The sequence below is a fragment of the Cygnus olor genome, chromosome 23 (genome assembly GCF_009769625.2).
Source record: "Cygnus olor isolate bCygOlo1 chromosome 23, bCygOlo1.pri.v2, whole genome shotgun sequence".
Classification (NCBI taxonomy): Eukaryota; Metazoa; Chordata; class Aves; order Anseriformes; family Anatidae; genus Cygnus; species Cygnus olor.
The window spans coordinates 90,284-224,198 of record NC_049191.1 but is presented as its reverse complement, the minus strand read 5'-3'; the positions used below and the strand labels follow the sequence as shown (position 1 = coordinate 224,198).

Below are 133,915 nucleotides of genomic sequence, written 5' to 3'. Positions count from 1 at the left end.
CACGGGTTGTACAAGGGAAAGAGGCATTAAAAGAAAAAGACCACATTTTTGATCAAAACCATTTAGCCCAGACAAAAAACAAGTAGCTCTTTTTCCAAGTAGACTCCAAAGACTCATAAAAGGATGCTGAAAGTTGAATGACCTTATAAACCTCAGCCTCAAGTGTACTTGGAGGCAGCTTGGCTCAGACTGTGGCATCCGATGAGGTCCTGGAACTGCTGTGCCCAGCAGGAGCGCACCTGAAGGGCAGCGACCACCACCCTCCAGGAGATGCAAAACGCCAGACCAGACTGAGCCACAGCAGTGGATCCAGGTCTGGAGGCAGGATCCAGCCCTCCCACCCAGCACAGTTTGCAAAATGCCTCCATCGGAGCTTGGCTCTTCTGAAGTCCTTTTCTCTGGCAGGGCTCTATGAGAGCCAGAGACATTTTGGCCACATCTGCGGCTTGCCAAATTAAACAGGTAATTTTATTCCCACTTCTGAGCTACTATAATGGGGGTTTATAACTCCTGGAGGGTCTGGAAAGTCAGCTATCACAGGCTTTTATTTAACTCAGCCATGGAGACAAAAAAAAAAAAAAAAAACATGCTCAATTAACACAAGCATCAGTGAGGATTTTTCCACCTCAGCTACATACAGCACACTCTGCTGGACATGCTCCTTTCATTGATTCAATGGTAGTAGCTAAATCTGGACAAAACGCACCCAAAATAAAATCCAGGCCTTCCTGGCATTGCATCTCAGGCCCCCAACAGGGAAAGCCAAGTGGTGGTATGCCAGACTTGGCCAACCTCACCCAGCCAGCGAGGGCTACGCAAAGGTGCCCGTGCATCTGTGGGTTTTACTCGCCCGTCCGCGCTCTCCCCAGACCCTTCTCTTGAAGCCTGCATGCGTTCGTGCACGCGCTCGTGGTCCTGCCCTCCTGTAAAGGACACCTGAACTCTACCCATGAGAAGGCAACAGCCAACACTCAGCCAGCAGCTCCCTGTGACCGTCCCCTGGTGCACTAAAGGGATTTATTTTCCTCAAGTGTTCAGATTTTATTTTTCAGATCCCGAGATCTTTCACATCAAGCAAACAGCCATCAAAACTCAGCAACCCATGCTGACTCTCTCCCTGCAGACCCCAGCCCAAAGTGCCCCTTGCAGCCCCGTCCCTGCACTACCTGCCTCCCCCACCTTCGTGCCAGGTGAGACACTGAAAGCAGCCACGATCTGTGCTGGTTTCTGACGACTTCCTTGTCTCACACAGCAGCTTCACCCACTCTGGGGAGAAGAAGAAGAAGAATCAAGAATCGCTTTGCCCAGATGCATTGCACAACCTTTAAAAAAGCAGAAGCCCTACTTGCAGAGAAACCTGCTCTGGGCAGCTCAGACAAACCCCAAACCTCTCTGCCCACAATCTTGAGCAATAATTTATCCTGACCACGATGGGGATGTTCTCTCCCCATGTTGCAGCTCCCCGAGCACAGCACAGCCCTGCGCACAGCCCCCAGGAAGGCTTGAGGTTTGCTCAAGCCGTGAGGAGCACCCACCCAGCTGCTGTGGTCTCATTACGAGAGCCTTCATTCTGCAAACGCGGCACAACAGTGCCAGCCACCTCCTAGCCCAGGGAACGAAGGAGGAGACGGAGAACAGGGACTGGAAAGCTCTAAGACCCCACATCTGCCTAAGGGATGTTTGATTTTTCTTACTTTTAAGTAATTGCAGATGTAAAATGAACAGCAATAAGAGCCTGAGCTGCTGAGGCCCAGAGCTGATGCAAACTCCCATGTACAAATGTGAAAATTAGATGAGGTGTTGGTTGACCCAAAGGGGAAAAATAAAAAATGAAAATGTTTCAAACATTTCAGAAATAAAACAGACAGTTCCTGAATTACCACTCCATTAATGGAGACTGCTCCACTGGCAAACCATTGAAATCTGCTGTAATCCCACAAAAATCAATGCAGTGATAGCACTACCAGTCTGGAATAATTTATGCATTTTCTTGGACTCCTGAGCAGCATTTCTTCCAGGAGGCTCAAATACATCAGTGATGGGGACAGTCCCACAAGCACATGCTCACCTTAAAGCCCAGCCCTAGTGCCATCATCACTGGCAGGTTCTTGGAAACAAGCATGGGCAGAGGAGCATTACTGGATCAAGAGCAATCAGATCCAGGACTGAATAAAGCAGGAAAAATCATGCAAAACCCACATTAACAGCAATCAGACCAGTAGCTCTCCTTTTCTAGATGAAACAAAGCTCTTATTTCCCTCCCTGGAGAAATTTTTGAGACTCCCTTTCACCAGGGTTAGAGCCTGTCACGAAGTCAGTAGGACTCATTTCACGGACAAGCCCATCTCCCCCTACTTCTTGCCTTTACTTCAGACATGACCTTTTGATTTCTCGGGTAGAGTGTAAATTACATGTCGCCAGCATAAAATATTAAATCCAATTTATATTTAATTATTGATGTTATTATGTATTCCATAGTAATGGCAGCAGGAAAAAAAAAAAATCTACCCCACCATTAAATAGCTTGGTTGCATTAGCAGCTTCTTGAGGTTAGATATCTTCCTCTGTTCCTTCTTAACGGTAAGATTGATGGGTATGGGGAAGTTTGTAAATAGTCTTCCAGAAATATTTTATCTGATTATTGTACCTATAAAAGGGATCAGGGAGGGGGAGAAAGGGCCTTTTTAAACCGCTACTAATTATTTGTTCAGATAAAGGGCAAACAGCTCGGCGATCTGTGTGCATCTAATGCTCTCCAGCAACCCCACTGGAGGTCGGTTGCTCCAATAGCCCCCGCAGGCAGAGACAGGGCTATGGAAACCAGGCTGGGTTTAAGAAAAAAAAGGCAGTGGAGAACCACAGTGGTTTTTCCAGCTGAGACTTAACCAGTGTGTTAAACTGAAGTTTGACATTTTTACTAAAATATTAATTGATTCTGCTTCGACTTGATTAAGCTAATTTTCTATCCATATATATTTAATGCCAGAGCGATCCAAGTTACACAGAGCTTTGTTGTGTAGGTTTTGCTTCTCTTGCCCTCACGTGGGATGAAATGGATTTATGGACATGCAGCATGGCCTGGGCTCCCACTGGGAAAGAGCTCATCCAACCTCTGCAAACATCTTCGCAACCTGCCCTGGCCAGGCCGCACGTCCCACGGCCACTGCTGCCCCTGCTCTCCTCCAGCCGGGCACACAACACCCACGTGCTACTGGGCTGCAGCGGAGGCTGAACCTCTCCAAGGAGCCCTGAGCAGCTGCCACCCAGAGCTGCGGCAGGGCAGCGAGCAGCCGCTGCTCCTGCTGGGCCCTGCCAGCTCCTGCAGGGGGCTGCTGACAGCCACCGTGCCCTTGCCATCCTGTTCCTTTCCCTGCACTAATGCAATAATAAGTGTATTTATTTCTACAGTGCCTGTGCCTCCTGCCTCATCTCCCAGCACAGCACAATAAAAAAAAAATTAACAATAATAATAAAATACCATTATCCCCATCACTTAAAATTCAAATCAATAGATCAGATGGAGAGAATCCAACTCAAGAAAACTGAAGAGAAATAATTAATCTGGGGGCTGACAGCAGGCTACTAAGTACTCAAGTGTCACTGTGCTGGGTGACAACCTTTGGGACCAGCCAAGCTACGGAGGCAAGAGGGGAAGTTCCTCCCCTTGAAGTACGTCACAGAGTTACTCCCCACAGAGTCCAAAAGATTTGCTGCTGCTTTCCAGCTCCCACCAACGCCCTGTCAGCATGAAAAATAGCCAGGTTTGGCATTTAAAGAAATGCAGAAAGGGAAGACAGACAGAAAGAAAAAATGAGACCCGCAGGAACAATCGCATAGCAGACAAGCGAAGGGAGCCAACGCACAGGCTCCGAGCAGCAGGAGGGCATGGAAAGCTGAACTACTGCTGCATCGAAAATAAAGCAATTTGGTTAACTGTCACGAAAAGCCGGTGAGCTGGGAAGCCGCAGAGCCCCCACAAGCCCAACCTGCCTTCCAGCAGCCTGCTCCTGTAAAGGAGGTTTGTTCAAGCAAATGAGCGGGTTCCTTGATATTTCTCTCCCCTTCATTTGGACAGCTGACAAAGCCCTCAGAGTAGCTCAGCTTCGCCACGGCCCCACATGCTGGCAGCAGATGGGCAGCTTCTCCAGCGAGAGCTTCTCAGCTAAACCTGCACACTGAGTGACATCAAAATGCTATGCAAGTTTCATTCCATTTCCTGAAGTATCATCTTAAAAGTCAAAACTGTCAAACACGTTATGACAGTGTTTCAAAATAAAGCACTCCCCCTTCTTAATGGGAAAGGTTTTTTGTTTATTTGTTTTCTGCTTAGAAATGTTCCTTAGTGGCCTTTTAAATCTGGCCAGAAGCCTTTTCCAAACAATTCAGAAGAAAATACTTTGTTATTTATTTATTTATTTATTTTTAAGTGGATTAGCTGAATGATTTTGTAGGTATTTCCAGAGAGGTAAATACAAGGTTAGCCAGCAGCCACCCTATCCCCAGCACAATATGGAACAAAGACAGGGACAGAGACTCCCGAAAGCTGCCAGCCCCAAGACCACAGAGGACAACCCAATTCTTCCTGCAGTGTGTGAGCAGCAGCCCCAGGCCAGGCCAGCCCAAATTTTACTTTTTTGCTACTTTCCAGCCCTTGGTTTTCCCAGGGGCCAGACACCCTGGGAATGGTACAGACTGTACATCAGAAATTTTGACACCACGACAGCCCCAAGGAGCAACAACAGCTTTCCAAGACTCACATTTTTCAAAGCAGACTCTGCATATTGTAACACAGGAGCAAGTAACCCCCCAACCCCTTCACCAGGTCTCTGGAGAGATGCTCATGTGCAGCAAAGCCACAGTCACAAGCTGCCACCCCCTCCCACCAACTGCAGCTGATTAATCCCTAATTGCCTCCACCCTGTCAGCGTCGCCTTGGGGGCAGCTCAGGTGCCAGGCGTTTTATGCTGCACTTTATCATCCCCCAAACTGTGCCAGCTCCACGTTGCGGGTCTGGGCTTCATTTCCGAACCTGCAGGACACAGGGCTCCAATGATCTTTAACAAGATTTGTCCCTTGCTACACCCCCCTTGATTTCAACCAACCCCTCTTTTCCATTCCCAGGAAGGAAGCAAGTGTTGAGCTATGCCTGCGCTGCTTCCGCTACCACATCTGCACCCAGCTTGCTGACTTCCCAAGAAGCTGCTTTCAGCATTTCAAGCTTTCAAGTGAAGCGACTCTCTGTTGCTCCTATTTTTGGCGCTCATATCTTGCCAGGTTGATATTTCCTCCTAATGTACTCATACACACTGGGTCTGTTGTTCAACAGGTGTAGGGGAGCTGAGCCCAGCAACTTCCAAGATCAAAAAATTATTTTTTTCTTAAGAAGTTCTTATGCCACATCACAAAAGGATGCTACAGACACGACAACAGTGTTAACTGTTGCACCAAGCCCTGTACTTTCCCCAGAGAGCCTGTTGTATGATGCCTTCCTAAATCACAGCCATGCATGTGGATGGCGGATTCAAGGACGTCTGCAAGAAGCTGCCATCAAAGCAGATGTGGTGCCAGCCATGTGCTGGCCCAGGGACCCGTGTGTCTTTATTACCATTCTCCTGCTAATAAGCATTGGCTTTTTATTCTATCAAATTACCCCCTTTGACGCCTAAATCAAGTTCCAGCCAAGTCCTCTGCCAGGACCTCTGATCTGGCAGCATTGATTCCCTAATCACGTTTGTCCATGTCCTGATCTCTACAGTTACTTTAATGGATGTTTATATATACGAATTATAGTCCAGCCCATGATGTTTCTCAGAAATACTTAGAGGGCCCCCAGCAAGCACCAGGCACAGGCATCAGGGACCCGCGCAGCCCCATGCTTTGCTTTCTACACCTAAAAATGTCGCCTGGATTACTTTCTTCATTTTTTTTTTTTTTCCTGAAGAGCAAAATTCAAGGTGCTTCAGTCTGTTTTACAGACACATACAGACACAAAGGGACAGCTGTGGGAACAGCAGCGCAGAGCTGCGGGCACAGGCATGTCGACAACCCCCGGGGATCGCTGCCGACACCTCCTGCCAAGAGGCGGCTTGCAAGCAGCAGGTGAAATCTCTGCCCGGAGCAGCAGGGAGGCATGCACTGTTCCTTCTGCCCGGCAAGGTCTCCCCATGGCCTGCAGCAGGCGAGGAGCTGGGCAGGGTGGCTGCTCCATGCATGGCTCATTCCAGGACCTCGGGAGCAGGAAATTGTCAGGGCACCACCACGGCGAGGGCCACGTGTGAGCCCCGCTCCTCCCGGTGTCAACAGGAAACCACAGAAAAGCCAAGGCTTAGAAGGAAACAGAAGACACTCTGGTTTTGAAGGGAGGAGGGATGGAGAATGCCGACAGGTGGGGATGTTTTAGTGAGCACATTTAACCACTCAGCAGGGACTTGTCACTCACCTCAGACTCAGTTCAGCCCCATAAGGGGTGAGTGTGGAGGGTGCAGCGCTCTCCAGGGTGCTCTGCATGCTGCCCCAGGCGCTTCCCTCCCATCCTGTTCCCTCCACACGAGCCCGCTTGGGCTCCAAAAGGTTCAAGAGATGTATTTATTTCCTCCTCTCCCACCGCCTCCCAGCAGCGTGGCATTGCCTGCTAATTTTACTCTGTCTGGCCGGAGCTTGCAGCCACTGGTTCTTGTTACGCCTCCTGCAGAGCAGCAGCGCAAGCACGCAGCATTTTTGCAAAGTTACAGGGTAGCAGAAATATACTTGTTTTGTTTTTCCTTTGGCCACTCTGTTGCGCTTCCAAAGTTGGGAAAAAATTATGAAGTAGCAAGAGAGGAAAAAAAAAAAAACACATATTAGACAAACACATAAATAAACTCTGATTTTGGGGGTTGATCACACTCCAGAGCAGAAAGGAGAGGACAGAAAGATGGAAGAAACTCAAAATCCAGAAAATTAGAGTATGTTTTTTAAAAGAAAAAATAAACAAACCAAAAAACAAACACAAAAGCAGTGACGCCAGCCCATCGTGCAGCAGCCCTATGGAGATGGCCCGTTGGCTGCAGCTCCTCATTGCCAGCCCCACCCAGGAACCCTGCCCCGCAGCTGGGGTCCGCTTGGGTGAACAAATACACATCTTCTGCTTGTCTTTTCTGACAGATCCACTCCCTGCCAGCCCCCTCAGCACGAATCTCAGCCGGGCAAGCACACATCTTCACCTCATACCATTGTGCCAAGTCCAAAACAGGCAGCAAAGGGAGGAAGGAAATGAGGATGAGCTGAGGACGATTAAGGGCATCTGGGAGAGATGTAAAATGTTAGCGAGAGGGAAAGCAATGATGTGTATTAAAAGGAAAAGTACTGGCATGGAAAGGAAGGGATCTGGCACCAAAGGAGGGCAAGTAAGGCTGGCCAGAATGGCTAAGTAAGGTCTTGGAGCTGTGGTCAGTTCAGAAGCCCATGGGGCACTTGCTCAAACAGCCCGGGGAAAGCCGTGACAGCAGTGAGTGGAACAAGGAGCTGCCACCTGCCCCCATGGAGGGCAAGGTCTGGGGAACCACTGGGGGCACCGGGGGAGCTGCTGGGGATGGGACCTGAAACCAAGCTGCAGCAGAGGGAAGCCAGGGGTAGTGTTCAAGCCCATGAGGTTCCAATCACAGCCCTTCCCGAAGGGAGAAAACACACGTAACAACAGAGGGCACAGAGCACAAAATGCTAGGCTTTCACTCATGATGTAAGAATTTAAGCTGTTGGTGCACAGGATATTTAGGTGTGGGGCTCAGCACACCCCTGGCACAAGGTGGGTGCCCAGTACCGCAGAGGGAGGAAATTGTCCCAGCAGCATGCAAGGAAGCTGCGGGGCTGGGCTTGGATCCGGCATGCAGTCCTGGTTAACACATGTCGCAAAACTGAAAGCCAAATGGAGAAGGAAACAGAAGGTGACAGTAAAGATACCGTGACTAAAGGGATCTTCCAGGGCTGGTTAGAGGAACTGGCTTTGCCTTGAGGTGGTCGGGGATGTGCTGGAGCGCTGTGTGCAGCCCCACAGATACCATCAAAATGCCACCCAGGTGGTTACGAGAATGACAGATAAAGGCAGCAGAGCAGGAACAGATTTGCAGAAGTGACACCCTCTGGGGCTCAGCACTGGTTGTCGGCTCAGCCTCATGGTTTCTGTTTTTCTCCCACCAAACAGAGATGCCCCTGCTCCTGCGCAGCCAGAGGGCTCACATGGGGAATGGCTCCTGAATCCCGCCCTGGATTAGCACCTTCTGAGGGCTTCCTGGCCCAGGCCAAGGGTTTGAGGGGGGCAGACTGTTGGTGCAAGGTGCGTGGTATCAGCACGCCTCTAAGGCCTCCTGCACGTAAATGACCAAATGTTTTTGCATCACTGCGTTTTCTGTTTTGGTGCATTCATTATCATGCACAAAGGAGGAAGCGACCGCTCAAGGTACCTCCCAAAACAGGGGGAAAGCATTTGCATCCCCCTAGCAGAAACCAAGGCTGTCAAGCCTGCCCAGTACCCATGGGTGCCTGGGGTAAAGGATGCTCTAAGCAACTCTCACAGGAGCACTTCCTACAAGATGACTGCAGAAAATTTAAGACAGGTTATGGCCTGGGGGTCTTGAAACACTGGAGAAGATCAGACCTGAGCTTGCATTTTCCTGAAGGACAAAACCTCCCCACGCACAAGAAACAGCTCCCAGATTTGATTTTCTGCAAGAGTCAAACAAATCCAGCTTGCTCACAGCCCCTCTCTGCTCCTTTCACCAAAGCTTCACCATATTAAGCAGCTGAACTGCATCATCCAAGGAGTGTCAAATTGGTTTTAAATGGTTCTAATTATAACCAGGAAGTTTTAAAGTGTGTGGGTGGAAAGGAATGCATCAGATTAATTTAATAGCAGTTACCACGGCACAATAGTCCTTCAATTAAGAGTTCTTTCTGTCTGGTTTTTTTTTTTCCTGTTAATAATAAATGTCATAAATGAGAATAGACATATTACTTCATCAGATGCTTTGGCATATCTTGTCGCTGAAAGCCTTTTGTGCAGAAATAGTAGCTGAAAGGGTAATTTTATAAGGCTTAGCACTCACTTAACACTTTAGAGGCCAAAATCAGCCCTCAGAAGAAATCCAATAAGCTGCACCTGTTTGCATCAGAGCAGAATCCAACTCTGCAACCACAAAAAAAAAAAGCCCTTATAGTAGCAGGACTGTGCTCTGGTGTCTCAGACACAAGCCTGCATCCTGCTGCTAGGAGATGCTTCCAGTGGCTGGGGAGACCACGGGGCACAGCTGGGGGTCAGGGAGCCTGGGGACCTCCGCTCTGTGCCCTGGAAATGCTCTCACTTGTTTTCCATGATGTTTTCCCAGCCCTCTGAGTCCTGCACCATCCGTGGGGTGGCTCTGCAGGACACGCGTGGCTGGGGGCGTGGGTGGGCAGCGGGACCCCCTCCGGGCAGCAGGGGTGCAGAGGCTGGCCCTGGCGGGGTCTCTGCAGGCGGAGAAGGGCACGGCCTGCACAGGGGCAGCTTCCTCTCCCCCTCTGGCTTTGAACAGCGTGGGGGGTTCCTGAAAACCAGGTGCTGAGATGGGAAACCGTGTGTTTAACACTGCTGCTCTGCAAGGAGTGTCTGTGAGCGGGGCTGGGAGGCTGCTGGGCAGCCCCGGGGGGCAGCCTGTGCCCCAGCTCCTTCGCAGTGCTGCAGACGGGGCCTTGTTAGCAGGGGTGATGTGCCCACACAGCCCCGTGCCACAATGTCCTGTGCCAGGGGCTGCTCCCTGCTCTGCTGTGGGCTGCAGTGCACGACTCGTGTGTCCCTGGAAAAGGCAGCTAGTGGCCCCGTCTCTCCTCTTTGAACTCCCTTCATAAAAGCTGGCAAACTTCAACCTTAATTGCTTCACACCTGGATTACAGACGTGGTTTCCAGCATCCCTTCCCAGAGCCACGCAGTTTGCCAGGGCAAGCTCACATATCCCCAACCGACCACTGCTGTCTTTGCAATTCTTTTTTCCCTCCTAGGTCCCAGCTGCAGCCAGGCAGGTTTCTTTTTGCAGCTGGAAATTTTGCCTGGATCTAGCTCCCAGCGCTGCAGAGGGAAACCCTCTGGCTCTGCCTGAAATAGCCTTTACTGTTATTTTTTCCTCTTTAAAAGGTTTATTCTGGTGGGTAATGAGGGGGAGACCGCTGGGATAGGGGAAAACCACGGAGCAACCCAACCCAGCCAGTTAATGACGAGGGAGGATGCAGTGGCTGCAACCAGGAGACAAAAATACTGGGAAGAGCTAGCAGAGGCATCTTTAAAAAGAAAACCTGTGGCTGGCAGGAGAAGCAATGAGGCTGGGAGGGATCAGGAGACAGCCTGACACCTCTGGGCTCCCCGGGACACTGGGCAGAGGATGGGGGTAAGAGGGGCATAGACCCTCTGCTGGCAGTGGGCACCCCACAGACTCACAACACCTCTGGATTTGCACCTAGGGCAGTGTACTGGGAGCTCTGGGGAGATCTGGCCCCTGTTCCCCCCCTGCATTGCTGATGAAGTGCAGCTTGGGGGTAAGGTGCCTGCTGTTTACAAGCACCGGCTGTCCTTTAATATTTAATGACAGCTAAAGTGTGCTTCCCACACAGGGGGGCTCACTGTGGGGTTACAAGAAAGTGATATTCAGACTGGAATTGTTCAATCTCAGTGGTGGCAAAAAAGCATCAAAAATGAAATTTCTTGCTCTACCTTGCCTGGTTTGCTGTGGGGGGCGGGGTGGGGGGGACAACAAATCAGGGGCAGTGGCACCCAAAACACCTGAGGGGACTGGGATGCCACCACAGGAGCTTCTGCGGCGCCGCCCTCGCTCGGCGCTTCCCTGTCCCCACTAAGCCTCACTACGAGGTCGATGTTTGCCCCACAGCTACCGGCAGCTTCATGCCACAGGAGTTGCCTTGCACGCCATCAAGTGCTGAAAAACAGCAGAGATTGACTAATATTCCCCAAAATATGGCTTCATCTTTGTGATTTGTATTTAAGTTTGGCCAATGCAATATTGAAGAGATGACTGGTGGGACTTTGGTACTAAAAACAATGCACAGGAGGTAAACATGGAGGTTTAGTATTTTACCGTTGTGGTTTTGAGATAGTTTATGACACTGGGCTAATAACTCACAAACCAAAATCTTCATCGATCGGGAAAAATGTTACGTTATCAGCCCCCCGTGCATGGAGAGGCATCTCCCTTGCAGCCCCCCCCACTTCGCTGCCCACCAGGGATGTGTCCGTCCCAGTGTGTCCTTTGGGGCATGCCCAGCAAGACACCCTTGCCATGGGCCCCATTTTCTGGGACAGGGTGCCACAGGCTCAGCCCCTCAGCAGGGAGTATCCCTGGGGCCAGGTTTGGGCTTCATCCAGGGTAGAGGGAAGATGAGGATCTTCAGGACCCCAAATCCTTGGGGTGCTTCTCAAAAATGAGATCTCAGGGAACATTTCCAAAGTCACCCCAGTGCCAGCCAGGGCTTAGCCTCCTGCAAGGGTGATTCCGAAAGCAGATTTTGGTGCATGTTCAGTTTTGCCTACTGCCCACGGCAGCAAGAGGTGAATTTGCAGCATCTGCCCTGAGGGGCTGCAGCCTCGTGCTACACAACAGGAGTAGCTTCCTGGGGAATGGAGGGCGAAGCAGCCCCAGCAGGGAGGGGAGCAAATCCCCGGTGTTCAGGGCAGGCCCTTGGCCCCACAGTGCTGTGGACTCGATGTGACTCATGCCAGGACCAACGGAGGGAGTGCCCCCTCCACGCTGCCCGGCTTGTGGCAGCTTCCCACTGGCCTCCTCCCTCGTAATCGCAACAGTGGGACCACAGGTCCATCCTTCCTGGTTATTAGCAGCTAATTAATTGCCACTTGTCACATTCCCCTGGGGAAGCGTCTGCCCCCACCAATCAATCTCTGCTGCTGCTGGGTTTGGGGAACCTCAGAGACATCCCCAGCCCATCGGGACTGGCAGGGCCCATCGCTGCAGAGAACCGGACTGGTACCTCCCGAACTGGCTGTGCACAGGCACGGCCCCACGCCACGCCACGCTACCGGGGAGGGCGTCCGTGGCAGCAGGTGATGCTCAAGGGCAGCACATCAGCCAGGCTTTCCCAGCCAGAGCCTGGACAGTGAGAAACTCAGAGGTGAGCACCCCAGGCTGCTCGTCCGCTGTCTTGCAGCAGCATATTTCTGTGATATATACTGTAAATCTGCTTCATTTGAAATTCACGGTTAATGACTGAGTTGCTCTCATCCAGGAAACTCTGTGAGGTTCCGGCTTTTAAGGGAAAAGATGTAACCAGGCAGGAGTTGACAAGCACTGCAGAGAGCTGCCCCGCTCTCTATGCACTTAAGAAGTCTCCAAAAGAAACCTCACCCCCAAGGGACGGCTGTGATCTTCAGCAAGGAGAGGGCTGGGGAAGAGATGTTTGGGGTGCCCAGGCTGTCGCCTCCGCAGGAAGGGTTCTCCTGCCCACCCCAGCAGGACTGGGGCTTTGGGTACATCATTCTGGGAGGAAGCAGTGAAATTCCTGCTGTGTGCCACTTTGGGGTCAGAGTGGGCTGGTATGGGGTCAGCAGCAGCAGGAGCTGTGTCTGGACATGCTGCTGCTTCCTCCCCTCACCCCCAGGGCTGCAAATCCCAAATAATCCCACCATACATCCCCCAGCCCATCATCCCAGCCTGAGCTACGATCCTGGACTGATGGAGTGTAACATGGAAAGGGAAGGCTTGGGCAAAGCTCACCCACAGTCCCTCATCTGGCAAAACTGTGGGATACCCCCCTGCCCCCCAGCCTGCCCCACAGCAGGGCTGGGACCAGGGACACCCAGCGGGACGCCTGAGCAGCCTTGGGGAGAAATGGGGTGAATTTGCCATTTTGCCCACCCACTCGCTACTAGCATTAAACATAAACCGTTGCCATCATTTGAACTATATGATCAGGAGCCTAATTCAATACAATTAGGATCATTGTTTGAGGGTTGAACATTTAGCTGAAACCCTAAGCCAGTCCTGCAGTAATTTGGCTGTGGAGGAATTGATTTTGACCATCAGCACTTTCTCATTTTCAATAGAGTATGAACATAACCAGGTTAATTTCTGTTAAGCACATTACCCAGGTACTTTGGCTCTCCAGCCCAATGATTATGTGTCTGATCTGAAAGATTATAATTGCAACCCAACAGGACACAAACTGTAGTCTATGATTGAAAGGAATAGGATTGAAAGAAAAGCAGCTTCTCTTCTACCTAAGAAACAAACAAACAAACAAACAAAAGCAGACAATCTTCATTTTTCCCTCTCTCCAAATTTCTTCATGGTTGTGGTGGTTTCTGTATGCAATAAGGCAGTATATTAGATCTGTTCCAATCAGTAAATATGTCCTGATTAATCTTATCTTCAATACACTAGCATGTCTGCAGTCTCACTGGATTAATGCCTTTACTGCAAGTTTGATTTGGTCCTATGCAAGTTGTAGGCCTGGTTTTCCTTTCCTTTACCCAACGCTTCTGCTTGCAAAGGATTTTCCAGCGTGACTGGAGCGGGGACACCCACCTGGCGCAGGAGAGCAGAGGTCACCCCCAGCACCCCCACCAGCCCAGCCTCCCCCAAGGCTCCCAGCCCCATTGACAGAGGGGATTTGGCCATGTGTCCGAGTCACAGATGTCGGTATGCCGCTGGGACGACAACTGCGAGCTGGCCGGCGAGAACACAGCAAACACACCCTGCGTGTTTCACACCTGTTCACCCCTGCAGTTCCCCCAGAGCCGGCGGCAGGGAAGGGTTCTCACCCCCGAGGACATCCTTCCCCCCACTGCTGCCACCCATCCCCAGGGCTGGGGCCGGGATGAGCCCTGTCACCAGCCCTGACTATACATTACTCCTCCTGATCATCATAACGTTCTTCCGCTTATAAAGCACCTTTCATCACGAAGCAGGATGGAAGGCGGCAGCTGTTGAACAGCATGGAGCTGCACAGCACAGGCAGGGACAGGCAGGAAGTGGAAGCGGCTCCTGCAGCTGCTGGGACCGCGCAGGAGAGCCGTCCTCACGCCACCGCGTGCCGGGGCCTTATCACATCCCCCAGCACGCTCCCAGCTCCCTTCTGACACGCAAGGAGCCCATGTGGCAGGTTGCACGTGACAGCACCGATGTGACACGCAGCAGCTGTGCAGGGGGCAGCTGCACCCCACGGGTCTCCCGTGGGGCAGCCAAGGGTAGGAGAGCTGTCCTTGGCCGCGGCGGAGCGCTGCACCTTCACGCCTCCTCAGGCAGTGCCTGCACCCGGCACAACAACCCGTGGTGCCGCGGGTCCGACCCACAGCATCGCAGGTCCAGGTTGTGGCACTGCAGAGGTCTGTATGTGGCCTTGGACACACAAGCACTGACACCGCACACCCGAACCATGGCACCGTGCATCCAAGCCACGGCACTGCACACACAACCCACAGCAACGCAGGGCTGAGCCATGGCATCACAGCTCTGGCTCCCAGCAAACCCAAACCGCGCCCTCGCACACCGGGCTGGTGCTGCAGGTCTGCCGATGGCACCACGTGCTCGGGTCAAGCTGCCCGCACAGTGGGTGCTGCAGCAGGGTCAGCCCCAGAACTGCCCTGCGTTGCCCCCTGTGAGCACGGAGCGAGACGCAGTGCTGCAGGGCAGAAGCAGCAGGGGCTGACACCTGGGGTGGAGAGGCCAGCTGAGGCAGTGGTGTCCTGGCTCAGGGTGAGGGACTGGCCATCCCACTGTCCCGGCTGTTGTTTTAAGCACCACCTCTGTGCAGAGCAAGCTGGGGGTAGTGCAGAACCTCACGTAAACCACGGATTGTGCTTTTCCTCCCTGCGCAAAGAGTTGCTGCATCGCGAACCTGCGGCATCTTCCCTTTCTGCCCCATCATGGCCCTGGCATGAGGGTGAATGGCACAAACCCTGACGGAGCACTGACCTCCCTGTTCAGCCACCCTCTCCTCATGCCCCACGATGCTCTCCCAGGCCAGGTACCGAGGTCTGTCCCAGGCAGACAGCGCAGCACCTCCCCGGGCAGTGCCAGGGAAGCACTGTGCTCCAGCTGGGACGCTCTGCCTGGCAAATAGTTCAGACCAAATGCCCAAATTCACTGGCTACGGGCCAAAGGAGGGCTCTGGGAGTCCCACAGGGCTGCAGCCATGTCCTGCCAGGCACTGTTGGCTGTGGCTGCTGCTCACTGGAGCAGGACCCACTCCGACCACAGGGGACACTGTCCTGCCTGCAGCATCCTCCCATGGCCAGGAGCAGGGACCAGGACACCAACGTCAGGACCCACACCAGCGCCTCCAAGGGCTCAGCCAAGCCCCGTGGGTAGGAAACGTCTTCAGGGCCAGGGCTCATTACCTACCGAGGCTTGGCCTTCATCCTGGGGGGGCACACTGTGGCCTCTGTCACGCTGGAGTCACAGTCATTTTTCTGAGAAACAGCACAACCCACTCCGTTCACTGCTGCCCAGATTGCCTGAGCAACACAAGGAGCTTCGTGCTGCGAGGATGCCTGGTGCCTCTGCAGAGGGCACTCAGACGTGCACCCTGTGGACCCCTGATAATAGCGTCACATTTGCTGTACTGGCTGGGAGATAACTGATGCTGTTCCCTCACCAACCCTCAACCAGGATCTTCCCTTTTGAAAAAGACAAATATAACTGAGATGAGTCAGTTCCTCCAAGCTCCCATCCCCTGTACAATATGTAACTGGAATTTTTCATTTCGGCACTGCAGGGGAGGCATAACTGGAGAAGACAATGGAGGCAGCTACAACCCAAAAAAGCAGTGCCAATTCTGTGTGCATGAGAAATAAAAACATTTTTAAATCTAAAAATAAATTAACTGTAAATGACAGCAAGAGCAGATCTGCATGTACTCACTGTCAGCCTGTGCAGGACCAGTCCTCACTCCTTGGCACGAGGGAGGATTGGGTGAATTCCCTGTTCTTCCAAGCCAGACTGTGATTTGCAGCAGTACCACCAAGCAGGTAATGCACTCAGCACCTGCATGAGGAACTGGGCTCACCGAGTTGGCATCAGACCCAGAAGCAAATCCACAGAAGCCAGGAAAACCTCTTGGGTTTTTATAACTGCATTATGGCAGTGAAAAGGGAAAAGAGGCCCCACCAAGCTCGGTGCTAGGCTGGGCCGAGGCATCATAGAAACCCATAAAAACCATCCAGCTTCCCATGATTAAACAAAAGGGCAGCATGCACACAAGCAGCCGATGGGCCCACTCCACGGAGGGACAGCTGAGCTGCGGCCTCTTGGAACGGAACTTTGTCACAGAACGGAGCCCATATCCAGTAGCCTCTGCTGAGACCACCTTCCTTCCCTGTCGCCCCCCCGGTATCTCCTAACTTGTGTTCGGGGGAGACGTGGAGCAACCCAGTCACAGGTGTCACAGGACACTGCCTGGATGCTCCAGAAAACGCAAGGCCAGTCGAGGGACTGAAGGCAGGGGGGGCACAGCTTATGCGGTGTTTCATGTGTGGTGGTGACCTCTTCCCACATGTGGTGAAGATGGCCCCTGAAGTCGAGCACCATTTTAGAGCATGTGAGCAGGGCCAAATCCTGTTATTCTCCTTTACAAGCATCAAGACTTGCCAGGACATGGCCAGGGCTGCTGCTGCAGTGGCAGCAAGATGTTTCTTTCGGCTTTCCTTGGCTCCTGTCATGCACTGATCACCTCCACTAACAAACATTTCCATGGGGCCACCTATGCAGAAGGTGAGGACACCCTTGCTGCAAAGGGCTCTGAACCAGAGACCAGGACAGGACCCATGGGGCAACCTCAAGGCAGAGTGGATGGGAGCTCCAGATAGAGCAGAGATGCCGGTAAAACCACAGTCCGACGTAACTCAGAGTCTGACAGCACACCGCCCAGCCTACTGCGCAGATCCGGCAACCACGTTGCCGGCTGCTTTCTTCAGCAGCCAGAGGAAATCTCCCCTCTTCCAGCACTAGTGATCCCCATCCTCGAGTGTGGTGGCAACCATCGCATGGCCAGCTTCAGGTGCCTCACACGCATGAAAATTTGATGCTTCCCAACCAACTGCAAGGGTACAGACAAGGCAGGTGAGGGGAGACTCTCCCCCCCCAAAAAAAAGCATGTTGGGAAAACCCTTTCCCCTTTCTTGAGATATTGTCAATAGGACTATGTAAGTGCCTTTTGCCTCCCATTCTTTGCCCCAGTCTGCTCTGTTTCACAGCACTAGTTCCACTAGGTTTGGTGTTTTTTTTTCCCTCTGACTTGACTCCTTGCTGGGTAACACTGTATTTGATATTTTTAATCACTCAGCATGCATCAGAGTTTGGCAGTGGAAAAAAGTGAAGTTAAAAGAGAACAGAGATAGTTCATATTTGCCAGGGCTGCTTGCCACTGTCACAGCCCCTCATCACTTGTGCTGCATTTCCCTCTGCTGGAAAGTCACGAGCTGAAGCCGACTGTGTCGATTTATAAAACAGTTCTTAACCTTCTGGGGCCTGGATTGTTTCTTCAAAGAAAAACAGAAGTCCTAAACCCTTCTACCTTTACTGCACAACAACATTGCACACATGTTCATCTTTTACATACACAGAGATGCATTTGTATGGGCATATAAATCCCAGTGATAAACCCTTATAATCTACATTTGGCTTTGTACAGCTGGAAAATCCTGGTCACTCCAGAAATATTATGGAAATTTTTACTTTCTTTGCTCAGAAGTTGAAGCAAAACCTCTGTCACGTTGTTTTCTGTAAGAGCTGCAACTTTCCTCCCTGAGCAAACCTGCTGTGGGTGATGTGAGTGATCTCCAGAGCCCGAGCGGACAAGTGGGGGTGCCGGTATTTGGCTTCATCCCTTCCAGACTCTCTGCCCTGGATCTTGCCAGTGCTTCCAGGTAAGCTGAGGCACAGAAGAATTCACCTGGTTCACACGTTGCTTCCTTACTTTGTACAGAGAGTTTGCATCACGACACTGATTCGCTGGAATAAGAAATAAATCAATAAATAAATAAAAAGTTGATTTCACGGCGTTCGTCAAGCCGTAGCTCCAAGCCTGCAGCAGGCTGCCTGTCCACACAGCGGTGCCCGGGGCGCAGCAGTGATGTGACGGCTGCCTTCCAGGCAGCTCCGAGAGGCAGCGGCGGGGCTCCGGGCCTGCCTCTAACGGCGAGGACGGGCACTCACCGCTGCCACCGGCCCCTCCGCGGCACACACGACACGAGCCGACGCGCCCAACCCGCACGTGCCGAGCACCAACCTCAGCGGGTCCCGCAGCGCGGCCCCGGCCCGGCCCGGCCCATCCCACCCCGCCGCGCTCCGCAGCCCCGGGGCAGCCCCGGGGCAGGGGCGGACGGCGCGAGGGGGGGGGGGGCACGCGCGGCCGCAGCAGAGCCCCGTTACCCCCCGCCCGCCAGGGGCGGCCGAGGCCGCGGCACGTGCCCGGCCGGAAGTGCGTCGGCAGGAGCGGAAGCGGAAGCGTCGGCGGCGCTAATGGCGGCGGAGGTGGCGGCGGAGGTGGCGGCGGGGGCTGCCCCGCGGCTCTCGATGGGGTGAGGCGGCCGCGGGAGGGCCCGGCCCGGCCCGGCTTCCCGCGGCGCCTGCGGCTGAGTGCGCTTTGTTCCAGGGCTCCTCGGGCTCGGAGGATGAGGCACGGCCCAGCCCGGCGGCGGCGGCGGCGGCGGCGCAGAAGCGGGAGGGGTGGCTGCGCAAGTTCCGCGAGCTCCACATGAAGCGGGTGCGCGGCGGCGGGGGGGGGGTCGTGGCCGGTCGGGGGGGGTGCGGCCGGCTCGCAGCGCGGGCCGCCTCTGTCCCGCCGGGGACCCGTTCCGGACGGCCGAGGCCCGGTTCCGCAGCCTTTCGCCACGTCGGTGCTTCGCGCGGTGCCCGGGGTCGGGAAGCGGGGTTGGGACCCACGCACACCCGGCCCCCGCCCCCAAGAGCCACCGGGGGTTTGGGGGTTGGAGTTTGTGCGGCCGAGCGCTGATGCGTCTGCGGAGTTTTATAAACTGCTTCGTTCCCAGAATGAGGCTCGCAAGCTGAACCACCAAGAAGTGGTGGAAGAAGATAAAAGGCTTAAATTACCGCCGAACTGGGAAGCCAAAAAAGCACGTCTGGAATGGGAGCTGAAAGTGGAGGAAAAGAAGAAGGTAAACACAAAGCTGTGGCTTTCTGTGACCTATTGTGAAGCTCCCCCTTAACGCTTAGAGAAGTCAAGAGAGCTTTTACAGGGGGGTTAATCCTTGGGCAATGTTTTTGTTAAATATTACTTGTGTTATATTAGGAATGTGCAGCAAGAGGAGAAGACTATGAGCGAGTTAAACTTTTAGAGATCAGTGCTGAGGATGCCGAGAGATGGGAAAGGAAAAAGAAGAGGAAAAATCCAGATCTAGGATTTTCAGGTAACAGTTTAACTATATAATTATCCATATTCCTAGCGAACACCTTTGTTAATATTTCAGTTGCAAACTGAATCACGAAATAAAAACCTTCACCTTAACAGTACTTTTCTTCCAAAGATTACGCAGCTGCTCAGTTGCGCCAATACCAGAGACTAACCAGGCAGATCAAACCCGATCTGGAGCAGTACGAGAAGCTGAAGGAACAGTAGTAAGTGTAACTTCAGTCATCTGATCTCCCATGTTTGTAATTTTGTTATGAATACTAAAGACTTAAAAAAACAGTCCTTTCAGGGATTTCTCAGTGTATTCTCTTAAGCACTGTAATATTAGCATTTTAACATTTTAAAATGCATAGCCTACCTGATCATCTCCCTTGCAATCTCTACTTCGATAAAGAAAAAGTTAGAATTGTAATTGGTAAGTTTTTTTCCTTCAAATTCAGTATTACTGAGTTTGAAGCGGTATTTTGTCAACTGGAAAATATTTAGACGTGCAAGTGGATTACTCTATTTCTTGGAGTCAGTTGTGGGTTTTTACCGTGTTGTTTTTTTGTAGAAGTCCGACAGGTTTTAAATGAAGTTCCAAAGTTTAGCATCAGATTTAGAGTTTCAGTGCTGGTTTCTCTATCTTGTATGGGCACGTGATACCGTCTCATAGTTTGTCTTTAATATTAGCAGTTATCACTGCATCTTCGACTCCTACAGTTAGACACAAGTTAATGCCCTGCAGTATTAAAAACCCAAACAGAAGCAGTGGAATCTCAGTCAATACAATTGTGTAAACTGGTGCCCATCTGTTCCTCTCGCTCAGTGGTGAAGCACTCTATCCAACATCTGACAGTCTTCTCCATGGAACTCATGTGCCAACTAAGGAGGGGATTGATAGAATGGTTGCAGATCTTGAAAAACAGTAAGTAAATAAGATAAAATTAAGAAACGCTGGTGTGTAGAAATTGTGTAATTAAGTCCACATGATTCGTCTACATCTTCAAACACTGACACTTATCTTACAGAATTGAAAAACGTGAAAAATACAGTAGAAGACGTCCTTACAATGATGATGCGGATATTGACTACATTAATGAGAGAAATGCCAAGTTCAATAAGAAGGCAGAGAGGTTCTATGGGAAGTACACGGCTGAAATTAAACAGAACCTGGAGAGAGGAACGGCTGTCTGAACTGACGTCCACCAAAGTGCATACTACTGCCTTTCTATGCTTATTAAAGTTTGATGTGGATATTTTGCATGCGCTCTTAAACTGTATCAGAAATATACTTGGTAGACCTCAAAGTAACTTGTAAAATCAATAGTGTATTTAATACAATAGACGTAATGCGTGCAGTGTATAGCATCAGCTGTATATAGCTTTTACTTGCAGAAGTAGCCAGCTCCTGTTTCTCATTCTAAATAAATAAAGCTCTTGCCACATGATTAAGAATAAAGCATGTCATTATGTAAAGAATGGCAAAGTCCCTGAAAATACTCATTTAGCAAGAAGATAAAAACACTTCAAGAACGTGCGTTATTGTTCTGTGAGTGGGAAACTACTCTGAGTTTGTGATGTGCCAAAGGTTGGAGTTCTTCCAGGGGCAGTACCTGTACAGTAATCACAATGTTCAGGCAGCAAAACTATGTTCCACCCTCACTGAGAGGGCAAGGAACGTGGACAACCTACAGCACAGTTGAAGTCACTGCAAAATACAGAATTGTTAGTCCCACAGGAAACCTCAATCCTTTAGGTAGCTGCAGTAGTTCCTCTTCTACATACAACAACTAACCCCTCTGCACTCACACCTCAACACAAGTAAGGCCTGCAAGCATCCAAGTCCTATACCAAAAGTTCTTGAATGAAGATAGGGAAAGCTCTCTCTGTACTCAGGCACATGACTTGTTTTAAAGATGCCTCCTGACTGGAATACTCCAGTTCATTGTAATAGTCCTTTATTTCTACAGAAGAGTTCTTAACCCTCAGGGTGGTCCAACATTGAAGCAGGCTGCCTAGGGAGCGGTGATTTATGCCCCATGCCTATCAGAATCAAGAAGCATTTGGAAAATACCCTTAATGCTTTAACTTTTGGTTAGCCCTGAAGGGGTCAGGCAGATTCAATGATCTTTGTAGGTTCGTTGCAAATGAACAACTAAACTGATACAACAGCTTGTTAATTTGCTTTCACATGTCATAGGGTGAAAGTCTTCGTAAGCCATGGAGCTAACTGCACAGCAGTGCTAAATATTTATGTATAACCTCTACAATTGGTCTCATGAAGCCTTCTCAGCCAACCTTGCTGCTTGCTTACTGCCTTACAGTGATTCTTTACAGGTTGTTTTTAAAGCAACCTATATCAACCACAAGCCTGCAAACACAAGTTCAGGATTTAAAAGTCAGTGGATGATGTGATGGCTCCTCAAGTGCAACGCTTTCAAAAGATGGAACGGGCAGTCAGTGCCTGGACAGCACCTATTCCAACAGGAAGGTCAATTTTCAAGATAACTCAAGTGATCTTCTGTTGTACTTTGTGGTAATCATAAGGCAAGTGAAACCTAAACCTGGAAATAACCACTTACAGGATGTACATCAAATTACTACTGAACAAAGCTACAAATACTTGACACATTGAGAAGCCAGTGCAAAACTAAAATTTATTTACTCCGAGTCAACAGTTACACAAGTAATTCAAGTGCTCAAAGTAACAGCTACTGAACTATTCTTTAGAAAAAGTTACCCACCTGTAAGTTCTAGGCCATTAAAGCAATACAAAAATATTTACAAATATACACAAGATTCCCATCTGTGGCTTCTGGATCACCGTGCTTTATATCTGAAAGAGAAACCTAAGATTTCAAAATTAAAGATCTCAAAAATAAATACCCAATATTAACAAGTCTTCAACCCGATCAGAAAACTTTAGACCTCACCATTTGAATATGCATAATATTACAGCCTGAGAAACAGTAAGATATTAGCGTGCCCGGAACAGTGCACATTTAGGTGAGAAGTTTACAAATGTTTTCTTCTCCTCCTTCTTGACAGGAACCCATTGCCCATAGGGACTTCCCTTTCTGTCATCTTCTCTTCCTGGAGAAATTGATGGTTCTTTAACAACATGACTTGCTGGCCTCTGTAGTACTGGTTTTGCCATTGTATTCTGGAAGATAAATTACCTTTGAAAATGCTAGAAAGATAAGGAATATACCAAGACCTACTGACTTCAAGGGGTTTATTTGCATTTAAGCCAGACTGTTTTCTTTCCAGCTCACAGGAGACCCAAGGACTACTAGGCATCAACTACATACACTTAACTGACACGGGATTCAGGGAAGTTTTTTCCCCCATAGCTGTGCATTACTAAAATTTAACCAAAAGATGCAACTTTAAGTTTTGGTGTAAATTGTTTCTCACACACACTTTTAAGTCTGTAGTACAGACACTCAACATTAAGTGTTGAAATGTAAACACTGATTGTCAACACACTGCTGTTGTATGTTTACAGTACTGCTAAAATACTGATCTAACCCCTCTAGTAAAGTAATTGTGAAACCATCAAATTCAATTGTTACCATTATTTAAGAAATTTAATTTGGCAACCAATGCTGTGGAAAGTAATACAAGAAGGATGAATTACTGGACTTCCATTTTTGGAAAGTTCACTTACATTAGGGCTGAAAGAAATGCTCCTCTGTGTGGTTGCTCTCTCCATTCCACTTTTGGTTCTATCTTCTGTTAGTCTTCTGGGTTGCTAGAGAAAAACACACAAAGCATAAGTGGGACGATACAATACTCTATGCAGGTTAAGGCAGTCATCATACATTATTCGTTTTCCAGTATGGTTGTTTCAGTTTTTTACATCAAAAGTAGCTGTGAGCTACTTTTGATGCTTTTTGATACTTTTTTTATTGTATCTTTTGTACTTGATGCTTTTTGATGCCTTTTTTTTTTAAATATATATATATAGGCAAACAGATCCATGTTGAAGTCAGTTTGAAAAACATGTATTATCTTTATCGATGTCCTTGTGCCAATTCACATGTGACCTGGTATCCACGCCCCAGTTAAGTCTTAAAGAGGATTCAAATGATTCAAAGCATGGAATGCCATACAATGAAACGTAGTGTTAGAGTAAGTTGCATGAAGTTCTGCATATTAATCCTGCAGAGCTTTGGATAACAACAATAAACTTATCTGCAAGTGATGCAGGCCTCCTCTTCTGTAATCTCTCAACATCTGGAATATATTGCATATATTATGAAAGGGATGCCTGTACCATTTGTCTAAAACCCTTAGCAAATATGAAATATCAGCATCTGATAGATGTAACAATTAGCGCAATTTTCTATTTATCATGAATCAGATTAACACATCATAACAGAGCCAAACTGAAGTTCAGTTTAAGCTGCTCAAGTTTCTCCCTCCCTTAAATTTACAGCAACTATAGCCCACAAGTCCCTTAATTACCAACAGATTTTCTTCATCATGTCTGGAACCATAGTCATGATTTCTATAAGACAGAAATAAAGCATGTAAAATGCATTGTGTGTTTGGGTATGTAATTTCTGGGAAACAGTTTGTTGCATATGAAAAACTTTTAACAGTTAAAAAGGCAGTAAAATTAACCTTTACTAAAAACTATTCAACAGGCTTGGTACAGAGACTCCTTGTTTTAGCTCAAAAACAAACTAGCCAACGTAATAGGCAATGCTGTATTAGAAAAAAAACTTGGAAGAGCTACATTTCTCACTTCTTCATAACCTAACACCAACCAAATGCCCGTACGTGAATCAACAGCTTCTTGGAGTCCAGTGCATATTCAGTGTAAAGTCAAGTCTACAGTGGTTTCTACAGTACTTTTTAGCATTCTTTTAAGTCAATTTTTTGTTCAAGAGTTTGAACTTATAACTACAAACTCCACAGTTGAAAAATACTGTAACATCCACACAAACCGCAAGGTTTTAAAAATATTTACCTTTTAATCAAGAATATTCCAGTTCACACTTACCTCACCCGAGTCCCCAGAATCTTCATGCTCTTGTTTTATATTATTTGTCTCCTTGGAAGGAGTAAGGATCTTCAAACTTGCAGGCAAGACTATGTTATCTGTTCCCAGAGCTTTTGCAGCATTAGCTTTTGCAATTTCCAGAAGTTCCCTCTTTTCTACAAGAAAAAAAGAAGCGTCATTCTCTTATGTTTAAAATCAACATGTACCTGTTTATACAAGCCTAAAAACTGAACATACACAGCCACTGCACTTGAGTAAGCATCAACTCTGATTAATTTTCATCTTAACTTTGGAAATTTAGCTTCAGTTGAAATACAAAAAATATCCTCTAAACTAATTTTTTTTTTTGTTTTAATATAGTTTTCTAGCTATGCCAAGATTTTCTTCCAAATTCTAATTATCAGTTATGCTCTATAAAGCAACTGTACTTGTTAACCAGACAAACTCAGATCTCTAAAAGGGCATGCTTTTTGCCTCACACGCAATGCAAGTCTCACAGTACCTTTTTCACTCAAATGTAGAGGTGACCTACTACGAGATCTCGTTTGTGACCTGCTTCTCCAGTTCCTGTAAGCCTCAGGATATACTGTTCGCCCAAATCCATAGTATCTTCGGCCTCTTGAACGTGATCTGCTTCTTGAATAGGACCTTCTGTAACAGGATCTCCCACGAGACCATGACCTACTGCGCGACCTACGCCGCGGAGAACGGTGGTACCTCCTGTAGTGTCTGGCGTGGTACCTTCCTCTGTAACTCATGTAGCCACATGATCTTGACCGGCTTCTGGAATAGGAACGAGAGGATCTTCTGTACCTTTGGGAACTATTTCGTCGAGCCCGTGATTTGGATCTGGACCGGCTCCAACTCCTGGAGGAAGCTGAAGAGGATGTACTTGAACTGGACTGTGAACTGCAAGAAGATCTACTAGATGACCTTGTTGATGACCTATCACAACTTCTCTCAGATCTCAAACAAGAGTATCTTTTCTTTGGTGAGCTGAGTTTCAAGTCATCCATGAAGTCTGCCATATCATCAGTCTTCTTAATCATCACTTCTTCCATGCAGATACTTTCAGAACCTGATTCTGTTTTTATTGTTGTTCTGTAATACCCAGTCTCCATTCCTGAGGGGTGGGGAGAGGAGAAACAAAATCATTTGTATGCAGCAAGTCATTTATACATCAATTAAACATTACGACATGGGCCAAAAGTTCAAGGATAATTAGACACACGGACATTTCTTTCAATCCAGATTAGTAGCATGTTTTATGCATGACAACTTTAAATTTCATCATTTCCTCTTCTGTAGTGAGTCTTCTATATGAAATTTAAAAATGGCTTCAGTTTAAACCATGAATAGGTCTCTGCAACTTTAAGAAGTTTGTGTAGGTTTTAATACCCTTCACTCACTGTAGACACACGCCTTTGGTGAAAAAGATACAAATCGGTATTTTCCTTAAACAGGAAAAAAAGTATCCTGAAGGTACAGCAATCACTTCAAGATCTTGACTGAACTGCACTACAAAACTGCCTCTGCACAGTCCTCCACACATCCCAGCAACATATGCAGCAAATCCCTATTAAAAATATTGTAGATAACTACTACAAAAACCACAGCTAATGAGTCACTGGATGTGACCTGTTACGAATGTCACACTCGTTATGGTAATGCATTAAAATGGCTGTCCCCCTTCAGCGGCAGCCATTTTACATCTCCAAAGGTTACCACACTCCGCGGTGTAACTATCCCACCCCCGTTACTCAAAGCCGTATTGCCACCCCGCAGATTAAGGGCGGCTGCTTTAATCACACCGTTTGTATTTGGTGCTTGTTGTAAACAAGAGCTATCAAGTCTCCAAGCCTTACTAAAACGTGTCAAGTTCCACGCTCACCATAAGAAGCGTTCTCCCTGCTACTACTGGAGCTAAACCGCGCCGCTTCTCCTCTGCAGGAGGGCAAAGATCGCCGCCACCGTGCAGCGCAGGTAAGGGAGACACCCGCTTGTCTCCGACCGCGCCCCTCGTCGCAATCCTAAGCGATCGCCGGCGCTTTCAACGCGGTACGCGCAGAGCACAGCGCAGCGCAGCGCAGCCCAGCCCTTACCCAACCGACACCCCGCACGCGGGCCCCAGCCCGGTGTGCGCCGCCCCCGCCGCCTCCCCGCCCGGCCCCCAGGGGCTCCGACCCGCAGCGGGAGGGTCCGCGCCAGACGCCGCCTGCGGGCACTTACCGCTGGGGCCGCCGGACGCCCCCGCTGCCGGCTCTCAAGACGAGCGGCACCGCGGGCGAGGCGAGGCGAGGCCCCGGAGACGAGCGACGGCCCCCGCCCCCTCCGCCGCCACCGCCGCTGCCCGGCCCCGACCGAAGCTTCCAGAACCCGTCCCCCGCTGTCGTACCGAGGACAGCGGGGCGCACGCGCAGTCGGCCAGTAACCTCTCCGGGCGTGCGCGCGGCTGGCGAGACACGCATGCGTATTGGCCGCCACCGCCCCGCCCCGCGCTTGCTAAGGCGCGTGCGCAAAGCGATCCCGCTTGGCGCACTCCTGCCCCTGGTGCGCCTGCGCGCGGCAGCCCCGCCCTCGGCGGGGGGGAGCGCGTGAGGGGCCGCGCGTGCGCACAGAGCACCTGGGGCTGGCCGCGGGCCCTCGCTGCTGCCTGCCGCCGGTGAGGGGCTCCCGGCCGCCGCTCCTCTCCCTGGGGCGGCGCCGTTCGCCGCTGCCTCCTTCGCCTCCCGCGGCGCCGCCGGAGGGTTCCGGCCTCGGCCTCGGGAGCGCGGCCAGGCCCCCCGAGGCCCGGTGGCCGCGCTGTCGGTCGGCGCTCGCCTCGGCCCCTGGCGGTGTGCGGGGGGCGCCGGGGGCGGGGGGCTCGGGGGGCGGCGGGCAGTCGTGGTGCCGAGCCGGCTGCTGGCTTGCGGGGGGTTCTGCTGTGAGGGAAACGCGCCTCTGTCTGTCTCTCCTAGTTCCTCAGAGCACTGCAAAATGTCAGGTCTGCTCGAGAGCGTGAGGTGCTCGGAGTGCGTTGACTGGGGAGAAAAGCGGAACACGATCGCTTCGGTGGCTGCGGGAGTGCTGGTACGTGCTGCGCTGCCTCTCCTGTGTCGTTCTGCCAGCGAGCTGAAAGTGAGCTGCTAGGAAATAAGAGGAGGACTGGGGGGGTCGTTAGCAGCAGAGTTAGCGCTGAGATGTGTTCTGGGTGCTTGCAGCCATACAAGTCTTTCGGTTTCTACCCATGTAATTACTATTGGAGTAGATAAATCGTGGGTTTTGCTCTTAACTTTCACTGAACTAAACTGAAAACAAAGCTAGCCATGCTATAAGTGAACTCTAAGTATGATTTTGTAAGCTGGCATTTTTTTCCTAGAGCAATCTTTTGTATTGTTAAAAGGCTTGCATCTGTATTTTAAGCTATTGTGCTTTCTTTTTTTAATAGTTCTTTACTGGTTGGTGGATAATCATAGATGCAGCTGTGAAGTACCCTAAAATGGAAGACTTCAACCATTCTTACCATGCTTGTGGGGTTATAGCCACAATCGCTTTCCTAATGTAAGCGTAACTTCTTGATCACAGCTACACACTCATAGAATTTCTGTGCTGTTACAAATTTAAAAAAAGAGCATAGGCTTTAAATTGAGAGGTAACTGAGAATAACAAATCAAGGTAATATCTGATTGTTACTAACATCATAGAATGGTTTGGGTTGGAAGGGACATTAGGAACTATCTAGTTCCAATGCCCCTGCCATGGGCAGGGACACCTCCCACCAGCCTGGGCTGCCCAAAGCCCCCTCCAGCCTCGCCTTTGGCACTGCCAGGGGTGGGGCAGCCACAGCTGCTCTGGGCAACCTGTTGTAGTGCCTCACCACCGTGAAAGTAAAGAATTTTTTCCTAATATCTATTCTAAATCTATCCTCTTTTAGTTTAAAGCCATTACCCCTTGTCCTATCACTATACTCCCTGATAAAGAGTCCCCCCTTCAGCTTTCCTATAAGCCACTTCTAGGTACTGGCAGGTCACTGTAAGATCTCCCCGGAGCCTTCTCTTCTTTAGGCTGAACAACCCCAACCTTCTCAGCATCTCTTCATAGGAAAGGTGCTCCAGCCTTCTGATCATCCTACTGGCCCTCCTCTGGACCTGCTCCAACAGGTCCATGTCCCTCTTATGTTGGTGGTCCTAGAGTTGAATGCAGTACACCAGGTGGGGGTACTGCAGATATATAAGAGCAGATTAGAGGGGGAAAATCGCCTCTCTCAACCTGCTGGTCATGCTTCTTGTGAAGCAGGCCAGGATAATATGTCTTATATTTGTTTATAGTAAGTATATTAACCATTTAAAAAACTGGACATCGTACAGATCCATGTGTTAGTAGTATTTCAAGATTTTTTTAAGTTTTAGCATTGTTCTCCACTTAAAAAAAAAAAAGTGTAAGAAATGCATCACTATTTAAATGGGTTTCTGAGAAGTTTCTCCTATTGTTTTATAAACACTTACTTCTTGCTTTACCAACGTTTACCCACCTTCATCCTGTTTTGCACATACAGGATCAATGCAGTGTCTAACGGACAAGTTCGGGGTGACAGTTACAGTGAAGGTTGTCTAGGACAAACAGGTAAAGTGGTGTAGGTTATCATACAGGGATCTATGTGAAGTCCATAATTCTTGGAAGAGTTGTAACAACTGTACCGGTGTACATGTGTTTATGTGCATATCTCTGGGGTGTCACAAAAGGTGCTCTGAAACTAAAGCGTGTTCAAAGTTACGGGTGTCTACTCAGACACAGGCACAAAACATCCATACGTCTTTTTTAAGGTGCTCGGATTTGGCTGTTCATTGGTTTTATGATGGCTTTTGGATCTCTGATTGCCTCTATGTGGATCCTTTTCGGAGGCTATGTTGTTAAAGGTAAGACAACATGGAATGTGATTTGATCCGTTTTTGAAAAGTTCAAATATTTTAACTGACTACCGAATTTTGCAACTTATTTTTAGATCCTTTCTAAGGAGGTCCAGTTTTCATATTTTGGTTTCCTAAACACTGCTACTTTCCCTTTTTCTGTTGTGAAAGGGAAACAAGCTGCCGTGCCTGTATGTAAGGAATTCAGGTAGCTGTTGTTTGATGTTAGTGGAGTGAAATTAGCAAAGCCTTAGGCCGCAGTATGAGCTCTCTGTAAGCTGAACCTGGTATGCAGTGGTGTCAATCACAGCGAGCCACACTGTGTAGGGGCCTGGGTGGCAGTGATGGGGAAGGGGGGATGTGCTGACCAAGGATGGCACCAGATGAGAACCTGCCCTGGGAGATAACAGAAACCAACCTGCCCCACAACAAAGAACAGCTGATCTGAAGGAATATAACTTCTATGTGTCCAGAACTGATTGGACCGTAGCGGATGAAATGAAGATTGTACAGGTATAGGAACCCAGGGAAAGTTTTCAGTGGCGTCCTTCCTTGGAGGCACCCAGCTCGAGCTGATACATGGGTACCATTAAATTCTTGTTGCTTTAAATAGTTGACTCTTTTGAGTGAATTCCAGATACCTGGGGAGACCCATTTTGCTGGGGGAAACAATGGGGATCACCTTACATGAATGCACATTTTGGGTTATAGAACAGGACAGATTTCTTTTATTTGGAAACCTAAATGATTTTGGGGAGCACAAAAGCCACTGAAATTATTTTCCAGTGGGGTAAGCCTTGTGCTCATCTTTGTTTTGCACAGGTGAGTAACAAATTGGAGAAAACCATCTTGTCAGAGAATGAAAAGGGTTATACCAGATGTATAGTGCTATCTTAATTCCGTGAGAGAACAGTCTGCCTTAGGCAGATTTGTTAGTAGTAGTAACAGCACTAGAAGCTTGTTGTGAGATGGGGTATTCTTGAAAAGAATACTACTTCTGAAAAATTAATGGAGTTTTTTTTTTTTCTTTAGAAAAAACAGTAGTATACCCAGGAATAGCTGTGTTTTTCCAGAATGCATTCATCTTTTTCGGGTAAGCCTATTGTCCTTTGTTTCTTACCTAATTTGTTTTCGTTTATTAAAACTGGAATTTGCTGTAATCTGTTTTTTACTTCAGCTCTATTCTTTTGCAATTAGATATGGGTGAATAAACTGTTGGTTAAGGCACTCTGTGATCTGTCTGCATAGGTCTTGTTGCAGGACCAGGACACGGATTTACAAATACTTCAACTTGCTCCCTGAAATCGTGTATTTAAAATACTAGGTATTTAATCTTCTCCCTTACATACTCATGTACCTTTATTGTTTTAAACAGAGGACTGGTCTTCAAATTTGGTCGCACGGAAGATTTGTGGCAATGAACACGCCTATGGAAGTGCGTTGGCCATGTCTTTTTTTTTAACTGCATAACTCCAAAAATTTTGTAAAACCATTTTGTATACGGTGACCTTCAATTGTGTCTAAAGATAAAACGAGTAAAAATTAAATCATAGCACTAAAAATCCTGTTTTCTTCCTCTGATTTAAATGTAATGTTTTTGACAAACATAAAATTGCTACAAGTAACAATGGAAGTCACTTTTATATGTTTGCTATAAGTAAATAGAATAGTGGAAAACTGATGTATTTAACCAGCTATTTCTATAATATCTTACAATCCAAGACCTACTAAAATGCTTTAAAACAATTTTTTAACATTTATTAAATATTTCCGATGTCCAGACAACATAAACAGTTCCTCAATTTCAAAATTTACTGGTACGTGGCTTTTCTTGTATTGCATAGAATGGTGCTGCTTTAGACTTTTTTCCCCCGAGTATTTCATTTATTCTATGGTGATATTGAGAGAGTCACTGGTAAATAATTTACTGTTGCTGTGGATGACACTGTAGAGGCACAAGTATAAATTATATAGTTGCTCTAGCTGTAGGTAGTTCATCCACAAAGCTTGCTGTAAGCTATTTCCTAACAACAATAAAAATGAGGGAAGAATACTCTTCAGCTGGGAGTTAGACCAGGGACAGTCACTACCAGGGAGAATTCTGATCCCGTAAGCATACTCACGTGAACAGTGAGATACAGGAAGAGCTATTTTACCCCTTCCTCTACATACGTTTTGGCTACTTGCTCAAGAAATCGCTGAGCAAAAAGATGTGGAGGAAAGGGGGGGGATAAAATCCGATTCCGTAAAATGACTTCTGCTAGAAAACATCAGAAGAACTTTGCATTGCAGAAGTTATGTTTGTTTCATTGCTGAAAAGTAAGATACTGAATATACAAGTTCAGCTTGGATTGCAGGAGTGCACTAAATGTGAAATAATGCAAGTGTGTAAGTGCATATGTATCAAGCTGAATAGCACCGTAAGCTGATGGAAGCTGCATGCAGTTGGTAAAATAAGTAAGATCACTGGCTATTTTGTGAGCTGGGATTAAGAAAAACTGGCACTTCCTCTGAGTAACTTTGAAACCTGTCTCACACTTCCTTTAATTGCAGTGATCTACTTTGCTTATTCTCTTAATAAACGAGTTGAGGTCAGCATACATTGCTACAGTGAACAAAGAACTTACCCTTTGTTTTCAGTGTTGCAATTTTCCCCTCATTACTTCATTTTTAAGCAAGCGTGCTGAATAAATAAAAACAATCAAAGCCTGACTTTTTTAATTATGTAAGAACTTACATATCAACTATTTGGAAATAATGAAGAAACACAGGATCGTAACCCATAAAAAAGGGGTTTGTTTACACAGAATCTTCTGCACAGTGAGGCTGTAGCTCATGGACCAAAGCCCCTGCTTGTCTCAGCTGAAGTCCTCTGCAAACAGGTATGTGCTGTGTTCCATTCAAATCAAAAGTAAGGCCTTTAAAACATCTTACTGGCAGTCTTAAAACAATACACTTTAAAATCTTTTACTTTTCCAAGTTGACCATCCATCCAGTACAAAAAAAATAGTATGTGCTATTACCAATTCTTGTATCTACAGCGTAGAAGCTCTATATAATGTTTCTTAAAACGTTTAAAAAACAAACCACTTTTTAAAAGTATGAAAAAAGAAAACATCAAAATTCAGCGTGAGACACTTTGGAAATTGGGTTTTAGCATTGGTACCATGAAGCTTGTTGCACAAAATTAGGCCTAATCCAGTTAAATTTATCGCATAACCAGCCCTATCCAAACAAACGGGAATACCCAAGGAAGGACTATTCCCTCATTCTCTGACTGACATTCACGGCTTTACAGCAGCCAGAGCCTTTTGGATAGCTGACCATGTGCAGACTGTCACTGTTCAAGAATAGTGTTCTAAGGCTTGTTCCTGAAGTAATGAGTAATGATGCTGTTGATTTCAGTGATGTCATCCACAAGCAGAACAATTTAATTTCTTGCCGTTTGAACATCCAGAGAGCTAGCCTGAACCATGCAAGTGTAGATTTTTCTTCAGGCAGTGAGGTAACTCAAGAGTTCAGTCTGGCAAGATGCAGAGTTCTGGCCCAGATCCAGCTCAGTCATTAAATCCTTGCTTTACAAGGCCTCTAACAGAATTTAGCTTAAAAACAAGCACTTTAACACTTCGCTACATCAGAGTAAGTGTACTCCCTGTACACATAATATTAAAATACATATTTTGGCTTTTAAACTGGGGAGTTAAAAATAGCTTTCTAAAAATTTCTAAGCATTTTCACTGATAAGCCATTACAGCGATGAATGCAGCAAACTTTTTTGTATGTGTTCTACAAACTATTTAAGGCAAGACCATTAAAGCAGAAAAGCTAAATGCACAATAACTTTTGCATCTGTAAATTTACAGCCTGGTCTTTCAAGAATAACTAGAACAGTTTGTTACCAAACTTTTGTGTGGGAAGGCTTTTTTTGAGCATGAGAATTGATAATTGATTGCTCTTTCATCCCATCATAGTTACTCATTTTATCTAGTGACCTTCTCTTGGTCGATCTTTCATGTGGGTTCATCCATTCAAAATCCAACAGCCAAATGGGGAAACTGCAAGACAAACATTCTTGTATCAGAACATTTTATGCATCAAATCATCATATGAAAAAGGTAATGGAGAGCCTTATTAGAAGCTTATTCTCATTTCTGTGATTCAGACATAGGGTCACGTTCAGTGCCTAAATGTGCACAAAGCCTGTGTTTATGCACCAGCTTTAAAAGCCACTCTACGCCCAGTGAAGGCCAGGAGACTTGGTCTGCTTACTGGCTTCTAAAAATCCCACTCTTAGATGCTCAAATTTCCTCAAGGACGGTATATGAAGCACAGGACGTCAGAGCACGTAAGATTATGCGTTAAAACAGACAAGATCATCTCAGATTTAGCTCTGTGCCCACCAACAGCTCTGAGAATCCTAGCTGAACGATACATACGTTTACAATATGCAGGCTCTAAACAGTTCATCAAACGGCATTCAAAGTGTACTATGAAATGAATGCTTGGTGCTATATATACTCCCACATGGTTAACTTTACCCTGAAACTTACCTCCCAATAAAAGTGGTCTTCAAAATACTTTGATACAGGGATGATCTTCAACAGTTTGAAGTTTAAGATTAAACCTATTTGTAAAAACATATACGTGTATCACAGAAAGGGAAAGACTGTGTATAACTGGAGGTTTCTTAGTAACACACATGCAAATGTAACATCAAAATACAAAAGGGGAACAAAATGCTTCATCAGAGCCCCTTGACTCGAGTTAACTTTAAGTACAGAGAAGCGTGCCAGGATTAAGGCCTGTATTATAAAAGCTTAATTTGTACAGGTAAAACTCCATTAAACAGTCTGCCAGATTCTAAAGATATGTAACAAGTCATTAATTTCTTGCATGAAAATTGCCTGTGTATTTAAAGCAAACAGGCTTATCAGCACTGTTAGCTTGAGATTTCAGATGGAAACGTAGATTTTTAAACTTAATGACCAAATGATTGTTTAAGCTGTTTTTTGTAAAAACTGCTTGATTAGCTCAAACTCTTTAACTACACCTGAGCTAATGCAAAGGTTGCAGATCAATTAAAGCACAAAAAATAATTTTAAAGTATATTTCACAGCAACTTCTAACTACCATTTCTCTTTCACTCAAACCAGAATTAACAGAAAAAAATGCAGCTGCCATAAAATAGGCAGAATGTCATACGAGGAACACATGAGCCCTGATGACCCCAAACCACTAGTGATCAAAGGCCTAATGTTTCACTTACGTAAGCAAGCTACTGACATTAGTGGAACTTTGCAGATTTATACCAACAGGCCTAAAAAATGAGAAACTCTAAGATAGCATTTTTCTGTAAGACAATACCAAAATGTAGAAATATTTTCATCCTCACACATCTCCTGTATGAAATCTGAAGGCAGCTGTTAAGCATCTGTTAAAATAAATGTCGCCAACGAATGAATGGTGCTAGCAGGTTATGTTGAATACATCCCTTCTTCAAAGCCCATCTATGAAGAGTTCTTGGTGTTAATGTGTCCAACAGTTTCCTTCTATATGAACAAATCATTTATACATAGAAACACACTTTAACACCCCAGTTACACTGGCATCTTTCTACCAAGAGTTGCACTGACATGGTAACAGGTGTAATAGGAAGACATTTGCCCACGGGGAAAATGAGGAAGATATTACTGAAACGTTTTTCCATACTTACCTGTAATAAAACCTGTTATCAAGGCAACACTGATGGTCAGGCAGAAGGCACCGATGTAAATCATGACCACATAACCCAGGCTGAAAAGCAAAACAAGTGTTTCGCCTTTGACAGTTTGATTTTAACAGAATGTGAATTAATCTGCCTCAGGTGGTGCACGTGCACGTTTCCTGTCAAAACCTCAAAATTATTATTTTAGAGTCTTTATACAGCTGCAATTAGATGTTTTAAGAGGTCCTAGCAGAAGCCTAATACAGACTGATATTGCACCGTGATTCATTCCTGTGTAAGTTGAGAAACTTACACAAAGAACTTCTTGTATAATGCGACATGGGCTTGATTTGTGAAAATGAGGTGCCAGTGCCATTTCAAAAAAATCCTACCAAGACCTGTACTTCACTGACCCTTTTGCACGATATCTCCCCAGGTATAATTTCCAGTTGGGTGTCCAGAGTGGCTGTAGTCCAGGCTGGCATTTTTGCCCCTGATTAAGGGTTAAAGCCTTTTTCAGACAGAAATGATGATATTTTTTTTTGTCTCTCCTGCTGTATTAGCATACAAAGCTTTCCCGAAACACAAAAGTCAAAATGAGTCTTGGAAGGATGTGCTTCCCCATCCTTCATCTCCCATGTCCGCTGTATTTAATATCAAATGAAAAGGGAGAGAAAATGGGACCAAAATATAACATTAAAGTTCTGATCCAAAGCCTGCTCAACTCAGAAAGTCTTTATACTAACTTTTTTGGACTTCAGAGATGATCTGAGGTTATCTGGTAAAATACAATTTATCTGTGATGACTTCCAGGCTTTCTGTATGTATGAGAACTCTATTCAGGGTACCATACAATAATCATTAAACTTATTAATAGCAAAAAATGATGTACCTTGGTAAAACAGTCCATTTTTTTATTACTAAGAGAACAACCTGGGCAACAGCTCCAAGTAAACCAGGCAAGCCAAAAGTGAAATGAACTCCAGATGCATCATGAATCTTGAGAGCAGGATTCAAGTATCTCTGGAAAGAGGAAAAAGTTTAACTGACAGACAAAACCTCAGGTCGATTACAGCACATTGCCTATCTTAGAAAAATAATTTTGGTCTTTTAACTTGCAGTCCTGCACTCCAGTCAAGTCTTTGTTTCCTGGCTTTAATTTCTTTGAAAGAGAGGTTTACTTTGAGGTATTCTATGTTGGAAAAGAAGTTTATACAGCTTATACAAAAAGGAATTTCAGGTTTTGAGCATTACCTGTAAACAGAAAGATCCTAATATGGTTATCAGACTGGCAAGCAGACCCAAAATCATTGCAATCCAGGGATAGTCAATACTCTCTGCTGCATAACAAACAGTAACCCCACCCGCTAGTGCTGCACTGTGGACATGAGTCTGTAAAATAAAATAACAAAAACATGGAGTGAGAATTCAGTCATTGCTTGTCTTATAGCTGTACAATATCATAGACCACTAATCTTATGCAAGTAGAATGTCTTTTGCATGAATTTGTGCTTCTGTATACGGTGAATTACCATCTGAGAATATAATTTCTAAGTTACATTTAAAGACTTCTGCTTGGCGGGCTAATGACGACTGTGAAGCTGAAAATTTGGAGCTGTTTTTACTTAATAGATATTATACCTTCAGTGCTTTACTGAAAGTAACAGAAAAATAGATTTTCCACACCGCAGTTCTCTCTCAAGTCTTACCATTCTGAATTTTCCATCCTTTGTGGTGAGAACAGACAAGGTGAAGGCAGTTACAGCACTCACTGCAAGTGCAAAGTAGGTGTTGTAGATTGCTTTGGTCTTGTCTGCATCAGCTAGTACAGAATTGAAGCTTGGCCAGAATACCCAAAGAAAGAGAGTGCCTTGGAGACAAAGACAAGCAACTATCATTACCTGCTCTAAAACACAGTAAATCAATCACAGGCTGTGTCTGGAAGGCTCCAGCCCACATTTTTGCATTTGCTGCAATTCTGCAATTCCCTTGTTGTGAACAAAGGATAGCAGCACTTTACAGCACAGATAGCCCTGGGAGCTGACTGCTATTCCAACACCTTCCCAGAAACTTGGTAATGTCATACATGCAGCCAAATCAAGGCTCTACTGGGAGTTGGCTGGTCTTTCATGGAGCTGAAGGCAGGATGTACTTAATGCTTTTCAATAACACCTTTAAAAACAACTTTCTCATGTATAGTCCCCTTAAACAGAGGTTTAAATACAAGTGGGAACAATTTCACCGTTCACTTCCAAACAATTAGCATTATGCTTGTTCTGCACAGGCATTTGAAAACAGGCTTTCAATGGTACCAAAAATAACGACATCCAGGAATATTAAGCACTGCTGAACAGAAGAAACTTTTTGAAAATCCAGGAGCTTGCTCCGCTGTTTTTGCACACATGACAGCGCAGACAAACTGCAGTTTATTTTGCTTTGTCTAGACATTAATCGTTGTTGTTCAGCTTCCATAGCTAATATTCACTTCTCCATAACTGAACCAGAGAGGTACCAGTCCCTGAGCACTTCACCTGACAGTAAAATTTTAAGTTTTCTTTTGTCAAGTCTATTAAGAAATGACACAGGCAATGTCACTATAAAGCACAATGGTTAAATCCAGCTCCCCTGGCAGCTAATGCTTTTCTAAAAGCTTATCTTGTCTCCCTGAAATGCTGAACTGTGTCTGCTAAATTTCGCCCTTTCAGTGCACCAAAGAGGTGATAATCTTGCCTCTCAGACAGGGTATTTGGCCCATTAACCTTGATTTGATCTGGAAAACTGACAGGCTTCCCAGCAAACTAGTACTATTTGTTCAGATTACGTTCCTAACTCATGTTTTTCTGCAAGTGTAGTGCTATTTCTGTCAACGATATCCCTTGAGAAATGGACTTCTTCATAAGTTCAGTGCTTGCAGTCTACCCCAAAAGACTGGATACATTTCACCCCACAGGTGATATACTAATCTGCCAAATGGAGTCTTAAGTTTGCTTCAGGTGGGTCTGTCCCACCAACCAAGATATGGGACTAAATTGCCATTTTGGCAATTCAAAACCAGTGCTAGCAGTGAAGACTGGTGGAATTACCCTTACTGTGACAATCTTATAAACATTAATTCAGTAGTTAGTTATTAAAAAAAAACAACAAACAAACAAAAAAAACCTACTAATGTTACTGACATATTCTTATGAGCACCTGCTCAGCTATGAAAATCAAAGATTTACAATATGGTTCCAAATACGGATGAAGACTTCAGCACTCTTCACACAGTCCTCAGAAAAAATGGAACTATAAGGAATTTGCTTGCTCCTTTCTGCCCATGTTACCTTAGATATTACCCAAGGTATAGATATATAATTACTTAGGATAGCAAGCACTTGCTTGTAGCAAGCTGTACTAAAATTATAACAATGGCTTAAGAGCATCTTGATAAGTTGATTAAAATATGGTTCTGTAATTCTCCAGCAAAGCAAGAACTTCAGGGACTCAGAAGAACAGCATTTAAATTTCTCTTTCCCCAAAGAAAAAATTTCACCTTCTTTGGGGTGAAGACCAACTGAGAATTACACTCTGGGCCTTCATTGCAAGATGTTAGTTCAGCTGGTGACAGTTACATAACAGAAGTCACAATAATGAGGAAACTAAATTGCTTCTTTAAGAAAAAAATGGAACTCCCATATGTTCAGCCTATCATCACTCGGATCCTTTCTCATGCGCATGTCTGTATCATATTCCCCTCCTTTCAGTGGGTTTTTATCTTCTCATTTACGTTACTAGGCAGGGACTGTATTTTTATATCTCTGTACAGCACCTTGCGAAGAAAAACTGAGCCTCAGCCCAGTTGGAACTCTAAACACTACTGAAATACAAGTAATAACCTCAGTGCATATGTCCCTTACCGATATGCCTATACAAGGCCAAAAGAGAGAATTCAGTTGGGAGAGGGAACAGTTAATTTGCTGTAGACTTTGAGCTGAGACTGACACAAGCAAACAGCCTCTGCAAGAGTGACTTACATGCCTGGTAGGAAAACTGCTGAGACTCACCAACTCATTGTCAGAAACCACGAACCACAGCAGCATTCTATGCTGGGCAGCACTCAGACCTGTACTTTGAATGCAAAAGCTTCAGTGTGCCATGGCCTGTTCCCCAAAACCTCCCTCTTGCTCTCACTGCAATCTCTTCTTTCATCTGAGACATTAAACCAAATGTCTTACCCAACATTGACAATAAATCCGACTTCGGGGTACTTGCATTCTTCTCAGACCTTGGTGATGGCTCAGAGAAACGTGAGGAGACTGCCAGACCAAAGTAGGCTCCAAACAGGTGAACGTGCATCATGCTGAGGTTGTCTGGAACCTGTATCAACAGAATAATTTTGTAACATTTTATGCCACAGAAACCCTTTGATGAAGACCGTGATATAGTTACTCATACAACCTCGGTATGAACTATTTGTTATCACAGTCACTCAGTTTAGGCATGAGTTATTAATGCCACATTAATTTATCTGAGCTCAGTGTAGCTCATAAACACACAACTCATCTACAGAGAGCCTGAAGTACATTTACATTGTACATTAAATGCAGGTCTTTCTGTGCTGTCCAGGCTGGGCTCGTCTATCGTTCACGCTGTTAATCTTCCAGATTGAACCAACAGGGAGGGAGCAAAGGTTAAAGATAATTAGTACCTTAGCATAGGTCAAAGCTTTCATTCATGTGTTGGGGGTGGGTCAGGGCATGGGTAAGGTCAAATGCACTATATCCCAGTCCATCAGATCAGCTTATCCTTCAAGGTCAAGAATCAGCCAATTATATTGGTGCAGAATACTCAGCGTTTGGAGGTTGATGCTTAAATGTACTCTCATGGTCAGACTTCATAACTCAGTGAAATCATAGCCACAATCTAACCGAATGAGATAAAATACACTGATGTTCCCATCAGCATAGCACTAAGGAATCACCAAAAAGCAGCACTTTCAAAGTCCATGTGAAACTTTCCCCTCTGTTACTAGAAATCATACTACTATACCTGCAGGAATCGCTTGTTGATCCATCTGCTCACATGGAAAACTATTACCTCTACAACTGTCATCACAATTAATTGTATAGGATTAGTTTTCCCAAGAACTGCTCCACTGGAGATGACCACAGCAGTCATACTCACAACAGCCGTTGTTATGCTGTAATGAAAGAAAGAAAATAATAATAATTCCATATCGGGACCACACCAGGGGCAATGAAAGAACGACAGATGGCCAAGTGTACTTGACACTCCAAAGCCCTCCAAAAAGTCTGCAAATGACCATGCTAATTCACAATCGGGTCAACAAAACAAGGCATTATCCTTGACAAAAAGCAGTCAGCAGCTCCAGATTAGTTCTTGTGAGAAATGGAATAATTACATTTTCAGACCACCTTCCTTTGCTTCTTGAAGGAGGAGAACTAATAAACCTTCCATCAGAATGGAGCACTGGACACCAAGTACAATAATGAGGAGGTTGAATCCTGTGCTGCTAAAGCTGTATCTTTTTAGAAACGCCAGGAAAAAGCCAAATCCAAAAATCACCATGTTGTTGACATCTTGAAAATCTGCGTGACAGAAAAGACCAAGAGAGCAGTCAAGTGATTAATGCAGACTGGATTTCTGGTTTAAAAAAATAAAAAAAAATAAAAAATAAAAATAAAATAAAAAAACACAATTAACTAAGAAGCCTTTAGATAAAAAATTGGGTGCCAATATTATTTTTTAAAGATTCCCAAAGCTTTCTTTCTGATCCATAAGCAACCAGAAAGACAATACCATTGGCCCTGAATTTAATTTTACAAAGCGACTTCAGAACAGATGAACACGGAAACCATTGCATAAAAGGAAGAGGTTTTCCACGGTACAAGGTCTTGGATCTGTAGGCCTGGAAGTATCCCCCAGGACATGGTAACAGTCATAGTCTCATATGGCTGTGCAGACCTCTACATACAGCAAAATACTAAACTGCTAGTAAGCAGGTCTCATTTTTCCCAGCTATAAAACAGGGAGGGCAATACCAGAATGTCACGAGGATTAATCAACTCACTTTTGCACAGCACTCTAAATACTTTATACGCTATGGCTGTAGCATACTCTGTTCATACATTCCCTTAATGAACGCACAAAATGCATTTCCAGAATATATTTAAGCCCTTAATTCCACTGTAATAGCTTCATGTACTTGGAGCAAGCATTCAGATGGAAAACACTGCCATCTCGAATTTTTACTTCGTAGCACGCCGCCTTCACTGCGCAAGAGTTAGGCCCGTAACTCCGTGCAGTGCCTGCCCTCAGAAGTTTATGTTCATAGGAATCAAGATTACCACCAACAGACAGCAGAAACAGATAAGCAAGGCAATTAGTATCACATCTTTGTTCACTGTCTTTGCTTTGATATAAATAAATATAATACATGGCAAAGAAGAGTACTTAAAGGGCAGTAAAAACATTCTACTCATTAACGAAAGCACAAAACTGTTGAATCCCAACTCTGCTGCACTGCAAAATAAAAGCACACATTCAACCCTTCCTTTCACAGCAAAACCAGCAGTCTTACCTGTGTAGGAAATGTTTGAGATGGAGGCATTGTAACCTGAGAACAAAAAGTAGAAGAGGATGACGAAAACAGTTTCCAGAAAAAGGATTAGCCACGGCACACTTTTTCGGAAGCTGCGGTAATTAGAAGGCATTGTGCACTAGACCATACATAAGCACAAACGCATTAATATTTTTTCTATAAAAATGTTCCAGTAACCTCAAACCAATAGAAAAGGCGGAGGGGGGAGGGAGGAGGGGCAGAAATAAAAGAGATAAAAAGCCTAAGAGGCGTCAGCAAGGAACAGTTCCTTATCTGTGACGGGTCAGGAGCCCAAGCTCGCCACAGCTGACATGGACTGAGCTCTGAGCGTTCACGAACACAGACATATCAAATTGTCAATACTGTAATGCTCCAGGATACCTTCCATACAGCTGCTCTGGTGCCTTACAGATAAGCTACGTTGCAAGTAAAGAACATGGACTCGTAAGAGTAGGATGTTGAAGTTCATGCTAAATCATTATTTATTTACATCTAGTCATCCTAGATCCAAACCCCTCCATCTAAACATCAGGGAGGGTCCTGCTGAGATTCTGACTGTGATTCTTGGGTTGGCTGCCCTCACACACTGAATCCAACCCAGTGCCAGGGAATTGAGACTCTTTGGACGAGCAGAAGTAACGTAGCATTTTCTGTGCTACTTGCAATATTGGTCTATTTTTTTTTAGAGTATGGCTATGGAAGCAGCCACAGTGAACACTCTAGTAAACCTTGGTAACCCCTGTACCTGGAAGCTGCAGGCAGACATTCTGCAGGCTTTAAACCCTCCCAATTCTTTCTTTCAGATCTAAACTGCATCCAGAAATTTATCAACTTTTATTACCACATTGTGGCTACAAGGTACTTGTTGCCTTATGGGTTGTGAGCTCTTTGGTTGTCATAGGTTTTTTTTTGTTTTGTTTTGTTTTAAACAGGAGCCATTAGAGTTAACATTTTGGGCACATAAGAAGGGCCATATGGTAAAAGTTAGCTATGTGCATTGTGTGTTCTTATCCACAGTCACTGTAATTTGATAGATAAGGTTATATGCCCTGTTGAGGACAGGCAATTAATGACTCCATAATCTGAATTTCTTCAGATTATGAATTATAATTCTTCAGATTACTATCTTCTCAGTATTCACTATGCTTCTGGGAAACTGAACCCTTCTTTGTTCAGGTAGTGTAGACCAACATACTAAGGTTATGTCTCTGACTTCCCACTTAGAGGCCGTATCAAATTGAGTGCTGTGCTTGCATGCTGGGCTTTGAGGTAACAGCAACGCATACAAATAGAAAGAAAGCCACCTACTGGTGAAAGAAGTATGTATAAAACAAAAATCTATGTGTAATTCCATTTCACTTATATTTGTTAAGTACATATGAGCCCTAAAAACTCATACAACCTGCAAAGGACTCCTTTTAGATATATTAACACTGTTAGGAAAAAATAAATTAATTAAAAAAATAGATATTTTGAAGCCCCATCAAGGAATAAGTATGGAAACTTGACAGGGCAAAACAAAAGGTAAAGACAGTTTGTAACTGGAAATGGGAAAGGAGAAAAGGAAAAACTCCTCCAAGGAAAAGCCTAATTCAAGATAGCAGAACCTGTCTAAAAGTGAAGACTAGGGGGGGAACAAAGAAAACAACAACGAAAAAACAACGAAGAAGGGGTTTCACAGAATCACGGAATCATCTAGATTGGAAAAGACCTCCAAGATCACCGAGTCCAACCTCTGACCTAGCACTAACAAGTCTGTTACGTGCTATTGAAAACCTGCACGCAAACATTTGAAGGTGCTATTTAAATTTAACAATTACATGGGACTTCTCCCAGCTCAGGACAGGAGGAAGGAACAATTCCCCTTCTGCAAAACCCAGACTACACAACACAATGGCTTTCAAGCCGTATGTGAAACATTTGCAGTTGTGGTGGTATTTTGGACTTTCCTCATATGCAATATCAAATTGCTTTACCAGCTTTTACTTAGGCCTAATAAAACCGCAAGTTAACAAAAAGTACCCTTACTTCCATTTCAGAAACTCCTAATGAACATTTAAATGGATTTCCAAAACGTGCAGAGCACTGCCCTAACTTCAGAAAAATCCCAATGCCGGAACATCTGCGTTCAGCTCCTTTTTGTGGAAATTGGACCATGTGGACAACTCAGACGTTACCAGAACATCAGGTGAACTTTTTTCTAGAGAAGGGAACCGCTGAAACATGACATTAGGAGCTGATTTGGGTAACTGACGCTGTTTGTGCGATTTATGAACGCGACATATCTTTCATCATTTTCCAGCAAGAATCGTGCTCAGGCTTTAAGAGTGACTGGGAGCTCCTTCCACCATTGCACCCCCACCAGATGAACAGAAACATATATATATATATATATATTTTTTTTTTTTTGATGTCTGTTACCAAGTCTCCTGGCAGCGTTAACACTCACGGGGAAAATACTCCAAAAGCTAGGAATTTAACCGTATTTTTCCCCCAGGACTCTTCTTGAGAACTACGTGCCACACTAACTGTTTGTTTGGGATTTCCGCCTTAAACTCCCTCCCAGCCAGAACGCCCGAGGCGCAGCGACCGCGGGCACGGCGGGACAGGAGCCCGGCCCCACACCGGGGCTCCGCCAGCGCCACCCTCCCGTCAGCCCTGCCGCGGGGCCCGGCAGCGCCGCGGGCCTCCCCCCCCGCCCGCCGCTTCGCCCCGTCTGGTGCTCGGCCAGGGGGCGCCGTTCCGCCCCACAGGGGCCAGGCGGGGCCGGGACGGCCGGCCCCGGCCCCGGCGGCCGAGGGACGAGCGGGCGGCAGCGAGAGGCCGGAGCTGGCCCGGGCCCCGCCGAGCTGCGGGCGGCCGAGGGGCGGCCGAGGAGCCAGGCCCGGAGGCCGCCGCCAGCTCCCGCTCGGCCTCCGCAGCCCCCCGCGGAGCGGGGCCCGGCCGGCACCGAGCACCCCAGGGCGGCGCAGGCCCCACCCCACCCGCCTCGGCGCCCTGCCCCTCATGGGCCCGGCCGCCTCCTGCCGCGGGCTCTGATTGGCCCAGCCCCGAGCCCCGCCCGCCCGCGGGAAGGCCGGGACAGGGCGCCGCGTCGCCCCGCCCTCCCGTCCCGCTCCGCGGTTGGGCCGCCGGCTGTCACTCCCGTGTGCGCGCCCCCGCGTGCTGCAGGAGGGCGCCCGTCCCCGTGCTGCTTTGTGCCCGCCCCGCCCCCCGCGAAACGTCCGGCCGGGGCCGCGCTGTGCTGGGAGCGCGGCGCGCCCGGGGACTTGGCTCTCCCGACAGATGATTTGCCGGCGCGGCTGCCAATCATTATGGGGGCGGAGCTCTTCAGCGTTACGCTGTCAGAGGGAATTAAGCCCCGCCTTCTTCCGCTTCCGACTGGATAGCTGAGCTGTCCTGTTCTTTTTCTTTTTCTTTTCTATTGGGCAGCGCTGCTGTCAATCGCAGCACGGGGCGGGAACTAGCGCAAGACGACAGTGGGCGGGAGCAGAACGAGCCCTGCTCAGGGATTGGGCTGAAAGCCATCGATTCACGAGCCCCTTTCTTGCGACCGGTTCTGCTGGCCGTCAATCAAAGGCGCGGGCGGGCCACCTGACCGCGCGGGGGCGGGACCAACTTCCCGATGCTCTGATGGGGCTCCTCGGCCGTCTGTCCGCCTTTCGCCGCTGCCGATTGGCCGGGCGCGCCGTCATTCCGACGCCGTCAGCCTTCCGATTGGAGAGCTCCGGGGGAGGCGGGGGCGTTGCGGGGCGGCTGCGCGGGGGGACGCGGCGGGGAGGGCCGGGCCCGGAATTATTTTTATTTCTTTGTTTCCAGGGGAAAAAAAAAAAAAGGAAAGAAAAAAAACCCAAACCCGCCCCGACCCCGCGCGAGGGAGGCGCCCCGCGGGGCCGGATGCTGCTGCCGTGAGCGGGGCCGGGCCCGGGCCGGCGGGATGAAGCGGCGCAGCGCGGAGTGCAGCAAGCTGCGGCGGCCGCTCAAGCGGAACCGCATCGCCGAGGGCATCTACGGCAGGTACCGAGCGGCGGGGGTCAGCGCGCCGCCCCGGGGCCCCCGCTCCCCGCCCCGGGCCCCCCGCTCCGCGCCCCGCCCCGCCCCGCCGGGCCGCGGGGCCCCCGCTCCCCGCCCCGCCCCCCCCGCCCCGCCCGCCCGCCGTGTGGCGCCCCGCCGGGGCCCGGAGCTGCTGGCCGGGGTCCTGCCGCCGCCCCGGGGGGGGCCCGGGCTCGGGGGCGGGCTGCGCTGCGGGCCCTCGCCCCGCCGGGCCCTCGCCTCCCGGGGCTCCCCCCCGCGGTGCCCCGCGCCGGGCCGGCCCGGAGCCTGCCGGCGGCCCCCGCGGGCGGCCCGAGGCGCCCGGCGGTGCGGCGCTGGCCGCGGAAGCAGGCGGCGGCCCGGCAGGCAGCCGGGAGCCGCCGGGCGGTGAGGGCCCGCCGGGTCTGCGGCCTGCCCGGGAGGCGCGGAGCGGCAGCCGCGCGCTCGCGTTACGGGGCTGCCTCCCGCGCGTCTCCGAGTAAAGGCGGGCTGTCAGCTTTGTGCGTGCGGAACCCAGCGCGGGGCCCCCAGCGCTGGCTTCTTGGGAGCCTGTTTTAGGCAGTTAAAAAGTGGCGTTTGGGAGCTCTGCCTTCCCGAGCGAGGAAGGCAAATTGGGTAACAAGTGCAGCCGTAACGTACTTCTGAAGAAAGAGGAGTTTGTTGTAGTGGAGGGTAGCGAGGGGACTTTGGGAAGTTAGGGTAAGGATAATATCCCCTTTCCGGTTTGAGTTTGGTTTATCCGTGCAGCTGCTGGGAACTTGAGCCCGTAATTCAGAGATGTTGTGTACAGGTAGCGTTCCATGTACCTATAGATTTCTAAATTATTGAAATTACTCTAGATACTAAAGCTATTTACTCAACTGATCTTAATTACTACCGTCCGTTTATACAATCCCAGTAAATGCAGTTATCAGTAGGGAGCATCGTGGTGATACAAACAAAGCAGCCAGGCTGAACAAATAGCATGATTAGGATACTTGAATCTTGTAGGATTTTTGTTTGCTTTTTAAATTAAGACCAATCTTCCCATCCTTGTTCCCTTGTGCAGTTCCCTTGTTCCAGTCTTTCAGTGCAGAGCTAGTCACTACTGTCCCAGGTAGACGCATGCGAACATAACAGAGAGTTGCAAAGCTGGAGAGTTTTGGAGCAGTTGAAGGAATGAGAGAACTGTCCTGTAGGATTCTGATGGCAGGCTTCGCTACACGTGTTAATCTGTAACAGGATATAAGAAGTGATAGAAAAATATTTTCTAATCACAAAACAGAGTCAGAAACATAAAATTCTGGGTTGCATTGAAAAATGAATATCGTGCCTTCCTTCATGTAGCTTTTATACCAGCTTCTGCTGTATCCTTTTAAACAAGCCTGTCTAAGGGCTCACAGCCTTTCTTACTTGAAATTATACAGCTGTAGTTCTTAAAGTACTTTCCTCAATGTTCACTCCATAAATTTAATGGCCTCAGCCCTTCATAAAGACTTCCAAAGTTATTTGTGAACAATCTTCCATTCCCCACCTCCACCTTCTCCATCAAATTTTCAACAGCTGCACAATATGATGTGCAACCATGCTAAAGGCTTAGGCCATTTAGAAGTATTAAAGAACTGTAGCATTGTACGGTGGAACACTGTGCTGTACTGTGATACTTTTCCGCGGAAAGAACGTTATTGTCATTAAAACCTAACTGTGCCTTCAGTAGATCTCCCGAAGTAACAAATGATTGGTAGGCAGGGATCACAAGATCTCTCATTTCCACAGTTCATGTTCCAAATTTTGCCTTTGTGCTTCTTAAGCTATCTGTTGCCATTGTTCTACAATGTGTGAGCGTCTAACATCTTATGCCTTTGACACTGCTCACGCATTAAAACTGCAGTTGTTAATTGAAGTGTTCATTGCAGGTTGTCATAGGTTAAGCAATTAAAGTTTGCTTGTTACCGCTTGTTTCTATGTCTTCCCAGTCCTCATACTGGATCTATTTGAAATCCTACACCTTTATTTTGGTACTGCTTGTTTTGTCTCTACATGGTCATGTTGGCAGTTCGTACCAATTTTGTAGCTGGTTAAGTTTTGAGAGCAGTTCCACCCGCAGTTGGCCTAACTTCCACATCAGCTGACTTCTGCTATGTATCGTGGATTTTCGGACTGTAGTCTTTAAATGCTCTATGTTCCTTTAGTGTTAGGATCTTTTTTAGCCCTGTGTATGTAGCTTTTTGTCACAGGCATTACCTGGGCTGGCAGCCAAGTGAATGCATAGGAGAACTTGTATGTATCTGTAATCTCCCAGTGGTTACTGAGATACCCGCTGATGGGATAAGGGCAGTTCATGCCCCCGGGCATCTAATAGCATCTAATGGGGTGGCATTTCTTGATATCGGGATGTCTTTGCTAAGATACTCATGTGGTTCTGTATACTACCTAACTTCTGATACAGCTTGTTTCCAAGGACTTGATTTTGGATTCTGCCAACAGATAAATAAACTGTAAGGAAAAACAGTTCACTACTAACTGTGGCCTCTTCTTAGGCTTTATTTTTAAGCCCATAATGATTCTTCCTACTGATTTATTCTGGCACTTTTTTTTCCCCCTCATATAGAAAGCTTATTAAAAAAAAAGTTATTCCTAAACTGCCCCTGAGGTCCGTAACAAACAAACAGCACTACCTTTATGACTTTAGACTTGAGAACTGAATTTAAGTTAGTTTACACTTAAATGTATTCTGTTGTGTAAACCTTAATGGTACCTGTGTTTTGGCTTCCTTCTGCCAGTAACTTTCATTCCATGCACGCTGCAGGACCTCCTGATTTATTTCGTATGTTCTGGACTGGTGTTTTCAGCTGAGTTACCATAGCGGGCTAATAGCTTCTCTTGTTTCAGTACTACAGTACTGATTGCTGATTATATACCTGTGGTTCAGCCAGCCTATTACACTTGCTTCCAGAATTACTGAAAAGAGTTTTCTGTTTTGTCTACCAATACTTACATTTCCATGGTTCAGTGATTCGTGCGTTCTGTACTGTATTAAGATACTGAGTAAGTAGTTGGGGAGACTTCCTGGGATTCTTTCCTTTTGAAAAATTTACTTGGCAAGTATTTTGCATAATAGTTTCCAGTATGCATACCACGTTCCAGCAGTCATGTTTTCCCTCTTGCATACATGCCGTGCTCATTCTGTACTACTTTTCTATCCACTAATGATACTTGTGCGTGGATGTAAACACACGCATATGTATAATGCTTTTTCCTTTGAAAATCTCCACTGGTATTCATCATAGAATTATAGAATGGTTTGGGTTGGAAGGACCTTAAAGACCATCTAGTTCCAGCGTGGGCAGGGACACCTCCCACCAGCCCAGGCTGCCCAAAGCCCCCTCCAGCCTGGCTTTGGGCACTGCCAGGTGTGGGGCAGCCACAGCTTCTCTGGGTAGCCTGGGACAGGGCCTCGCTGCCCTCATAGTGAAGAGTTTCTTCCTTATATCTAATCTAAACCTACCCTCTTTTATTTTAAAACCATTACCCCTTATCCTGTCGCTATGTACCCTGTCAAAGAATTCCTCCCCAGCTTTTCTATAGGTACTGGAAGGCTGCTACAAGGTCTCCCTGGAGCTTTCTCTTCTGTAGGCTAAACAATCCCAACTCTCTCAGCCTTTCTTCGTAGGATAAGTGCTCTAGCCCTCTGGTCATCCTCGTGGCCCTCCTCTGGATTTGCTCCAACAGGTCCACGTCTTTATGTTGGTAGACACAGAGCTGAACACAGCGCTCCAGGGGGGGCTCACGAGAGCAGAGGGGTAGAATCACCTCCCTCACCCTGCTGGCCATGCTTCTTTTGATGCAGCCCAGGATACGGTTGGCTTTCTGGGCTGCAAGCTCACACTGCCAACTCATGTTGATTTTTTTATGACCCAACACCCCCAAGTCCTTCTCCTCAGGGCTGCTCTCAATCCATTCTCCATCCAGCCTGTATTTGTGCTTGGGATTGCCCCAGCGCAGATGCAGGACCTTGCACTTGTCCTTGTTGAACCTCATGAGGTTCGCGCAGGCCCGCCTGTGGAGCCTGTCGAGGTCCCTGTGGATGGCACCCCTTCCATCAGGATGCTGACTGCACCACAGCTCGGTGTCATCGGCAAACCTGCTGAGGGTGCACTTGATCCCTCTGGCATGTAGCTGACAGAGATGTTAAACCGTGCCAGTCCAGTGCCAACCCCTGAGGAACACCACTTGTTACTGGTCTCTATCTGGCCACCGAGCTGTTGACCGCAACTCTTTGAGTGTGACCATCCAGCCAGCTCCTTACCCGCTGAGTTGTCCGTCCGTCCAATTGTGGCTCTACGATTTAAAGACAAAGGATATTATGGGGGCCAGTGTCAAATGCTTTGCACGAGTCCGGGTAGATGATGTCAGTTGCTCTCCCCTTATCCACAGTGCAGTAACCCCATCGCAGAAGGCCACCAGATCTGTCAGGCATGATCTGCCCTTAGCGAGGCCATGTTGGCTGTCACCGGTCACATCCTTATTTTCCATGTGCCTTAGCATTGTTTCTAGGAGGATCTGCTCCATGATCTGGCCCAGCACAGAGGTGAGACTGACCGGCCTGTAGTTCCCCGGGTCTTCTCTTTTTCCCTTTTCAGAATGGGGGTGGTGTTTCCCCTTTTCCAGTCACTGGGAACTTCACGGGACTGCCACAGCTTCTCAAATGTGACAGGCAGTGGCTTAGCAACTGCATCTGCCAGTTCGCTCACGACCAGCGGATGCATCTCATCAGGTTTGATCAACTTGTGCACATTGAGGTTCCTTAGGTGGTCTTGAACCTCTCCTATGGTGGATATTCAGTAAACATCCCAAGCATCCCAAATGTTCTGTCTGGCATTGGATAGATAACCCTGACACTGTGGTTGCTGACCGTTTGGTAATTTCATATGCATGTTAAACTTCACCTTTGCAAAGTCTACCTCTGCATTCAGTGTCCTGCCGGTCTCAAGATGCAGTCTACTCCATTGTAATTGTATCGTGAGTCAGCCTGCAAAATGAAGTATGCCATCAGCTCAGCGGAGATTCACTTTTCAGTGTGTGGGGCGGGGCTTCTGATAATAGTGGGATAGAACAGAGGCTTCATTTGCTATCAGTTTGGATTTGGGGTACCTAATAGTTTTTACTTCCATTGTTTTGGTTTTTTTTTAATGCTTTTACATTACAGCAAGAACAGTATCTGATTCTATGGGGTAGTAAAAAGAGAGGAAAGAACAAGAAGAATGGAAAAAAAAAAGAGGAAATGCCATCTGGCACTTGAGTGGGGAGGATGGAGGAAAAGTAAGGCGGAAAAATAGTTATTTGAAAATTCAAAGAGGGAGAATTGACCTTTCATGGAATTTGCAGTACCGTAACCACCACTCCTTCCAGTTCAGTACCCTGTTCTTCTCATGAATGTGTTCATCCTTCCCACTTAGCACCCATCTTGTATTACCCTACAAGATTAGGTACAATATGCTAGTTTTATAGGGGAAGCCTTGTCCTTAAGCCTCAGACAGATCACTGAAATCAGCTTTTTTGACGTGTTGGAAAATTAATCACCCAGATTTTAGGCATTTCTTTGCAACCAATTTAGGCATACAACCTTCCTCCCCCTGTATTGAGAACCAACTCAGAACTAGAATTGGCATCATGGAATATGTTTGAACCTTCCTAGTAGCGTGCGGTTAGAAGGCACCTCTACCTAATAAATGTTGCCTCTAAGTGAGGATACTGACACAGCAGCTATAAAAATTGGAAAAATGTGTGGATGTGCCCAGAAAGATCAATGAATATCCGAGGTTCACAGGCACTAAACGGCTGGTGCTGGATTCCAAAGGAGTACCGGCTGGCAGGGTTGTAGGATGAGCATGTTGGAAGGGAGGCACACTGGGGACAGTGACTACATGCCAATAGAAAAGCAGAGAAGGGAGAAACGGTGTCTGGAAGGAATCGGGAGACTGAAGAGCAAAGATGAAGTAGAAGTGGCTAGTAGAAAGCAGAGAAAGGGAAGAGGGCTATGGCTGGATTGTTCGTCTTTTATTCATGCAATCGTATTTGAAGGGTCTGTCATATTAAGCAAAAGAGCAGAAGAGTGATTAGCCTGTCAAAATGAGAGGTCTGTTACATGTTTTTCTTTAGGGTTACATTCTTGTTGGACGTTTTTGAGCTATCACTAATTTAAGTGTTCACCGGAGGGGGGGGCTTTTCACTAAGCACTTGTAAATTAACCTTTAAACTATGTGCTTGTCAGTAACAGCAAGTCTCGGTGTGCACCAGCCCTTTATAGAAGAAGCGAAGTCGAGATTTTTGCTCCTTTCTTCCTCCTCCTAAGAGTCTCTGCCACCTGCAGCCCCCAGTGTGCCGCAGAGACACCCGAGCTGGTTTTAACCTGGCAGTGTAAGTGGCAGTGCAGAAGCTCAGCACGGTTCGCGGAGCTGGTCCACTTGGAGCAGGGAGCTGACGCCTGTGGCCTGCCACCAGTACCAGTTTTAAAGCTAGGGATGAGTTCTGGGCTGCAGTCTGACGTGGATGCAGTCCTCTAGATGGACGGGGGGGAGCAGCATGCCCTGTTTTCAGGAATCACTCGAGTAGTCTGAGTGCAGCCCCTTTAAAATATTTTAGTGTGTATGTCTACACACAGGCTCGTGCAGTTGAAGACGTAAATAGAACATATTGCACAACAGTGAGCTTTGTTGTTGAGATCAACAGAAGTGGATGAAGTTTTTTATAAAAGGAAAAAACTTCCACGTGTCTTAGTCTTATTCTCATGAAACTCTTAATTGCTTTTGAGACCTTCAGATGACTGAGAAGCAGGATCTTTAGTATTGTTGGGCAAGCCTTATTACAAGTATTGAATTGTTACAATTCCACTTTGAAGCGGGGGGAGCATCAGCGTGGCCTTCGGATTTGATGTGAATTGAATGTAACCGTAACGGTTGTCTTACAGAACTCTTATTCAGCACATGCTTTAACTTGGATTGGCACTTAGCAGTTGAAAAGAATTAGTTCCGACAATTCTGTTTTGCTAAGAAAAATATAGTCTCTACGGATTTCAGTGGCAGAAAAATATACGATAGCCATAACTGGAACCCAGGAGAAAGTGCCTACACAGCTGCTTTTCCAGCTAAACAGACAAAATGGTGATTACCTAGATGAGATGCCTTTATATTTGTTCTCAAATCTCAGAGCTGCACACGTACGATTCAACAGCGTGGTCAAAACGAGCACAGCCGTGAGCGCGCACCCAAACGCCTGCCACCGTTCATGTCCGAGCGTCCTCTGAGGTGCTGTGAATGCAGCAGCTTTTTCGAGATGCCTCTGTCCCGCTTCCGACTGGGACAGAGCTCGTTTTCCTCCCAGTAGCGGGTGCGGTGCCGCGCTGCGGCCCGGGGAGGAGAGCGGCGCTGCCGGTGCCGGGCTTCGCGAGGTCCGGCCCTGCTCGTGCGCTGCCCGGCCGGGGGGCGGCCGCACCCCAGGGGCGCAGCGGGACGGGGTCGCTGGGGGGCGGCCGCTGCTCGGAGCCTGCCCGGGCGGCGGCTGGGTTGGCGCCAGCTCCTGTCGTCTGCGTGAGTTACCGCACTCCTGCTGCCTTTTGTGGCCTGTCGAACTGCCTTATCCCGGCCCACGAGCTGTGCCTTTCTTCCAGCCCTCTCCCCCATCGTGCGGAGGGAGCGCGGTGCGGCGCTGAGGGATGCGGTGCTGCGGGGCTAAGCCGCAGCGCGGCCGGACCCGGAGCGTCGGCTGGGCAGAGGACGGCAGTGCGTGCAAGCGCAGCCCACCGTGACGGGTTTTTTTGCTGTTGCTCTCATACACGCTTCTGTTGTAGTTTCGTGTAGTTTCACTCCTCTGCAAGAGCAGTTTTCGGCTAAATGGCTGGGACCGGTTCTGTAAACACTGAAAAAGGCAGAGTCTTACTTTTCTAGGTGTGCATGTCATTAATTTCTTTGCCATTAAAAAGGCTACAGGAAGCACTTTAACTTGTTTGCGTATTTGTTTCAATCCCATTACGTTAAGCTCCAGATGTGTTGTTTTTCAGGTTCCACTATACATGGAGAAAACACCTTCAAAAAGGGGGGGCAGAGGTGGGTTAAGTGTAGGAATATGTACTTTTTGTCTCCTAGACTTCCAAAATGGATTTGCTCTAGACTCTGTCATTAAGAATTAGTACGAATTTAAAGTGTGTACTTGCAAGTACACCAGAGAGCATTTATGTATTATTTTAGCATATATTTAGTTCCACCTCAGAATTTCTTCTCAGGGGCTCTAGTCACAGTGAAAACCTTGGAATTGGGCTCTTTGGGGGACAGCTTGATGGCATACAGTACGTGAGAATAGCTAAGCAAAAGCTTTTTTTGTTGGGTAAAGAGGTAAGGCCGGGTCAGTTGATAAATGTCTTTTTCAGGCATACTCAGTTAATCTTTGACGATTTGCAAGCATTTCCTTGGTTTTGGCAGATGAAAAATAAATTGCAACTTCTTGCAAAAATCAAATCAGTTGTATGAGTTTGAAACTTCGTCACTATCATTTGAAGGTTTGGAAAGGTTTGTGAAATACAGAGAGGACTGGATCTTATTAAAAGTTTCCTAAGGAGAGACATTCAGAATAGCTCTACATCATGCACGGAGCAAAAATACGTGCAACAGTTTAGCAATAAGACCAGTAAAAATAAACTTTAAAAAAAAAAAAGTTTAAGTGATAATAGCTTTTCTTTCTGTGTTTTCCTTCATCATCTTGAGATGAAACCTTATCTTAAGTGCATCGAGCAGGTTGTTCTACCTGATCTGATGGGAGGTGGAGAACACTTGTCATGGAAGTCCCCTATTGTGTATCTTCTCTGATGCTCTGAATTCCTTCCTAAAAAAGCCATGTCAAATTTCTGCGCGCTTCATGGACCCTACCTGGCATAGCGTGTGCTAACTCTTGGCAACATATCAATAACTGTCCCAGGGCAAAGTTCTACTGGTTATGTTGGAAGCATGATACAGAAGAAAAAATAAGTTACTAAAAGGAAAAACTGTCCTTAATTTTAAATATATGTATATATATATATATATATAAAAACAAAACAAAAATAACTTTGTTGTGAGCCAATGTAGTGCAAGAAGGTTGCTTTTTGATGAACTGCAGTGATATACTAGGTCTCTGGGTGCTGGGCTTTGGTGGAAAAGGGTTTTTGCTTGCTCCTTTGTAGCAGAACAGATTGGGCTTGTCCCTCAAGTGCTCCTGTATTAGTGATTATCTCAAAATAATTTGACCTCTGTAGCCAGGATGGATCATTAATGGTTCAAAATCATGGACTAAGAGTAAGGGAGCGTAGCTTTAAAATAATTAAAAAAAAAAAAGTGGTCTCAAGACTCATGTGCCTCCATTTTTTTTAAATGGATCTATCTACTTGAATATGGATATTGTCATATATAACCCTTTGACAATTCAGTGTCAGCACACTGCTATAGCTATAGGTTTAAATTATACCTAAATTTGTTGATACTGCAGTTTATGTTAAATGTGGAAAATGAGTAGTCTGAGGAGGGGAATACAGAAACTTCTAAGCTCCAGGTACAAGAGACGGCGAACTGAAAGAAGTGTTTCAGCTGTGACAGCATACCTATTTGCAAGATTTCTTTGTAAAAATACAGTGCAAAGCTAAAGAGAGGTTGTCGCTGAATGTCTTGTAAGAGCAACAAGCCTTCCATAAAGGCTCTTCTAAAATAAAAATATAAATAACTTTGTTAGACTGGGCTCAATTTCAATGTAATAAAGCTATCTGTTCTGTAAAGTAGTTTTGAATGAAGTTTTCTTACCTGTATTGCAGTTGCCTACAGTTTTTATTCCTGAACATTTAATTTTTTAAAAAGTTAATTTGTTTTATTCTTTCTATTGAAACACTGATTGAAATTACTTTTCTTTTGCTTTACAGTACCTTTCTGTATCTGAAGTTCCTAGTAGTGTGGGCACTAGTACTGCTAGCAGATTTTGTCCTGGAGTTCAGATTTGAGTATCTTTGGCCATTCTGGCTCTTCATCAGGAGTGTTTATGATTCCTTCAGATACCAAGGTTTGGTAAGTATAACATAGAATTACTGTGATGTTTCAGGGTAAATTCCATGTTACACAACTAACTTATTAGCACTTTTGATCACTTTCACAAGAAGAGGAATTTTGGAGTGACTAAATGATCTGTGCTCAAGTCTTGTCTCTCTCAGACTTCCTATTTAATCTGTGGCAAGTGAAATACATAGCTATCAAAGTACTTGCTATAGGCAAATATTGTTTGAATATCTGAGATCAATGAATTTATTGAGATCCCTGTATAACAGATTTTCTTTAATAGAATACAAAAGTCTTTTTAAATACTTACTACTTTCAGAGAGTAAATGACACTGCTGATTTTGATTTATTTTTTTTTAATTTAATATTTTGCCAGGAGGTTATAGTAATGATAATACTACTTGAACAGTTGTAAATTATAGTCTTCAAACAAAGTAATAAGGTATAAATATAGCTGTTCGGAGACTTGTTGGAAGAGCAGGCAGGAAACAAGTATTCTCGAGTTGTACATGTTGTCCTTTCATTGGATAAGTCTGTATTTTCATCACCTAGACTGCTCCACTTCTTTACCCCAATTATAAACAACACTAGTGTTTCCATGTTGAAATCACTGTGGTGTCACCATTAAAAAATAAACTGATGTTTGCTGGAATAAACTGAAACACTATTCTTCTCCCCTACCCTTCCTTTCTTTTAGGCCTTTTCAGTATTTTTTGTCTGTGTAGCATTCACATCAAATATAATATGTCTGCTCTTCATACCAATACAATGGCTGTTTTTTGCTGCCAGCACGTATGTATGGGTACAGTATGTCTGGCACACAGGTAGGTCACTATTCTTTAACTAAAATTTACTAATTTGAATATATATCTTACAATCTTTAGTAGCATGTGGAAACTCTCTTCTATTTGTTAACACATTTGCTTTAATGTACTTTCGTTATAGTAATTTTGTTGGTGTTGTTATCTTTAGTATGTGTATTTGCAATTGATACTTCTCTGGGTGCATCTTGTAGAAGTCATTTAATGACTGACTGATGGAGTTGATGGTATAGAAGCAGGAATTCCAGACCAATAAAAAATTAATATATTTTTCCAACTTCAAAACACTTGTGTAGCAACTCTACAAATACTGATCAAATGCAAAAAATTTGTGAAATGACATAATACTCTTTCCTTTATTTGACTAACATGCTGTTTGATTGGAATATTACCACACTTTCAATTCTTCTTTATCAAATCTTTGTGCCATGTGGTTTCAGCTTCAGATCAAAAAGGCTTCTAATACCGATTTTGTTATTAACTCTTACTGCAGTTGTGATAATGGTTGCTCCAACCGTCTGAGACACATGGAGAAATTTTCTTCCCTGCCTTTTTTTTTCTCATCCTTAGGGTTGTTGTTGTTTGTTTTTAGAAATCCTGGAGTTCTGGCGCAGCAGTTGGGTTTGGGAGATGGTTTAGTTTACATGAGTGTTAGTACTTGATGTGAGTTATGTATCTGTCTTTCCTTGGTCAAAAAAATTTGCAGGATAGCATGGATCATTTCTCAGCTTACTGGTGAAAGCAGTCATCTTTTTGACAAGTTAGTCATTTATAATAATGACAGCATGGGAGCTAGTGGGAGAGACTGTGAACCAGTTGCTGTCCAATATAAAATAAATTTTCTTTAAACAACAACAACAACAACAAAACCAACCCTGGAGTTATTTTTAGGGTTATATTAAGACATCAAAATGTTATCTGAAGTTGTTCTCAGAGCAGATGTTTAGAAACCATAAGGGAAAAACCTGGCGGGCCAGTTCTAACTCTAGCTATTTAGCTCTTTTAATATTTTGCTTCAACCTTAGGAATTAATCTTTTTCAATGCTCATCTAAGTTAAGGGGGATGTGCTCTTCTTTTTTAATGAAGTAATGATCTTTTTAGGTGGTAGGTCTACCTAGTTGAAACATCCAGTCCTGTTTAGCTGAGAGTTTTTACTATGGGTTTCTAACTTGTGTAGAAGGCTATTCAAGAGAGACCAAAGCATCAGGTCCTCAAACAAATACTCTTAGTTTCGCATTTGAGACTTGTTTCCAAATAAGTACAAAGTACGTTGATATCAGTGCATAATCAAAGACTTCATTTATTTTTCTGAAGCTTGTGGCATGCAAGTGGAATTGAATTGTTGAATTTTATAGTGGCTATATTACAGGCAACAGTGGTGGTTTCCATTGGCCAAGAGGACTACGACCTTAGCTTTGGCTACTGTTCTGTGTTGTTACCAGTAGCGCTAGAGAGAGAAATCCAGAAATCAATAGTGTCCTCAGTGTCTCTGTGATGTAGATGTCTGAGTCGGGTACTGTTGTCTGCGTTGCTGTTTATGGAGTAACCAGTACCATGCTTCCTCACTCCTGTTTTCTCAGCTGACTTGCTCGCTGCTGGTACTAAGCTATACCTAACTTGGAGTGCAAAAGTAGTCCAAGCATACCACTTCTGACTCAAAGATCATAAGCTGTAACATTACCTCATCTTCTGCAGATTCTTCCATTTGTGTTCCTTGTCTGTATACAGTGTTGTGCCAAGCTATTTCATTAGCTGTACATCTGTTATTTTTCACTGGTGACTTGTAAAAGTAATAAAGCAAGATAAGGAGACAAAAGTTTAGAATTGTTTTAAAATAAAGACATCTTAGATATTTTATTATGCAAAAAAAACTCTTACAGTTCTATTTATATATGTCTGAAAATTTTCCTTGACTTTTGGAATCTTTTAAAAATAACTTTGAAATATCTGCTGCTTGTAATGTTACTAAGGTGTTCCTCTTTTTCCCTCCCTCCTCTCAATAGAGAGGGGTGTGTGTTTACCAACAGTATCACTGTGGATACTTTTCGTTTATATTGAAGCGGCAATTAGATTTAAAGATTTAAAAAACTTCCATGTAGATCTTTGTCGTCCATTTGCAGCACACTGGTAAGTTGTATTTTTTTTTTCTCCTCTTTTTCTTTTTTTTTTTTTTGGTTAACCTTTATTTCACCAGAGAAATTGATATTCAGGGCTTCTTATTTTGGTTCAGGGTTTGACTGTTTAATTCACTCCTCTCGCAGCTGTCATTAAATATTCCATGCAAAATGTAAACACTAACCAAGTGCAGTTGTTCTGAAAATACAGTTCTTGTGAACTGTAGGGAATTTGTAGCATGGATATTCCTAGCATTTTTTGAAAATTCTTGCTATTCATTTACAAATTTTATATAGATGATAACGAATATATGATAAAAGTAGCATAACAATATGTTCAATGATAATTTATGCATTCCGTTAAGAATTTTTTTTCTTATGACAAAGCACTCCTCTGTCCCCCTACAATGATAATGGTCCTCATGACTGTCTAATTTCATAATTCACCAGAGAAGTTGAATAAGCTTCAGCTTGAAAGTCTTGTCAGAAAGCAAAACAAACAAAGAAGCCCTACTTATCACAATATTTCTTTGTAACTGAAGAGTGACTTCAGGCAGAAGACATAACTACAGAGTATCCATATCTAGAAGAAATGCACTTTTAAATCCACAAGTTTTTAACGTAGTGTGCATCAATCATGTTAGATTTAAAATGTGTTCTGTTTTTTCTTGGGGTCATTTGGTCCAGTTCCCTGTGATAGTCTTCAATAAATTAGGCATCTGTCATTTTAATTTATGTTATCTGCATTGCACAACAAGTCCCTTAAGCACTGAGTTAATTCTATATCAGGCTACAAAGCAGTTTAGGAACTGTGAAAAAAGGTCTTTCTGTTGCTGAGCTGGATGCAAACATTTCGGATTGTCATCAGTGTTTTAAAATTGTAGCTACAGCTGACTTTACCCAGTATTACATAAGAAGCATTCGCAGAGATAATATCAGATGCATGTGCAAATGATTCCTGCATTCTGGAAGCATACTTAGAAATGCAATTTGCACAATGCTAATACTGAGCAAAGAGTGAGAAGACTCCAATAGTTAATATAGTCATCTGCATCTGAGTTTTGCCCTGATCTAGGACACCTTCAGTGTTCAAAATGCAAATTCATGGTGCTTTGTTAAAATATTTGCCAGAGATGTACGTATTTATATGCAGGGATGTTTGTTCACTCCTCGAGTATCCCTGTTAATAAGTAAACTAGCATGATTTGCTGGCATTCTGTATAGCTTGTGAAAACTGCAGCAATAAGAATATTTAATTCTACATGGTGAAGCTGGTATAAATAATTCCAAAGTTCTGCCACCCTTCTGTCATCCTTGTAAACAAGTAGAACAGCAGAGCCTGGCTGAAAGTGAGGATTTTTTTCATATCTTACCTGTCAGTAAGATAAGTGGGAGAAGTAAATTAGAGATTAGAAGTTGTTTGCTTCTATCTTCAAGGTCAGTCTTCTAAACTGGGAATTCTCAAAAGCCATTCGCTGCCCACAAAAGGTGTCTTAATTGTGGTCATCCTCAACAGCGCCAGGTGGTTATTGAGGCTGTACCTCCAGGGATCCTTCTAGCTGTGGCAGGGCTGGGTGATGGAAGGGTGCTCTAGCTCACAGAGTTGGTCCCCACCAGAAGTGCAGTAGCCCCAGAGCTGTATGTTCCAGCACCTTTGTCAGCTCTTGTTTCTCAGCCTGTGTTGCAGTGAGAAGGTAGTACAGGGCCTGTTGCAGAGGCAGTCTTTTGCAAAACCATTGCTTTGTCTCTACTTTACAGAGTGGTGGAAAAGGCATATATGTTCTTAATTTCGAGTGTGAAGGGATGGGACTAAGAATCAGTTTCTCCTTTCAGTCTTCTGGTTGGATGTTTATTATGCATCTCCCGGCTTAATATATATTAAACGTCCTTTTAGGGGAACTTAGGAACTTCTGTTGTTGTTGGCTGTTATCTCCTTAAAAGATGCGTAATTTGTACTTGTCTGAGAGCTGTCTTTGCTATGCATAGTGCAGCTACATTGTTATAACCTTTTAATCTATGCTACAGTTAATTGCTGTCTGTAACAAACCATAATTTTATCTTGGTAATGTCATCTCTACACTTTAAAATGTGGCTTTATTGTAGTACAGCAAAAAAATTTAATATATTGCTTCCTATGAAAATTTGTAATCCATATGTATTCACAGCTTTTCAGTTTGTTTATTTGCTATTATGATTACATTTTGAATAATAAAGTTGCTTTTTTCCTAGTATTGGCTACCCCGTTGTGACTTTGGGCTTTGGCTTTAAAAGTTATGTCAGCTACAAAATGCGTTTAAGAAAACAAAAAGAAGTTCAGAAAGAGAATGAGTTCTACATGCAGCTTCTCCAGCAAGCTCTGCCCCCAGAACAGCAGATGCTACAAAGGCAAGAGAGGGAGGCAGAGGAAGGTAAACTGTACTTATTTCTTAATATTTGCTATCATCACCTGCAATTAAAAAAAAAAAAAAAGCCTGCTGAAGAAGAGCTTCTCTAGTCCGTGTTGTTATGATGTAAGTATTGTGAATTTAGAGGAGACAGAAATTAAACTTTTGGCAGTGGTTAAAATGGCAGTAGAAATGAATTATGTTCTCTCTAATTAGTTTCTTACTAGGAACTACATCAATTCTGTCTATGAAGACAGAATTATTATTTATTATTAAACGTCTAGGTTACTCTTTGCTCTCTGTAAAGTGGAAAAAAATCTGAAAATGTCACATGGCTTCTATTCTGTTTTTTTGTTGTTGTTTTGTTTTGTTTTGCTAAATAAACTCTAATAATGATTGTCATCTGCATATTTTTCTGTGTGTCATAATATTGATTGATTCTAATGAACTAACTATTTTTTTATTTTGGTATTACAGCCAAAGGATTATCTGAGATGGATTCCTCAATACTTTTGCAGCATAATGGAGGCATTCCAACCAATAAAAAAGTATCTGCAACGTTGCCAGAGCTAGAATATAGAGAAAAGGGAAAAGAGAAGGACAAGGATGCTAAGAAACACAACCTTGGAATAAATAATAATATTTTGCAACCTGTAGACTCTAAAATACAGGAAATTGAATATATGGAAAACCATATCAATAGTAAAAGATTAAATAATGATCTTGTAGGAAGTACAGAAAACCTCTTAAAAGAGGACTCATGCACTGCCTCATCCAAAAATTACAAAAATGTTAGTGGAGTTGTGAATTCCTCACCTCGCAGTCACAGTGCAACTAATGGGAGCATCCCTTCATCATCTACTAAAAATGAGAAAAAACAGAAATGTCCAAGCAAGAGCCCAAGTGCACATAAGGACTTAATGGAAAATTGTATTCCTAATAACCAGCTAAGCAAACCAGATGCATTGGTGAGGTAAGTTTGATTTGAGCATTTTGTAACAGCCTCCTTCAACCTCTCTGGGTGCAAGTACATTGGATATGCTTTTTTTATTGTTTGTCTTTGGAAAATGTAATTTATGGTCTCGTAAAGAAAACAGAATTTTCTAGGAATGAAATAAGATAACAAGGAGCTAGTCCTCTTGGGTTCTGTTCCTGACTTTTGCCTATGGTTTGCTATGCAACCTTGAGCAAATTGCTTACTTTCTACCTCAGTATATGATGTTAGCCTACCTCACAAGGGTGTCATGAGTCTTAATATCTGTGACAGTCGTTTGATAGAAGGTGTGAGAAAAACATGGAGGATCATTATTTCAGAGCTCAGTGGATGTGTTCTTGACAAATGTTCCCTGGGGTGACCTTTACATCTCCAGGGAATTCAGTGGGGTTTCATGCCTGAACTGATTTTGTTTTTTTGTTTGGTGGTGATGCCATTTTAACCCTCCAAAGTGTTTGGCTTTTGGTTTAATCTTCATTTCACAAGTACAGGTGCAAAGTATCAGCTACTCTGTGACTCCTTGGAGCATTAACTTAAGTTTCCTGTTGCATACCTGATAACATACTGGTTTAAATACACATCACAGAGATTTAATTTAGCTGCCTTGTAAACTATGAAGATTGGCGAAATCCCATCTTTAAACTCCAGATAAGCATATGTAAATAAAGATGTATTTGTGACATGCAGCTAAGAACATAGAGCACGTAAGTCCTGAGACAGTGTTGTCATTTTTTGTAAAACAAATACTTGTAAGAAAGACATAATGTGTAAAGTGTTCAAAATAGGATAGAGCTGTGTCAGAACAAAGCTGTTGCACAGTTGCATGCTTTTCTGTCATTCCTGACCTCTGTCTCTTTTTCCTCTTCTCATGTGCTGAAAACGCTTTGGTCAACAAATCCTTGGTGGTTAACTCAATTGGCAGATTAGGTTCACTTTCCCTGCTGGTACCTTTTGATAATTGGACTTTTGACTCTGGTCTATCTCTGAGGATTTGTGCTATGTGGATACAGTTATTTCAATGAAAATACTGTTTTCTGATGATCACTCTACCACTGATTGGCATATTTCTGCCAATTAAATAGCCAAACTATTTCATATTAATGTCTGTTGAAAACTCGTATAAAGTAAATAAGGAATAAGCTAGTCAATCTCATCTATGACCCAAATTCAGTCAAGATTAATGGTATGCAGATGGCTCTGTCTTCAGCAAGGCTGTATCTAAATGAATGTGTACAGGACTGCTGTATTTGTATGCCGTCAGTTTCAGATGGCATCTCTGTACTTTTTACATGGCTTACTTGCTCACTGAAGAAGAGAATGATCAGTTCAGCATTGCTGCAGTCCGAAACATTGTTAAGAAGTCCTGAGAAAAGAGGAGGGAATCACTTTATAGAAAGACCTGCCATTCAAGAATTTTGTCCCATGTAGCTATGATAAAGAATGAGATTTAAATCTCATGTGGTTTAGGTTTTAAATTGCATATTGAGATTTTTATATGCTGTTCATCGAATGTGAGATTAGACCACATGGTCATTGTAATTGTCCAAAGGGAGATTTCTAATGCAGAAATGAGAATTCAATAGACTAGATTATGCCCTTACAGAATATTAGCTCCTCTAATTCCCGGTGTAGGGACAAGGTACGCGATCAGTGTACTCAGGAAGTACCTTTATGCAACATAGCCTTACTTAGCCCTGAAAGTGAATTAAACTACTTCACTTTTGGTTTTTTTGGTCAATTGTTTCTGTGTGATGTGTGGTCCTTTGTATTACTCCTCACACTGAATTTTAAATTCATGTGGTTTTTTTTTTTAACTTGTCAGTCGATGAGGTGTTGCTATCATCCTATCCACTTCCAGTGGTATTGCTCATTCCTGTTATTCAACTTTTGCTTTGCATCAAGGCTGTACTCTGAAAAGGACAGTGTAAAGTCCTGCATTTGTGTCTGACTTCAAAATCAGATCTGCTCAGCTTCCAAATAAAGATGCTTTTTATAACTTCTTGTCCAGCAGACTCACAGCAGGATGTCAGAGCCAAGCTGCTTTCCCTTTTTTGTTTACAAATGATTTCCCTGAGCTAACGAACCGATATTAAATGTAAAGAATGCCTTATAACTGCTAGGGACTCAGGATTGACAGGAGTTGTTTGAGACAGTGAAGATTGTGTCAGTTGTGTGTGTTGGTTTTGTTTGTTTTGGTGGTTTTTATTTTTATTTGTATATATATATTTAGAACAAGACAGTCTTGCATGCTTCCTAACTTTTTCTTAAATATTTGATGTAACATGTTATATCTGAAAGGATACAGCTAAGTAATTTAGGGGCTTATATATATTCACTTATATTTGAAATGGGATTTTTTTGTTGTTGTTCTGCCTGGAAAATGGTTAGTGCATATTTATATTTCAGAAATATCAGCAAATATTTAGCTTTTATGAGTTAAGACAAAAATATTTCATGTGAAACATTCTGAGATTCGAGGAGAAATAGCTTTTAGTGTTCTGAATTATCCACAGGTTTAGTTTTCTGGAGAGGAAGTGACCGATCCCCATCACTTAATATTTCAGTGACTGTTATGTTATTGTCATTTTGATAGCTAGAGTAGAAGGATTCAGGAGGCTCTGTCCCTGCCAATCGGCCTTCAAAGCAATCTCTTTGTCTTAGGCTTTTTGATCCTACAATTGAAATGAGTATCTGGTTCTGACGAGTGCTGAAATCTGCTGTTTGTTTGTCAAGCACTTAATCATTGCATCTCTGTCATTATTCTGTCTTATTTCTGGACACCACAGTAACTGGGCTAATAGAGAGGTAAAATTGGTGTCCTTTGAATATTGTATATCAGTAACTGCAGAACAAGCTGACTTCTTGTTACCATTTCACTGTCAATTCAGAGGTGCAGCAGATTTTGTTCATGTTTCAGGGGCCTGATGTATGGAACAAATCCAAGCTGTAACTGTAGCTTGCAATGTGTTTTTTAATTGGGTATTGCATGGTAATACTCATGTCCTCGCTCCAGCTATTTGCACCCTTAAAACAAACAAAACAAAACACCCCACCACTGCCCAAAAAAACACTGGCTATGCAGCTCAGCAAAAGTGTTTGTATCCATAGAGGTCTTGCCTTTTGCACATGTTGAAGCAAGCTGTCTTACATACTTATTATTCACAGAGATAGCTACGGCATTCTGGAAACTGAATTAAGCAAAATATTTGTGAAGTAAAGGATGGTCCATCACATCTTATTTTGCTTTCCTAAAACTCAATGTTCCTGCAGAGACAGACTTGGAAGATTTTGATGTAAACTTCTCTTCCTCTAATGTTAATCGTTGTCCATCTTTTGTGGCACCGTTGGTGTCTGAAGAGTGATTGTTTCTTCTTCCTTATGTCTGATGCCTGAAATGGCTTTTGTATACCAGAAGGCTTGCTCCTGTCAGCTACACTGGGGAGATGGTCAGTGTTCTACATGATACGACGGGACTGAGGAAAGTAGAGAACAGAAAACAAAAAGCATCGGGAATGTAAGCCAGAAATCAGTGAGATTCCTTCTACCAAGCCTTTTTCAGGCCATTGTCAATATAGTGCGTGGACTGCTCAGAAACAGAGTAACCTTTCAAAATGCTAGCTACTTAGAACAATTCTGTGCAGAAGAAAAATAAGTAACTCAGCTTCCTGCCTATGCATTATTGTCTTTTTGGTAATGAAAAATGCTCTGCGGAACTGCTGGCAGTAGTCTGGTACTGACAGCAGGAGAACCTCAGTGCTATGTGATCGCATCGGCAACTTCGAAGAAGTAGGTTCCCTTCAAGTGGATGCCTGTGGCTTATGCCAACAGATTGGGCAAGAAGAGAACAAATTTTTAAAAAATGTATCTCTTAGAGAAGCTCTCAAGTGCCCTCTGGGTGATTTAAAACTTTAGGTAAATAATATAAATATAGATTGTTTTTAATTTGTGTGCAATTACCAGATGATTATGGAGATGAGTTAATTGAGTAAGCAAGGGTATGCTATTCATCAAACAGTTATCAATACTTAGAAGTATTAACTCAACCTGAATTGTCATTAAGTTGGTCCATCAGTCTTCCAAGAAGCATTTGGAAAAATGCTCTGTCTTGCAGGTGATTGTTGATTGATCTTCTTCATTACTGAGATCAGTAAAGATAGGCAGTGGTGCTAAAAGAAAGAAAATCCATAAATTTGCGCTTATAGTGGTGACAAACTGAAAGAAATTGACCTTGGTTGTATAAACAGCCCAATGTAATAATCCACAACTGAATCTTCATTTTAAAAACAATTGTGCTTCAAAATTACTTGTAGTTTGTACAGCAACAGAGAAAAATATCTTCTAGAACTCGAATTGTCCCCCTTTGTAAATAGGAAAGAATATTTTTCCAATAGGCCTAGAAATAAGAGACTTAAGCAGAAAATGAATTAGTAGAAATAATAATAGTGTTATTTTGTCATTTTGTGTCACTTATTGTGTCATTTCTCACTATAACAAGTGATACAGACTATTACAGGGAGGAAGAAGGAAAACTCTCACCAATCTGTGCTTGCAGCAGCAAAGCTTTTTTTTTTTTTTTTTATGAAATTGTATCGGTTTACCCTGATGAAGTACTTCCATTTTAGAAACGGGGCAACAGAGAAGTGGCTGTTTTATTTTGTTTTGTTTTTCTTTTAATCTCCTTGTATTTCCCTGAAAATGATGGATGACCTCTCTGTATACAGAGAAGAGCTTTTACCTCCTCTTTTACAGCAGAAATTTAGGCTAAAAATGTTTGACTAGACTTTATAAGGTGGATGAGCATACAGTTAACATCAGAGAATGCAAAAAGTACATATTTCGGAGGGGAAACTGTATGCCTTTTTTTTAAATGAAATTGTATCTAATTTTGGCAGGTCTGATGTCCTGATGAGAAAAGCCATCTAGGACACGTTTGGTTCTTACATTCTGATGGATTAATAGCTTCCTAATTCATTTTGGATAGCCAGGAACATTCATTTGCTCTATAAATTGCAGGAAAATGTCTGCTATGGTATTTGATTGTATTTTTGAGAGTAGGCATCCTTTCTGCTCACCTTTGTGTGCGCTCTACAGATCACAGAGGTTTCCACTTTCTTTACAGCGCAGTCTGGACCAGTCCTGTGAGCTTTGCAGGTACAGAGCCCTCACTGAAACTGTCACAAAAGCTGTGAACCAGGTGGCTTAAGTTGGAATAGTTGTGAATACCCTGTTACCAAAAATACTAATTCAGCTTGTAGTGTGCCAGCTCCTGACTTATTCAGGCATTACTTAATCAGGGCCTCTTTTTCTGGGTTTCTAAATATCTGTAATAAATCCAGATGTATCATATTTGAGCAAGTTTGACATAGTTGTGGATATAGGCAGAATGGTGTTTACAGCTGTCTTATTTTCACTGTTACCACTTTATTGTAGAGTCGTATATTGAAATTGTTTATGGATACTTGTCAATATAAAGTATGTGCATGTGATTTATGTGCATAGCTTTTATAAACCATTGTTAATATTTATGAAAACGTATGTTAAAACCAATCAGTTGTTGATATACAACAGTTAATGCTTCCTACAACATTAATAATTTTGCTCTTTGCAAAACACTTAGTCTCTGTTTATTAGAAGATTTAAATTGAACTGTTACACTGTCACCCAGTGACTGTCCAGCTCTACCACCTAACACACTGAACATACAGACCCCCGTGAAAATTCATACTTAATATCATTTGCTGGTGGATTTTCCATTTTTGGCTTGTGTGTGATGGTTAAATGGATGAATGAACCTTTGGTAATGTTTTCAAATTCTTTTTCTCCTACAACAGAGTACAAGATGTTGAAGTGATTTATGGTCTTCATTATGAAATGTTCATTTGCTTAGTACAATTACTATTTGCCTAGTAAGGTTTTTTTGTTTGTTTGTTTTTTACATATACTTTGGCCCTGATTTATACTATATTAAAAGAAATTCATCTATACTTTCTAGTTCTACTGCCCTAGAGGTAAGCTCGAGGGACAGTGTAGTACAGTTGTAGAATGTAGGATCTGAGCATTTGAGTTAGAGAAATGTATTGTAGACCACGATCCTTAATAGGCTGCTTTTTGCTGTTAGTTTATCCCAGTAGACCTCTTTGGTTGAGTTTCAGCCTGTTATAGATACTCTTCTATGAAATTCCAAAAGTTCAATGATTCCACATTTAACCTCTTGATTCATTCAAAGAGGATGGTCTTATGCCTTGTGCTGTCACATCGCACACTAGCATTTTAGGTTGAGATTTTCCTGCATTGAAGCCCAAAAGAGCAAAGTGTCTCATTATGAAGACAAAGAGCTATAACCTTTAATCTGGAGTATTGAATGTCACTAAGAGCAGTTCATTCTGGCTTTTGTGACTATTTTCCCCAAATCTTAATGTTCAACTACCATTAAGTCTGTGGAACTTCAGGAAATAAAAACATCTTTCTTCTTTATAACCATTAAAAAACTTAAATTGATAACTGACAGGGAAAATGAGGATAGCACATGAATGACTGAGAGGCATACAAAAAGAGTTTGTTACAGTGCTTGTAGAACATGATTTGATTGATGTATTTTTTTTTTATTCTAAGAATCAATAATCTCATTTTAAAAATGTGGGGGAAAATGAAGGTGAGCTGGGTGACTCTCTTCAGAAACTGGTGCTTTATTTAACCAATTCTGGATGAAAATATTTTAATTAATAAGCTTTCATGAGTCTTCAAAACTTTCTAAAGCTACAATAAGTGTGTAGCAGATGGTCTCTGCTCTGTTCAGGAGGAATTAAAACTAAATTTGCTGACTCCTGAATTGTGGATAACTTAACACATACTTTTTGTTTAAAGTGTACATCTTGTACTTCAAGAAAGAAAAAATGTTTAGTGAGAACTCACAAGTGCACTCCATAGCTCAGCTATTGCTAACAATTTGAGAAAAGTAAAATTAGTTCATCTGTTCATCTGTCAGCATTTACAGTTTCTCAATTTCAATTTCCCATCAGTTTTATTTCTACTTTGAGGGAAAAATATAGTTCCATAGGATGTTTTACAACGTTGCAGTGCAGTGCATGGAGAAAAGCTAAATTCCTGTGGGGAGTTATGAATTGTGTGTATAGCTATACATAGAGTTATAGATGTATAGTAACATAAAGATTATTCAACAAAGAGAGACATAATTTCTGAGTTGTTTATTTTAAGTAAGGAGGGTTTAGGGGGGCAGATAGTATGATGTTTACTCTGTGCTTATTTTTATATAATGTGCTTGAACCTTTGTGTATCTGGGAAGTTGAAATTGTCTTCTAAAATTGTCTATCTTAGGTTGGAACAAGATATTAAAAAGTTAAAGGCTGACCTGCAAGCAAGCAGGCAGATCGAACAGGAGCTACGTAGTCAGATCAGTTCTTTGACTAACACAGAGCGGGGAATTCGATCTGAAATTGGACAGCTACGGCAAGAAAATGAACTGCTCCAGAACAAGTATGTGTTTCTGCAAATCTGTGTAAATTAGTTGCTGATGACTGTAGCTTACTAGAGGGGAAGTTGTTATGTTAAAATTCTACAAAATTTAAGGTGCATGCCTGCAAGTAAAGCAAGACTCACTTGAGACTAGTGACTGGAATTTATTTTTAGTAAATGAAGTCCTCTGTTAAATTCCATACCTGTTACCTTCCAGATTGCACAACGCTGTACAAATGAAACAAAAAGACAAGCAAATGATCAGCCAGTTGGAGAAGAAACTAAAGGCAGAGCAAGAGGCAAGAGCCTTTGTAGAAAAACAATTAATGGAAGAAAAGAAAAGAAAGAAGTTGGAAGAAGCAACTGCTGCACGTGCTGTTGCATTTGCTGCTGCTACAAGGTAGTTGGTTCTAATGTAGAAGCAACCTCAGCTCCAGAAAATGTCTGAAATGTAGCTGTTGTCACTGAGATGCATTTTTTACCATTGTTTACATAAAGGAGTGGTTTGTATTTGACTTTAAAAAAAAAAAAAGCTTTATTTTTGTTGAGGTTTGTTTGTGTTAAGACAGTGGGAGGATGGGGAGGTCACCTTCCATTAAGTTCAGTCTAAGTACTCATATCTGTTAAATTTACAGGATGATGAATACACTCTAAATTATTGGCTCTACATTGATTGTGTTAACAGAGGGCTATTGTGCCCTGTGGATTAGTCTTCTTGAGAGGAATATTCCATTTCATGTGGGGACTGTGAATCAAGGTTTTGTGCAGTGTCCTTTTGGCAAAAATTCTGTCTTTATCTCAAATCTCAAAAATATTCTAATCTAGCCAGTGACTACCAGTGCTCAGCACAGTGATGTTTCAGTAGTAATGTAGGTGTATAGATGTAAAGCTTTTCAAGATGAAAGCATGGCAGAAGTACAGATGACTGCAGTGTTCCTAATGTCTAAAAATAATTATTTCTGCTTTTCTATTCTCCATAGTTCATAAATGTCCCAAGCAATTTCCTAGTACTTGAGGCATAACATTGGGTAACTCTTGGCAGCTTGTTGCATTGTTGCCCTAAGGGAAATTCTCTTGCTGAAAAGAACAAAGTTAGCTTCCTCTTTGTATCCTTCAATATTTATATTAATTTTTCATGTTATAAACAATTCAGGATTGTCAGCCACATTCTTTTTTTTTTCACAGTCTTCTCTTTTAATGTTTTTCCTACAGAGGAGAATGTACTGAAACTTTACGGAATCGTATCCGAGAGCTGGAGACAGAGTGCAAGAAGCTAACAATTGACATAAAGCTGAAAGAAGATCAGATACGAGAACTAGAAATGAAAGTTCAGGTAACAAGAAAGTACCAGGGGCTTAGATCAGCCCACAATGAGTGCTTTCAGACCCCTGAAACTGGTGGATATCCATAAGAGGCAATCAACGCCTTTAAGTATTACTCTCTTCAGATGTTTTTCTTCCTTGTCTGATATCAGGGTTTGTAAGAATATGGGTATAAGCAGTGTTAATCGTCTCATTTCCATACCACTCAATTATTTAAATGATTTAGATTTTTTTTTTCTCAGAACCAATGGTCTGGATAGACTGAGGAGAATATAATTTCTACAACATCTTTCCTATAATGTGAGGAGCTTGTAGCCAGTCCACATCATTATAAATTTCATTGTTGGCAAGTAGGATTGCTTACTCAATGTAGTCCTAATCACTAGCCAGGCTTGGATTTTTTGGTGAAGGTGCTTGGATATTCAGCACAGTTAGGTTCAGTGTGGGAAGTATGCTGAGATAAATGCCTCTCATCACACAGTCAAAATAGCTTAAAATGCGGTGTTTGTTTAGTATCACTTTTAACTCTCTAGCAAGAGGTTAGTCACCATTCTAGCCATTTTCCTTGAGGGAAATGTTTTCATATTCCACAATTTAGCTCTTTGTGCTTCCACAAGAGTACCATGCAGCTTCTCAGCTGGCTCTTGGAAGTGATGAGGGGGATTTCGGGGGGGGGGGGGGGGGGGGTCTCAATGATACAGATCATAGAGGGCTGAGAAGCAGAATGAGTGGTACTTGCTCACTGTGCTGAAATTATTCTTTGTACGATATGGCTTTAATCACTTGTGTGATGGTCATGTGTTACTGGAGGTAATATTACAGTGTCCTCAATTAACCGTCATCTTAATTTTACAGTATTAATACCAAGCCCAGTAGTGGTGTGCTGTGAGGAAGAGAAAGACTTCTCAGTGTATCTCAGGTGTGAAGTCTAGATGAATAACATTTGTCCCAATTACTCCTACAGGAACTGCGGAAGTACAAGGAAAATGAGAAGGATACGGAGGTGTTAATGTCAGCTCTTTCAGCCATGCAGGATAAAACACAGCACTTAGAGAACAGCCTGAGCGCAGAGACAAGAATCAAGTTGGATCTATTCTCTGCATTAGGAGATGCAAAACGGCAGCTTGAGATTGCCCAAGGTAATATGGGATAGTTTAATTCAACTCAGTAGTATAGAATGAAATGGTGAAAACATGACAGAAATATCCTGCCTTTTTATGTAGGGGTGGGCTGCAGTCCACACTCAGGAAAGCTTTCAGTGGGATTTTATCTTATACATCATTTTGAATGTGAGCCTAAGCTTTCCAGTTGATTTAATTTCCCCAGGTTATTGAACTAAGCTGATAAATATCAAGACGGTGTTTTGTTTTATTTTTTGATGATTTTTCTGCATTTTTATGAACCATTACCCTAAAGCCTGAAGAACTTCTTTTAAAGAGGTAGAAGATAAAATAGTAGCTGCCATCTATTAAGCCCTTGCATGGAATCTTAATAACATGTTGATATTCCTGAAATAAATTCAACCTAAATGTGGGGGAAAAAAATAATAAAAATAAAAATAAAAATAAAAAGGTGTCTTATACTTCACACCATGGGGTAAGCAGCTGACGCTGGCGTCCGTGTTTGGCTGCCACTACAGCCACCAGAGGGAGCGTTAAGCCAGTGTAAAAACTCTGGCCAGACTGTCCTTTGTTCAGCCGTGCAAACCGTGAAGGAAAATTAAATAACCTTTTGATTTAGCATCCATTTGATTTCCTTGCAGAAGTTTGTTTGGTTGCAGGAAAATTTGATTAGAGGAAGAATGTCTTTTGTTCTCATTTCATCGGTGTTTCTCTTTACATAGTTACATAAATTGATGTAATGATTTTGTCAGTGTCCACAAAGGGAGTTTTGAAAAATGGTGAGAATAGGACAGTTTTGAAAATAAGGAAAATAACACATTTAATAAGCTTCTGCGAGGTGCTTGTAAAATATGAATTGGAAAGTGCAGAAAAAAAGTTGAGCCATAGAAATAATATTTTGGTATTGTGCAGCTGTGAATCCAAACAATGCAATATCTAATATAAGTGCTGCGTCTACTAGTGTTATGTGGTAACTAGAGATAATTAAACGTAACTCACCAACACACACTGGCAGTTACATGAGTTGTGCTTTCACTGGTATATAATATCAAAAAGCTGAATGTCTTCTGGGTGTTTTAGGTAAATGGTGGAGGGCAAAAACATACAGCTGGTTTTAAGCGATTCAATTTGTTTTTTCAGGGCAAATCATTCAAAAAGATCAGGAAATCAAGGACCTAAAACAGAAGATTGCAGAAGTTATGGCAGTAATGCCCAGCATAACATACACTGCGGCCACCAGCACTCTGAGTCCTGTTTCCCCACATTACTCTTCCAAATTTGTGGAGACCAGCCCTTCTGGACTTGATCCCAATGCCTCCGTTTATCAGCCCATGAAGAAATGAATGCCAATTTTCTTTTTGCCCAGTAATTTTGTCATGCTGAAGGCTTCACACAGGAGTGTCTCTTGCAGTCAAGATGAAATTGTATTGTGTGAGACTGTATTCGTTGTCATTTAAAACAGGAACAAAGAACATCTGGATTGACTAGAACTGCCCATCAGTTTTTCTTGTAAATTTTTAGAAAACCTCACAGAACATTTGTGATTTATTTTCCTTGCCCAACGCATTAAAAATGATTCTTGGATTTCAAATAGCCAATTTTGCCTTCTTATGTACTCCTGCATGGTTTCCTCTTGAAAAATACAGGGCTTTGCTTGATTTTGAACCCTTTCTTCTTCTTTTTTTTTTTTTTAAACAATCAAGTTGAATTTGCAAATCAGATTCATTGAGAAATAGTGAGGTAAAGCCTTTAGTTTTTACAGTGAAAGGGTTAAATAATCTATCAAAGCTTTGATTTATAGACGTATTAAATAAAAATACATGATGTTTCAGAAGATAATTTGGTTACCCCCTCGAAGGACCAAACAAATTTTAGGGGCATTGTTTAAGCAAAAGAAGAAGAGAATAGAGGATGATATGATGGTGGTTGTTGTGTGAAATATTTATATTCCCATTGGTGTTTCTAGTGATTGATAATTGCTAACAGTCTTGTTCACAGTGCCTTGGGAAAAGACATTTCAAGAGGAAACTTGATAGTTTAAACTATTTTTCCCCCCTTCACTGTCATCTAGCTTATATATCAAGCTCATTACAGTCTACTGCAAATTGTACTTGGTAATTTGGATGTTCATTATAAACCAAAGTTACATCTTCTGTTTATTTTGATATAAACTCAGCAGTGTTCTGTAACTTGCCTTGATTATACAGCATCATGGAAGGCACAATATTAATACAGGAAGCGTTATTGTGAAGGCGGAATTGTGCAATGTACTGTATACAAGAGACTGTAAAGCTGGCTAATAAAAGCTGCAGTTCTGGTTTTTTTTTATTATTATTATTTTATTCTACCATGATTTACACTCTACATCATCTTGTGTTTGACAGTTCGAATGGAGCAGAATATTTTTCAGCTTTTGTGCCAAGGAGTTTTTTAAGAGTTTTTAACAGAAATTCATAAATTGCACGAAGGCTTGAAGTCAAATGTATAATATACGCTGATAGAAAGTGTTTGCACTGGCAACTTCTGAAGTGTTTCAGTTTTTTGAGGGTGGGGATTGTGGAGAGATGGGAAGCAAAAATGTCTTGAGAACTAGTAGAATTATAAACCCAGCATTATGATTTTGAAAACATGCAGTGGACTCTGGAAAAACAAAGTTCTTCTCAAAAAAAAAAAAAAACAACAACAACAACCACCAAAAACCTTATTTCTTTCAAGTTTCATGCTATTTGGCATGTATGCCTCAATTAAAAAAAAATGAACTAGTACACAAGTCAGTAGAAGTGTTAAAGTTTCATAATTTTACTCACAGATATCTTTTTGGGATAAAACAGCTTTAGCCAGGTGTGCATGTTGCTGTCATTTGCATTTTTGAATCATCTTGTGTAATTGTCACCATAAAAGTGTTACTCAGAAATGTCATAGTTTTTTCATCTTTGTGCAAAACATGAAATAGTGTCACTGAGTTTTTGTGTTGAGGTTCCCCCATGTTGCTGCCTACTTTGGCTGCTGTCTCAGTGCAGTGCCAGAGCTAAAAGGAACCAAAGGGACCAGTCTGGCTTCCTTTTGCGTTAGTAAAGCTCCTGCTGGTCTTAGTGCTAGAGGACAAGGCCCAGGGTCAGTCTGTATCATTTGCAGTGGTGCAGGTTTTCTTAGGCCAGTCAGAATGGAGATCCCTGCCGTGTGCCAAAGGTATTCATGAGAAGCATGATAATCCCTGCCCCGTGGAGATTGTTATTCTAACATCTTCTGTCTTAAGAACAGTTATCTTTCTTCTTTGAAGTTATTATGGTGAAAATATCAATACCCATATTCTGGTTTGTTGTACCTAGTAGGTTTCAAAGTACATAGTTTTCCAAAAAAAAAATAATTGATTCAGTACAAATGAAAGCAGAATGACATTTAGCAACAAGGTGCTGAGGCATAGCTGAAAGACAGTGAAGGTACAAGCAGTCTTCAGGAGAACAGTTCAGGGGTATGGATGGATGTAGCTCTGCCTTATGGTCAGGAAACCAGCAGCTGCAGGAAAAGGAAGCTGGACTCCAAACTGATTTAGCAGGTATACCTGTGAAAGTATATTGTCTGAAGCCCGACATGCACACAGTTTAGTGAATAAAAGGTCAGAGGGATTGTCCGTCTGAATTCCCAAATAGTACAAGGATGATCCGTCTCCCAGGTTGAAGAGCATTTTTGGTCAAACTCCTGCTCCCTGTAATGCTGTTCCCCAGCGTAGCATGGTTAGATTTGTGGTTGGCCGAGTTCCTGGTGCAACCTGCAGTTGCTGACTCTGCTTGAGGGTGAGAGAAGGGGGCTGATTATCCCTGCTGAGTGCTGCACCTCTCACACAGGGATCTTAAAACACTTCCAAATCAGAAATGGATTTTGCTTTGCAATTGGAAGGAAAAAAATAAAATAAAATAAAATAAAATAAAAAGAATGAGAGGCCAGCAAAAGCCAAGGCTCTTTTCCAGAAGAGGATTTGGTGGCTTTTTAGAGAGGTCAGTGCCTGCTGTTCCCTTTGTGATCAGCTGAGATCTGAGCGCTCTGCCTTTGGAGAGCCAAGCTTATCAGCCACGTGACCAGATTCCAGCACTGCTATTTAAAGCTCAAAAAACCCCTAGTCAGCTCCTCCCCTGAGTCTGAATATGAAAAATAAATAAATAAAGGGAAAAGGAAAAAAAAAGTCAGATTATTGTGCTTGCTGTCTGGCTTTCTGAACTTCCAATTTTCATAATTTTTACCACAGAAATCTAGAGACCTAAATTTTTTCATGGAAATGAAGACTTTTAATCTGATAACATAACCCTAGAAGCTGTGCGTAAAACAGCAATACTTGTAAGAACTAACCATCCCAAAAGCTACAAAGCACATCCAGAGTAAAACTGGGAATAAAATGATCTCTGGTCTCTGCATGCACTCACCATTAAATGCTTTTTTAAAATTATTATTTTTTATGTACCAGCATTTTCCAAACAGTCATAGCCCTGCCTGCCCCCTCTTCGTGGGAAGGACGAAGGACATTTTGTTGGGACAGAAATCCCTAATAAAGTCTGCGTCTGGACAGCTGGGTACACCTCCCCAAAGGCAATGTGCAGTATGTACAGATCTAGCAGAGACGTACAGCTACAAGGAGCAATCTCAGCACGCAAATAAAATCTGGACTGGAGGGTAAGGAGATTATAAAGATTAAATAAGATGAAAAGAGATGTTTAGAATTATTATTAGCTTCAAAATCTGCACAACCAGAGCAGCAAAGCACTGTCCATATGTTATTTTACATCTACATAGCCTTGATGGCTTTGTTCCTGTCTACACCTTGAATTTAATGTTCTGGTACAATCTGAACACAAAGCAACACTAGCAATAATAAAGTCTGACTCTAGTGAGACAGCACTGGAGGTATTGAATTTGGCTGAAGCAGCTGGAAATAGCATCGTAAATGCAGTAATGTGACAGGAGACACGACACCGACAGTACTGCTGGGTAGAGACAAGTGGGAACACAGAATTTTCTTAAGGAAAACCTGAAAAAATGTTATAATTAAGAATGCGTTAAATTGAGCTTAATGCTAAGATCACACCAGGTCGTCGTGGCTTTTCAGAGAGTTCAAATAAACTCCCTTTGCATCTGTGCTATAAATTTCCTAATCCACACCTGCTCTAATGTGGCAGAGAAAGGTTGCTCACAGCAGCAAAGGATGTGAGATGAGGGGGGAATGGAGAATATGCTAGGGGCTTGCTTTAGGGGATGAGAATAGGATGAAAGCTTTTTCAAAGGAAATACATAAAGATCAAGAAATGGATTTTGCTCACTCTTTCCTAAGAAATCCCCACCTGAGTAATGGGGCTATTCTCTAGAGGAAGATTTGCCTCTGAAAGGGAAGGATGCTGGACCCAGTGCCATCTTGGAGAGTTATACACATTGGTGTGTTTTTTATGTAAAAAAACTGTCACTGAAACAATTCATTGCTATTTTTCAGCTCATGTTAATTCAACTCTTTTGAAATAAATAAACTGTTAGCAATATTGTGATATCGCTTGCACTCTGCCAAGCCTGACGTTGCACTCTGTCAGGGACTGAGCACATGCTCCCAGCCTTGACTTCCATCTCGAGCTTCCGTACCACAGAGCATGCTGCCTTGCTACGTGTATTCACCTCCCTAAGGCATGTGGCCACATCATCAGGGTGCCAAACCCCAATGCTTAATTCCAAGTATGACATTAAAAGAGACCTCCAGCCTTTGGGGGAGTAAAGCAGGAGTAGCCAAAATCCCAGCAGCCCAGAATACACCCACAACCACACTTCATCATTTGAGTCAAACTGAGGAAAAGGTTTCAGCTATAAAGAATGGGAGACTTTAAGATCCTGGATATTTTGATGTTGCATGTGGTTTTTGTTTGTTTGGTTGGTTGGTTTTTAAGTATGGCAGTTCAAAGAGTTGTCTCAAAAAGAATTATTTTAGTTTTGATAAAGGTGAATAATTTAAAAGTTTTAAAAAGTTTAAATAACCCCAAGAAAAAAACCTTCTGAAATGACAGGGCAGAGCACGTGGGCAGAGGACGGCAGGGCTGGGGAGGTCAGACACACTGTGCTCACAGCTAGCAAGAAAGCAAGGTTGGGACAGCTGGCATGACTGGAACGCTGCCATGGAGGGCTACGTCCTTTTTAGGAAAGACAGGCTGGGGAAGCAAGGGGGTGGGGTTTCCCCTTATGTGAGGGAGCAATTAGAGTGTACCCAGCTCCACCTGGGAGAGGGTGAAGGACAAGTGGAGAGCTTGTGGGTGAGAATTAAGGGGTGGGCTGGTATGGGAGACACTGTTGTGGGGGTGTACTACAGGTCACCAGATCAGGAGGATGTGGTCGATGAGGCCTTCTACAAACAGCTGGTAGTAGCCTCACGATCACAGGCGCTTGTTCTCATGGGGGACTTCAATTATCCAGACATCTGTTGGGTAAGCAACTCGGCCAGGCACGAGCAGTCGAAACGGTTCCTACAATGCGTTGAAGACAATTTTCTGACACAGGTGGTGGTGGAGCCGACAAGGCGGGGGGTGCTTCTGGACCTTGTCCTTATCAACAGGGATGGGCTTGTTAGGGATGTGAAGGTTGGGGGCAGCTTGGGATGCAGCGACCACGAGATGGTGGAGTTCAAGATGGAACTTGGTGGAAGAAGTAAGGCTAAAAGCAGGATTGCTACCCTGGACTTTCGAAGAGCCAACTTGGACCTCTTCCGGGACCTGCTTGGAAGTATCTCCTGGGCTAGGTTGCTAGAAGGCAAGAGTGCTTGTGAGAGCTGGGCTACATTTAAACAGCACTTCTTCCAAGCTCAGGATCGGTGCATCCCTAAGAGTAGGAAATCAGGGAAGGGGGGCAGGAAACCTGTGTGGATGAGCAAGGAGCTAATCGATAAGATCAAAAGGAAGAGGAAGGTCTATGAAATGTGGAAAAAGGGCCTGTCCTCTTGGGAAGAGTATAGAAGTGTTGTCAGGGCCTGCAGGGACGCGACAAAGAAGGCTAAAGCCCACCTAGAGATGAGGCTTGCAAAAGAGATAAAAGATAATAAGAAGGTTTTTTTTGAGTATGTAAACAGTAAAAGGAAGACTAGGGATAATGTAGGTCCCTTGCTGAACGAGGGGGGTGTCCTGGTAACAGGAGATGCCGAGGCAGAGATGCTGAATGCTTTCTTTGCTTCAGTCTTTGCTTCAAGGACTCTCCCCCAGGACTCCTCAACCCTGGTGGGGGGAGAAAGGGGCTGGGAAATGGAGGGCTCCCCTGTAGTTGACCCGAGGGTAGTTGGGGAGCGCCTGAGTGGGCTCAACACACACAAATCCATGGGTCCCAATGGGATGCATCCATGTGTGCTAAGGGAGTTGGCAGAAGTGATCGCCGAACCGCTCTCTATCATCTTTGAAAGGTCCTGGAGAACAGGAGAGGTGCCTGAAGATTGGAGGATAGCCAATGTCACTCAGGTCTTCAAGAAGGGCAAGAAGGAGGATCCGGGAAACTACAGGCCAGTCAGTCTCACCTCTGTCCCTGGAAAGGTGTTGGAACTGCTCGTTCTGGATGTCATCTCCAAGCAATTGGAAGAGAAGAATGTTATGAGGAGTAGTCAGCATGGATTTACCAAGGGGAAGTCATGCTCGACCAACCTCGTTGCCTTCTATGATGACATCACCAGCTGGGTAGATGGGGACAGATCAGTGGATGTCATCTACCTTGACTTTAGCAAGGCTTTCAATACTGTCTCCCATGACATCCTGATAGCAAAGCTGAGAAAGTGTGGGATAGAGGAGTGGACGGTTAGGTGGGTTGAGAACTGGCTGACTGGCCGAGCTCAGAGGGTGGTGATCGGTGGCGCAGAATCTGGCTGGAGACTTGTGACTAGCGGTGTTCCCCAGGGGTCGGTGCTGGGTCCGGTTTTGTTCAACATCTTCATCGACGACCTTGATGAGGGAATAGTGTCTGCCCTCAGCAAGTACGCCGATGACACGAAGCTGGGAGGAGTGACTGACACGCCAGAAGGTTGTGCCGCCATTCAGTGAGACCTGGACCAGCTGGAGGGATGGGCAGGAATAAACCAAATGAGGTTTAATAAGAGCAAGTGTAGAGTCCTGCACCTGGGAAGGAACAACCGGATGTATCAGTACAGGCTGGGGGACGACCTGCTGGAGAGGAGCTCTGAGGAGAAGGACCTGGGGGTCCTGGTGGACGACAGATTGACCATGAGCCGGCAGTGTGCCCTCGTGGCCAAGAGGGCCAGTGGGATCCTGGCGTGCATTAAAAGGAGCGTGGCCAGCAGGTCAAGGGAGGTGATCCTCCCCCTCTACTCTGCCCTGATCAGGCCTCACCTGGAGTACTGTGTCCAGTTCTGGGCTCCCCAGTACAAAAAAGACAGGGAACTCCTGGAAAGAGTCCAGCAGAGGGCCACAAAGATGATACGGGGCCTGGAGCATCTTCCCTATGAGGAAAGGCTGCGAGATCTGGATCTGTTCAGCCTGGAGAAGAGAAGACTGAGAGGGGATCTTATCAATGTGTATAAATACCTGAGTTGTGGGAGACAGAGGGATTTGGCCAACCTCTTCTCAGTGGTTTGTGGGGATAGGACAAGGGGCAATGGCCACAAGATAGAGCACAGGCAGTTCCGCACCAGCATGCGAAAACTTCTTCACGGTGAGGGTGACGGAGCACTGGAACAGGCTGCCTAGGGAGGTTGTGGAGTCTCCCTCTCTGGAGATATTCAAGGCACGTCTGGACACCTACCTGGGCAGCCTGCTCTAAGGAGCCTGCTCTGGCAGGGGGGTTGGACCAGATGATCTTTTGAGGTCCCTTCCAACCCCTTCGATTCTGTGATTCTGTTTCCAAAAAAAAAAAAAAAAAAAAGCTGCTGTGCCATCCTCAGCCCTTGGATATGAATGAATAGAGTTGACTTTGCTTCCCTGGCCTGTACAGCCCACCTGCCTGTGGGCTGCTCTTGATGGTAGGATGGCCTGGGCTTCCTGGCACGATAGGAGGCTGATGAGTACAAAGCTGTGATTTTGAGAGCCCGAGGCCCTGCCTCCCTTGCGGAGAGATGACACTGGTAATTTTTCACCCTCGCAGGGCTATTTTAAACTCAAATTATGACTTTCAGGGAGGCTGGCTTCAACATTATGGCCACATTTGAGACCTTGATTTGATGACTCCTCTCTCCCAGGCTGCTGTCATGCTGTCATGGTCTTTCACTCTCTGACTGCGGTGGCACCTGAAGAAATACATTCTGCTGCTCCCACCAGAGCCAGCACTGCTGGCAAAGTGATGGGTGAACATCGACACCAATGCTGGGAGTGCTCAGCAGGGGATGGCAGCACTGCTGTGTGCCCCACGCTCTTCGCATTAACAGCTGGAGGAACAGCCCAGTGCAGCCAAACCCCTGGGATGTGCGGGAGCAGGCACTGGGCGCTTCGAAAGGGAGTTAACGGGGCAGCAATGTGCAGACTGCAGCAGCAGGGACGCAGCAAAGCCTTCCCTCTCAGGATGCTGGCCAGTACCTGCCCTGTGAAACTGCTGCAGAGGAAGGGATGGGAAGGAAGCAGCAAGGCAGAAGCTGCTGCCTGAACGGAGCAGAGCATGGTGATGTATTTAGAGAATATATTTAGCCAAAGTACAGAAAAAGGGAAATAAATCACTGACGTGTCAGATACCTGCCAGACGGTTTTCTCAGGCTTGTTTATCAATGAACTAATTGTGAAGGTGCCTGCCTGAAGTCAGCGGATGCTGACAAGCAGGAAGCCCTCCGGGGACGTGCAGGCACCTGGGCGGGAGCCGAGTTCTCCCGGGGGTTTCACGGAACGGCCGCGTGCGGCTGGCGTCCAGGTGGCCGCTGGCAGCACGGGCAGGGGTGCGCGTTGTTCCCCTGGGCCGGCCGGCCCGCGCGCACTGCCCCTGCTGCGGGGGGCTCTGAGGCTTCGCAGCGGCGTGCGTGGGGACCCCGGCGTGGCGAGGTTTTACCTGGGCAGGGGTTCGCCACCAAACAACCGCGCCTGTGAGGAGCGGGCTCTGTGCGGCACTGTCCTGCGCCTCCTGAACACGGGGCTTGGCCTCCCCGCGACATCCCCTTAACTTCGGAACGCCGCTGAGGCCTCAACCCCCCGCGCGCCCGGCCCCGGGCTCAGGCCGAGCCCGCCGGCAGCCGCGGGCACGCGCAGGGAGGCGCGCGCCGAGGCCGGGCTCTGCCCCCCCCCCACCCGCACGGCCGCCGGGGGGGGGGGGCACGCGCGGGGCGGGGCGGGGCTTGGCGGCCGGCCCCGCCCCCGGACGCGGTCAGCGCGGGCCGGGCCGGGGCGGTGCCGCCGCGAAGTTGTCGAGGCCGCGGGGCGGGCGCGGGATGGACGCGCTGCGGTCGGCGGGGCGCGCCCTGCTGCGGAGCCCCAGCGTCGCCAAGCCGTCCTGGGCCGGCGGCCGCCACAAGAGTGAGAGCCGCCGCGCTCGGCCCCGGCCCCTCCTCGCCCACCGCGCTCCGCTTCTTCCTTCCCGTGCTCGCCCCCCCTCCCTTCGCCCTCCGCGGCCGTTCCCTTCTCCCCCCGTGCCCCGCTGCCGTCCCGCCCCGCCGTGGCGCTGCTCCGCGCCCTGGCTGCGGAGCTCTTTCCCCTTTCCCCCGCGTCCGCTTCCCCGCTCTCGGCGCCCCCGCTCTCCCTCGCCCGCCCCACCTCCCCCCGCGGAGCCCCCCCTGCTCCCCCCCGCCCCCCGCTCCCCGTGCTGCAGCCGGCGGGGGCGCCTCCGGCCCTGCCCCCCCCCCCCCCCCCCGCGCCGGGCTCCTGCCCCTCTGGGGGGCGCCGGGGCCTGGGGAGCGGGCGGGCGGCTCGGGACTGCGTGGCGGGGGAGGGGGTCCCGGCCCCGGCCCGGTCCCCGCGTCGCGGAACGCTGGCGGGGGCCGCGCCGCCCCCCGGAGGGGTGCCGGGGCAGGAGCGCGAGCTGTGGGGGCTCCGGCCGCGGTGTCGCCCCACTGCCGACGTCTGCCGCCCCGGGCCTGCGCTGGGGCAAGCGGCCGCTCGGCTCCTGCCAAATATTTTCCTGCAGCGGCCGGTGGAGACGAGCCCGGGCCGCCCCTTGCTCTGCTCGGATGGCGTTGGGGTGCTCCGAAGGTCAGCGAAGTTGGTGAGGGACCGCAGGGAATTGCGAGCGCCCTGGCAGCATGTGAAAGCATCGCAGGAGCGATGTGGGAAGGTACCGGCTGTGCCTGGAGCCCTTGCTGTCCACGGGCAGGATCAAACTTCCTCATTTTACCGATCTCCTGACGGGATTTACCCTGGATTCTCGCCCCTTTTTGTAAGAATTAAGGGGCCAGTAGCTGCAGGAGGTGAAACTGCAGCTTGGTGGTGCTTTGGGGGGGACTGGCAGCCCCACGGCTGCAAATGCCTGGTGCTGTGCTGGGACTTGTTAAGGTGCTCCCCAGAGTGGTCTTGTGGGACAGCGACGCTCCTCGCTAACTGGAAAGTGTGGCAGCCCTTGAATCTGGGCTACAGACATCTCTGAGCCTGCAGAGAAATGACCTTGCAAACCAGCCTGTCATGGGCAGGAGCATTGCTGCCTGCTGAGCGGAGCTGGATGACGGGACAGACGCCTCCCACGTGCGGGGCCACGTTGCCTGAGCCAGGTGTGCCGGCCTCAGGGGTCTGCTTCAGTAAGGGCAAAGCCTGGGTGCATTTTGCTTGCATTAACTGGAAGATGGTGGGAAATGGTGCTGAGCAGGGCATGTGGAGTAGAGTCCATGTGTCCCTGCCACACTCCCTACCTTGCTGCCTGTTCACGTGCTTTAAGCCTGACAGCTTGTTGTCTGTACAGCCCTGTGGTTTCTGCACCTCTCACCTCAGGTGGCACACTTGGAGGTTCTTCCCCAGGCTGTTACCGCTCACTGCAAGCAGTGCCAGAGCAGGGGTGCTGGCAGCAAAGGGGCCAAATGGAGCAGAGGCTCTCCTGGGCTTTTTACCTGGCAGCAAAGCTCTGCCCAGTAGCAGGAACCAAAGGAGGGAAAAAATCCTGGCTTGGAGATTGTTGATGCTTGCTCCTTGGTGCCCTCGTCAGCTTCTCTCTCTCTGAAAGCCCTTCAGTGGCTGCACCAAAACCACCTGTGTTTCTGTCTCAGCTCAGTGTGAGGAGCAAGTGCCCGGGGCCTTCCTGCAGCCATCAGCCAGTGGCGCCTAGGCGTCGCTCCAGAGCACACGATGGGTCCCTGACCTCCGCGAGTCCCCTGCTGCCCTGCTCGGAGTGCAATGTGGTGAGGTCCCTCTTGTTGGTGGAGCTTGTGTCAGGGGAGAGGCTGTGCACCTGGAGCCCTGTCCAGAAGATGAATGTGATGGCTGGTGTTGCAAAACGCCAAGGAGCCTGGGTGGCTGTCCTGAATCTCTTGGGCATGGCTCATGCATGGTATCTGAAGTTGAGGCATGGCTGGCTGATGCCAAGAGAGCAGTCCTGCCCACTTGTGGAGCCAAGGCAGTGACAGGAGGAAGGGCAGGGAAGGTTTTGTCTTCATCTACTGAGAACTTTTGTCAGCAGCCAAGGCACAGAGCATGCCTGGGACAAAAAACATTCTGGAGATGGCTGAAATCCTTGCTGGGGTGAAGCTCTGTACAGAGTAGAGAGGATGGAACAGTGCACCAGCTGAAATTTCCTGCAGAGGGGCCGTGGGAGGCAGGGGATGTGCTGGGCCAGATTTACCGAATCTGCCCCTCCACCTCCATGCAGGGAGCAAGGAGGAGCTGTGTTGCAATGCCACAGAGCAGAAGTCAGGGAGGTGAGGTCAAGGGGTGATGGTGCTTGCTTCTCTTATCTGCGCTGCCTTGGAAGGATTTAAGGGCAGAGTGTGGTGGGAACATGGGGCGTGCACCATGACCAGCTGAAGGAGCGGGAGCAGGCGGCTGCCTGGCCATTGTGTGCAAACCTCCCTTCCGACATGCTCACCCGGCTTTGGGTGCTGAGGGTGGGAGGGCAGCAGCAACACCCTTGGCTTTTGAAGAAACCAGGCTCTTTGCTGGCACCATCCGTTTCCAGACAAGGTACAAGGCGAATGCAGCATCCCACGTGTCCTCAGAGCTCCGGGTGGATTTTGTGTGTGTGCTCACCAGCAAGCGTTGCTCTGACACTCATGCTGGCCAAGTGAAGAAAAGCTGTTTTCCTCTTCTCATCTTGGCTCCTGGAGTGGAGCAGCTCCTCTTGCCAGGCGTCTGGCTCAGCCTGCAGCCAGGATCCTCTCCTGCTCAGCAGGACCTGCTATGGCTGCACAGCTGCATGGCTCCCTCCCTGCAGCACACTCCTCACCCAAGCTGGGGCTCGGGCTCAGGAGCTCTTGCCAGGTGGTTTTCTTTTCCCACTGCAGGCTGCCCCTTGGGACTCGCTGGTAGGTTTCAGGTGGGTTCTTCTTGACACCCATGCTGGGAGCGGTGCTGGGTTTATGGCTTATCTGCTGTCTTGCCTTGCCACAAGGCTGCATGCCTTGGGTTACGCAAGAGGCATGTCCCCCCGTGCTGCAGCCCTGCCCCTGCTCTCCAGAGTGGCTGTGGATTTGCAGAAAGTTGCTGAGTTTGGCCCTGCTGCTTGGAGGCAGCCAAAACTTGGGCTGAATACAAGGCAACAAAGCCTTCAGGGGCATGTTTTGTCTGCAGCCGGCATAAACTGCTCTCCAGGAGCCACGTTGCTCCTAGGGCTGTAGGGCACCTCGGCTGCAGCATTACCTGCAGAGGTAAGAGCCTGGCCTCTTCCCCCTCACTCGCCCGCTGCAGGGACACGAGCCTGTCTGTTCTGGCATATAAGAGGCTGTCTCCCTCTGCATGCACGCACTGCAGAGGCGCACAGACTGCCTGTGCTCAGCATAAGACACTCTACCTTTCTGCCCTGACTCCTCTCGTGTGTACACTGTAGGAACACACAAACCACGTCGTCTTTCTGGAGGAAAGGCACTACCAAGGCATGTTCTTGGCCATAGGGTGCTACCTGGCATGCAGGGTGCACCATGGCATGATCCTTGTGGGTCCCTTCCAATTCAGGATATTCCATGATTACAGGAGGGCTTTGGTTTGCATGCTGCAGCCCACAGCCAGCGCGTCACATGCACCTTGGTATAGTTGCCTCCTGCTCAAAGCAAGATTCCTTAAAAATGAAAGCTGCAGATCCTGGGTTGCAAGCTCTGTGTCGGGAACTGGAAGTCAGAGGTTAAATCCTGTGGTGCAATTTCAGTCTTACAAATCTACTGCTGTTTCCCATGCCTTTTCGGGAAAAGGAGGAATAGTCATACTTGGAAATGCACGTCTGTATCTTCCAGCCTGCCTGACTTCCAGTGTGATTCCAAACTTATCCCCCTTTTTAGGACCCTCTTTCCCACTCCACCCCCCTCACGCAAGGGAGGAGGCTGATGGCCCCCCAGCAGCCTCCAGAGCAGAGACCTCACCTGTGTGAAGCTTCACCTGTGTGATGGGGTTCTCTGTGCTGTTGGTAACAGATTTAGCGAGCCATGGCACAACATTTGGATCTCTGCAGATGCACATGGGCTTAGCTAGTGGCAAATCCTGACTTAACCTCTATAGGTAGGCGATGGTTAGCATAGGGTAAGGATATTGTGGTGCACAGGGTGGGCACTGAGCCCTCCCCTCCGTACCTGGCTGGGCCTGATGCTCAGGAGTCCTTTGGTTTTGGTGTGAGCATGGGTGCCCTCTACTAAACTGAAGAGCTGATGGATCTTAAAGGGTCATTGACATATGCTGTGACTTGTGAAGGCTTGTCTTCCTGGGAAAAAGAAAAATGAGGGGGTTGCTCTTGCTGCCTTGGAAAGCGGGGGGGGCTGACAGTGATGTCCACTGCGTGAACACCTCTCAGCTGCTGTTGCATGCCACTGAAGCATGCTGTCGCCTCCTCTGACAGCCAGCTTTCTGCTCTACCACCTTCCACCAGCACCTTGTGAAATCCATCATGGCAGGGCTGTCTGGTTGCTCAGCACATGCAGCATGCACTCCTACCCACGTGGACACAGGAGTCCCCACCTGGCACAGCAGAAGCCAGCTGGCGAAATGCTGTGCCCTCCCAGCAAACTTCCCTTGTGCGTTTGGGATTCCAAGAGCCTCTCTGTTGCCTCCCTAGAGCTCCCAGAGAACTGGACCGATACCCGAGAGACACTGCTGGAGGGGGTGCTCTTCAGCCTCAAGTACCTGGGCATGACGCTGGTGGAGCAGCCGAAGGGTGAGGAGCTCTCTGCAGCTGCTGTCAAAAGGATCGTTGCAACTGTGAGTATCTGTGCTGGGATGCGAGCCCTGGAGCATTTGCAGAGCAGACCCATGTCACCTTCTGGCACCAGGGATGATTTTAAAAGCTGAGGGTATGGAAGCAAAGCTCTCTTTCTGCAGGCTGTGGTGGCCATCAGGGTTGCAGGTTCAGCCCTTACAGAGGTGAGCAGGGCTCCTCTGCAGCATCCAGCGGTGTGGGTAGAAATGCAGAGAGGCACTGGGAAGCCTTTGGGGACACACTAGCCTGCAGAAGGGTTATGCTGAAGTAAGCTGCTGTTATATGTCTGGGTTCTGGCACTGCTTGATAAGCTTGGGTGGCACTGGGTGTGGAAGAAAGCTCTGACCTGGTGAAATCAGCCTCCCCCATGGCAGTCTCTCGCCATGGAAGACAGGGACGTGCTTTGAGTGCTGCCAGCACATGACCAAGCCCTGAGCCTGTGCCCTGGCATGCATTTCTGAATTTTCTTGCCACAGGATTTGGAGAGTTAAGAGGAGGAGGGAGCAGGATGGTTTGCTTCAATTCCCAGCCAATGCAGCCACCCGTCCTGCTGTAACCTCTGATGCAAGAGGGACCAATTTTCAGCCATTCTCTAACACAGAGCCTCCCCAGGGCCCCTGCTCACCAGGCTTTCCATGTAAAATTAATGCTTCTTTAAGCCCTTATAAAACTGAGGGAGGCAAATACTCAATTGTATTGTTAACTACCATGAAATGCAATGGGGTTGCGAACTGTGTTAGGTAATGATGGATTCTTTCCTGACATGTGCGGAGCTAGAAGAGAGGGGAGTGCTCACATGAAAGGGGAGCGGCTGGCAGAGCCCTTTATGTATGCTCTGAGTGACTGAGAATGGAGCCTTTAAGTAAATGCCCCAGGGTGAGACCACTCCTGGAGGGGCAGGATTGACCGTCAGCCGATCTGGACATTGCTCAAGTGAGCTCCCCAGGGATCCAGGTCTGCAGTCTGCAACTAGCTAGCTGTGTAACTTTTTTGAGAGAAGCTGGGCAGTGAGCTGAATGTAACCTAAAGCATGAAAGCGCAAGATTAGTAAATAAGAGGAAGCGGCACCTTAAGTCTTGTTACTTTTTAAGCCGCAGTCCGACCTCGCCACAGGGGATGTCTTGCTGCTTGAGCAGGATTTGTCAGTGCAGCTCGGAGCTGGCTGCTCGGGATCCCTCATCCTGCAGGGCTGTCCTGCTCCCAGCACAGCTCTCTTGAGGGCTTGTGCTCTCATGGCTCCCTGAATTTGCACTGGTGCCCCCCCACTGCTCTGGAGCTGGCCCTAAAAGGAAAACTCCCTGGGGTGCCATCAAGTGTTCACAGCTTTGCATAGCTTGGCCAGACCAGCCACGACTTTGTGCTGAGGTTGTGGTGATATCCTTGTGATGGAGGTGCTAGACTCGTACCTCTGCACTGTATGAGGTGGAGGGTGCACATCCTTGTCTCACTAATGCCAGCGTAAATCACTCCTTAAGGGAACGTAATGTTTTAACAAGTGCCTTAACACACCTGGTAGTAAATTCAGTCTCTAATACTAATTACTGCTATTAGTATGTCTATTAGGTAGTCTATTGCATACCTAGAGTGACTGATCTGCTGTGCTCATATAGCCTTGTATATGTATGTGCTAAAAGCCTGCAACTTTCCCCTCCCTCTTTTCCTTCCAAAGGCAAAAGCAAGTGGAAAGAAACTGCAGAAAGTTACTCTGAAGGTCTCACCCAGAGGGATCGTGTTAAATGACAGCAGAACTAATGAGCTGATCGAGAACATCTCCATATACAGGTGCGTTATGGGACACACTGCAGCATATGTGTGCCCTGAGCCCTCCTCACCTGACTCTGCCCAGGGTGATGAGAGAATCATTCTGTGTTGGCGGCTGAGTCCCCCTTCCTGGGTGGCCAGCTCTGACGTCCACCCAGGCCTGAACTGACGTATCTCTGACCATCATGTCTTAAAGCAAAGCAACAGTGGGAGGGGTGTGATCCCTATGCTTAAGGGAAGTATACGTGTCATGCAATAATTGTGTCCAGTGGTGGGGTAAGGAAAGACATAATGAGCCTAGACATTTCGTGTGAGCACACTGCTGATCTGCAGCCAAGCGCCCTGTGGCCACGTGAAGCTTTGCTGAAGAAATGCTGAAGCGGGTAAAGGCAGGAGGTAGATGTGGAGGGTGGTCAGAGCATTGCTGAACAGACAAGGATGTGAGTGCAGGAGCTGGGGCTGTCCCCCGTCCTTACTGGTTGCTGTGCCCCATGCTCTTTGCTTCTGACGTGTTTACATCGCTCTGACAAAGAGCAGGGCTTAGGCAGCTGTTGAGACCTAATACCAGTGTGGGAGGGGATGGTGAGGCTGGATTATCCCATATCCACTCCTGGATTTTTTAAGTGTATTTTCAAAGAGCATCCGGTTTGAGGCAGATGCAGGCCAGGAGGAGCACAGCTAAGCTCAGATCTGTCCCTTTCCATCACTTCTGTCCCTTCTCCTTTCACCCTTCATACACTCCGCTTTCTGTCCTTCACCTGCCATATTATAGCCCTTTGCTATACATGGGATGGGGAGCGCTAGGTTGGGGCACTCTTTCTAGCAGGACTACTAACCTACTTGCTTTTCTCCAGTTTAAACTAAGCAGTCACCTGCAGCAACCTCCCTTGGAGATAAAAAAAAAAAAAAAAAACACTGCTTAAAGAGCAGAGCTGGGTGAAGCGGCCGTGAGCGTGATCACACCAAAATTGGTATCGCTATGCTGGTGTAAAATCTTATGTGAGCAGAGCCATGGGCCTTGGGTGTTTAGATGCTACCTTAAAATCTGCCCAGACACTTTCATGGCCAGCAGTAAAGCTGTCCCTCCCCATCAGTGCTTGTATACAAGCATCCCCTTGGTTCAGCTTAAATAGGCTGTTACGTGGGAACTGATGCTGCTCCCCAGAGATGCTGGTGGTAAGGGGTGAAAGCTGGGGTCTGTGCACATGGGGATTATCCCCTCATTCTCTAAGCATGCTCCACCAGTACTGTTTCCAGGGAGTTCCTCTGACAACTCTACTGTCTTCTGTTTGGCTTTTTTGCCTACCAGGGAGATGCCACCTCTGAGCGCTTGCCCCAGGTCGGGTGCTCAGTCAGGCAGCAGGACAGGGTGGCTGCGACTAAAATGTAGCTATTGTCACTGGCGTGCTGCTGCCAGAGGCCTCGCAGTTATAAAACCCATCTCACTTCAGAGGCGGGTGTGAATTGCCCTTTCCCTGCAAATTAATGCCCATCGTATATCAATCTGAATGCTGGAGGTTGCAGGAAAACAGCCACATGTCTGTGTAGGTGACCTTTTGCAGCTTTGTCATGGTTATTAAAAGACCAGAAATGCTGCTATGGGGACAAATGGGAGAAAGGAGTAGACTTCCAAGTGCCTTTTTAATCCAGAGCGCAGCTCAGCTCTGTAAGACTAAACACAGGCTGTTGAGCCTCACATGCAGTGAGAACCTAATGCAGTGTAAATAAATTTTGAATGTTGCTTTTTAAGTTCCAGCATCTCCTGGGAACTGGGACTTTCTAGTCCCTTCCCCGCAAAGCCTCTGGGGCAGCAAGAGCATGAGTTGAATGGGCAATGCAGGGCGACAGGAAAACTTCCACCAGTGTGCCCCACTTTTTCCTTGAGCTTTCTTGTTTTGTACCACCTGTTTGATCTGTTGCATGCCCAGGGAAGAGTCGCTGCTTGTGCCTACTGCCTAGCACTAAATGTCCAGCGCAGCTCCAGCCAGTGCTGCCTTTAGATGAGATGCTTGGTCCTGCAGCTCCTGGCCCAGAAGGTCCCTGGGGGGAGAGCCTGTTGCTCTTCCAGAGTCTTGTATTCCAGCGTAACCCTTGCCTGGAGACTGGAAGAGATGCAGCTATTCCAGGGGTGCTCCCTCAAGGGAGGCTGAGCTGCCTTCTCTGCATCCCGTGTTCTCACGTCAGGGCTCTCAGAGCATCCTATGCATCTGCTGCTGCAGATCTCAGAGCGCAAACTTCAGTCTTTGACAGCTTTTCTTTGGTGCTCCTGCATCAGTTTCCTTCCCTGGTTTGAGAAAGCACAGGGGAACCTCAAGATTAATTCATAGGTTGAGGAAAAAGTCTTTCTGTCTCCTCTTGTAACCTTGTACTCCAAGGAAGATCTTCCAGAGTCTCTCTGAGGCAGAGCATTATATGTAGTCCCAGACTGCCACACTGCAGTACTTACTTGCCTTCTAGTACCTGTCCTTTTCCCGCAAGGTGAAATGTTTTCTCTTCTCTCCTGCCTCTGTGTGATGCACGTGGTTCGTGCTGAGCTGTCCTGTGGCTGGCTACAGAGGGGCCAGCAGCTGCACTGAGTTTCTCTTGCGCTCAAACCAGCAGCATTACATCCTCTGTGCTGGGCTTTGTATTGAAGCTGGGTAATGCTCCTGCACTCTCTCTGCCTTCACTGCTTGGCCCTGATGCTTGAAGACGTGGTGCAGGAGTTTGCTGGCAGGTTTGATGAGGGGTTGGTTGGTCTGTGCGTGCAGTGCCCCAGACAAGACGTTTCGTTCTGTCTTTCAGGATATCCTACTGCACGGCAGACAAGATCCACGATAAAGTGTTTGCCTACATTGCCCAGAACCAGCTCAATGAGAACCTGGAGTGCCATGCCTTCCTCTGTACCAAACGGAAAATGGTTAGTCCAGAGGAAGAAATGGGGATGTGGCTTTAGGAGGAGGAAGCAGAGAGGGGCTGCACGACTGCTGCAATGAGATAACAGTTTTGCCCTTAGTTATAGCGAGGGGAGTCGTTTCCCATCTAAAGGCTGTGGGAGAGTACCTGCCCAGGTGCTCCATGGTCCTGATGTGGTGCTATAACGTGTCTGCAGGCAGTTAATTGCTGCCCAGTGGCAGGTGATCACTCCCCAGAGGGACCCACCACTGCCATGGAGCATGCACAAGGAGGAGGTGTAACTATGGGCTGGGTTCAGCCAGTTGTGTCACATGGACAGGAAAGGAGAAGCCTTTCTGCCCCCAAGGTCTGAGACTGGGGTGAGAGCACCTGGCCCTGGACGAGCACCTGAAATCCTCCTGCCTTGCTGCAATCCTGGGAGCTGGGACTCCTTTTTCTGCTCAGCAGCTGCTTCCCAGGACTGCAGGAGCCTCGCTACGTCGTGGGCTTGAGAGGCTTGGAGAAGTGAGGATGCCTCCAGGGAGGATGGTGATAGCAAGGTGCTGGGGGGATGCCTTGCTGATGGGAGGCCTTTAGCCAGTGATCCTGGGCTTACTATCCTGTTGTCTCTTTCTCCATTGAAGCTCCCTGTCCAATTTTTGCTGACATCTTTGCAGACAGAGCTGTGTCCTCCCAGAAAGAGGTGTCAGGACATGCAGTGTATGAGACCCCACTGTGCCAGGAATTAGGGCTTGAAGCAGAGACCTGCATACATAAACCAGTCTCTGGTTTTTGCTTTGAACCTTCTTGTGGGATTTTTCCTGCTGATTCAGGGTATCTCATGGAGGGAGGGCTCCCAGATGGTCAGGATGGGCAGGAATACAACATTTTACAAGCTGGAAGGGGAGAGAAGTGGATCACTGGGTAGTGGCTCCACATGGCAGCATGGGAAAGCCCTTGGGGCTCTCAAGTAGAGCATCATCTGGGTCTGACAGCAAATGGCAGGAAGGGGTGTAGGAGAGAAGGACAGGTCAGATCCTTCTGCCCCCAGAAATCCTTCCTCTGGAGGGACCTGCTGTGTCTGTTGGGGGTCTGAGCAGAGAGCTGGATGTCCTGGATCTGCTTCCCTCCTTTCCAAGCCAGGAAGCAATATCCAAGGAGGCTGCAGGAGCTGTTCCCTTCGGTGCATCCCAGGATGGTGATTTCTGGGTCCTCATGAGCATCCCTGTCTCCGGCAGGCTGGCACTGCTGCTCATGCCTGGAGCACAGTGACTGCAGGTCTGATAATATTCTTCACTTCTCCCAGTTCTTTTCTATTTTTTCCTTTTTTTTTCCCCTCTGGGGAGAGAATAATGGAAGCTACAAGTTGTGTCTCCTGTGGTATGCATTCCCATCCTTGCATGGTGAAGATAAGCCTTGCTCTGCAAATTAAAATTTAAATCTCTCCATTGGTAAATGAATCATCTCATTATACATCAGCACAGTACATCTCCCTCCAAATGAAGTTCTCCAAGGCCTTTCGTGGCAAAAACTGGAAATATTTTTCTTTGTCTATAAAATGCATGAATGTCATGCTGGTAAGGTGGTGCCCTGCTCCCACACCAGGGACTGCCCCTGTCCCAGGGCAGGGTCCCTGAATGTATGCATAGCTACCAGTCAACAGGCATATCATTAGTCTATATTTTTAGTTCATGAGTAATTCTCAACAGTGGCTGTGTCTTTAAGCTGTCAAATCTGAATCAAGCTTAAAATTGTAAACAGCTGTGAGGGGTTTTGTACTTAATTACCATATTTAAGTTTTTAACCATAAAATGTTTCCACTTCCATCAAAGATGTAAATAGCTCTGACATTCAAATGAGCTCTCATGCCTTGCAAGGCTTAATTGCTTTGTTGCAGTCTCCTCTCTTCTTCCCATGCAGGAGTACATGGCTTCTGGGAGAAGTGTGTTCTCCTTCAGCACTTTCCCCTATGGCCCCGTCCTCCAAACTGCAAAGGGCTGTAGATTACGTGCTCCAGGATCTGGGTTTGTTTAGCTTGTAACTTCATAAAACAAACCTCAGGGCTCCTACAGTGTGCCAGCCTTGGTGTATTACTTGTTATCTCCTTGCACTCTAAACTGCCAGTGAGCTCTGTCTTCTCCTAATGAAACTGGCATTTATGTCGCTATTTATTCATCTTAAGCAATGTATGTTATTTAGGGTGTGGTTTGTTTTTTTTGTTGTTAGTTTTTTCTTCTTAATACTACTCAAACTCTTGGCTGGGGGAGAAATGAAGGGACTGAAATGAAGGTGTCCTGCTGCAGCCCTGTCTGTGCGTATGTCCAGCTTGAGGCTGTTGCAAAACAAACCCGAAGTATTAGTTTAAAACCATGGGACCCAGCCTAGCTGGGGGGGAAGAAGGGGAAGACTCTGTGGGTCTCCCACATCTCACCTCCCAGATTACTCCCTGTCCAGGAGAGCTGGGAACATTTTGCCCTGTTGTCTGCTGCTCTCAGAGCATCCTCATGCATGTGGTCTCGCTGGGTGCTGGAGAGGGCAGCAAAACACAGCCCTGTACTTCTCTCCCTGGCTGTTGTGTGACAACGGTGACAGTGGTGTGGTCCAGGCTACTTGGGCTCTGACCAGGTGCTGAGTCCCTTTGCAGGATTGGTCATTCTGGGCGTGACGTTCTGTGGCAGATACTGCACAGCACAGCCCCTGGGCGGGGAGCCATGGGGAAAAGTCTGGGGCTGTGCAGCAGTTGCGCTTGTTGAGATGTGTTTAGGTGTGGGGTGCATGAAGAGCTGTGCACCCTGTGGTTGGGAGCGGCTCTTCTCTCTACTTGTCAGCATAATGCCTCTGATGGCTCTTTCTCTGCTTGCTCCATCTTCCTGTTGCAGCTAAAGATGTCTGCAATGTGCTCTGTGTTCTACATGGAGCAAGTCCCTGTTTCCATCAATATTTGGTTACCTCTCCATAGCCAGGCAGTGCAGGAGTGCACGGAGCGGAGGACTGGTTGGATCCATGTTAACGTGAATCTGGAAGGCAGAACCTCCAAATGATTTAAGTCTATGTGAGGACCCATCTATTAATGTGCTGCCTAACCACTGTCTTTCCAGGCCCAGGCAGTCACCCTCACTGTAGCTCAGGCGTTCAAAATAGCGTTTGAGTTGTGGCAAGCCTCCAAGGAAGGTGAGTTTTATTCCTTTCTCTGTTCTTTACATGTACTTCTACTCTTCCACACAGCTGCTGTCCCTCCAAGTCTATTTACTTTTGCCAAATTGGCTGTAATGTCCTTATGCTCTTAGTGTGGATCCCCACATCCGAGTTTGATTTTGGATTTGAGTTGGACCCAGAAGTTCAAGGGATGACTCTGTGTTTTTCTGGCTTTCAAGTGCCTTTTCTTTTCCTCTTGCCCTCAAATTTTCCAGACTGCTGTCAAGGTTGGTCCAACCTCTGGCATGATTCAAGTCATCTTCTAGGTTTCACTAGACAGCCTTGTCAATCAGGCTGAATTTTGGCTGCACTCCTTTCTTGCAAGTAGGTTTGGAGGACCAAGTGTTTATCTGTGATATCTCAGGAGCCCTGCCACTGTCAGTATTTTTGCTTTTACCTTCCAGAAGATTATAAAACACACCTAGATCCTGGGCTGCTTTGGGCAGAGGAGACCTGGTGACCTGTTGTAACCGTCCCTGCTGGCCCTCCTTGCAAAAGGCTTTATGGGGTAATGCTCTGTGGGCAGTGATAGGGTCTCCTTCTTTTTCAGAGAAGGAAAAGCGGGAAAGGTCCATCTTGGAAGGAGAAGGGTCGAGCAGCCCAAACTTGGATGCCCATGCTTGCCCTGACACACGTAAGTCACCAGCAGCAGAAATTTTCTTCAGCCTTGGGGATGGGGGCATCAGGCTGCTGTCTAATGTTTGTGGTTTTCTTCCTGGGAGGGCTTCGATGATCAGCAAGGAGCAGGCACTTTTTTTTTTTTGAGATGTTGCCCTTGGTAGGGTGCCTGGGGTGTGGTGGCTGCCTTCTGGATCCTTCCATCTTTCCATTAAATATCTCTTGCACCCCCTTGTACACAGCTGCTGTCTCCCCGAATCTATTTACTTCCATCCAAGACAAATTGGCTGTAATGCCCTTAGGAGCTTAGCATGGATCTCCACATCCCAAGTTTAATTTTGAGTTTGCGTTGGACCCAAAAAACTTGTTGTCCTGTTGGCTGTGTGAAAATAAAACAATTAAATGGTAAAAGCCCTCATAATTCATTGTCTGGCTATGGGTCCTCTGAAACACTAGATGCATAGCCAGGGAGAAATGGGACAGAAGACTAATCTCCCTTCCATGCTGGCCACAGAGATAAGAGGATTTGGCACAGAGGAAAATAGCATTAAACTGGGCTTACTTCCAGACTGGCATATCTCATTCTTTCATGTGAAGGCCCAGGACTGGATGAATCTGTCACAAGTGGTGGCACAATAGAACAAATGAGATCCAAGGCTGCAACTGGTGTAGAAATAGGCCCCGTTGTCTGCCTGGCCACACGCTGATGACTTGCAGTTGGAGCATTTCTGCATCTGCACGTATCACAGTGTGGTGAGGAGGATTTAAGGCTTCCCTGTGGTGTACTGGCAGCCCCAAGGCTATAACCTATTCCTTGTCCAGTGCAGGATTTTCCCTCATTCCTATAAAATAAAGATGCATCCTTGTGAGATGCTGAACTGGTGCCATGGTCTGAGCTGATGATATCGCCCAGTCTGTTCCCACTGTGTGGTTGCTGTTCCCATCCCATGGGCTATGAAGCCCTGGGATGGGATGTCTCAGCTTTGCCCAGGACTGATCCTGAGTCCTTCTGAACATAAGCACATACCCAGGAGCCTTCTTCGATGGCCGATAGAGGGACAATCTGTCTGATCCTCCCCTGCATCCCTGGTGAGGGCATCTCAGGTGCCTGATATGAGTATCTTGAATTATTTGGGTAGAAACCACAGCCTCAGCCAGTGTGAATGTAGCTTCTCCATACTAAAAGTTGTGGCCATGGTGAAGAAATTCAATGCTACCCCCTAACATTCCCCTGAAGGGAAAGAAATTGCTGCAAAACAGGTTGGTTTTGTGTCATCTGTTTCTTTTTTTCCCTCCCCTGCCTCGTTCCCTCTCTTCTTTGTTCACAGCAGCAGTCACGGCGAACTTGCTGGATTTAGAAGATCCTGCCAAATTGACTCTGAGTGGCAGTGCAAACTCTGTACATTTAGATAACAGCATGTTTGGGCCCAGCTCCTCTGTAAATAACAACATGATGTGGGTAAGTGCCCAGGGCACCATAGCATCTGCCAAGCTGACAGGGATTGATGCTGCCTCCATTTCATGTGCTCCGGGTCCCCTTGCAGAGCTTGCTCTTGGATAAAACCCCCTGGGAGCTCTCGGGCAGCTGAGCCATTCAGGGTTTCAGACATGCCCAAGCGAGCTGGGTTTTGGTGTCCTACTAGAAATTATTTGAGTACCTACTGTCCTTTTTAGGATCAGTAAATAAATTAAAGCAATTGCAAGCCACTCTGGAAAATGCTGCTGTCAGATAATTGAACATTATTTATTCTGTAACAGCATTTCTCTGTGGTTTGTCACTTAATTGAGAGACCACCTAACTGCTCTATTCAGGGGAAAAAATCATTATGTTAATGGCCTTTGTTTACTGTTCACTAAAACCAGGTTATGTTTACATTTGTTATTACTCTTAGTTTTCCCTTGTTCTCATTTGTGGCTCTGTCTTGCTTGTTTGAGCATGTGTGGCTTCTCTAAAATATCCAGTCATCTGGCTTAACTGTTTCACGGACCAGCAGTAGAAAAATAATCCAGATGATGTTTCTGGGTGTGCATCCATAGGGGAGCTTCTTGCACACCCAAGTGCTCCCTCACCAGTAGGGCAGGGGCTGATCTTTGAACCCCCAACCTCTGACCTTGTTCCCACCATGTTTCCTCTCTGGAAACATGCTGCCTGTTATAATTTGGGAGGATTGAATGATAAAGGCCTTTGTTTGAAGCCTGTTTCTTGTGTCTGCCAGGTCTGAGGCATTTCAGGTTAAACCTGAAGATCAATTCCAAGTCATATAAAATCCTGGAGGTTTAACAGCAGTCTCTGAACCCTCCCTTCTTGCAGAGTTTTCATACTTTGCATATTACATCACATCTGCAAACGTATCTCAATTTCAGGAATTGTCAAGGCTGTCCATAGCAAAGTCCTTTCAAAGGGCTGTCTTTCTGCATGGGAAACCTTTCTCCCCTGAGCAACTCAAATGCTTTCCCTGGGAACCCTTAAAAGAACAGATTAGAGAAGGATACCAGGGTTGCTCTCAGGCAGTGCAGGTCCAGCCCTTTGCTGGTACATTGTTGCTTTCCAGGTTCCTGATCCAGAAAAGTCCCAGTGAATGCCCAAAACATCTTGCTGAGATCTGTCTAGGTCAATCCTGCTAGCAAAAACCTACAGCATGTGCCGGTCATGTGGCAGGAGCTGGAAGAGCTGAGGGCCGTGGTTCGCTTTGCTCAGTCCTAGGTAGTTGTCTGCCACCCAGTATCAGGTCTGCCCAAAATGTGTTTCTGCATAAAGAGCAAACAAATGCTTTCAGTCAAAACAGAGTCTTCTGCTTTGCAATGATGAAAGAGCAGGCTAGGGGTGGTGGAGGGCTTGGCATGTGGATGCTTTGGAACCAGCTTTCATCTTAGAACAAGGTGGCAATTTTCAAGCAGGGAGTTTGTGGGTATTGGCTTCTTCAGAGGGACCCAGTTAACCCCAGAGGGGAATCTACTCCAGCTGATGGGCCAGATCCAGCCTCTGGACAGAATTAGCCTGGTTTGGGTATGGTGGAAAAAGGTCATCCCTCTCCCCTGTCTCTGGGCTGTGAGGGGAGCACAGAATCCCCAGGCTGAGCCCTGGGACCTGCTCTGAGCAAGCCTGGACAACCCAGAGTTACATCTCTTACCCTGTGACTTGTATGGAGAGTGAGATAAAACCTGTTTAAGGAGGCAAATTGCTGGTAGAAGTGTTGCTTTAGGCAGTCAGAAGTCTATATATATATATATATATATATATATACATTTTGTCTGCCATGCTCAAGTACGGAGTTAGATCTCTAAATACACTTCTGTGCATTCTCTTAGCAACTACTTCTCTCTTTTTATCTCTTTAAAAAAGGAAATGGATGATGGTCTCGACGAGGCATTTTCAAGGTAATTCTGATAACTCCCTTTACAAGCTCACACCACTGGGGACTAGCCCAAGGGACCAGCATTTTTCATAGTGCTTCTAATCCAATCAGCTGTTGTGATCTGACCTAGGCAACTGCCCCATCAGTATCTCAGCTTCTAATTGAAAGATAGGCTCTGAGACTGGCTGATAAGCCAGTATTTTGACAACCTTTTAAGGATGGAGAGAGGGTGCATGTGATAGGAAATTTAATTCCTCAAGCAGCCAGCATGTCTGCTCTTGCTTGCCAGGGAGGTTTGAAGCTGCCTGTTTCCAGCTCCTGTGCTAGCTGTGGCAACACTGGTCCCAGCTTCTGGCATGGGGGTCTTTATCCTTCCTTTCCTTTCTGTGAGGCTTGGACTAATCCTGGTACCGCAGTCTCATCTTTTCCCAAACCAATAGCAAACTGCTGAGGGCAGCGTCCTCCTTCCCTGCCGAGTCCAGTTCCACTGAGTCCCTTCTGCAGCTTTGCAGCAACTCTGATACACTAATTTTGAGTTAGTGTACTTGAGCACATTCAGAGTTTGTGGGCATAAGTTCATGTGGCTTAATTTACTTTCAACTTTCAAGTCCAAATTAAAACCTTCCTTGGAGGTTCACACCGAGCAATCCAGCAATGTTAAACAAATCCATTTTCTTTTGGGTCAGTTATCCTGTCTGTCCTTGTGTAGACAGGCCTGTGCAGGGTGACAGGGATGTTGCGGTGCAAAAAACTATGTGCTCATCCCTAAGAAGATGGACCTTTGTGTCTTGTTTGGGTCTTGGAAATGATTTAAAGGTTCCACTTCCATGGCAACCCTGTCCAAAGTCACGTTCAATAAAGGGACTGCTTGATGTTAATATCATCTGTTTTTCTCACCTCTGTTCCTTGCTTTACTTAAATAAGCAGATGTTATTGCAGTCTTTTGTTTTGCATTGCTGGATGCCGAGCTGTTGTATCACCCCTGCTGTTTGGGTAACACGGTATTTGGACTGCACATCCATTGGGGTGGATGCTTTTGAAAGTCCTCCTGCCAGAACGTCGTTGCTGGTCATTTTTCTACTTTATTAAAAAGTGCATGTGTGGTTAGTTTTACCTGAGGTTTATTCGATGCCATGCATCTGTTATATGAAACACCAAATATTTGCATTAACCTGTGGAACTGGGAAAACAGATGCTAGTGTTATGTTTTCACAGGGGTATTTAAAAGCACAACAACAAACTGGGGCTTGTTAAGTTTTGTGAAATGTCTAGGACCTGCAGAGATGAAAACTCTTTAAACTGATCTTGTGGGCTGTTAAACACCATCTGAGACTTTGTCTTAACGCAAAGAGTTAAATGTTTAGGCCAGGGCCCTGGGAGGCAGGAGGGCTGCTGAGAGTTGCCACAATGACTAGTAGGCAGTGAGTGACAACACCATGAGAACCGAGTCATTGCAGTGAGGGTGCTCCTTTGGCCAGTGGAGCCTTTATGCTGAGATAAGAACCCAGTTAATGACACACCCGCCAGCAATATCTAATAGGAGGAAAAAGACACTGTTATGCCAGACCATGAATGTATGGGATGTCCAGACTGTAAATTCCCTGGATGCCTGTAGGGGAAATGTAATGACAAACAAGCAGAAAAGCAGCTATAATTGAGTGAGTTGCAAACGTTACATGCCAACTCTCCCCTTATTGAATTACTTCTTTCCGTTGGAGGACTTTAAAATGTGTAACTGAAGTTCGGATTTGGCATTTCAGATGCATCAAGCATCCAGGCTATAAACTGCATGCATTTCTGTTCTTATTTTTTTGTTTTTCTTCCCTCTTAGACTTGCTCAGTCGAGAACAAACCCTCACGTTCTCGACACGGGACTGACAGCTCAAGACATCCAGAGCGCAGAAATGCTTTCACCTGTAGATTGGGATAAAATAGATCCAAATACAGGCGAGAAAGATGATGTGTTCATGTTCTGAAATCAAATTCATCTAATAGCTGATATTAGAATAACCACTAAAAGTCTGTGGACTGAATAATGCTCTTCCAGGTGCTGTACACAAGGGACTCTTCTGAGGGATCTTCACCAAGTCAGATGAACCAAGTCAGATGATGTTATGGCACGACTTAGACCAAAGCTTTAGAAATCTAATGCCGAGAGGGTTTTTTTTACCTTGCTTTTATGTAAACCGTGAGATGCTCTTGAACGTATTTATTCATAGCTGTTGCAGTTTACATACATTATTGGAAGGTGTGTAGAGCATCTACAGTATTTGGTTGCAATATACCATGGAAGAACCATCAGCAGTGCCTGTTCCTCTCTGCAAAAGACTATGCAACACCAAAGTCTCTGCGTATACGCGTTTCTAGACAAAGATCTGCAGATGCAAATGCAGCTGCAAGCACGACTGTTACTAAGCTACTGTTTCTTGAACAACACATCACCTGCCTAGGCTAAGGGGAAGAGAGTTGCTGCAGCTGCTAGCAATGATAAAATCAAAGAGGTAGCAAAGATGTTGTTTTTGTTGGGAATGTCTGTGATGCTCTCACAGTTGTCAATCACCCATACATATTCTGGCTTTTTCTTTGACAGCTTCTTAAAGGAATTGACGCTTTTTACCCAAAGATTCTATGAAGTTCTGCACTTTAAAACTTTAACCGAAAGCAATGGTCCAAAATGGCAAACTAAGCAGTGCCTGTAATATCTCTTGAGAAGCTATTTATCCCTCTTCCAAAACAAACAAACGAACAAAAAAAAAAATCAGTGTTTCAGGTCTCTTTCAAAACTGACTGCTCACATGCACTGTTTCTGATATGACTCGAAATACTAAGGCTCAGTTGCATTGTTGGTTTAAAAGCAAAGCCACCAGGGAGTAACCAATCTGCTTTTCTAAAGTGTGTTGAAAGTTGCAGGTTGTCTGAATCCAGTAGCACAATAGATTTGTGTTCTTAGCTCTGCTAAGTGGATTTGGCCATGCGTGCCTTTTTACTGTCTCAAAACTATTTGGTAGTTGTCCACTCAATAGACTCAGATGGAATTGGATTAGACAAGACCAGTACTTGGATGTTCAGTTAGCAAAAGGTGCCCCTTTCAGTGGTACTCCAGTCCTCTTCCCCCTATAGTCACATCTGCTGTGAGGCTTAAGAAGCTCTTTTCATCTATTTGTGGAACTGAAAATAAGTAATGGAGGTATAAAGCTTATGCTAATTAAAAGATTAAGTTTAATAATCCTAAATAGTTGCACTGACAGTTTGTAATGTTTGTGGCCTTCTGTGAAGTATACTAAGTATACTAAGCTGTTTTATAGATTTGTAACTTGGACCTTGGCTTTGAAACACTAATTCATTCCTCAGACAGCTCTTTATAATTCTTTGTTTGCTAGTAAACAAACAAACAAACAAAACCTCTTTGTCAGCTGTAACAGTTTGTTAGGAAACAGCTGAATGACTCTAACTTAGATTTGATTTTTTTCTCTATTATTGTGATAAGGTATTGAGGACTTGGGAAGCCAACTCATCATGTCTCTTAATAAAATGTGTTCCCTGTTTATTCTGCAAAATTGTGTTTAGAGCAATTTTACATCTTGAACCTACTGTGCCCATGACTTACTTGATGTCATGTGTAGCATCGGTCTCTTGCAATTGAAGGAATTACTCAAAGTTCATCCATGCTACAGAGGCACACAGTAGAGACATGAACCTAATGGACTGTGAGGCTTTCTCTGTACATTGATATTTCTCCTTTTCTAGAGATTTGAGAATCATATACTGAAATGCACAGTACTATATATGTATGTATATAGTTTTTAAGAAAACCTAATGCTGTAAACAATATCTGTATGGAGAAAATAAATATTCTGCCATTTTTTGGAGCATCTGTGCTGGCTTTACTTTTACTGCGGCATTTTTAATATGTGGAAGCCTTTGTATTTCTAACTGGTTGAGTTTTCTTTTTCCCTTGATGCATAGCAGTAAGCAACCAGAAACAATGGGAAAAGAGGAAGTTTCTGTCCATCAGAAGACTGTTTCCAGGGCCATCTATGGCTGCAGTTAGACACCATGTGGCAGCACCGCTTCCAGGAAGCGCTTAGCAGGAGCAGATGTGGCCACACAGGATGTAGCAGAAAGGCATGCAGCATCTGCCTCCTGTGCCATGTGGCGATGTACTGATGGGATCAGGAGGTGACCATTTGCAGTCTGCTCAGTAAATCTGCCCCTGCTTAGCTGAATCAGCCTCTAGGTAAGGATGATAACAGGAGATGAAAGTTGATGATTGGTCTCATGGGCAGGTACGTGTGGTGCTGGTGACATCAAAAAAGTATCTTAACTGATAGTATTTGAGTCACTGTGCACTGTACTTCTCCCTTGGGGGGAGTTTAATAGTTGGCTTTTAAATAAAACTGCACAGAGAATACCCTGTACTTCCCTGCGTATTCAGCCTCTCCTTGAAATTCCTGCTTTTTCTGGCTACAAGCTCAAGAGCAGTTGGGCTCCTGCAGCTGCTGGTTAATCACACTGCTAACACTCACCTGGGAAGCAAATGGAGAAATTCATTTGGGAATGCTGACAAATAGATTTAACCTGAGTACAGGCATGCTCTTTGGGCATGAGAGCTGGGCTGTGGGTGAAGACAGAGGCGCCTCTCTTCCAGTAGGGTTAGGCTATCAAAAAAGTTCATTTTTCTGTTTAAATCGCCTATTCCATTGTAAGGAGATGTTTCAGATTATGTGTACTGGATACCAACAGTCTGCTTTTGGGCATAACCGATGGCGGTGCTGAGGTACGAATTGATCTTTTAGTTTTGATGTGACTTGCTTTTTTAAGCGACAGTTAAGAAGCTTTCAGTGTCCATTTCCTTCACCTCTGCTGGCAGTGTGCTTTTGAGAGGGAGAGGAAGGAGTTTACCGTGTTGCAACAGCTGGGAGGGGGTCCTTGCATACATGCTTGCACTGTTCCCTTGCTCAGCAGCCAAATACCCAGATACGTCATGAAAAGGCAGCACCCTGCTTGGTAGGCTGCCTATGGTGCCCGCTGCTTTCCCACCAGCTCGCTGTGCAACGTGGGCTGATTTAAAAAAAAAAAACTGGCCTTCAACCACAGCCAGTGAGTTCTTGCCAGGGTCTCAACCTCTGACACAAATTAAGAAGGTTTTAAGTATCTAAACACTTCTGTTCCCTAGGAAAAGGCTGCAGTTGAAAGGGCTGATGGCCTTTTGACGCTTTCCGTTTGACTTCCTGCTCCTCACTACCTTCCCATGGGGCACAGTCATCCAGCCCTGATGTAAGCCTCTATCAGGGCAATGCAGACCCTCAGTCTGATGTATCCTGTGCTCCCACGTGTGTTCCATGACAGGAGTTGACTTTTCGTTTGTGAAAACAAGAAGGGACATTTCTGTCTGCAGAAAGGTGGTTCGCACGCCTTGCCTGGGCCCTGAGACCCTGTTCGTGGACAAGGCTAACACACCCTGTCAGCTGGTGCCAGCGAGGCCCCCGGGGCTGTCACGCCGGGGGAAAAGGTTCCTTCCAGGGATGCCTTGACCACTTCAGGCTGCAGGGGCCGTGCAGACGAAACCGCCCTTCAGAGCCCCTTACAGCGGGCGAGCAGGCACCGACCCCTGCCCCACCAAGCCCTCACAGCTCCATCAGCCCCCTCCCCCGCCCCTCCTTAAAGTACCCGGACGCCCTCTGCCAATCACAGCGGGGTGGGGCGCACCTCGCAGCCAACCGAGGGCCGGCTGGAGGGAAGAGGCGGGGCAAGGCTCTCGCCCAGCTCGAGCCAGACAACCGTGGTAAATAAGGGGGAGGGTCTCTCGGCCTCTTGGCGTTTGGGAGAGCCAACAGGTGAGGCCGGCTCCACCAGCTAGCCAATAACGAGCGAGGGCGGAGCGAGGCCCTGGGTTGGGGGGGGTGCTAGAGTCACGACTGGCAGGGTCCGGGCTGCTGATTGGCTGACGGCGCCTCTGCCTCCTCCTCCCGATGACCGTTGGGCTGAGGCGGGGCGGGGCCGGCGCTCTTGTCGCAGTGAGCGGCGGCGGAGGTGGCTCGTGGAGGCGCGGGCGCGAGCGGCGTGGCGCAGGCCGGTCTCCTTGGGCAGGAGGGGAGGCGGTGTGGGGAGGAGGTGAAAAAGAATCCCCCGAGTAGCTCGATGCAGTTAGGTGCGGCCTTCCTCGGTGATGGATGGGCAGGCGAGTGGAGCTCCTCCGTTGAGAGCTGGGCACGCGCTGTCCTCAGTGTCCTCTTAATTTAACGAGCGCGTCTGAGTGCCGGCAGCAGTAAGGGGTTCTCGCTTTTGAGATGTACGGGCAGGGCTGAGAAGATTTTGTTCGCTGTAGGACTCAGAGTCGCTTGGATCTATCAAAGGGGTGAGTAAACAGGGCTGGGAATAGCAAAGCGTTTGCGATCCCATTTTGACGTCGTGCTTGGGGGCAGCGCAGTTTCTGCCCATAGAAGCAGGGGGATTTTGGGCTCCTACATAGGCCTTTAAAATGTGTTCTGCTTTGTGGAAGTGCTAATGCTTTCTTGGTCTGGAAGTTGAGCTCCGTTTCTTCCAGTGCATCCAAGGAAGGAATGAGAGGAAGTGAGTAACAGCGAGGCAGAGATTTGGGAGAGAGTAGGAATTCGCTGGGATCCATTTTGCAAAAACAAAGTCCGTAGATTTTTTCTCGAGAAATTTAGCCCGAGTCGAGCTTTCCGCATGGATTATTTGCGGACCCCCTTATCTCCATTCCTGTGGGTGAAGGCAGCTCCTGAAAGCCTGGTGAGGAGAGAGAGAAATATCCTTGTCCCTGTCTGTCTCATCCTTGGCCCTGAACACCTTGCCTGCCCTTCCCGGGATTTCCCTCGCTCCTCGTCAGAGCGCTGATCTTCCCTCCGCTTGGCCCGAGGGCTGCCCGGCCCCCGGGCTACCAGAAGAGGCCGACAGCCAGGAGCTGTGAGGGATGGTGCAGAGCTGCTCGCAGACTAGAGAACTGATGGCAAGTCAGAGAGAACGAACTAGTGTGGCTGGAGGGTGGGGGAATGGCTGGGGAGGCTGCAGATCCTCCATTAAATAAACGCGCTCTTATCATCTTCCCCGCCCCCGCAGAAATGCTGCAGCATGAACCCACCGCCTAGAGGGAAGGGATCGCACCTCCCCGGCCCCGCTCCCCGAGCCAGGCTCTAAGTCGCCGTCCGGCTCGGAGCCTGCACGGGGGACAGACGCCGGCAGCAGCCCTGCCTCTCCGCCGCACCGGCACCAGCGGGATGCGCTCACCGCCGTCTTCATGCCAGAAGGGGGAACTCTGAATCGCCGCTCCGCGCCCTGCAAGCCCCTCGGGCGAGGCGAGGGGGCGGCTGTCCTCCCGCACCCCGGCCCGGCGCCCGCTGGCAGCCCCTGCCCGCCCTCAGGACCCAGGTCTGCGGCGGGGTCCCGCGGCACGGCCGGATCCGGAGCCGTTCACGTGTAACCCGCCGGCGGCCCCCCTTGAAGGCGTCCGCCGCAGCCGGCGGTGCGGGGGGTGGATCCCCGAGCCCTTCGCTGCAGCAGCTGGTGGCAACGCTCGCGGTGGCGGCGGTTCCCGCCCGGTGGCTGCGATCCCGTGCCCCATGGTGCTGCTGCGGAAGCTGCCGGGCATGCCGGGCTGGCCGGCGGCGCTGGGGCTGCGGCTGCCGCAGAAGTTTCTGTTCCTGCTCTTCCTCTCGGGCCTGCTCACGCTGTGCTTCGGGGCCCTCTTCCTCCTGCCCGATTCCTCTCGCTTCAAGCGCCTTTTCCTGCCCCGCCGGGCCACCGCCTCCTCCTCTTCTTCTTCCTCCGCCTCCTCCTCTTCCACCCGCGACGCTGACCTGCCTCACAGTCCCCCCGCCGCCGCCGAGCCCCGCCACGCCAGCCCCGCCGCCCCCCGCCGCCTGAGGGAGAAGCTCCGCGCGGCCGGCCCGCCTGCCCACACCGCAGCGGCCTCCCGGCAGCAGGTGCAAAGCGACGAGCGGCGACGCGAGCTCGACACGGGGGCGCCCCCCGCCGCCCGGGAGACGCGAGCTCCGTTCCGCTTCGACTACGAGCGCTTTCGCCGAAGTCTTCGCCACCCTGTACGGGGCGGGCAGCCCGGCGAGGACCCTGACACCCGTGGCCGAAGGATGAAGATTAAAGAGGTGAGAACCCTACGATTTGCCGTTGCCGCCCCTCATGGTCTTCAGTCATCCCTCGTTCTCCCTTCATGGCCTTGTGTACCCCCACGTGCCTGCTCTCTTACCTTGCCTCCCCTCACAGCCTTGTCACCCCCCCCCCCCCACACCTTGCTTTCCCCCGGCACCTCTTGGTGCCCCTCACAGCTTTGGCACCCCTCTTTCTCCTCAGTCATGCTTCGTCCTTACCTTGCAGCCCTGTTGCCCCACTAGTCACCACTCGTGGCTGCTTCATGGTATTGTTACCCCTCACAGCCTTGCCCCCCCCCTACTCAATCATTCCTGTGCCTGCCTCACAGCCTCATCCCCCCCATCTGTCATCCTTCATCCATCTCTCACAGCCTTGTTCCCCAGCAGTCACCGTGTGGCCTCCACTCGCAGCCTCATCTGCTTCTAATTGTGCCTCGTCACCCCTGCGCTCCTCATGCTCCCCTCATTTCCCCAGAGTTGCCCTGTTCCAATTTCTCAATCAGGCCACTTGTAACTCCTTCCCCCTCCCCCCTACCCCCTTTTCCCATCACCAGGGAGGATGACATGAATCGGGGAAGGAGGGGGGACAGGACAGGACATCTCTTTCCATGGGGGTGTCCTGCAGCATCACTTTGCTCCGGTGATGTGTCAACGGGTATGTGTGTTTGCCTGCGTATGCACACCTCTGCTCTCACTGGAGGTAATGTTAGGGTAGCACAATAAGGTTTGACTAGAAATTAGAATTAAACAAAAGGAAATTTGATCCCGGATGTTACTGAGGGAAGAAAGTTGCTTGGTGGGAAGTGGTTGTGGTTGTGCAAAAGGCTCCTTCCCTGGGTACAAACATGAACCTGGTTGCTTTGCAGCATTTGAACACATGAAAGCTGGTAGGAGATGATGAAACAGTGCTTGTCTGTGGGCATGGACAGATGGGATGTGCACACATGGTCATGGAAGAGAAGGCCTGAGGCTGACTGTAAGTTGTTTTGTCACATAGTCCAGGTGGAGTTGGCTCAGGACTTGTTACCTGCAAGCAGTGGCCTGAAGATTGCTCTCGTTTAGACCCCAACAAGCCTGGGTAGCATTGGCAGCAGGGTTACATGGATGTAATGGAGGGGAGAATTTGGCCTGGTGCCTACAGTTTGTGTATAAAAGCCTAGCAGCCATACAAACATTGCAGTGTAATCTGTGACCTAGATAACTGAGATCTATAGATTCTGTGTAGTATTAGAATGTGTTTGTCATATCTCTTGCTATGACGAATAAAAATCTTGTAGTGAATTTTGATCCTGTAAGAGATGACAACGAGTAAGATATGCAGATTTAATTAAGCAAAGTATTAATTTCCTGATTTTCTTCTGTCACAGAGGTGTAGGCTATTCAGCAGAGATGCTGACCCATGTTAAATAGCGAAGGAAGTACAAGAATATCGAGGGCTTTCATCTACAGTAACCTGGGTTTTAAAAACATTTAAAAAAAAAAATCTCCTCCTGATTGTATCTTGTTGGTCATTAAAACAAAGGCTGCAGCACTGGTAAAATTCCTAATTCTCTGCCAGGCAACCATACACAACACACTCAGGGTACTGAGTTTCTGTGTGATCCCACACGTGATTGAACTATCCTTTTATTCTGCCTTTCAGCTTCAGGGGAGTCATAATATTCCAGTACCTGGCCCTCTCACGTGCTTGGAGCTATGGGAATGTGTGCTTGAATAAACTGTAGACTATGATAGTGTGACGTACTCATGAATAACCCAGCTTCCACTCTATGCAAACAAATCAAATTGGAAATCAAATTTATGAAAGCTAGTGGAATTCATTCCTTCATTTGTTTATTTTATCACTTCGTTTACTTTATCACACAAATACTCTTTATGTGATGTGAGAGACGTGTGTTATGTAATGTGTGTAGGTAATGTGTGTTAGGTAATGTGTGCTGTAGCAGCGAGTATCTCTTCTCTCCTTCTTCCAGAGCTGTAGGCCCTGTAACTTGCTGAAATGTGTTCTGAACTGTCACAACACTTTAGGTTTTCTTTTTCCTCGCTTTAGCTGTTCTTACAGGTCAGCAGATTTGTAATGGGCAGGATCGATATGGATGGAATTTGTTGATTACCATCTGCCTGCCAGAGCCTAGTCGAAAGCTAGGAGAAAGGCTGGTGCCAAACACAGAGACTTGGAACTTTGTTTTCTGATAGGACCCTTCAATCTGAGCAGGAGTCTGAGCTATCTCCTCTTTTCCACCCAACCTCTAAGCTTTTTGAAGCCAAAGAAGAGAGGATGACAATAGTATCTGGGCTGCTATCTGTGTGCCCTGTAATGTGGCGCTGCAAGGATTTTTTTTTTCTGCTTAAAAGATAATGTTGTCCAGAGTGTAAAACTCCTCACTGTGGTGTCGTCTTCTTTACTTTTATTTGGGAAAGCTCTGAGCAGCACTAGGGGCACCAGAGCTGTTTACAGATTAAGGAGTCCAACCAGAGAGTATATCTGCTATGCTCACTCTGTGCTTTGAATGCTGTGTTTCCTACTGGTGCAGAGTTGAACAGAGGTGGATTAGCAAATTTAAATTATATGTATGTCTGTTAGAAGTAAGTACTGCAATGAGCTGGGCTGACGAAGTGAAGGCAAGTATACTCCTTTGCACTGGTGGGTAACTTATCAGAGTGGCAGGCTTCTTAGGTTCACTTTGTCTTTTTAAAGGCAAGTCCAGAGTCAATACGCAGCTCTTTTCCTGAGAAGAAAAAAGAAACCACCTGTATTTCATAGGCTGTTTTTGCAAAAGGTCACCTGAAGAATTGCCTAGGATATGCAGCTGTGTGTTATTGTGAGCAGCCAAATACAGTGGGCACTCAAACCTTTTGAAGAAATTTCCAATAATATCAAATAGCCATTTCCCCATGGTAAAGATTGGGAAATTCTAAAAGGTCTTGGATTCATCTCTTAAACTGACTTCTGAAAAATGTATTAGTTCTGTAATTGATTAGTCATGCATGGCTTCACAGGGAATAGTATTTGGCACATTTGGAAAAAAACAGCTAATGACTGATGTTCAAAAACAACAACAAAAAATGTATTTTTAGTCAGAAAGTGACTGCAAAGATGCCACAGTGGGAGTCCATATTTATTCTCTTTCAACAATTTCCAGATCAAATTGGCTCAGTGAAAAGTCAGAACGATTTTCCTTCCAACTGCTGCTACTGCAAGCTTAGCCTCAGATCTGGGAAAATCAAACTCTGTGGTTTCTGCCTTTTGCATCATAACAAGTAATAAAGATTTTGCTGTTGGAGCTGAGCTGATGGTTTTGTTGATGATGGATGAAGCAGAACAGAGTACTTCTTGCAGTCCCGCTCCTGCGTGTCTCATAGGTAGGGAAGCGGTGGGGAGAGAGAACAGCATTCCTATGAAGTATTTTTATACCAACCCTGCAAATACCATCTAGTGCTTAAGAACAACCACTGCAACCAGCTAGACTGCAAGTGTCCATCAATGAAGTGAAATAAGCGGGCTTTCTTCCAGTCATGAACATCAGAGAAAACACGTGAATGCTGAAATAGACTTGATGGTTCTTTTATTCTTCAGATACAAAAGGCAAGTTTCCTTGCCTGATGTCAGAGAATACCTAATAGTTTAACTTGACAGTGTCCTTTATCCCTTTTGAATAAGGGAATATGTCAAATTCCATGAGTTTTTCAGTCCTTTGCTGGAATTGTACTCTTGGGTTTGAACCATACATTCATTTCTTTCACGATTAGTAATACTGAAGCGTATTTATTTTACACTGCAGTTATTTTCATCCTGGCTTTTCTTTTTGTCTCACCTTGCTGTCTGCTGTCCTCTTGTAAGACAGCTCTAAAGATGTATTTGCTTTTGACAATCAGAACCCAGGGGAAAGAAGGCCATCAAAGTCCATGCACAGTTATCCTGCATCATTCTACAGATTAGCAGGCACCTATTAAGGTAGTCTTCTAAACACAAATATGTTGATGGTTTGTCACCAAAAGATAATTGACAAGAAACAGAAATGTTATCAGGACTTGAACTCTTGTGGGAAGTTATTTGGTGTTGGTTGCTGAGTTTGATTTGTGTGATTTTGACAGTCCTGACTAGTGATCCCTTCTGCAATGAAAAAGAGCATGCTGCTGGGGCAGAGCTGGGGAAGTCTTGCATTTTATCTGTCTGAATCTCTGCCACAGACCTGACTCCTGGTGGGAAATGTGTCCCTGTCGGATGCTGATTGAGTCTTGCACGCTTTTGTGGAGGCAACCTATAGATATTCTTAGGGGATTTTGCACAGATGCGTAAACACTGAGAACTAGATTAAAAAACAATTCTCAGTTTGTGTTACAAATAGGCCTGATGGTATGATGCTGTGTGTCATGTTATCAGGCATCCTGTCTGAGCTGTCTCTTTTCTGAAAGCAGCAGTAAAATCCCCAAAAGTTTCCCTGTTCTGTGCATCTTCTTGTTTTTGCATTTGTTCCAAGTGCCTTTCCTTTCTGTAATCTGGGGATGAACAACGCTACAAGCAAATAATCAGTCAGTGCTTTTAGTGCATGTGTGACACCACACAGTTCCGGATGGAGGAGTACCTCCTCATGCCTGTCTTTCTGAGTGAGGTGCTTGGAAAGCATCTAATCCTTTGTAGTGGTCAAATGTAAATCCAGTGACTTCTGACAGACTTACTTTTGACAATGGGAATAAAGAAAACTGTTCTCAGTAAAATACTTATTGTAATGGAATAGAATGCAGTATATCTGACAGGTTTGAGATCATCAGTCAGACCATAATTATTTTTCTGGGGTAGAACTGTCTTTGCAATAAGAGTTTCTCTGCAGTTTGAAGCACTGACTGACTCCCAGCTTGCTGGAATTTTCATTTGTTCCAGGCTCTTTCTCATTCATTTATTTACTGACCCCATGAAAAAGGGCATTATACTGTAAATTCCACAAATGGTGCATATAATGTATCTTTTGCTTCACTAGTCTCTGGTGGCTTCATGCAAATAAAACTTAGACCTAACCTGTCCAAACTTTTTTTCAGCTGTAGGATATGCAGTTAATTGGCTAAAAATGTATTTGTTCTGTTGTCAGAATGTATGATGAATTCTTTTCTGATTTCTTCATACTTACAGATATTGTTCAAAGAATACTACTGCCTTCATTCTATAGTAATAATAAGGGAGATAATAATTCTTCCCGTGTTTTTAAGTTCTTCTTTCCTGAAACTTCTTCTTTTAAATTTTTAATCTTTCCTGTGTCTTTACTTCTTCATGCACTATTCACTTATGTTTGCTGGCACAACATCTTCACTTTTGTCTGCATCATAGAAGCTATAGTTAGATTTGTTTTTAGACACTTTTTAGACACTTTTTTTTTTATAGAAGCGTGGAGGAAGTAAGCTGATGGTACTGGAGTGACCAAATAACTTCTATTTCTATTAGACAAAAGCTTTGATTCTAGGAAGTGGAGAAGATGAGACTGAAGCTTTTCTCCTCTACTCGACCACCGTGTGCTTTGGTCTATACTTGGAATTTGTTCTCAGAAACATTGCCATCCTCTTACAATCTAGCATCTCATTAAGAAACTGTAACTGCAAAATCAGCTGCTTTTGCTGACATGTTTCCAGATTTAGATGCAGCTGGATCTAGCTGGGTCTTAATGCCTGAGATAGTCCTGTCAACTGATTTTTTTTATTATTTATTTTTTCCCCTCTTGACACAGTTAAATCTAGTTGCATTAAGAATTTAATTAGGAGTTAGTATAATTGCGTTTTTCTATTCTTCCTCCCATTCAGCTTTCCTGGCAGGCGCAGTGAATCAGGAAGACTCAAGTTCTATTTCTGTCCTTATCGCTAACACTAATGACTTTGGGCTGCTAAGTGCTGTCTTTTTCTTGTTCCTCCAGTGCAGATGTGCCTGCTAGTCTTGCCTTTTTCCTGATTGTGGCAGGGAGGGAATGCTTGCCTCTGTAGATTAGAGCTGAATAACCGATCTTTACTTTGGCCCCTCTTTCTGGGAACAGCAAGCGGAAGGTGAAACTTTTTTTTTTTTTTCCTTTTTAAATGCAGGATACCGAAAGGTGCCTTGTGGCTATGTGATGAAAGATAATGTCTTCTAATTTCAAGAAGAATTCCTCCATTGCTTCCAGTGATGGAGATCCATTTTCTAAGCAATGGACTGCTGTGTCTTTGACAATTTTGCAAGAGAGAGTGGGCTGTGATAGTAAATAATGCCATGAAAACCATCCATGCAAATTTGAAAACAACCTGCCAAGGCTTTGCCAGGCCTCCTACCTGACTGAGTTACTCTGTTGTATTTACTTCTAGATAAAGCGACATGTAGCAAATAATTTACAGTATCTATCTATCAGCTAACACTAAATAATCAGCAGATGTATTTACAGTTAATAGGTTGACAAGGTCTTGAATTTTATTTTAGAAGCTGTTACAAAGAGCTGGAGCATATGGGTGGAGTTGTGTATTCAGTCTGGTTCTTTGGGTATAGAAACATGAGCTTTTACCTTGTGTTTAAGGAAAAACTGGATAAAATAGTGGCAAAAGCAGCTGTCGGGGAGCTGAGGCTTTCCTGAACTTTGAGCTTTGTTTCAGAGGATATATTTGTAGAAATTTACTTTGGAGGAGGCAGGAATTAGTTGGTTTTTGTTTTGTTGTTTTAAGGAAGAGCAGTGTGAGTGCGCATGTGTGTTAGAACTGCTGCCTTGCAGTCCTCAGGGAAAGTTTAACGTGCTGAGCATAGGTGGGACGGTTCATGTGTCCCAGAAGGAATTGTTCGAGTTGGAACAGGTTTCTCGGAAATTGCCCAGCCCATCTGCAGGCTGTCTCTTAGGAAAACACTTTTGAGTTTTGATAGGAAGATGCCAAAATGCCATGGATCTCCCCTTTCTTCCTTATGAAGGCATTCTGTGAATAGAAAGAAAGCTTCTGTGTAGTGCTTGAAGACCATTTTCTTTGCTTGCTCACCACAGTATTAAGTGCATTGTGTACCTCTGTGGTGTTGCTTTGCCAAAGTTGTATGTGTAACTGCTGTGAGGTGGGCAGATGAGATGGTAGGTGGTTTTGGACTTCGAGTTTCATTATCAGAATCATAATGAAATGTGAAAACTCAGAAATTAACATCCCTGTATTTAGGTATGTGTCAGCTTTGGCCTTACATTTTTATCCCATTTTAATTACTATTCTGAAATATCAGTGCTCCTCACAAAGGTCAGTAATCTAGAGATTGAGGCGTGTTTCCAAAATTCCCACATGGTTTGCACAGCCCAGGGCAAAAGTGGATTCTCAGTGTGTCTAATACTGTGGTACTTCTGAAATGTGCCAGTCCCAAGTTTTGCACCAGGAGCGTTGGGTTTGAAACTCCTTAGCAAAGTGCTCAATGCAGTCCCAGTCATCAGTGTTCCATGCAGATTAAGCTTCTTTAATTAATGGGCCATTGATTGTCAGTTTTAGCAGTGACTGGGAAAATACCATCCCTTCTGTTGTGGTTTAGCCCGGCTGGCAGCCAAACACCACACAGCCGTTCGCTCACCCTCCCCCCTCCCTCTCCAGAATGGGGGAGAGAAACGGGAAAGTGAAGTCTGTGAGTTGAGATAAAGACAGTTTATTAAGACAGGGAAAATAATAACAATAATAATAATAATAATAATAATAATAGTATTAATAGTAATAATGTGTACGAAATAAGTGACGCACAATGCAACTGCTCACCACCCGTTGACCGATGCCCAGCCTATACCCGAGCAGCCGGCCCCCCCCCTCCACCCCGGCTAGCCACCCCTATATATTGTTCAGCATGACGTCAGATGGTATGGAATACCCCTTTGGCCAGTTTGGGTCAGCTGTCCTGGGTCTGTCCCCTCCCAGCTCCTGCTGCATCCCTAGCCTGCTCGCTAGCAGGACAGAGCGAGAAGCTGAAAAGTCCTTGGCTTGGTGTAAGCACTGCTCTACAACAATTAAAACATCAGCATGTTATCAGCGCTCTTCTCATCCTAATCCAAAACATAGCACCCTGCCAGCTACTAGGAGGAAAATTAACTCTGTCCTACCTGAAACCAGGACACCTTCCCAGAACTGAAGTTCAGAAAACTTTTTGTTCCATTAAGTGCGTTAATTCAAATTTTCTTTTTGCAGATGATGAAATTTGCTTGGGATAACTACAAACAATATGCATTTGGAAAAAATGAGCTGCGACCACTGACTAAGAATGGCCACATTGGTAACATGTTTGGTGAGTTCTGCATCAATTTCAATGTAAACTCACTGCATTTTTAAGGTCATGCCTGCTATTGTGTTAATTCCTTTCTATGCAGTGCGGTGAGGGTATCAGCAACAGCTTTGATCTATCTTCTTTCCACTTTTATGAAGTGATACATGCAGTACAGCTCCTAGGAGTTATCTACCCATATCTTATTGCTTGGAATCTCGTTCCTGCAGGCATCTTTGAATGTCCAGACTGTATCACTTCTGTGTACAGATCTAGCATCAAACATGTCTAGGAACAATGCTAAAACCACGCATTGTCTTTAGTAAAACATTAAGTCAGTCCCAACCTGACAATGCTGCTGTTTGTTTAAGCTTATACGTCAGGACCAAACTGAGCATTTTCTCTCACATTGCTCCACTGTTGAGCAGGATGTAAATTCCATGAAATATTGAACGAGTGAATGAATATTAAAGTTTCTTTTATACTATGTGGTTACTTGCGTAATTTTACTCTTTAACAGATTACCTTTTTTAAGTATGTGAGCCACTTAGATAATTTCAATGCTATTCCAAAACGTCAACACGTATCGCATCAAAATGAGCAGAGGAATATAAATTGTCTTTTTCTTCATTTGCATTCAAAATATTTCCCTTCTCTGCTTACTCTGCCCTAGTCTTGCCTTCCCTGCACAGGTTGTGCCACAGTGAGAAGGTGCAGAATATGGAGGAAGGCAAGCAGAATCTGCTTTAGCAGCCCTTTCCCACCCCTCTTTGGAGAAAGTTTGCTATACAGGGTTCTTTTGGCTTCTTTCCCCTGGGCTGTTTTGCAGAGATTTTCCTAGATTCCCTCATCCAGAGTAGACTGGAATAGAGTTTTTTAGTGAGCAAATTATCTGTGAACTTTATTTCCTTGGGGTAAAGGGATTCGACTACTATAATAGGAAGAAACATTCCCATTCCTGTTTTTGCACTCTCTGGGTGTCCTAGCCCTTCTCTTAATCAGTTTGTATGACATGCAGCCTCCTGTGGAAGCCTCATTAGCTTTGGGGAACTTGAGATGTGTGAGAGAGTGGGTATTTGAAGGTGGAAATAGCATCATATATCCTGTAGGATGGCCATAATCTTAAGGAGCAGCAGCCCTGTTTGGCCTCTGAATTGCAAGTGCAGCTAGCCCTGATGGAGATGGCAGAGGACAGACAGGCTTGCAGTTTAACCACAGCACTGGGAGAAACCTTAGGGTTCTGCTTGTGGCACCACTATCAAATCCTTTAATTGCCATGGATAAGGCACTTGTCTCTTTAGTTCCTGCAGAAGTATTGGAAGAGTTAACTGTTTGCAGTATCTGTAAGTTGCACGGAAGTTGCATTAACTTGGGGGTCTGGAGTTGGGGTCTGGAGGGTCTGGGGTTGGGGTCTGGAGGAAGCAGTTTGGGAAGCATGCATTGTAATAGCACAGGCTGCATATGACCACCCACTGCTCTTACCCGTTCACACTTCCGTCAGGAGCAATGATTTGGGTTTGTTCTTCTTTTGCCTTCTTCTTTGCCCACCCCAAGAATACCGATTTCTTACTTAAGAATTTACATTAACTTCAGAACATAGTTAAGCATTTTGCAACTTTTCCATTCTGGCAAGCTTGTTAGAATTCCTCAAGGAGCATGCCTGTAAACAGATAAAAATGCTGAAAGCTTTTAAATGCATTTATTGTAATAAAACAGTTGGCAGAACTTAGGCTTGTTTGTAGCATGTCTGTGAGCACTCTTAAGGAAAATGGTTTGGAGCACAAGAATTTGCAGACAATTGTGGAAGAGAAACTACATTGTACATTTCAGCTTCTTAATAGGCTTTTCCTCCTTCCTTGATACTGCGACTATGGCAGATCACAAATTCAACTCAAGTCAACAATGTTGTAATGTTGAAAAAGAAACAAATCTCACCTCTGGATGGGTAACTAGCACGTGTTTTACACATGCTCCCATTCTCCACACTGGCAGAGACTCAGCTAGGACACAGAGTCCGCTTCAAGAAACATTTGGCTCATCTGGAGAGTTTGGAGGGGAGCAACTGAGGAGAAGGCCATAGAATGTGACCTACAATTAAGCTGGAAAGGTCTGGGGTTGCTAACCCTTGAGCGGATAAAAATGAAGAGAACTTGGCAACAGTTTTCAAAGACACAGAGATACTGCAGTGTATAAGATGACAAACCATTCTCCATATCCATGGGGAGCGACCAAGAAGTCACAGCTTAACGTTCTTCAGGAGAGCAGGGCCAGACGCCAGCACAAGCTTTAAAACTGTAAAGCACTGAAGTAGAATACCTGTAGTGACTTTCCAACTTTGGATACCTTATGGGTGGCTTAAGGGTAGAAGTAAATGACCTCTCACTGTTTGTTTTTCATTCTGTGATTACTCACTAAGATGAGTGAGAACTGCAGGTCCCCAAAAAGTCTCGCAAAGATGCCCCTTGGAGATGCACCAAAGTGATATGGAGGAAAAGAAGTGATACATAACATGCTTTTTGATGGTTTGACTCCCTGCAAACCCCCCAAAGCTACCTTAGTGACAGAGCACATCACAGTTACAATTTTGGATGTACACAAAAATCAGGAAATTAAAAATGCTGGTTCCCGTAGCAACCAGGTTGCAGCCTGCCAAGAGAGAAGGAATGTTCTAGCCTAGTCAAAAGGTGTTAATTTTAATGCCTGAAGGCAACTTCCACCTCCAGATGATTGAAGAGGGCCTCAGTGAAGTCAGTGAAAGCTCTCTACTCTCATTTACAGAGAAAAGCCTGATCCTTACTTTCTTCATTCCTGAATTATCTGCTCTTGCTTGCAGAACACAGCACAGATTTGAGTTTGGAAATCAAGATGCAAGACAGACAAATCATGGCTGCTGTGAAGACCATCACCTAGAAGACTGTGATCTTGGACCACTCTGCATTGCAGTGTTCACATAATTTGTACTTTTCCATCCTCCAGCTCTTTGAAGAAATTGCATTCCTATATAATCGTGTGTTCAAATAAAAGCACTGTGGCTAGAATTAGGCCTAACTCAGGTGTTTTTAACTGCATGTTTGTTTCAGAGCAAGGATATTCTGAGCATGTTGAAATAAGTATGGAAACAACCTTTGCCTTTAGAACTTTCTCTTGAAACACCGTCACTTTCCTGCACTGATCTTTTTCTCATTTTTCTTTTGGGGGCTGCGTATAAGGTGTAAGGGTGCAGTAGATTTTTTTGAGAATAAAACAAGAAGGAGGAACAATCACAAGAAGGAGGAACAATTTCAGTAAGTCCAAAAAATCCTCCCAGTTTTTCACACTGAAGCCTCAAGCAAAAGCTAAGGGATTTTCTTGAACTTGCAAAAAATTCCAAAAAGATACAAGAACAATCCTGAGAGGCTGAAAGAGAGTATTTTTTAAAATTATAAAGAAAAAAATATATAAAATTATTAAAAAAAAAAAAAATGCTTACCACAACACTCTGAACACAGATCCACCCTTGAAAACAGTGAAAAATCTGAAAGTTGATGTCCGATGGGATGACGTAACAACTACTGATTAAGAGAGGTAAGAGACTTCGTTTGTCCCAAAAGGCAGCACAGATGAAAAAGATGATAATGTCAGAAACAACTACCTGGCAAAATTATAGGAAATGAATTTCTGCAGCAGGAGCCATTTGAAATTTAAACTCCAGAAGGTAAATAAAAAATTGTCAAAATCCAACTGTAATCCAGATGAATATCCAATGAGATACATAACAAAAGTGGCAAGAAACTTCAGCAATAGCACGAGAAAAAATATGATAAAGCAGTTAAGTTCTAAATGTGAAATCTAACACAGCAAAGCCAGTTCTGAACTTGTCTAATCTCTTCAGAAGCTTCAAGAATGGAATAAGAGTGAATTAAAACAAAGAACGTAAGTGGGTTTTCTACTGCACAGTTTATAGCTACTCATCTCCTCTGAATAAATGAGGAAAACTAAATACAGGAGGATAAAGATAAAGTCAGGAGTCTCAAGACTCTTCCAACATATTTAACAAATAACTGAAAATGCATCTTTTAAGTATTTTTAACTTGCTCTGCTTCCTAATATAGTTTCTAGTAGCACATGTGTGCAGGTGGGTTTGTGTCTGCAGCAGAAATTACATAAAGCATCTGACTGCAAATTGTGGCTAGAAGACAAATCGCCCTCAGCATTTCTGAAAGACACATTCTTTCCAAAGCAGAGGTATCTGTGTAGTCAGGGGCTTCAAGTTTAGTATTGAACTCTGAATATTCCTTCTTATAATCTAGTCAGCACAGAGTGGTGCCATTAAGATACTTGGAGTGGATACTAGATGTTAGTTCTAGCCAGCTGGATGTGCCAAACCTCCAAACGGCCTTTGCTGTGAAGTTGCCACCAATGTCTCCATAGTCTAGAGGAGAATCAGTTGGCTGCCTCTTAATCACACGCTCAATAACTCTGAAGATTAGACAATTATTTCAGCATAATTAGTGTCTGGAGCGAGGCACAAACAACATATATAAAGGGGGCATTAAAAAAAATGCCTAAAGACAAGCTCACTGTATTTTTTTTTAATACATCCCCCTGGAGAGTGAAAAAGGAAAACCAAAAATCCAGTCGCAGCCTGGATCATTCCCCTGTGTACACGGTAACAGGGCTGCTCACGCATGTCTTGCTTCCTCCACGATGATGTGATGTTCTTTTCCTCGGTGTTCCTCAGCATCTTGAAAAGAGGTTCTATAGAATGCTCTCTAATCATAACTCAACAGGATTTTTTTTTCTTCTAGTGTTTTCATGTGCTACTTTAGTGGCTGTTTTTCCTAATTTTTTATTCCCTTCTCTTCCATTTTGCTGTGAGCAGTAGTTCTAACAAATTCCAAGACACGCTCCTACTTTTAGGTCTCATTAAACTCAAAACTCTGCTCAGGGTCAGTGGAAAGTTCATGAAATTTGCAAGGGAGCAGAGGATGATTAATGGTTTTACACTGAGATGATGTGAATTTTGCTCGGTTTCCTGCTAAAGACAGGCCTAGACCAAATCCTCACTGTCGGGTCTTTGTAGCTGTCCTCGTATCTAAAGAGCTGCACAGAGGCTGCAGGTGCAAACATACAGACACTGGAAGGTGCGCCTGTGCTTTGCATCTTAGGCCAAGACTGTTCCCCACTGAATTTTCTGAGTTTGTTCTTTTATTTTCTAAGATGTAAGTCTCAGCTGAAGGGAGACAAATCTGTTTGGTTCAAATCAAACATTTTCAAGAATTGCTCACACAATGAAGCTGATCTGGTCTAGCTCAGCCCGAGAATAAGGGCTTTAATAGCAAAGGTATTTGAAGAAGCCCACAGGACACCATATGTGACATTAACATTTTTTTTTCCAATTTAAACTTTCCAAATGAGCATTTCAAGCTTACAGGGCACCACTGTAGTAAGTTTAAATCTCTCTGTGTGAGGTTTAGGATTCAGTGGAACTCTGATGTTTGAGCTAATGTTTGACACAGCAATTTGAAGGAAGCCACCATTCTTTGCATGACCCAAGTAGAAAGCAGAGCAGGAATGGGTCTCTTGCAGTAGTAACGACAACCTTGGTGTCTAGAAAGAGGGATATTAGGCAGGTGGAAGGTGGGGGAGGGGGGGAAGTAGCAGGGATAAATGTCAGCTCTAATACGGATTATGCAACCAATCTCCAACATCTTTGATAACAGTAGGATATCTTGATTCACTAATTCATGCTGACAGGAATCAAGTTCGTTGCTACACATTTCAGTGACAGCAAAAGCCGATGTAAAGCTAAAATGCCCTTCCTCTGAAAATAATATTCAACTGGGTAACATTACACATTAAAAAAAAAGGTGCCAGAGAGTAACAGTGTTCCAGCAACATCTTCATTACAGTATATTTTTCTCTTTTAAAAGCCCGTGAAGACAACTGCATAATGTAATGCGCAGTAGGCAGCAGAAATAATTCAGCACACAAATTCAGAGAGCAATTATTACTATTATTATCATTATTTTAACCACACAAAAAGACTCCAGGGTTTTGTAATTTTGGGATCATAGGGAAACAGACTCAGGCAGAACAGAAAATTTGCACCAAGTGATTGCACAATTGGAGGTTACCATTTCTCTTCGGGTGGCCAGAATGCTGTTAAATTAGTATTTTCATCCAATTACCTTTCCCATGTTAAATATTCATACATCACCGCCTGTTGCTTCTAATTGAGGTGGGCACATTTCCTGACTGCTTGATAGTTTCTTAGCTAAATCACTGATGATGAAGGAAGCAGCCGTTTGGAAAATGTTTGGCTTGATAGGCAAGACTGGATGGTTGAAGGGCCTAACTCTGAGACAGAAAGCCTTCCGTGTCCAATTGAGCCCAGCACCTGAGGTGACAGTCAAAGAGCTCTCTAGCTGCTGTTAGAAGTTCCCGTGAAAGGAACTTGTTATTATAAATCCATCTCCAAGCAGTATCAATGAGAAAAAGAACCAGAAAAAAACAAGACAGGAGCACTCAGAGACGCGTGCTTTTCCAACTTGTGTTTTATCAAGACACTGATTTTAATCAAAGCCAGTTCAATCTTTTGAAGCCTTCACTACCAGCAAAATGAGAAGGGATCTCAGTGTTTTCAGTTCTTGTTTTGCCCTGTGTCACTTGTTCTCTAAGAGGTGAAGATAAATAGCTAGTAACAATTGGAGTGTTTTGTGTGAGCAGTTAACAAGTTCATCATGTTTTGTAGAAACTGCTTCCTAATTTTTATTCCAAACAAGATTTCAGCACTAATTTTTGTTTTGACAAATGTGTTTTGACAAAAACAGTGGGAGACAAGACCTTTCATTTTTGATCTAGGTTTACATTGCACTGATCTAAATTCCTTCACCTTTTACTCTTGTCTTTCAGTTGTAAACTTGTGGTGGTTTTACTCAGCTGGGCAGCTGAGGCCATTTCCCCTTGTCTTATCACTTGGTGCTTGGGAGAAGAGCCTGATCCCCACCTTGCTAAATGGCACAAAGAAGAATTTTATTCAAGGGAGATAATGTTTAAAAGCTGGTGAAGATACTTGTCTTATGCTGCTTGGGAACCCTTGCTCCTTTTCCAGTATTGCAAAGTCAGTGCATCTAGGCACACATTACATTTAGCATTATTCCCATGCATTTAGACAGCAAAGCTGGTGAGAGTTGAGAGAGACTACCTTGTTGTGTGCGATGTATGTTTGGCTTTTGCAGCAGGGCGGCAGTACTTTAGATCACACATATACAAGATATCATGCTTACTGGATCCTCAGACACAAAGTAGACGTGGGAGTTAGGCAAAACCATTAGTAAAAGGCATTTCTCCGTCCTGATGAGCAGGACTATTAAAGACCCCAATCTTAGCTGCTAATTTGCTGAAGCATCAGTTTTACAGCTTTTGTAACAACTCTTAAGGGACAGGCAGCCTTGCAGCTGGGAGTTCTTCAAGTTGCATATCTGGCCTGTGATGCTCTAGGTTGGCTATTTTGGGAAGAGGGGAGTGAGTGAAGGTGACACTCTCTTTCCCTCCCATCACAGCTGCTCCACTTTGTCTAGAAAATGAAACAGTTGCTGAGCTATGGAGGCTGAATATGTCCTCAGGCTAGGACACTTGTTTAACTTTTGAGAGAAGTGGGTGCTTCTATGTAGTAAGTCTGGTAGCAAAAGGTCTTGAACAGGTAGATCCCCAGCCCATAAATACCTCACCCCAAGGATGTTTGTCGTTGGTTTTCATATTCAGGTTTCCTAGAGCCTGAGTAGCTTTCCACAAATATATATATATATATATATTTTGTCAGTAGGTGCTCTTTGACCCCCAAAATTGCAACTGAAAAGTGATGTCCATTAGGTAGGAGAGCTGTTTGGATTTGGTAGGAATGGAGCTGGAAAAGCCAGAAGGAGAGAGGGCTTGGTTCACCTGTGTGAGCTCATATAGAGAGCATGCAAGGGTGTTCTGTGCAATTCTGGAGAGAGATCCTGAACTGTAAGCTGCTGTACCAACTGTCCCTTATCCTTGGGCCTGCTATTGTCCATCCTTCTTAATAAAAACTCTCTGATATAGGATGAAAGTAAATAAATCATGCTTTGTTACCGTTGAGCCACTCTGTTGCCTATCGTTTGTCTCTTTTGTTGGTGAGTCACTGACAACTTATTCAAGCAGCTTGATGGACCCCCCAGGCCCTGTTCCCACTGGAAGGAGTGTGACGGGGCTTACTTTGGATAGCAGCTGGATAGGCTGAAAAGATGACATGTGGCTCAGGCTCCATGACCCAGAAGGCTGGGCTGAAGATTGGCTCAGTTACAGGCAGCACTTAGCAGTTTGAACTGACAGAGGAGCAGCAGAGCAAGGGAAGATGAACCATTTTCTGAGCACAGTGAAAACCTCAATCTATTTTCTGGTGCCAAGGGAACACATTGAAAATATCCTGGATGCTCTTGCAAGTGTTCTGCACTCTCTTTGGTTTTCATTTTTCTTTTTTTTACAGTCTAGTTCTGTCCCCCTCCTCTTCTCTCCCCGCTTCTGTCCTTTTCTTCAGTCCCTCAGTCATATAGTTGCTGAACCTGTAGAGAAATCTACAAAGTGCTGTGCATTTCAGCTTGCTGTTGTCTGCCTGTAGGGTGCAGAAGATGGAGACAGAGGTTCTTTCAAGCTGGAGGTTTTTGACCTTGGCTGCAAGAAGCCACATGAAAAGTTGCGGCTTTCTCTGAAGTGACTGTCTTCTGTTCTGTATGGCTTCCACAGAGACTGAAGGAGAGAGAAAGCAGGGATAATATAATGGTCTGCTGATAAAAGAGGGTTCTTTGGTGTAAAATCTTTGTCTTTTGTTCAATGGGTCATCTTGCCTCTTAAAAAACGTAATCCTGTCCACTGGGCCCTTTATAATGGAGGACCTCTGCTGTGCTGTATAAGCAATGCATGGACCAGTGTCCTATCCCAGTATGACCAGTGGCAGTCCCTTGGTTTGTAAATGTGAGCAGTTGCAAAGCGTTGGCTGCATTTGAATTTCATGTGTTGAATTAGTGGCTTATGAAAGCTTCACTAAGTCAGATGTAAACCCTTATTACTCTACTCATGGTCAAATGTGCAGTTTCATTGTGTATCTGATGCTGGTATGTTTGATTGGCCTGTTTCTGCGTAAATTGGTGGGTTTGATTTGCTGGTAATAGGTAGCTAAAAGGAGGTCGACAGATGCAGCAGCAGTTGTGATTGTTACCAGAGTTATACTTAGTTCCAGCTTGGTGCTTTGCAGTTCTTTTCAAGCCTTAATTAGCCTTTACATGTTTGGCAGGTGGTAGGCTAGATATTCTCCACCTTTGACCAGCCCTTGTGTCCTCCCTTTAAACCATACACTGAGAAGGAAGTTCTTGCTTTTTTTCATCTACACACTGGTTTGCTGGGACCCTGTAGGGGATGACGTGCAAATGTGTGTAACCTGTACATGTGCCAAGGGACCCATCTGATACTTGCAGGTTCCCTACTTGCCTGAGTTGGAGCTTTTTACCCTTTACAGTCCTCATTCAGCATGTGATGGGGACCACACATCTGTTGCTTCTTGGCCATAGTTCATAGGCTCATTTTTAATCAACACAAATCTCTTTGTTGGGGTCAGAGAAGCCTCAGGCTGCAGTGCCCACCCTTCTCGGCTGCCCTGTGTGCAGCTGTGTGTTCCACGATGGCTGTCCCTCGGCTGTGGGGAGGAACCTGGCTTTGAGTCAGTGCTGCAGTGGTATGGCAGACTTTTGTACGTGTTCGTTTCTTTGGTTGTTGAGGTTGATATATGACTTCCAGAATATTTCCCTTCTGGTCCAGTGAGCACACGTTAAACCTCATAGTGAGTCTTTTGGAAATATGCTTTGTCTTGTAAACTCTTACTGTAAGTGGCTTTAACAAACACTCAAGCTATAAGGCATCAGAAACGAGTCAGGGATAGAAGGGGAACGGAGGATCATGAGATGTTCCGTGCAGCTGATTTAACTCAGACTAGAATGAGCCACTGTGGGCTTTATCTGTGGTTTTTGGAGACAGAACTTACATCAATTCCAATGAAGGCCCCACTAAGATAGTGTCACTTGAATGTTCTTGTTCCTTCAGACGGACATTAAAGCACATTCCCACAGAGGCTGTGGGTGTTTCAGTGTGTGTACAATGCATTCTTCTCTCTGTGGCACGCTCCATTCAGCACCTTTCACAAGCATTATGTTAATTAATGTAACATTTGTTAGTGATTTCTGTGGCAGCACTCACAAGTGAGTAGAGGGATGATAGTTGCCCTGTGTGGGTGGAAATAGGAACAGAGCAGCCTTGTTGCCTACACGGATGTCTCCATTCTTCTAATGCACAAAAGAGCAAATACACTTGTGGCTTAGGATAGGGTGGTACAGGGCCTCCTTCAGCGTGAGGGGCCAAGGAAATGAGCTTTTGTATTGCTGCCATGAGCTGTTGCTTCTGGCGTGCTGCATTCCCTCACAGATGAAACACCTGGCAGAGGCCCTGCTGCTTGCTCTCACAAGAGCTGCCGTGAAGTCCATCAGTTAAAAATGCCATGGTCCCCAGACAAGCATCACTGCGTTCTGCCTGAGGTCCCAGTTTTTCTCCCTGGTTCCAGCAGAGGGTTCCTTTTCCCAATCAGAATGGTCATGCACTCTTATGGGGCAGTATAGGAGCTGGAGAGGATCTCAGAGCAGTGTCCAGTAGACACACCATCGATTCTGGCCATCAGCTAAGAAGTGACCTTGCCTCTTGCAAGCAAAGTGTAGCTCCACTCCAAGCCAGTTTTGCAGCAGGATCAGTGGAGGAAATTTGTTAGCACACAGGGTCTTAGATTTGTGGAAACAGGAAAAAACTCAGACGCGGAGTCGTTCAGACACTTTCAGAAGGTTTTTGTTTGAGGATTTCAATGAGGCTGAAACCAGTAATTTAGAGAGGGAAGTGTCAGCAAGAGTCAAAAGTGACAGAGTGGGTTTTGATTCCTTTTCCTGTTGAAGCTGCTTTCCCTTTGATTATATCCATCGCGTTATAATGCATAGACCTGGAAGGGTGTTTCTTTTTAACATCTCTCAAAATAATCGGCATGTCAAGCAAATATCACTATCTTTATAAATGGCTGTGTTCTAGTAAACATGCTGGGATGTGTATAGCACTATCTTTCGACAGCTGAGTGTAATCATCGCCATTGGAGGTTGTGTCATGAGCTCTGTCATGATCCAATGAAACAAAGTCCAAGCAGAAACCTGAAAGGGATGGAGATTCTTTTGTAGCAAAATAACCAGTGTGTACAGGAAGGTCTGGGTCTTTTTCTAAGGCTGAGAGAGCTGGGGATGTTCAGCCTAGAGAAGAGAACACTCCGGGGAGACCTCATTGCAACCTTTCAATACTTAAAGGGGTCTTTTAAAAAAGATGGAGAAGGACTCTTTACTCGGGTAGATAATGATATGACAGGGGGGGATGGTCTTAAACTAAATGAGGATAGATTTAGACTAGACATTAGGAGGAAATTCTTCACTGTAAGGGTAGTGAGGCACTGGAACAGGTTGCCCAGAGAAGCTGTGGATGCCCCATCCCTGGAGGTGTTCAGGGCCAGGCTGGATGGGGCCTTGGCCAACCTGAGCTAGTGGGTGGCGTCCCTGCCCATGGCAAGGGGGTTGGAGTTAGATGATCGTCAAGGTTCCTTCCAAACCAAGCCATTCTATGATTTTGTGATTCTTAGATGTCCTCTCTGTGCTGGCATGTGACAGGGACACAGCAGCAAAGTCTTGATGCCTGGTTTGCTCTCTGCATGGCTGTGGAGGGGAGGGAGGTTCCTTTGTATCTTCTCATGAGACAGCTGAAGGTGACACTGTAGCTCTTGCTATTGCTATAGACCTTAGCTGCAGGAAAAAAAAAAAAAAGTCAGACATGCAATTGTTTCAAAGCTGGTACAGAAGAAAGGAAACAGTGACAAAACCGATGTACAAAACAACCTGCAGTTCTTCAGATAAAGAGTGTTTAGGGGACTGTTTAATTTGGAAATGATACAAAGACAAGCCAGCAGGGAAGCGCGGTTTGCCCCCACTTTGTCAAATACAGTGGAGGAAAGCTAAGTAACTCTGAGCTGTATGCCTTAATGAAGATTCAAGCATGTTCCTAATCCTCTGGTGCATTTCATGTATTTAAAGGCCTGACTTGCTAAAAGCGTAAAAGGCTCTATAAATTCAGGCAATAATTTTCATTTCAATTAATCATTCCAGAAAATTGTAACTTTATTGTCTCCTTGTCTTTGTTTCAGTTAGAAGATGCAACTTTTTTCATTGTCTCTCTGCAGATTATGAAAGGCTTTGTGGATTATATCATCAAATTAAATCAACCCCTTTAGCATTACTCTCGGAATATCACAGTAATGGGCTGTGCCTCAGGCACTTCCTTCTCTTTTAAAAATATTTTGCTTGTCTGTGTTACTCTGAACTGGTGTATTTCTCCTTGCTAATAGGAAAGTGTATAAAAAAATTACATGATCATTAATACTGAAGAATCGTTAAAGTTGATAAAAACAGCTCTGGCTGCAGCGATGTTGTTTTTCATGGTCACTGCTTTTGGAAAACATGCTGTACAAACCTCAGCTTAGCTGTTTTTACAACACACCAGTTGATCTAGTGGCTATTTGATTCCATCTATTGCACTTTGAGAGGTAGCTTCAGTGAGATGAACATTCTGCAAGCCTGTTAGGAATAAATGGATTTCTAGAGACTGCCTTCATCTCTTTTCCACAGTCCCTGTTTTTGATGCAGACAGCATCTGAAAGCCAGCAATCTGTAGCTGAGCAGTAAAGTCTTGGTTGGGTTTTTGTTAAAGCGATGATGTGCTGACTGGCTGAAAAGTAAAAACTGCAGTCTTGTAACATCAACAAAATAAGGCAGGATGTCTTTCTTATGCAAGACGAATGCTGAAAGCATAAATGAGCCCTGCAAGAAATTGGTGGATCTGAGCACTTCTGTGGGGTAAGGGTATCGTGTACATCAGACACAGTCACTTTTTTTTCTTAATAAGAAAAGGCCAAAGTCTTAAAGTTCATGACACATGACTCACCTTTGCCTTCCTCTCTCCTCTGCAGTAGTTTCTTGACAGCACATCCAGCTGGGTTTCCTCTCTTAAGCAAAACTACAATTAAAGTAACACTGAAGGTATTACAAAAGTGCCAACCCACTCTGAGCATGCAATAAAAGGCTGGGAAAGCTTGGAGAATTTGGGGTAGTATTTTAAAGTCAGATAGTGAGAAGAAGGAACTGACTTGAGCCAAATAGAAGTATGTCTTAGGAAAGCCCCTGGGCATAAGCTCATGTATGAGTCTCTGCAGTTACGCTGAAAGGGAGAGACAGAGCTGATACAAGCAGTTTCTCCTGCAGCTCATCCAAGTATCTTTGCTGCCAGAGGTCTGACTGTTGGGACATGGGTAGGAATGTGGCTGCAACTGAGCAGTGGGGGGGGGGGGGCTGGTGTTAAGCTTCCTGACGGTGATACAAAGGAAGCTTCACACCTATGTCCCTGCTGTGTTACATCCACAGAGGGAAGACCTAGGAAAGTGATTGCCTTTGCAATTTAAGCACCAAGGGTTTTGCTTTGTACCCTTTGCTTTCCAGTGCTAGGAATACTTTTAGTGAACCCTAACAGAAATAAAACTCTGGCACTGGGATATTCCAAACCCAGAGTTGTTAATATCTCTGGTTTCATTTGCTCTTAACTGCTCCAAGACTGTCTGTATACCCCGTATAGTTTTCTCAGTGTGCACGTCATGTCATTCTGTCTCATTGGAATCTCTCTTAAAGTATTTGCATAAGACAGAGCTTGGCATACATTTTTTTACATGGATGACATAGTAGGTCCAAATACTTGGTTGGTATTTGCTTAGTCTGCATGTGTCCCATTGCCATCAGCTGGAGAACAGTGGGCATGCTCATAGGGACTCTTTGTTTTGCTAGCCAAAGGAAGGGAGCCATCCCCAAAGTCACCCACTCTCTGTTTAAGATTCATTGAGATTAGTTACTGGTCTCTTTGCCGCCAGCTGAGACTGTGTTTTGTGTGTATGCTGGCAATAGGAAAGCCTGGATCATGAAGTGGAGCAAAAGTACTTTGTGGCCCAGATAACAGGCGCGACATCAGGAGAGAATTGATCGAAGTCCTTTCTTAGATGCTCTTGCACAATAAAAATAAAATTCTTTTCCATCAGAAGAGGGCTGTGCTTGTAACTGGATTAGAAAGAGGCTGAATTTGGGTTTGCAGATGAGCAAAGATTAGGGGGTGCAATCGTGTAAACATTTTGGCCAAGATAAGAACTGGAAAACAAGGCCAAGGATTGCAGTCATGACTGGTGTTCTAAAGTGCAGACCTTGAGCTGTTCTTTGGGGGTATTTTTTCAGAACATTATCAGGCCTTTGAAAATTGTGCCTCTCCAAAGCAACATGTTTTGTTTGGGTAGTGGAGCTCACTAGTTCTGTCAGAAGATATCAGAAAAAGTGGCTAGTCTGGATCCCATCCAGAAATCCCCATTACTGGGACTGGAAGCTACTGTCTGTCTCAGCTCCTGCAGATTTATTTGGAGGTAAAAACGACTGCACAAATGGAGCTTCATCACACTGTTCTTTTTGCAGGAGGTCTTCGAGGAGCTACAGTGGTAGATGCCTTAGATACTCTGTACATCATGGAACTCGAGGAGGAATTCCAAGAAGCAAAAAAATGGGTGGAGAAGAGCTTTGACTTGAATGTGGTAAGTCAGTTTCTGGCAACGTCTGTATGTGTCAGAGAAATGCTCAGTGCATGTTTTGCCAGTTCCAGTTACAAAGTCTTCTCTAAGAATCATTTGAGGAGGGGATATATGAAGAATGCAGGGGAGGAAACACTCAACTCACTGATTTTTTAATTAATTAATTAATTTATTTTTTAAGGCCAAAGGGACTGCTGTGATGATTCGCCCAATCTTCTCCCTATACATAGCAAAGGCTTCCAGGCAGGGATCACTGGATCAAACTCAATGTCTGACTGAAAATGAAATTCAGTGCTTAATGTTTTGTTTTTGTATTTTGGTCTCAGTTGTACGAACAACTGTACTTATTGGATACTCTGCAGAATTTCTTTTCATGAAAGAACAAGTTTTGCTTCATCCTGGTAAAATGTCTGTCTAAGATAAGGCAAGTTTTCTTTTTACATGCTGTAGGTTAAGATTAAAAACACTGATCTCCTTCATTGGGTCCTTTGCTGGTATGCAAAGTTGTTGCTGAGACTTGTGCAGTGGAAATGTAGTGCCTTGGCAGCAAAGTGGGAGCACGTATTGAGCCTAGCTTTGAAAGGAAGGGCGTCATCTCTGAAAATGGCCAAAGATGGTCATTCTCTGTGGCCCTTGAAGGTTTCCTAGCCACTTTTTCTTAGAGATAATGTTAGATTTGATGGGACTCCGGCACAACACATGCTTTGCAGTGCTATCAAATGAAGGATGCTGTCCCTGTCAGTACATAAAGGAGGCCTACAAGAAAGCAGGAGGGGGAATCTTTGTCAGGGAGTGTAGTGATAGGACAAGAGGTAATGACTTTAAACTGAAATGTGGTAGATCCAGATTAGATTTGAGGAAGAAATTCTTGCCTATGAGGGTGGTGAGGCACTGGAACAGGACACCCAAAAAAGTGTTGTCTGCCCTATCCCTGGAAATGTTCAAGGCCAGGTTGGATCGGGCTTTGGGAAACCTGGTCTAGTGGGATGTGTTGGAGGTAAATGATCTTCAAGATCCCTTCCAACCCAAGCCTTTCTGTGATTCATGGGAGAGCAGATGGGATCACATCAGTGGTGTACAGAGAATGTTAAAATCAGAGTGCAGTTCAAACTTTTATTTTGTAATGCCAGCCTACTTGTCTGTCATGAAAAATGGTTCTCCTCATGAGAAAAACGAATGCAGCTACCTTTGTGGAAAAACATCATTTGGGAGGGCATGGCTAGCATTCATATATTCATAAAAGGAAGACCATATCTGATAAATTTGCTGAATGCTCTCAGCACATTACTAATTGATAAACAAGGGACAAAATCAACTGGGAAATAATTTATTTGGATTTCATAAAAGCTTTTAATCTTGGCCTGCAGAACAGATTGATCTGCATAGACAAGAATGAATGCTATGGATTGATAGGTGGTGTCAGAATGCACAGCAGAGGCAGAAAAGAGGGGAAATGAATTTAAAAATGGCTCTGTACAAAAGACTCTGACAGTCCAGAAGAGTGAGGCAGGAACTCCCAAGATGCACAAGCTCTGTTTGGAACTGGACGCTCTGCTCTGCCTAATGCTATTTCAGTCATTATCTCAATAAAGTATTTGCTCTGATTTGTAACCTGCAGATATTTGGAAATGAGAGGCTAGTGCAGAGGTTCAGGTCCACTTTCCCCTGCTCACTGGAAGTGTTGTGTTGGTGGAAGATCTTTCTGTTTTGCGGCTTTATGCATTTGCATGAGGGTAGGAATCATTTATCAGACAGATTCCCTGGCACATTTTCAATGCAATCATTTTGACATTTGCTGATCATCAGCTGAGTAGGCAGAGCAAAATCATTTCCAGGTGAGTGGGTTCTTGAGTGATTCAATGAACCATATTCATCTATGTCTGCTGTCTCTGTTGGTGGGGCATGCATACATCATGCAGTTTGTTTCTTCATAAACATGCCTATGACATACACCAGGCTGTGGTCATTTCTGTTCCTGCAAACTAGGGTGAGTCCTTGAATGACAGAAAGTACCTCACGCAGGAAGTGCATTTCATCTATCTAATGCAGTAATTAATCTCTTCACAAAAAATGGAGAAAATATTTTTTCCTTGTGGCTGTACCATTTTTTCTTTAAATAAAACATTTCAGAGGGCATTTTTTTCCCTAAACTAACTCACAGATTTTTGCAAGGCGTAACTCAAGACAGGGTTGAAATGATGGACAGTACAGCTGCCCTAACTGATTTACGTATTGTTAGCTTGTGATAAATGGGCAATTTAGATATTTCTCTTCCCTTCAGGTTCCACCTGTCACTGTAGAGCAAATAAAGTGCTTTGAGATCTTAGATGAAGAAGTGTGTTACAGTGTTAGTGGGAACTGGGAGACATAAGCATCTGCCTACAATCTGTTCGCCTTAGCTGCCATTTGTGCGTGCAGACTTTGCAGTCAATTATATCATTTTGTGTTTTCAGAATGGAGAAGCGTCCTTGTTTGAGGTGAACATCCGCTATATTGGAGGACTGTTGGCAGCGTACTACTTAACTGGAGAAGAGGTTTGTTTCAGCAGCATTCTCCAGCAACTTTGCTCTGTGTATCAGAGTATCCCATCAGCCTATATAGCCATAGTCTAAACCTATAATTTGTATGTGTATTGAAATGCCACTAATGTTCTTTTAACTGCCTCACATAATTACCTTGCATAGACCATGCCTGGCTCACTTGCACAGATTTTTCTTGTGCGGGCAATTTCAGCAATATACATTTTCATTTGGACACATTGCTCCCCAGTGAAATGCCACGTGCAATGATCTTTGCATTTGTTCCTTTGTATTCTAAACTTTGGCAGTATTTCATCAAACATCGCTCCAGGTTCTGCCTCAGACTAAGGAGGGCAACTGGTTAGTGGCCCTTGCTCCAAACTCTGTCTGGACAGTCTCTCTGTAGCAGTAGTTTGTAAGATAAAGTGCCGTGGGGCACAAGGAAAGAAGGGGTTGTCAAACTGTCATGCAGAGTACCTGTATCCTGCCAGCTCACATGCCGAAGTGATATAGCTCCACAAATTGTCCCTTTGCCTAGTAGGGGCAGGGGCACATGTCTTAGGGGGTCACAGCCCCTCTTGTAGAGTGGCGGAGCAGCCATTGAGTGGATGCTCCCATCCTTCAGCAGTTCTGCCTAAAACAGGAGTCATTTACTGCCACTTCCCTTCTTTCTCTCCAGCCCTGTAGAGGCCAAAGCTTAATGCCATAATCTCTTTTATAATATGACTGGACTGGAATTTTATAGTTGGCTGTAGAGAGATCAAGAGATTATTCCTTTGTCCTAGAAGCCTTAGGCAAGCATAAACTCTGTTTGAAGGGGGAGTTTTGTGAGTGAAGGAACTGTAAGATTGACTTTATATGAGTTTAGCTCTTGTGCTGTACACTGTCCATGGCTAGGTGCTGTCCAACATAATAGGACTGGATGGCTCATCACTGCATGGTGGCACCATTGATCCGTGGAGTCACACACAGGAGCTGCTCTGTTACTTCGGTTGCATTTTAAATGAGTTCCAGGAATGACTTCTATCTTTGATTTCCCACCAGGGAAAACTCTCAAAGACTCAGTGCCCCTACTCAGGGCCTGTCTCAGTGACAACTTCAACAGGCTTCAGATCAACAGCAAAAAGAAACCACATTAAGCCATAAAACTCAAATAGTGACCTCTTGAAGTGCAGTCAGCAGCAACGCACAGCAGCCGGGGCAGTGCCTGTCATATGCCTAGTCAGTGTCACCAGGCTGAAAGGCAAAATGCAAGTCTCTGTCTCCTGGAGTTCCCATCTGAATCAAATTCCTACCTCCCTGTAAGTGCATCAAAGGCCTGCTAGCTCACAGGAGATCTCAGCTTTCTTCAGTGCTGCAGTTTTGGAGCAAT

General features: G+C 45.5%; 7 protein-coding genes across 28 annotated transcripts in view; 5 read left to right on the top strand and 2 right to left on the bottom strand.

Annotated features, from left to right (window-relative positions):
- Positions 1 to 18,103: 18,103 nt before the first annotated feature.
- SYF2 (SYF2 pre-mRNA splicing factor) lies at positions 18,104 to 20,831 on the top strand (the record flags this gene model as incomplete). The annotated part of the gene is made up of 7 exons (XM_040535063.1): positions 18,104 to 18,550; positions 18,625 to 18,735; positions 19,022 to 19,147; positions 19,282 to 19,399; positions 19,517 to 19,607; positions 20,210 to 20,308; positions 20,412 to 20,831. Coding segments are annotated over 7 exons (1,158 nt in total), but the record flags the coding sequence as incomplete, so codon positions are not given.
- Positions 20,832 to 22,021: 1,190 nt separating this feature from the next.
- On the bottom strand, positions 22,022 to 26,877 carry RSRP1 (arginine and serine rich protein 1). Of its 7 annotated transcripts, none has more exons than XM_040535330.1 (5): positions 26,790 to 26,877; positions 24,897 to 25,517; positions 24,395 to 24,549; positions 23,054 to 23,137; positions 22,022 to 22,546 (listed from the first exon to the last, which is right to left on the bottom strand). In XM_040535330.1, the coding sequence occupies exons 1-5, from the start codon at positions 26,860 to 26,862 to the stop codon at positions 22,361 to 22,363; spliced, it is 1,119 nt and encodes a 372-aa protein (XP_040391264.1). In that variant the 5' UTR covers positions 26,863 to 26,877; the 3' UTR covers positions 22,022 to 22,360. The 7 variants fall into 7 exon arrangements, with proteins under 7 accessions (XP_040391264.1, XP_040391266.1, XP_040391265.1 ...); XM_040535332.1 differs by having other exon boundaries at positions 26,624 to 26,809; XM_040535331.1 differs by lacking the exon at positions 26,790 to 26,877 and adding an exon at positions 26,286 to 26,514.
- A 32-nt stretch (positions 26,878 to 26,909) lies between these two features.
- On the top strand, positions 26,910 to 34,737 carry TMEM50A (transmembrane protein 50A). Of its 6 annotated transcripts, XR_005814417.1 has the most exons (8): positions 26,910 to 27,056; positions 27,352 to 27,511; positions 27,822 to 27,934; positions 28,929 to 28,996; positions 29,197 to 29,289; positions 30,313 to 30,373; positions 32,088 to 32,162; positions 34,434 to 34,737. XR_005814417.1 is itself a non-coding variant. In XM_040535340.1 (7 exons), exons 2-7 carry the CDS (start codon positions 27,371 to 27,373, stop codon positions 32,110 to 32,112), a joined length of 501 nt encoding a protein of 166 aa, XP_040391274.1. In that variant the 5' UTR covers positions 26,910 to 27,056; positions 27,352 to 27,370; the 3' UTR covers positions 32,113 to 32,370. The 6 variants fall into 6 exon arrangements, 5 of the variants coding, with proteins under 5 accessions (XP_040391274.1, XP_040391272.1, XP_040391275.1 ...); XM_040535340.1 differs by lacking the exon at positions 34,434 to 34,737 and having other exon boundaries at positions 32,088 to 32,370; XM_040535338.1 differs by lacking the exons at positions 32,088 to 32,162; positions 34,434 to 34,737 and adding an exon at positions 30,656 to 31,090 and having other exon boundaries at positions 26,916 to 27,056.
- LOC121059037 (RH-like protein) lies at positions 30,655 to 44,334 on the bottom strand. 4 transcript variants are annotated; one of them, XM_040535327.1, is made up of 11 exons: positions 43,406 to 44,331; positions 41,565 to 41,600; positions 40,386 to 40,572; positions 40,013 to 40,163; positions 39,199 to 39,340; positions 36,694 to 36,854; positions 36,239 to 36,376; positions 35,877 to 36,007; positions 34,994 to 35,073; positions 33,831 to 33,904; positions 30,655 to 33,335 (listed from the first exon to the last, which is right to left on the bottom strand). In XM_040535327.1, exons 3-11 carry the CDS (start codon positions 40,550 to 40,552, stop codon positions 33,309 to 33,311), a joined length of 1,071 nt encoding a protein of 356 aa, XP_040391261.1. In that variant the 5' UTR covers positions 40,553 to 40,572; positions 41,565 to 41,600; positions 43,406 to 44,331; the 3' UTR covers positions 30,655 to 33,308. The 4 variants fall into 4 exon arrangements, with proteins under 4 accessions (XP_040391261.1, XP_040391263.1, XP_040391262.1 ...); XM_040535329.1 differs by having other exon boundaries at positions 44,035 to 44,331; XM_040535328.1 differs by having other exon boundaries at positions 44,106 to 44,331.
- Positions 44,335 to 45,329: 995 nt separating this feature from the next.
- MACO1 (macoilin 1) lies at positions 45,330 to 74,213 on the top strand. Of its 2 annotated transcripts, XM_040535325.1 has the most exons (12): positions 46,380 to 46,407; positions 53,656 to 53,701; positions 55,537 to 55,678; positions 56,364 to 56,490; positions 58,492 to 58,615; positions 60,832 to 61,010; positions 61,464 to 61,959; positions 69,316 to 69,474; positions 69,671 to 69,853; positions 70,666 to 70,786; positions 71,740 to 71,914; positions 73,037 to 74,213. In XM_040535325.1, the coding sequence occupies exons 1-12, from the start codon at positions 46,395 to 46,397 to the stop codon at positions 73,237 to 73,239; spliced, it is 1,968 nt and encodes a 655-aa protein (XP_040391259.1). In that variant the 5' UTR covers positions 46,380 to 46,394; the 3' UTR covers positions 73,240 to 74,213. The 2 variants fall into 2 exon arrangements, with proteins under 2 accessions (XP_040391258.1, XP_040391259.1); XM_040535324.1 differs by lacking the exons at positions 46,380 to 46,407; positions 53,656 to 53,701 and adding an exon at positions 45,330 to 45,602.
- A 7,980-nt stretch (positions 74,214 to 82,193) lies between these two features.
- Positions 82,194 to 102,812, top strand: LDLRAP1 (low density lipoprotein receptor adaptor protein 1). 6 transcript variants are annotated; one of them, XM_040535086.1, is made up of 9 exons: positions 82,194 to 82,341; positions 86,999 to 87,141; positions 88,809 to 88,921; positions 91,685 to 91,799; positions 94,873 to 94,945; positions 95,520 to 95,603; positions 96,919 to 97,046; positions 98,931 to 98,965; positions 100,775 to 102,812. In XM_040535086.1, exons 1-9 carry the CDS (start codon positions 82,257 to 82,259, stop codon positions 100,917 to 100,919), a joined length of 921 nt encoding a protein of 306 aa, XP_040391020.1. In that variant the 5' UTR covers positions 82,194 to 82,256; the 3' UTR covers positions 100,920 to 102,812. The 6 variants fall into 6 exon arrangements, with proteins under 6 accessions (XP_040391020.1, XP_040391019.1, XP_040391024.1 ...); XM_040535085.1 differs by having other exon boundaries at positions 82,201 to 82,341; positions 96,916 to 97,046; XM_040535087.1 differs by lacking the exon at positions 82,194 to 82,341 and adding an exon at positions 82,899 to 83,095 and having other exon boundaries at positions 96,916 to 97,046.
- Positions 102,813 to 104,919: 2,107 nt separating this feature from the next.
- The window catches only part of MAN1C1 (mannosidase alpha class 1C member 1), a 45,509-nt gene continuing 16,513 nt past the window's right edge, over positions 104,920 to 133,915 (top strand). Inside the window, exons 1-5 of one of the 2 annotated variants that reach the window (XM_040535078.1) lie at positions 104,920 to 105,301; positions 106,024 to 107,066; positions 115,212 to 115,308; positions 129,912 to 130,027; positions 132,478 to 132,558. In XM_040535078.1, coding sequence (XP_040391012.1) covers positions 106,524 to 107,066; positions 115,212 to 115,308; positions 129,912 to 130,027; positions 132,478 to 132,558 — 837 coding nt within the window. In that variant the 5' untranslated portion in view covers positions 104,920 to 105,301; positions 106,024 to 106,523. Of the gene's footprint in view, positions 105,914 to 106,023; positions 107,067 to 115,211; positions 115,309 to 129,911; positions 130,028 to 132,477; positions 132,559 to 133,915 lie in introns of both variants that reach the window. The other variant, XM_040535079.1, reaches the window with a different exon arrangement.

Coding starts and splice junctions, on each gene's coding strand:
- RSRP1 (XM_040535330.1), bottom strand. CDS start 26,862: ATGCGTGTCTCGCCAGCCGCGCGCACGCCCGGAGAGGTTACTGGCCGA. Junction 23,138..24,394: donor ATTCTGGGGACTCGGGTGAG/GTAAGTGTGAAC, acceptor GTTTTTCTCTAG/CAACCCAGAAGACTAACAGA. Junction 22,547..23,053: donor GCATTTCTTTCAGCCCTAAT/GTAAGTGAACTT, acceptor TTTATCTTCCAG/AATACAATGGCAAAACCAGT.
- LDLRAP1 (XM_040535085.1), top strand. CDS start 82,257: ATGGACGCGCTGCGGTCGGCGGGGCGCGCCCTGCTGCGGAGCCCCAGC. Junction 82,342..86,998: donor GGCCGGCGGCCGCCACAAGA/GTGAGAGCCGCC, acceptor TTGCCTCCCTAG/AGCTCCCAGAGAACTGGACC. Junction 91,800..94,872: donor TCTGTACCAAACGGAAAATG/GTTAGTCCAGAG, acceptor CTGTCTTTCCAG/GCCCAGGCAGTCACCCTCAC.
- LOC121059037 (XM_040535326.1), bottom strand. CDS start 41,697: ATGCCTTCTAATTACCGCAGCTTCCGAAAAAGTGTGCCGTGGCTAATC. Junction 36,855..39,198: donor GGATTTATTGTCAATGTTGG/GTAAGACATTTG, acceptor TTTGTCTCCAAG/GCACTCTCTTTCTTTGGGTA. Junction 33,336..33,830: donor AAGACCACTTTTATTGGGAG/GTAAGTTTCAGG, acceptor TTTGTCTTGCAG/TTTCCCCATTTGGCTGTTGG.
- TMEM50A (XM_040535338.1), top strand. CDS start 27,371: ATGTCAGGTCTGCTCGAGAGCGTGAGGTGCTCGGAGTGCGTTGACTGG. Junction 27,935..28,928: donor GCCACAATCGCTTTCCTAAT/GTAAGCGTAACT, acceptor TTGCACATACAG/GATCAATGCAGTGTCTAACG. Junction 28,997..29,196: donor AGGTTGTCTAGGACAAACAG/GTAAAGTGGTGT, acceptor GTCTTTTTTAAG/GTGCTCGGATTTGGCTGTTC.
- MACO1 (XM_040535324.1), top strand. CDS start 45,523: ATGAAGCGGCGCAGCGCGGAGTGCAGCAAGCTGCGGCGGCCGCTCAAG. Junction 45,603..55,536: donor GCCGAGGGCATCTACGGCAG/GTACCGAGCGGC, acceptor TTTGCTTTACAG/TACCTTTCTGTATCTGAAGT. Junction 69,475..69,670: donor AATGAACTGCTCCAGAACAA/GTATGTGTTTCT, acceptor GTTACCTTCCAG/ATTGCACAACGCTGTACAAA.